We start from the raw sequence: 144,179 nt of genomic DNA on the forward strand, positions 1-144,179 counted from the left end.
CCAATTATAAAAGCAGATACACATTCGCAATGTGTGTGCCTTGCTGCTTACATGCGTGAGAAGGAAGGCGGAAAGAGAGAGAGAGAGAGCTGAGGCGGAGGGGCATGAGCCAGCAGCAGCACTAGATTACATTAGCAAGGCATGAGGCAGCGAGAAGGTCAGTGAATCAGATACCGGTTCAATATGGCAGCGCAACGCGGAGGGCAGGAGCTGAGCTGGTCTGCCATCCAAGCGGATTGCTGAGGAAGCCTCGTCTTTGCGAATGTGTTTAAGGAATTTGACCATGCTGCGAGTAGACAGAAGAGCTGACTCCTGAAAATGGCAGCCCGTCCATTTCATCTGCGAGGGAGGAGGAACTTTGTTGCTGAGTAGATGTGTATTACCAATACAGAGGAAGAGCTGTTTTCCTTGGGGTTTTTACATTAAACAAATGCACACTGTCTATCTTTCTACAGTACCTGTAGTAATGTTTGCAACATTTTGCTGATGTTGTAGGATGCTTACAGCTTTTATGAAAAAACAATGAGGAGCTTAAAATTTGATAGATTACGATATCAAAGCAAAAAGATTCCTACAGTAAATCCTGCACATCTGCTGCACAATCATTTTCTAAAAATCAATTACTACTACATCTACCCAAGAGCCGTACTGTGAATGAATCTAAATTTTGAGTGGCTATTAAGTCTCTCATAGATCATATTGACTTAGATATGGTCCCTCTAACTTTTAATGGCCGGCACTTACAGTAGATGAGTAGTTCAGCACTCTTAGCCCATTATACTGTTAGTGGACACACAGTGCAATCAGGAGGGTCAAAGATTTTAGTGTGCTCCATTAGTGAAGTGCACTACTCGGTTGGATTCTAATTGACCTGCTGTAAAAGGAGTGGACAAGCTAAACCTCTCCCAGAGAAAAGTTAGAACTATCACTAACTATCAAATCCGCCAGTGGGGGGAAACCATATGACAGCTATGGTCGTCTTTACTCACAGATGTCCAAATCACTCATAAACAAATACTTCTAATTTTATTTGTATGTCACTGTGATCTCAGCAAGCATCTTTTACATCAATCTTATATTTAAAGGATAAACAATAACATAAAGAAACTAATGTAAAACATGTTTATAATAGGTTAATTTAAAGACTATATTGATTATTTTCTTGAGACTAAAAGCAGAGCGAAAAAAAAATGCAGAATACATGCAAGATGTAAACATACTAGAAACCCAGCCACCACCAATGAAAGATGGCTTTTAGAAATATTTTACAAAACTAAATACAGAGACATTACTACAAAATGCATTTGTAGAAAAGGTTAAGAATCCTTCAGTTGTTTTCTCTTTACAGTAAGTCCAAGAACTCAGTCAAGAGTTTTTGATCCTACGTATCTGTCATTACACTTAATGTCGTATAAGAACTTTAAAGTCTAATCCTTAAAATTAACAGAGTTTAAAGTGCAATTTGAAATACCAGTGTCTTTGAAAGATATCTGATGAAACTCAAAGATATCACAGTGCTCTTTTTGTTATTTGGGTAAAACTTCCACCAGAGTTCACTTGATCAGCTTCAGCACGCCTCTGCAGATTATAGTGTCTGGACCTTTAAATCTCTTGTGATGGTGATGCTCATCAAACTATTCACAGAGCACCCATGTCCTGCAGAGTGGAGCGCTGTGACCACTCCAATTGGTTCTGTATTTAGTCACATCTTCTTTGTCCTTTAAGCAGAGCGGTGGACCTAAGCCACGCCAAGAAAATGCACCCTACCCCAATTTTCTGCCTGTTGAGAATAGAGTGAAGGATGACCACATAAGTTTTTCCTCACTGCGCACAAGGCCATGGTCTGCATTTGCAGACTACTTCAATTGAACATTGATGTTTAAGGGGATTTATTATTATTTTAAAATCATGTATGAATTCCATATATTTGGTCATCATTCCTTTTAGTTATAACATTTATTTCACCAATTTCATCTTTCAGATCTACATTTTTTAAACAAAGAACAAACAACGATTGTAGTTCCCAAAGCTAGCAGATAAGGTCGGGCTCTGATTACATTTTGACATATTATGAAATCATGTTGCATCACACACAAGGAAAAATTTCACATGTAATCTGCTCTCAAATCACAAACACGCCAATAGATTGGAATATAACTGTGCATCACACCCTGCACAGTATTTTGGATTATTTTTAGATACACATCACTCTTACAATTTTTCAACAGTCTGTATCACTCACTTACACACACACACAAATAGGTTAAACAAACCAAGTATGTACATTCACTTTCTTTTAAAGGTGCAATATGTAAGATGCTCCAAAGAAATAGGAGAAAGCCTCTTTACCTCCTCCATTGGGTTCATACAATCTAATTCTACAGATCTACATCATAAAAAGAAAAGCCAACAGCAGGGCAAGGATGTGCGAAATTCAATTTAACTGCCGTAACTCTGAGAGACGGTCAAACTTAATTTGTGTCGGCCTATGGGTCACGTTCCCTATGTTTTGTATCTGTGCCACTGTAAGGGGAATGTACTGCCCCTGTAGATTTTGATAGTGTTGTTTAATGGATTAAATCAAAAGTGGCAGAAACGAGAAAACATCCTGAATCTTCATCTCGTCCTCCCCGCGGCCAGGAGAAAACCTCACTGGGAGTAAAGTGTGCCAAGAGATGGACCCTGAGAGTCGAACCCCCAGCACAAACCTCAGAGCCGGGAGTCACAGCGAGCTGGTGGAGAGTTGTTTTCTCGTTTCTGCCACTCTGAATTTAATCTGAGTAAAAACATATATATCTTTGCAACACAGTATTTAGACAATTATGAAGTAACATCCCCACTTTAAAGTCTTTACTTTCTATTGATAATTGTTAATTTTTAAAAAAAATTTCTTTCCAGATTTTATACATTACTAACCTGAGCCACCAGATTCTTTGTTTCACAGAACCATCTGAGAAGCCATGTTACTGTTAAAAAACGGGCAGGCACTCTCAAAAAATATGTGGCAGGTGAACGGACGAATCATGTGACAATCAAACTCTTGCCGAAGCGAGTCAGGGGAAGAGCAGAAATATCTTAAGCCTTTTTTCAGGACGCTGGTTGGTTCGTTCTCTGACTTACTGGCCACAAACGCATTACTTGAAGATGCGAAAATGCGTGGTCCCTCAATTCTGGTGTAATCTCACGTAACATCGGGAGAATCCAGCTGCCATGCAAGTCAAATAAATTGCCTCTTTTAGATCAGTTATTGCGCATTTTCATTTATTTGTTGATTAAGAGCAATGCCAGGATTGTAAGACATATGAAAGAACTTACTCATTAAAAAAGGTGGTAAAGACCCATGCCGAATACACAATGAACTCCTGGCAGTGGTCATACAGTATATATCCAACAGCATCACCTCTAGTAATATTAAATATAATATATAATAATAATAATATAATAAATATATTCTGGAGGGAGTTTCTTTACCTCCCTAACAATGTTTTCACAATGTTTGCAGATGCTACCAGAATGATGGCCTTGCCTTAATGACCATTTTTGTTAGTACGTTTCAATGCACTTTATTTTTATTTAAATGAGTAAAGAGTTATGGTTTACCTTTCATTTTGGTTTATTTTTTCAGGTCAATACTTTATGAAAGGACACACCAGCTACTCTACTGTGGGGGATCAGATTTAAGACCTGTGAGAGTTACCTTGGTCGCGCTGTCATGTCTCCACTATTCAGTATCCCATCCTGGACCGCTCTGTGTTCTTTAAATAGAACCAGTGACAGCAGTGAACCGCCTGCACTCCTTGGGAAATAAAAACACCAAGGGGAGTGGAGAGTGGACAGGCAGCTCTCCTTTAAAATAAATATTCACACTGTAGAGGACTGCTAATTTCTCCACAAAGATACTAAATACTACAGGGAGTGATATTTTTGTCCACCTTTGTCCCAAATCTGTGGGGCAAAGTGATTCACTGTGCCCAACTTGGTGCTTTTCCATTATTAGTTTTCTCTTTTGTGGGTCCATTCTCCCTGGATGTGACCAGCTGAGGCTGTTGCATATTTCATACAATTAATGCAGCACAAAGTGCTTTTCAATAAGGGAAAATACACTTCATAATAATGTTAGAAATAAAATAATATTGATAATTTAGAATTTAAAAATAGAATTCACAAAAGGCATTTCATAAAATGGGATTTAAACCCCACTTAACAGGAAGAATAAAAATACAATTACAAATATTAAAATCGGTTCTAAAGAATCTTCAAAGGCCAAAAATGCATGTATTTTGAGTGACACTGTGAGAAGATATAACCAAAGCATATCTTATCTCAGGTATAACCAATACTCCTAACCAATATAACAACACATTAGACTTGATGCAGAGAACATTTTTGACAAATAGTATTCTAGAGTTTCCAGCTTTCTCTGTAATAATCTTGGAAAAGTAATACTTTCTTAGCAGACAAAGTGCTTTGTTACAAATACCTGGTCGCAATTTGTGTCCTTGTACACGAAACCAATAGATTGTATTTTGTGACGATATTTCACAAACTGCCATGGGACTGCGCTGATATATTACAGTGAGCTGTGAGCCCAGTTTATCTCCGTTTTTATTCAGCTCCTTGACAGATTATCTTTAACATTATTTAAGCATGAGGCGATTCTGTCTGCCTACCTCATTTTAACCTTTAGTGCAGCAACAGTATTTAAAGCAGATGACAAGGTATTGTTGAAATTCTCAAGGATAGCGCCTAAAAAACAGTCATAGCTGGATGACTAAAATGATCTCATGATATTAGAGAACTTTGCTTCCCTTTTAAATCTTTGTTGAGATTCGGTTGGCATCATGAATCACACAGAAATGGGTAATTCAGATACTGAAACATTGTCAATGTCTAACCCTGTTTATACTACTAAGTCTACAATGTTACCATGTTGATGAATGGCTTCATTGACATGTTGGGTAAGTTCAAAGCTGCCCAGTAGATTCACAAGCTCCATAGCTTTGGAGTCATTCCTTTTCTTTTATTGAGTTTTGAGGTCCTCATTAAGGAGTAAACAATGATATCTAGTTATACCAAGTGAGATCAGCTCTGAGAATTCCTCCAGAATTAATGTAGAGTAATGAATATCTTGGCAGCTGATCATAATGCATTGATGGGCACTGATGGAGCAAGATATTTAAATTATGTAAATTCACCCAGGTCAATGTCATTACACACAAACAAACGGTCTGTTTTTTCTGACTAAAATAGTTTGGAGGACCAGTGATGCCACATCAGTAGTGCCGGTCTCTTCTAACAACATAAAGTGCAAGATCTTTCCAATTATCAGATCATTAACCAAAAAGGATTTGAACTGATCTGACATTAAGAAGATTTATTTTCAGCTGTAGGGATTCTGTGACAGGAAAGGAGACTGGTTCTGGCTGAACATTGACAACATTAAGATGAGACAGGTACCAGATGGTCTGTAATTTACACAAAGTGTTTGACCATGCCACCGGCTGTTTAAGATCACCGGTATGCTTAAGGAAGCGGCATGGGGTCTGTCTCGTCTCTGATAGACACCTGAGTGATGTTGTCTGTGGTTATTTCTGATTAATAGTTCGGCATAGGATTGAAAATCCTCAGACTTTTCATCAGTTAATAAGTCAACAGCTATGGAAAAGCTATGCAAATAGACAAGCCTTTTTGTTTTTGCACTAACTGATACTTGGACTTAGTATTTAGTTGTCTTCCTCTCAAAAATGTGTTTCATTTGCAGCCACAAACAGTTTTGTTTCTTCACCACCTGGATGAAGAGAGTGAGTGGATGTTCTGATTACCGCATGGACAGGTCTATCATTTAGAAATCAGATGATGGTATAGAGGACCATAGACATACAGCATGTAATACACACATCTTTATTTCAGGCCGTGCTCTCTAAAATAACTCGATGCTCTGAGGTGAGAGGGATACATTATTCAAGAGATTTCTGTCTTCCCTATGAGGGAAAATGTTGAAGAATATGAAGTGAGGAATGAAAAAAATAAAAGATATAGGCTAGAAGGTCATGAATGCTCAGCAAAGCTTCCATGACTGGCCTTGGTTCAGCAAAGCAGAATGGCCTTACAAGTCCGACTAACTTTGATGCTGTTAACCAAATGAGTTTTGTAAAAATGGGCTCACTAAAATAATTTTGATTCTGAAATGATTGAGACAATTCTCAGTTATTAAAACACAAATATCTTTAAGAGTGCAGGTCCAGAGAGCATCTGTGGAAAAGAGCTGAAGAGTTGTGCTGAGATATTCAACGACATGTGAGATATAGAGACACAAGCTTCTGAGAAACTCAGACTGTTGTTTTCTGCGGTCCAGGAAGAGTAATTATGTGGAAAGAAATAATTTCAGGACATTGCCAATCCTCTCATAAGTGATGGTAACACTTGAGAAACCTTTCGCATATTATTTCAAACACATCAACATGTAATTTTCCCCAATGAGCTATCAGCCAGGATGTTGACAAAATAATGTACCACCCGCGCAATTCTGTCTTTTGAAGTGAATTGTAGGCACGGCCAACATTGCATGCATGGCAAGAAAAAATGGCTGGACAGAAAAGGTGTTAAAAAATCAGGAGCCCTCAGATGCAACATAGATTTCATAGTTATTTCATGTGTTAGTACTATGTATACATGAAAGGTGTTGTCTACATTTTATTTCTTTGAAGCTTGTAGGTGGTTTTCTTTCTTTTCCTGCAGCAGTTTTTGACAGCTGCTGCCATTTCTGGTCAACTCTGTCCATATCAGAAGCTGTTGTTGTTCTGTTCTGTGGCTCTGTGTTTTGACATACTGCATTTATTGAGGTTGCTGTCAGTTCACATTTGACCTTTGGGTGCTCTTGTCAAGTGAAGCTAAGAAAAAAAACAAAATAAGGTGAACATTGTTTGATCCTCAATGGTTATACATTTAATAGAAACTGAAGTTAAGTTCCCAACTAGAATAGAGAAAAAAATCTGCTAAGCATGTGCACAACTAATGATTGAAAGATAATATAGATAGACAGTTATAATATAAATGGATGTTAAGAGGGTAAATGATTGTGGAGTATGAGGGGATGCATTACTAACATATAAAGGAAAACCATGACTATTAGCAATAAAACCATCTCAACAACCATCAACAAACACAAGTTGTCAGGCGATCTTAAAAGATATGTGTTTAGTTTCACCGCCCTGGTGTTGCTAATAACCCCTCTCAGCACAGGCAAATTGTGAGTGTTCACAACTAAGTACGATGATGCAAAGTTGAACCAGTAAGTCAGTTTCCAGTTTGGCTTCGTTTTATCTTCCAATATGATTAACTGGGGATTTGTTTACAACTTGCATTATTTTCTACTGCTCAAGTTCATTCCCCCATTGTACCTATTTCTCCATCTCAGCAAGTATAGTCAATTTTATTTATGTAGCCCAAAATCACTAATTTGTCTCAAAGGGCTTTACAATCTGTACAGCATACAACACTACCTATCCAGACCTTTGCTTTAATAAAGGAAAAACTCCACTTAACAACCCTAAATCTGAACACAAAGAGGAAGTAACGTCAGAAAGAGCAACAGAGGAAGGATCAATGCTCAGCGATAACTTTGAGTACAATGTTTGCATAAAGGATAGGTTGTACAACGATAAAACCCAAATTGTAAGAAACTGTAGTTTTTCATTATGGGAAATCCACTGGTATGCTTTCTTACAGGGCGATACCACTCTCATACCTGTCCATTAAATATGAAACTATAGCGAGCAGCCAACTAGCATAACCAACATAAGTACTAGAAATAGTAAATGGCTAGCCTGGCTCTGTTCAAGGGTAATTTGTTGTTTTTACATTTTGGTGTTTTGTATGGATGAAACAAACATGTAACATGTAATTACTGAGTTTAGTGATGGGCTGGCAGGCACATTTTGTTACCTCTGGACAGAGCCAGTTCAGCTGTTTCCCCCTGTAACCAGTTTTTATGTAAAGCTAATATAACCAGCTGCTGCCTGTAGCTTCTAATGTAACACAAACATGTGTTATCAGCCTTCTCATCTAACTCCCAGCAAGAAAGCAAATAAGTGTGTTTTCCAAAATGTCAAATTCCGGAATGTGAAAATGCCCACTTACAAATTGATCATTAAATGGAATATCTAACATGAAAAACTACTTCTGTTAGCTGTACTGTAAAACTATTCAGCTGATGGCAGCAGCCAATCGCAGTGCCTCTGAACTACCAAACAAGCAACTACTTGGAACTGCGATGAAAGCCAGATTTTCTTCAACGAGGGAAAGGGCCTTAACATTTTTCAAGGGAAGCGTCTGTGTGATTGTGTTTGTGTGTGCGAGTGTGCGTGTGCCTGCTGATAGGAGCATGTGGCAGACGTTGTCATTGTTTGTGTGTGAATGTGTGTTTGGCGTGCCGGACCATTGTTGGAAAGCAGAGCGAGGATCCTAGAAGCTGTTGGAAGGAGATGATTGGCTCCAGATCACGGTGGCCCCTGTGTGACAGATGGTTGGGTGCTGGGCTTGCAGAGCCGAAATCACCCACTCACACATATGTGGGCTCCCACAACCTTGCACACACACACACACATACACATTCAGGAAGGCAGGCAAAATGTCTGCACATGCACCGACGTACAGAATGCATGTGAAAACACATAAAAATAGGGTTATGGGTCTTTGTCTATATACATATCTCTGGTAATAACAGAAAAGCCAATCAGGAGCATTGTATATTTACAAAGGCCTTCAAATACACAAGCATGAAATAATGACACTCAAACATGCGGGCAAATAAATAGACACAGCCTGACAGTAAGACAGATGCACAGACAAACGCTTAGGCAGACGGGCATGAATTTGGAAAATGGCACGAAAACAATATGTGATCTAACCGGTGCCAGTGTTTTGGTTTTACCGGGGGTTTGCAGCCTTGGGTTGAACACAGTAAAGCTTTGCTGTGTGTCTCTCTGAACAAACAGGAGGGGATCTGGTGCCTGCTGCTTCTGCTAGCCAACACTGCTCTCACTGTCACCGCCACCATCATCACAGCCATCAGCGTCGCGGCAATAAATAACACCACTGCGCTTGCCATAGAACTGTGCAACGCTATCTGTGCCAAAAAAACAAACATCCAAGCAGAGCTGGTGAAACAGTCAGTGAGCGACAGAGCAACCGCAGGCATATGTATTCATGAAGGGCAATTTATATGTACTTAAAAAAATATCTTATGAATGATACTGAGCATTTGGAATGGTTTATTTCAACCAATTACTCTTTTTAATATTTTGATCTTCTTCTTGGAAATAGGAGAAACAACCTCCCTTTACTTTTTGTTGACCAGCCTCCTCTGCATTAAATGCTGTATTTGTGCAAATGTTTCATTCCACTACTTTTGTCAGAGAGCTACAATGTATTTTGGTAGATAAATCCAATGTGACATTTTTCATGAATATATATATTATAGAGTTAGGCGATGACACAATCAGGGATGTTATACAGTACACTGCATTAATTGACCTAAGAAGAAAAGAGTCCTATCTATGACTGCTGAGTAAATCACTTGCAATGGAATTCATCATGCGTTATTCTCATTCAAGCACCAGAGGTGAAGAGGGAAAAAAATTTGACAATAAAGCCAATGATGTAATTGCTTGAGGCGGGAGATCGACAGGTTTTTCTTCACATCATAGGAACAGTTGCAGTTACACTCTTCTGTCTGCTTTACAGTCAGTAAGCCTGCTAGCAATTTTAACTTTAGCCTGTTTGCCAATCAACATCACCCTGCTGAAGACGATATGGCCCCTTTCTGCCTCAGAAAAGTGGCCCATGTGTCATCATCTAATCTTTGCAGCCACTGCCATGGCCACAATTATCACAGCCATCATCATCACCGCCACGGAAAAACAACGCTGTTGCACAGTCACAGACATCTGAGCTGTGAGAGCTGCTGTCGTTTTCACTGCTGAAACTATGAACGCCAACATCACAGTCCAGATCTAGCAGTAAAACATGAGAGCCCATTCACCACTGCAGCTATGATCTGTACTAGCAGTGGGCTGGTAGTGTCTAGTTCCTAGTGAAAACAGAGGAAACATGAGCAGAAAGAGCGAGGATGTCATTACTACTTCCAGTATCTGTCCTGGTAGTTTGCTTTATTTGGAAACCACACTGTGACTGGAGAATGCAGTCATGATGACAAGAATCTACCAACGACCAAATGCCCTTGAGACAAACATTACATCCCCACCAGCTTCAGGCAGCAGGAGGGCTGCTCTGTAACTGTGAGTCTGTTCCCTGACTTCCCTTTGGAACAGGGAGAAAAGACTGTTTCTCTACCAGGTGTTATCATGTAAATAAATCAACAAAAACAATGAATAATTGAAATAAAAAGTAAAGTGTGGAAAGACTGAAATAAAACTGTTACCTGCATGCAAATGTAACCAAGAGATGTGTGCAGTGTTAAAGATAACATTTGGCTGAGAAAGTTTACTCTGTATTTACTAATGGTGCTTTCCTATAGATCATGCATCCCAAACTGTTTTACATGTCCTTGGATCAAATGAACGCTGTTTTTCTCTTTAACATTGCAAGGGTCACTTTGTGTGAGGGAGAAGGGTTGGTGCATCAAACCAAACTAAGACAGACCTGGATGTTCCCATGAGGCAACGTACATTATTTACACACCATCTGCTGGTCCAGTCATCAGCGGAAGAAGCTCTGTCCTGTTTGTCTCTGCTGCATAATGTACAAACCAGCTTAGTTAATTTGACGTTGCCATTTTGCGCATGCTAATGAGGAAGGCAGGCAAGGCTGGTGTAAAATATTAGAATATTTGTTTGTTATATTGGTATTCAAGTCTTAGGTTGGGATTTAAATCGTCAGTGGGCATATTCTGCAACTTGATCTTTTAAATTCTAATGATTGTTATGCATATTTATAACTTGGTCTCATTTCATCTTACAAAACTGGCTTTGACTGAAACAAAATCATTCTGCACTCACTTACTGTCGTTGTTCTCAGGACATCATAGTTCAATACAGATGGCATTACATCTTCAAGCTTGTATCAGTCTTCCAACTTTACAAGAGGAGAAGAAGAAATACACTTGTGTATGGATATTTCAGACATAATGATGCAGCTGTTGGTTGGTAGCTTCTTTAGAAGGAAGCTCTTCCTTTAGCTGCCTTTTTCAGCTCTCTCACATATTTATGGAGTGCATTGTCACTCCAAGGTTTGAACAATTCAACAGCCTGTACAATGCTTGATTTATAAAGCTATATAATCCTTGGCTAGCAGTCACCAATTTATCTACAGTAGTAATACTGTTGCATAGCCTATAGGTCCAGGAAAATATGCATATTAATTAAATCACCTACATAATAATAACCTATGACTAACAATGTACACCACCTGTATTTTTCATGCACTTTTTCCCATGTTTTTGTGTCTGAATGAGAGTAATGGAGACAACATTTTTGTAATTCAATATTGAGTTACAACGCTGTGAGGAGTTGCCACCAGAAGTTCTTTTTCAACACATTCTCACAACAATACAAATTAAATAATGAAGCTTGGTCAGAGGTTCAAACTCACTCTACCTACCCCTAAAGCGTCAGTTTTGCACAAAATACACTTTTAACAAAAAAAAAGTCAGGTTAAGGCAACAAAACCACCAAATAAGGTTTAGGAAAAGAGCGTGGTTGACATTAACTTGATAATGTACGTCACTGCTGCTCATGAGTCACGTGACTAACGACACTAAGGACTGATGACAAAATGTCAACGTTTACTTTTAATTTCACACTGTAAAAAAACTGCGTTCACCTGGTCGAAAGCTTGAGTTGAGAGCACGGCCGGGAAGGAGTAGCTCTTTTCAGCTTTGTGCTGCAGAGGCCTGCATTGAGAAATATTTGCATGTTATTACCTTTGTCAACGCATTGATTGGGGGTTTGCTTCCCTTCAGTAAATTGTGCTTGTGGTTTCAACTCTGGTCAGTCATGCGTCTCAATATAGCTTTGCATTGGTGAGAGCTGCATGGCTGTGATGCACATACGTCACAACATGCCGACAGATTGTGTGTACAAGAAAACGCTGCCCCTGAGCAAGAACAGTGCGATCCCCTGGTGCTGGAAATGTTGTGTTGAAATTAAAAGACTTCACAGGGGAGCAGATTGCAAGCAGAACCCTGAGGGACTGAAACTTCCTGAATGGGTTCCAGTTCTTTATTAGGCCCTTGTGAGTGTCACTTGCTCTCCAAGAAAGCACCAGCATCGGCAGTGCCATCACTGTTTACACAACTTCACTACACTACAAGACCTCCAGAGTAAAAACAACTTAAATGGGCCACACAAATTTGTTAGTTTGAAGAAGGAATCCTGAGCTGTGGCTTATAGTATACCACTGTACCTTTTGTTTTTTCCTTATTTGTCAGTTGTGGATGATATTAAGAGAGCCAATCAAAAGCTTTAATGCGTAATTTCAGAGATGAGTTATAAATTAAGGAAGAGGGGGAAATGCTTCCAGTGTAGGTGACGAGAACTGAGATATATTATAAATATATATAAACAGTGGCAACAAACCTGAAATAAAGAAAAGTCCTGCCTGGAAAAACAACATGTCAGCTTGAAATCATCAGCTCATCAAAATATACTTTTTAATATACATTTTAATATAAAACAAACAAAAACAACATGGTGACAACAACAGTTTAAATGTAATAACATAATAGAAAACAGATTAATGATCAGTGAGATGCAAATAAACGCCCAATGTCTAATTTGGCTAAAGCCATCTTAGATAATAAAAACATTTTTTTCCCACCTTTGTGGTAAAAGTATTCATCAAACTGCTGCATCAGATTCTCCAGGGTTTTCCACAGTTTTATATAGAAGCTGGGCCTTTCCTAAAATAGACCACCTCCACTAACATTTTGAAAAAATGCACTTTTATGACATCAAACATTAATTCTGGGAGTGGAGGAACAGTGAACGCTACATTTTTAATGTTAGGTTATTGTTTAAGCATTTATTACTAAATTGACAATAAGGAAAGTGTGGTATATTTTCAGGTCTTGCACAATACAGCGAAGGCCCCAAGTGTCTTTGTCCTTATATGGGAAGAAGATGTGCAGGATACCAGGGGCTGTAGGGTAGATGTTTAGATTGACGGGGCCCCATACATGGTCTGGACTTCAGCCCAAATGTGAATAACATGTACCATATATAAGGAGGTTTGAGAGCCCGAAAGGGAGGATTCTCACATTCGACTCGAGACCTCCGGGCGTTCTAGACGTCCGTCATGACATGTGTTGCTTGTTTGTAATAAACTTTATTATACCAGCAAGAACAGTGTCCGCGGAGCATCCTTTCTCATCACTTCAACAGCACTGTCGCATGAAAGATACGACAAAAGCATCTTGGTAGCTTATTACCACTACTAAACAAGTTCCTTGGGTACATAGTAAATTTCTACCAAAAATAAAGGCTTCATTATGTGCAGTCATTACATTATTACTAACAAAGAGGTAGTAAAACATAAAGAACTTTAGAAGAGGAGGTTGCTGTAATCTTGATGTCTTAAAGTCTTGAGTGCAGTAAGGGGATAAAACCCAACAGGCCTTCATAGGAAGTCGGTTTCTTGAATAAACGGCACACATTAGCCATAACAACATAACACATTAAAACAAACTTTATAATTAAACAGACGATCCAATCAGTCTGATCAGTGTGTTATTGCCCAAACAGAAAAATGAAATGGACCGCACACTCATCTGAGAGTGTCTGGGTTCATAAATAACACAAAGTGAGGCTGAGAGTCTTTTGATTAGGCGGTGTGAAATCTTTAAAGTGGACAAAGGGGGTGAAGAGAGGTATCCCATTAATGTCAGAGTGTCTACCAAGGAGAGCTAGAGGGCAACAAAGGCTCCCCCACTGCACCGATTTGACTGCGAAAGATTTGTCAAAGACAAGTAGCTCCTTATGAAATAATATGCTTCCGACTGCGAGGCTCTTGCTTGTCATTTGGCAGAACCGCCGTCTACATCACAGCGCGGCAGGATGCTGACATTCACACCATGGAGCGGGTGTGATCAGCTCTCACCCAGGCAGATGAAAAGTGGTTTATATAGAAACTGAGAGGCAGCATCATATGGTTGCACCTGGTGACAGAATATGGTGAGAACTGAGCCATATTAAACCCAACAACTCTCAGTAACGGGGCGCACTTTCACTTCCTTTTGGAACATCTTGTTTGCATGAGATACTTTTAGTGTTTTTTTTCATGCTACGTTTTGTTTTACCCACGTCTGAGTCACCGCCGAGTAGAACAGACTTAATTTATAACAACACCATATTAAAGTTGAAATCAACAGTTATTTATTGAACTAGGAATTGCCTTTAAACCCCCGAAGAAGTCAGTTGAAGAGGGACTTTAGAGCTCACGCTGACTCATATCTTCCCCATCTACTTTCTCCTTGATGAGAGTGGAGGATCATTAAGTTGCTAACAACGGGAGAGGAAAGACAAGAGTGGCTGAACATATCGCAGTCTAACAGCCATCATTTCCTCCACAACCGCTGTTACGCTCTCGGCTGTGATTTGGATTATAAAGGCGTGAAGCTGGGTTCGACATGACCGGACATTATATTGAGAAAATTGTTATTGGTGAACAGATGTGGTCTGCAGCAGTGATGTTTCTCTGTCCTCTAAGGCCTTTGTTTGTAGTCCCTTTGCTTCAGGTGTTTTTCCGGCTGAATGGTGATGTTTGTATTGTGAAGCAGAAAGATCAGATGAGACGATAAGCACATATTAAACCACAAACTCCTACTCGGCGAGAGGCAGCATTGTGTCACGGAGGACTCGGAGACTGTGAGGATACAGGGGGCAGTGTTATCTCACTGATTCCTCTCTCCTGTCTCACAGCAGCACTTTTAGAGGGCTGACTGAGATCAGCATTGAGTTTTATGACTGCAGTGTTACTGCCTCGTAGTCGTGACTGTCCCTCAGAAGCTGAAAGGTCACAGTGAACGCTGACTTTATCTGTGATTTACTGTTGCAGTTAATGCTATTGCGTTGTACTAATTTGAAATCTTGCCAGAAAAGGGATGGAAAAACTTCCTTCACCATTTCTGAGCCCAAGATAACTTCAAATGGCTTGCTTTGTCCAAATAAGTTAACCTATTTTCAGTGATTAAAGAATAGCAAAATGCAGCAAATGCTCATTTCAGGAGCTGGAACTATATAATGTCAACATTTGGAAGGAGAATGATTTTTAAACATATCAGTATGCTGTGTAAAATGTATTTGAATGCTTCACTCATCACGACAAGAAACATCCAAGCTCTTAACACCTCATTTTATTGTCCCAACATTCAAAAGTACAAATAATTCAAACACAACAGTTTTATGAAAAAGAAAAAACAAACATTTACAGCAAGATTTTTATTTTTGTTTCCAGTTTCAGAAATGACCTAAACTAGCAAGGATAACATGAAGTCATTCATCGCAGTAATTGGATTAATAATAAGAATAAGAATACTAAGAATAATAGCAATAATAATCATAATAATCATCATTGATAATTGTTAAGTAATAACATAAGCAGGAGAGAGTAGAGAGAGCCGCGGTCATGGGGCCCTGTGAACATTTTTTCGTCTTTTTTGTCTTTAAAGATTTCGTTTATAGATTTTTCAGATAGTAAACAAACACGTCTCAGGAGGAAAAATGAAAACTGACAAGAAGAGCCTAGTTCCTCTGTTCACCTTCCCTCCTCCACTACTGGCTGCGTTGTTCCTACTGGCAGGCTGCCACTATAAGGCGCTACAGGGGATGGTGTGAGCCATAGGGGTTGGGCATAGAGCGAGGTGACGCAGCCCCATGTTTCAAACACCCTGACATGCACACACTTTCACGCACACACACACACGCGCACATTTGAAAGCAACTGCACCCGTTTCTGTCTCACACCCGCACTAGCACTCAGGGAGACGCACATATATACATTTGTATACATGTGCACTAAACAGACCCAAATGCACAATCACACACACAAACAAACACACACACACGCACACTTACACACGATTACAAACACCTAACAAATGTATATACTGTAAATTCGCACATTTGGATGTACTCCACGCTAACAAACATATGAGGAGAAAACGCACAACACGCACACAATTACATAAAGGAACATGCATACAAACATGCACACACACACACATGTGCACACAGGGTCTAGGCGGAACACAGGCACGCATCGTAAGAGTTCAAAAGTCATACAGTGTAGGAAATTAGTTCACACATCAGAACAACATTCTACTGGGGTCGTTGCATAATTCAAGCTCCCGACGGCGGGGAGCATGAAGGGGTCTGGTTGGTTGGATGGTTGGTGGGTGGGTTGGTTTGTTGCCGTTATGACGTTAGAAAACTATGTGATTGAATGGCGCAGATGATGACGGGATAATAATGACGATATAAGATGACCCGGCCTGTCAGATGACTGAGGTGTGAGAGAGAAGGATGTACTTGATGCGAGCATGCGTCTGAGTATTTGAAATGCTCTTCACACACCTCCTTCATGTTTTCAAGTCTTAACAACAAACTAAAAAATCCAATTCTGTATATTTATACTTCTGGAACCATTCCCTTACCTTTCACCTTTCAAAATATATAATATATATCATATTAGAGTATATAAAATATAGAATCGGTACAATCCCTTTTTCATACCTCCAGAGTACTTCTTAAGTATAGCAACAACTGCCGTAAATAACAGTTGGTGTGCAATGGTAACAATTTTTCATTTTTAAAGATTTGTTGGTATGTCATTTGAAAACATGATGAATATTTTTAAAAATAAGTTTTGACTCTTAAGTGATTTTGACCGATTTAGTCCAGTGCAATGAATGACCCTCAAACAACAATGGGCATTTGCTCTTTTTCAAAATGTATCTGCCCAAGCCTCCAAGAGCTGAATGTTATATAAAATGTTTTACTGAAAACTGAAAACTATGCTTTCAGACCCACATTTTTGCATAAGGTTTCATCACAAAGCGGTAGTAAGTGGAGGGAGGGTGTGGACGGAGTGGCTTTTTAGAACAACACAAACTTATCACAGGTTATATTGAACCAGAACGACTGTTTATAACATTCTATTAAGACTAAACTTTATTGAAAAAGATCTAAAGATTTCATTTTAACAAGACAAGAAAAAAGCAATAGCAAATTTAACTATTAACTAGGTTATGCATAGCGAGTAACTGTTTCTAGTAATAAGGGAAGAGCGTCCCCCAACCCTCCGGACATTTTTTTCAGTTTTCTTGACTTTTAGATTTTTTTATATTGTAATTTTGATATATTGGTACAAAGCACGAACGTACTAAAAGTTCTCTCAGTGCAGTGGACTACTGGAAGAGCCTCTCCACTAGTCGCTTTGTTCCCTTTTGCTCAGAAACGCCCCCTCCCTGTACCAGAATCACGCAAATACACAGACAATGAAACAAATAAATACATAAATACACAGATAAATTAATCAATTAATAAATATATAATAAATAAAGATAAATAGAAAAATAAATAGTTTAAAAAATACATAAGTAAATAAACAGATAAACAAACACAGTTATATTCTAAGCTTTTGTTCGGTTTCTTTTGCCGCGGTAGCTAACTGAAAGTTAATCCAAATCTTTTTTTTTTCTCCACAAGCAACATGACAACAATTGAACAGTTTCCTCACAAGTTTTTCTAAGTAACTGAACCACCACTTCATAATAAGTTGTCATATGAAAAAGACAAGCTCAAACAAAAGAACAGTGACAACTCATATAGTACAGTAGATATTGTAAAACAAATGTAGACTATATATGTATATATATATCATCTATTTGTACACAGCAAATAAAGACACAGTTGTCATAGATCCTTTTTAAGGAAACAAATATCTAGACTAACGGAACTAGCTAATCATCATTTAGTTTTGACAAACGTTTCACGCTCAGCAAGTAACCTAAAAGTCAGCAAGCCAAACAAAATAAATACAAAATCAAAAATTTGTTCAGTGATTCTTACAAGGCCCAAATTCGTTCATCTGGTTATTCAGCAAAGAAATAGTCTCACCAGATTTTTGGGCCAACAATAAACAAATATTAAACAAATAACAGCAGCTCAATTCAATGCCAACATCGAAGTATTTTTTTTTCTTTAAACAACACATAGAACAACAAACTTGGATATTTAAGATATGTGAATAATGTAGTATAGCACCTACTGTTGATCGCTAAAAGGAAGTTCTTCTCAAATGTAAGTTCACAAACGCAGAGCGAAGAAAAATGATATAGATAATGTATAGTATGCTCTCTAAATGGATAGATGTGTATATATCTATTTACTGATATCCCATATTGACTGATGACAAAAACAGGAAAACAAGTGGACAAAGGGTCTTCTTGCTTTGGGCTCTGGACTATAAGGATGGTTAGGCCTTGGAAAGACCCCTCTCCCTTCCCTTTTGGGTATCGCTGTTGAATAATTACGCACTAGTACATATGTGAAAAATTACCAAAATCACCTGCCTCAGTTTGCATCCCTTCCATCTACAAAATCACTGCCAACTTGGATTTCCCAAAAAACAAACGACCTTTGATCCTATAAAGTACCACGGCAGAACGACGAGACAAGGTGGTGCCCCCTCCCTCCCGCCCCGGCCCCCCCTAGTTAGCCAGTCAAAATATTTTTCTCTTTTTTCAAATCCAGATTCTTGTAAAAATTCTTCAATAATTATTATTTTAATTATCATTTATAAAAATAGATCTTCTTTCTCTTTATTTTTATCTTTTTTCTAAACGCATTTTTTTTCAAGCAAAGAGATCTTCTCTTTGGCAACAGTGATATTTTTTTTTTCTTAAATTACTGAACGTGTCATCAGGAAAGCTAACCCATCCCCTCCCTCGCCCCATCTCCCTGAACCCCTGTGAGGAAAGACATTATGTTTTGTTTGCGATACAAAACAAAAACAATGTTAGAAATTCTTTTTTTTCTACATCTGAGTTTCTGGGATTGTTGAATCCCATCTATAATCGATAAGGGGAACTTTTTGATACACACTAAAAATGAATGAATGGTTCACCAATTTAAAAAAGAGCCCCCTCCCTTTTTACCGACAGGGAGGTATATAATACTAACGACAGTGGATCCGGATTTACAAAAGAAAAACAAATCCTGAATCAAGACAGAGAAAAGGTTTCAATCTAAAAAGGACATTCTCTTCTCTGAAATAAGGGGATACAGGGATTTGCTACTGTTTACACAGAAGAGAGAAATCATTTGAACAACCACAACAAACAGAAAGAATATACAACAAAGAGAAGCCTGCATTATCACAGGAGCTTCCAAAAAACTCATGAACATTTTCATCATTTCATTTTTGTAATACATAGGCAACATTGGCTTATAGGTCCAAAGTTATAATATAAGCCATTTCTAGTTCAATTTGTTTGATGGTTTGTCGGTTGCTTTGTGTTCCGGTTGGAGTTTGAGTTTGCTGTGTTGGATGGCTGTAGTAGGGTGGTAGTGGTAGTGACTGAAGGGGCTAAGGGACGGTGGAGGTGGGGGGAAAAGGTTGGGGGCAATTTGGGAGCAGACAAAGTCGCGGGGCAACTGCTTCTACCTGTTAAAGTTCAGGACTTGTGTGTCTTGTTAGTCTTGAAGGAGACTTGCAAGACGCGGTCGCCCAACCTGTAGCCGTTGAGACTGGCGATGGCCATGGCCGCCTCGTCGTAATTCGTCATGGTGACGAAGCCGAAGCCTTTGCACTTGTTGGTGTTGAAGTCACGGATCACCTTGACATTGTTGACTGCACCGAAGGGCCCGAACAGCTGCCAGAGCACGCTCTCATCCGAATCTGGGGAAAGGTTGTACACGAAGATGCACCAACCAGTGCCCGTGTGCCCGGGGATGTTCATGCCAACCAGGCTGGTCATGCTGTCAATGGTGATGGGGGAGAACCTGAGAGGAGAGGGAGAGCAAAAGAAGGGGAGAGAGAAAAGAGTTTTAATTGAACAGGTCAAATGGTATCTAGTACATGAAATGGCCATAAACTGGTGAAAAACATATCTCCATCAACAAGATGAGAGCCAACTGTTTAAACAAAATCCTCCTTCCAAATATAAAAGCTTGCCCTGACGCTCAACTTTGTGATAAGCTGCTGTCTAGAGCCATAAAAATGACAAGATTAATCTTTTAAATCTTTACATTGTATGGTTCAAACTACAAAAACTGATCTCCAAGCCTAATACACAACGTTGGATAAATAAGGATGCATATGCATGGATGTTAATTGTAAGTGCATGTTCATGTCTAAATGCATGAGTCTGTACGCGTGTCTGCATAGCTCCTACTAACTGAGCTCCTCAGCTCTGAGAGGCATGTTAGGAATGACGACAGTGCCGAGCTGTATTTCTGCTTAAGGAGATGCAGACGAAGGTTCTCTCTTTGTGTTCTCGAGTGGCTCCTTTAAGAGCTAAATTGCAGGAAGTTGTTGAATCAAACCGTTTCTAGAAATCCATCAAAAATCATGCACCAGCCTGCTAAATCTGTTCTCATTCGCCTCATAATCTTCTCCTTTTTCTTGTGATGCAAGAGATTTGAATCCTCAGTTGACTTCACTTAATTGCCTTTCCGCTCAAAGGAAAGGGAAAGGAGGAAAAAAAAAAAATCACCACTTTTAAATAAAAGGTAAATGAGATTTAAAAAAAAAGAGGATCATTTCTTATGCCACCTCTCTCCAAGAAACGACTATAGGCATTATTGGGCGTGTGTTAATTGAGATTTCCGCTTTGCTGCAGCTGTCTCAGAGAAGGCTGCTTTCTTAACGAAAGGGAGGGAGGGGAGAGGGAGCAAACTAAATGGAAAATGGAAGCACTTTACAGCCTAGTGGCATTAAGGTACAAAGTGTATTCCTCCCACTCCTCCCGCAGTCTGCAGGGTGTTCTATTCCAGAGCTGGTGGCACTGATCGATAGCACTGCCTGCTGCTCGGGGGCCCCCACCCCTCTCACTCTCTCCAGCGACTATATATGGCCGGCAATCACTACGACCTTCCTTCATGACTTTGGTCATGCAGAGTTTGCTTCTGGCCATTGTGGTTGCCTTGGACGCTAATACAAACACCTAGGGGGGTTAACTTATTGCTAGTGAGGGCTCTTGCTCTGGGAAGACTTTTTTTTTTAGTGCATTAAGTGAGATATTCAGAATATATTAGTGTGTATGTGTATTAATGTATATTCCTGTATGATAAGATGGATTTCTAGTAGTATAGTAGCCTGTCATAAATCTATATGACTTAGATACAAGGTACTTGTAGCAAACTGTATTATAGAAGGTTCCCAATCCTTTGTTAATATTTTCTCCAGAATCAAGAATCTTTACTGGCTTCACCACATCGAGGACTTGTCTGACATGCTCGGCTGCGTTCAGGTCTTTCCTGCTGAGCTTGAAAAAAAACAAAAAAAAACTAGTGGTGATTTATATGCAAAAGCTGAAATCTGTGAGGAGGCTTGTGAGCGTGTGACGGTTTGGAGGCTAGCTAACACTGTGAGAAATATGGAGATGCGTGTGCCTGTGTGTGTGTGTGTGTGTGTGTGTAAATGTGCATGCAAGCGTACCCATCAGAGCGGGACCAAACACTAACCAATGTTACAGACGAGACCAGGGGTTGCATAGCAACAGTGTAGCTGACCAGATATCTATTCTGTCCTTTCTAAAGCCAACCATCTCCAGCTCTTAACACCTTTCTTCTCTTTCCTTTCAAATAATAACCTCAGATCACTGAAAAACACTTCTAAGTTGATGGCATGCTTTGCAATCAGGACGGCTGAGCAAGAGACTATTTTCCCCTTTTACAAAATTATGTAGACTCGGCGTGAGGCCACGGTGCTTATTGGGCTTATAACAGCTTTTCGGGGGAAGTTGCTAAGGGAACATTTCTCTCAAGCTTAAACTTCATCTCTGTTTGAGTTACTAAGCTGCCTTCAGATGGTATCCCCTGTGCTTGCAACATGCAAGATGCCACAGTCAGCACATGAAACATCTATCACCACAGTTCCACCACAGCTCAGGGTTATGTAAGACCTATGGTAGCGAGAAAGCAAAATGAAACATGGAGGCGAAAGGAAGGAATTCGAGCAGAGCAGTGCCGAGCAAAGCTGGAGCTGTCTGCAGTGAAACAGCATATCCTGTTTCCAGCAGGGATCCAGGTTCATCCAGCCTCATCCTGTGACCTAGCTGAACACTGACTCATCTCAGCTAGTTCTGCCCAAAAATGAAGGCAATATGTGATTTTGTCATGGCTTGTTCATGTACATCTATTGCATAAAGGTTTGTGTACATAATTGATAGTGGATGTAGAGAGGTTTTATTCTAATGATGTAGTGAGCAATTACATATATATTATCAAAGTGATGAATTAAGAATTTGCTATTTCAGAAAAACTGTTCCCAAGCAATAGCTGTAGAGTGACGAGGCAGGAGAACCTGAATCCGGTAGAAAAAAACACACCTAGAAATTAGGAGGATTACACCAGAGAACAAAATCCATTCAGTACACAGAAAGAACCCAAAACAATCGAAACAACACCAGCACTTGTCATAATCAAAACAAAGCAAATTCATCACCACTGAAAAGAATTGTTTTTTTACACCTTAAGTGATTGTTGGGGTCTTAAAACCAACTCAAGCTTACGAGAAAAAACCCCAAACAAATCAAAGAACCAAAAATGCAATTGACCTTGAACGAATTTTCAAACGCAAAGTGACTGCAAAAATACAAGGAAACGTAAACTAATAATAATAATAATAATAATAAAAATAATAATAATAATAATAAAAAAGAACAGAAAAAAAGGATATTGAAAAATCATTGAGTCAACATGGACATCTGGCATTGGGTGAAGTTTTTAATTACCTCTTTACGCCATAGGCCATATTAAGCAAATTGTCCAGCCTGTAAAGAGAAGGAGGGTTCTGGGGTTAATGGTGGGCAGATGGTCGACTCACTCAATGGAACTAATGTTAAGTCCCTGTAGGAACTGTATGGTCCTCCTCACTCAAGAACAAACAAACCCATCTATAGTTGGCCCATTACACTGAGGAGCCCCACCAGAAAATGCTATCATCTGGTAATGAAGCTACAGCACCATCGGTATGGTCGGCCACTGTGCTACTTCATAGGCTTTGGCAAAGCCCTGCACTATGTAGAGTGTTACAGGGCATCGGCATTACAGTAGGTGTGACTGGTAAACTGTTATACAATACTACAGCAATGGACACTTCAGTATTATAGTCACAAACCGATCACTAATGGCGGCAGGGCGTGAACATAGCATAGCACACGGCTATGCTAGGATGCTAGGCTAGCCATAGTGCTATGCAAGGGCAAATCATCAGCTTACTTTACATGCAGACATTGCATGTGGGGTATCCATACAATTTGTGCCACCACATTTAGGGTTTATTAGAAGATGGAGAAAATAATATTTTCTTTAGTTAGTGTTAACTCAATTGAGAGAACACCTGAGATGACAGGAAACGATCCAGAGTTCTGTCAGTGTAATGGTTTGGCATTTGAATGATGGTGAGCGAGAGAGGGGGTGATGATGACGACAAGTATGTTTTTCTATGAGGTGGACCAACGAAAACACAACTTAACATTAAACTAGCCATGAAATTGCGAATGTATGTCTTTGTGGTCGGGTCAGGTGGAATGGCTGAGTGTTAGTCAGAGGGTGTCCTCTGTCTGAGAGGGTTAGGTTTTTGGGAAATGTTGTGGTTTCATAATAACGTGCCCTGTGAGGGACAACCAGTCACCCATGGTGCAGTTTGTGTGAAACTCTGTGTGTGGTTTAAGAAGCCAGCGTTTGTTTGTCTGTTTGTGAGCCGGACTTCAGAAACCTGTGGGCTGTATGAAATATCGGCTCTCTTGGATGGATGCAGTCTGCTTGGTGACTCAATGACCTTCATTCCTCACTTGGGTCTGGCCTGTCTCATGTCTTATTAACCCCTCTGGCCTAATGGACAGGGGCCACGGCTTATTGAGCAACAGCTGGCCAGTGACGCCTCGTTCCTCTTGAAAACACTACAAACTCTCCGACTTTTCCTCGCCTACGCATGTTACTTCTCCTTATATCTTTCAGTCAACAAGCAACTGATTTCTTTTTCTCAACTGCTACATGGAAGTAAAAATTGTATTGGATATTTTATAGTTTTTATCACATCATAATCCTGGTAACTACTCTACAATTACACCATTCAAAAGCTACATTATTGTTTTATCACATGAGAAACAGAACTTCATTATTATTTGATTGCAATTAAGAAAGCAATTAGGTTTTAAAGGCCTTTATTTAATAACTTGTATTATAATAATCACAATAATATTTATATTGATCATTTAAAATTAAATTAACATTACATGTTAGAGATAACAGATCAGTAGTCTTCTAATCAGGGACAATTAAACACCGGGATGCCAGGCAATTGAAGTTAAGTGTCTTGAATTCGAAATCTTTCAGAACTCTGAGTAGTGAGGATCAGGACTGAAGAGCACTGAAACAACCTGTGCTCTAAAATGTTATTTTTATAGCGGTTATGCCTTTTTAAATGTTTAGGTTTCATTTACATTTTTTAAATGTCTAAATAAAGTCATATCTTAAGTTTTTGCGATGAAATACCCACTTTGAAGTCAGCTCAATTAAGTTACGTAACCTTTTTACATTTTATATAAACCATTCAAGTGTATGTTAGGCCTACTTGTTATCTGGGTTCAAAGTGTGTCTGCACTGTAGAGCTTTTCTCTCTTAACATTACCAAAACAGCCCAAAACAAAGAAAAAAACGTGGAGAAAGGGGATATATGGAATCATTAAAGCAGTAATTGGCCCATTACGTGAGAAGGGAAAAAAGCAGGCTGCTTTGTGGGTAAATGAGTCAATTGGAGAGGGAGCTCAGAGGAGAGGTGCTCCAGGCCCTGGAGCACGAAGACATCTGCCGGCCGCCGGGCTGTTGGGCCACAACAAAACAACCTGCTGCTAACTCTCTCTCTCCCCCCCCTCTCTCTCCTTCTCTCTCCCTCTCTCACTACCTGCTCCTCTCGCACACGTACAAATGCACACTGATGCACACTTGCCACGCAAACACTCTGCCAGCTTTTCACACTGCCTCTTCAAGCTCGATATAAACAATAGGGCTTTTGTGCTTTCTCTCAATGCATGTTAATAGAGGGATGGGTGTTTTTGTCTTCTCTTTTTTAGAAACAAAAATCTGTTCAATTAAAATTGGCTCCTGCCTGGATATAATAAGGCTAATTTGCTAATTAGTACCATTAGTTAACGACAGAGCATCGGAGACGAGCCGGGATCGAGGGCTCTGTGTGCTGTGTGTTGGGTCTGTTATGTTTGCTTGTCTTGGAGAGGGACAATGCTGTACAAGCACATTATAGGAAAACCATGTGATTTAGTCACACAGGATTGACGCTATTATAATTAAAAAAAAATTATTTGGGTCTTATCACAAACTTGTTAAGTATGTTAAACAAGTATCAGTTTTACAATCTCTTAAGGATTGTATTTCCAGCGCTAATTAACATTTCATCATGTTTCAGGCATACATCAGTAGATCATTTTTGTTAATAAGTAGTTTTACCTTTTAAAACACACTACTATTACATGTCTTACTTTAGCTTTAGTTTTGTCTCTTCAAAGGATGAACAGAACAAACAATAGTTAAGGGTTATAATTGTGTTTTATTAGGAAAAACAAAGTCCTTCTGCACTGTTCTAAAAATATTTAGTTTAAAAAGTTGCACATCGAGCACATTTCTAACTTCTACAGTGCTGAGGCTTTAGTGGAGGGCATGGGAGCAGAGAGCAGGGGTGCAGAGACACTGTGCGGAAGTGTCCTGTGGTTGTGAGTTGTGATGAGAAGCGACAGCTCTCCTGCGGAGCCTGTAAATTGGCTTGGCGTATCACAGACACACAGCCACGCTACATCGCTCAGGTGTCACACCAGGGAAGCCGCTCCAGAAGAAAAATACCTTCCAAGCTCTGACTTTGATAGAGAGTAAACAGCACGACCGGCTTAGTGTTATTGAAAGAGAGAGGAAATTGTATAAGCACACATTCTCTCTCCAATTCTGAGTCGTCGCCGTTGGATCGGATGATGGAGCGTAATATCATACAATCACCTGTTTCTGTCTCGTGTTTTGTTGAGGTGAAAGGTAACATGACCTCAAGGAGAAAGCCAAAACCATCTGTAAGTGTCTTATTGAAAACATAAAAAAATAAAAGATTGTTTGTGTCATTAGTGAGTGACTGGAAATGACCAGGGAGGATGCCATATATACAGTGCGTCAGCGATTTACTGTATATGATGTATAGTGATAGCTAAATGACATGGGCAAAAAACATTTTTAGAAGACAGCTTCAAGTTATTTCATATGCACTCATTTCATTAAGTTGAAACAAGGTTAAAACCAAAACCTTAAATTAATTTTGGAGTCACTTGTTTTAATTTGTCCTTTGTTCATTGGATGTAATACATTAGTCTCTTTTAAGTAACTTCCAGCTTCGAATGCAAATACTAAAGCAGTATTTAATACGATAGATTATGTCTTGTAAATCCTGAAAATGTATTTTTATATTTGCAATGTATTTGAAGTGAGTTAAACTACAAAAAATACAATATGGTTCATTGTATCACTGTGACCATATCATGCAGAATTTGTGCTTCAAAGTCAAAAAGGCAGAGATGCTTTTGTTTGATAAACAGTTGGAATATTGTTATCCAAATCCATGTTTATTTTTGCCCAGGCCACTTTGGGTTTATTCTGAGAAGTGTTGACATGATGGCAGCATGATGAAATGAGGGGAAATACGTAGTTGTGAACGACAGAACCCCACAGTCTCTTATGAACAGTTCCTCTCTGATCCGGGTGGACCCACACAGAGCGCTCACAGGGCCTGATTTATTGACACCTGCACCAGGTGCAGAGCTCACACCTGCTGTTCAAAAGGGGGAAGCATTTGCTGGAATAAATGTTCACAGGAGAGAAGTTGCATCGCTGACGTTGCTATGACTCATGCGCTCTTTGTGCGGGTGTATTTGTCGAGTCTGAGACTGATGACATTAAATATCCACGTATGAAATAGGAACCCAAACACGCAGGTGGTGCAGAAGGTTTCCAAATGTTAATCACGCCATCAATCAGACCCCATTAGATGACATACTTGTTTCAGAGTTCATGATATGATGTATAAACTATCACTGTTTGGAAAGTTTGCTTAAAAATATTACTTGCTTTCCTTTATGCTTAATTCGAAAACACTTGAACCTGGAGATTCCCAACCTTTTGGGCATATGGCCCTAGTGACCCCATTCTTATTCTACATCTTATTATGCCTATACGTTAATCTGCTTTTCATTTTGTTACATCATAATGTCTCTGGCATAGAGCTGGGAGGTAGGAGGAGCTGGTTCTTGGAAGTATATTTCCCACTCTGAATCCCCATTAAAAGGCTCCCAGTTAATTTAACATTCTATAGGTTTATGTTGTAGCCATCAGTTTTAACTATAACGTGGTAATGTTATGTTGTAGTAAGTATAATACACATAACTGAATTTACAAGTTCTGTGAACAAACTTAACAGAATTCATCTTGGGAGACATAGTTAACGTCTCGGCCTTATGGTTTATGTAGCCTATACATGCCAAAATCTTTGATTACACATTTTTTCTCAGGTCCACCATTGTGTATCACTTGACATTGTTTATGGAGAGAATGGTTGGGACTATTACTTCTGGAACCAGGGGCACCTGAAATGGGTCCTCTCACTTAGCAACTCTATGACACTTTTTAAGCAGCTTATATTGCTTTCAAGCAAGACTGTCATCAAAATTACTGAAGAGTCACTTTATTTAGGAATTTTGATGGGGTCACCAATTAAATATCAGAAAACCGTACACTGGGTCAGCTCCCAAGGTTGGGAAACTCTACATTACTCATCTTTGGAACCACATACCCAGTAAACATTTCAAACACTTCCTGAACCCTTTCCCACCTTATCCTGTCTCTTCCCTGCCCCACTTGCTCCTCCCATGACCCTCGCCATGCCCTGCCCCAGCACTCACCTGAACCTCTGAGCCTGGTGGTGGAGGGGGCCTGGGTATCGGCGATTGGGGGACTGGTAGAGTTGTGACAGGAGGGCTTGACTGGTCTTCTGGCTGGGGTTGTTGGCGAACTTGACCGTGATGGGCTCGGCGGCCCCCGTTGGCTTCTGTCCGTTCAGGCCCTTGATGGCCTCCTCAGCCTCTATTCTCTTATCAAAGCGGATGAAGCCCACACCTCGGGAGCCACCTGCGGGGCCAGCAGATCAAAAACAAACACGGGCCCCTTTTACTTTACAAGGTTTGGACACAACATCAAAGGTCATACAACATGTCTGGCTCATTTTTTTTTTTTTTTTTTTTTTTCAGTCCAACAATGTTGAACAGAATATTTCCAAGTAGTGTTGTTTTCAATTTATTTTAACATCCTCTAAAACTAAACCTTTGCTGCATTTACAATGATTTACAGTAGGTTTGGAGAAAGACTGAAGACCGTGATGAATAGTGTGAGGCTGTATTGTGGCTTTGGCCCCAGGTCTGTTTAAAGCCACACAATCCATTCTTCCTCCGTGCTAGCTCCAGTCACAGTCAGCCATACACACACCCTTCATGCATTGTTCTCAGTGACATTTGAGCCGTTTCCTTGGAGATATTTTTTGACTGCCACCTGAGAGAAACATTAAGAGACTATGCTTCATGGGAGGAACCTATTGGTCTCTGTGAATGCTCTGTGTGCGTTACTGACTGTATATACAGTAAATCTATGTATGTGTGCATGTGCGCACCGGTATCTATTAATGGATGCTGTGCCTTGTTTTAATGAGGCTGCCTAGATGGCCCAGAGGACGCTCGCTCAGTGACAGCAGCACTCTGCCGAAGAGACTATTTACATAATACTGTGTGCACACCGGCATGTCTGCGTGACAGAGGCAGAATAAAAGAGAGGCAGTGAGAAAGAGGGGAATTTTGTGTTTGAGCATCATTGTGTGCAGTCTCTTTCTCACACATAAAAACCCTCCTTATTGTTATTCCACATTTTTGTACATGCCATCCCTCTCCCCAGCTCTTTTTTTTTTTTTTTCATACTTCCTGCTGGATTGTCTCATGGCGCTTGCTCCCCTGAATTCTTATTCGGAGGAGCACCTTGACCATTTCACTCCCCCTTTTGTTCTTTTTTTTCTCTCCAGGACAGAGGCAGCACAAGGTTATTTACTTTCCAGCCAGGCGCTGAAATAAAAAGCCACTCTTTGAAAGCTAATCATTGAGGAAGCATATCTTATATATCTCAGGTGAAGCTCATTATTTTTTACTTTTTATTCCAGATGTCCCCAAAAGAATTAACTGATGTTATTTGTATTATTTGAAAAACAGTTTTAATGGGGAAGAAAATAAAAAAGAAGTGAAAAGAATAAAGTCAAGATTTTAAAAATGCAATTTGCAGCACAAAGTTTATTTGACTTAGAAGGACTAAGTAGCTCATTTGCACTTTCTCTGCAAACTTCGCCCTTTTCGAATACTAGTAGAACTGTAAAAGAACCACCTTCAGGGTAAACTGTAGTGATCAGTGTCCTCCTGCAGCAGTAAACACCTTTAAGGTGCAATAGGGACGGAAATAGGCGAAAATTGAAAATGATTACGTTTGAGTTTTGAGTTCAGGTGTGTAATATATAAGGTTCTGAATCCCCAACTAAGACACAAAGGAACAATCCTATATGACCACCCACACTCTGCTGTGCACAGACCGAAACAAAAGCATTTTCATTCCGCCTTTTGGATGATCTCATTAACTGCTATTCAGTGTACATTATTCTGTTTTATTATTTATTTTTTTACCTATCTGGCTCTTTCTCCCCTGACAGGCTTTCACAATTTCCACTTCCTAACTTCCTCTTGTGCCAACTCTGTACCTGTACATTTTAATTAGCTTGTCAAAGGCAGAAAAATAACAATTCTAATGGGATCTACACAGCACAAACAATAACCATTGCTGTACCTCCGGTATTTTTCATTTATTACTGTAGTTGTCATGCATGTGCTGTATGTGAGGTAAAATGGAGGTCACTGTTGTGTCTACGGGGGAGAGCTGTTTGTGAGCTATCGTCAGTAACTGTGATTGGTAAAAGAATTTCTCAGATTTGAAAATTTAATAAGTATTAAAACTCATCCGACACCATGCTTCACCTTGATATTTGGAATCTGCCCAATTTCACAACAGTCTATTGCTGCAAGGCAATTAGCAACTCCAAAAGGCTTGCTCAAGGGCACCTCAGCGGTAGTTAAGGAAGAAGAGAGCATCGCTCGTTCACTTCCTCCGCTGAGACGGGGGGGTGGGGGGTGCGGGGGGAGGACTGCATTCGTCCTTTTAATCCTCACACTTGTTTGGCATTGAGCTGCTCCTAAGCTGGTTCTGGCTGGAGGGCCTCTGGACAAATGCTTGGCATACTGATGAAGGCACGGCACAAACACACACACTCGTACATACGCACACACATACTTAAGTGATGTCTTGAAGAGGTGCTATTGAGACCGAAGTGTGAAAAGAGATGTCCATGATCATTTGCAATCCTCCGTGACCGTTTGCGGGTGTGTAGATGTGGGAGAGATTTAACATTTCTATGTGTGTACTTTTGTTGTTTGGGTGTGCACTAGCTACACTTGTCCTTGAGTTTGAATAATAGCATTGTAAGGAGGTGAGGTGGTAGTTGACCCCGTCACCCATAATTTTACAGTGTGTGTGCGCGCTTGTGCATTATCTCCTGTTTGTGTCTACACGCTATTGTATCCAGTGCAGACTACAGCAGTCTGGAGATATAACACTTAACAATTCACTTGTTGAAGAATTCAATGTGGAATAACAATAAACCACTATGAAGAATGCTAGTTTCAGGTAGTGAAACATAACTGATGTTCTTTGGCTCAGACATAAATTATTAAAGTCGGCCGTCTGCCACATTTGCAGGTTATGCTTCGTAACACTCCTCCTCGTACTCCGTTCAGTATCGCTAGAGAGGAGGAACAGATCAATGTGAAGGAAAAATATCTAAAGGTGGAGTGAAATATGATCTAACGCAGATGTAGGTGTACAAAGTTTGTGACGATGTAAAAGTAACCAGCAGCACCATTGATTTGTTTGTTGATTTGAATCTGACCATCAACTATTTTCTTTTCCTATGATTTTTACGATGCATACCTTACTTTGTTTTCGTTACCACCCTGTAAAAATGTGTCTCAATGTATTATTGTAGTATCGTTAACTCCACTATTTCATAATCATATTCATCACTAAGTCTCAAACTTGTGATGTCATAATGATAGTCTAAAGTCTGGAGGTGATCCATAGACATTGAAAGGAAGAGGGATTTTTATGGACCCACAGTATATTTGTGTATATAGCCAAATGAGATTAACTCTATTGTAATGTTCTCTCTTCTGAAACAGAAAAATGACCCATACACTCAGAACATTCCCTTGAGTGCTCTCAGGGTCATCTTTCTCAATTCTTTGTCTATTGAGTAGTTACACGCTTTATATTTGTGACATCATAAATCTGAGTTTAAGCACTCTAGTGTTGGGATTTAGTAGAGAGTTGTTTTTTACTATCTTTACTTTTTACTTTAATACTTTTGGACTGTCTTGGACCATAGGAATAACATATTTGAATTTGTAAAATGGGTGTAGCTCCCCTTTAAGCCCATCTGCTCCTACTGATGACGTAGAGTATATCTTTGAAGATGGCTCATACATTTATAATGTCATATTTTGAGTGGAGTGGTTTTTCTAGAGCTTTTTATGGACACTCTTTTCAAAATACATGTTTTGTGAGCTAAGGGATATTTATAGCAGCAGGACGGTGTATGTGGGATTGACTCAAATGAAACTACAATGCCCATGTTCACAGTAATGAATGAACAGGTCTCCCAGTGTGACGGGTGTGGCTCACTGTTGTGTTTTTGATAGTGCTAGAATAATGGAGGTCTATGGTGCAGAGGTGCAGGCTCTATCAGGGTTTGGCTACATGGGCAACAATAGGATCAATGAAATGTTGCTTTTGTTCTTTTCATGGCATTTGTTGAAAATAAGATAATCAACAAAACCACCAGCCTTATCCTCATCCTGGTATTAAAAGTAAAGAAAAACTCCTTACTGATGAACTAGTTTTAAAATGAGTGTAGTGTGGATTCACAGAGCAGATTATTCCGAGTATATTCCGCTGTTTGTTTATTACCACTCTGTCATGCCATATTAACATTGTAAACCTTGAAGAGAGTTTATTTTTCTTCCCGTTTAACATGATAACAAAAACAAACTTGCAATCTACGAAGCAAGCTGCCAGTCTAGGCAGTCGGACCTAATGACTGTCCTTTCAACCAGCCCCAGAAGCCTCGGCTACTTATCAACCGCCTGCCAGCCATACAGGCAACATTAGAGCACAATGTACTTACTAAGGTACAGCAATCTGTCTTTCTCCCTCTCTCTCTCCCTCTCTTCTTCTTCTCGCTCTCTTTTTCTGCTCTCCCTTTCCTCCACAGTAATCAACAGCGGCTTATGTAACTCTCTCTACCTGTGCTTATCTCTCCCTAACACACACCGACAGGCACATTGGCTGCCTTACTAATAACACGCTACCTCAATCTGGGGAGGGGGGAAACAGAGGGAGAGAGGTCGGGAGATGAGAAATGAGTGCTGGGGTGGGGGGTGGGGGACAACGAGTGCAAGGCAGGAATGAAAAGGAGAAATGGTAAAAGTGGGAATGGAGGAGTGAGGGAGGAAAGGACAAAAGGAGAGAAGGTGAGAGGAGAGAATGCTAGGAGGTGACGGTAAAAGGATGATGATGATGATGATGATGGTGAAAAGAAGGCTTGCTCCTGCCCAAACACAGCCGATCTTTCTCTAAAAACCTACTATCATTTCCCCAAACACTGACTGACTGACTGGAGAATGCTCCTCTGAGAGACCAGAGGAGAGGAAAGTTGTGAGAAACCTGGCTGATGCGTAATGAAAAACACTTTCTGCCTCTTTTTCTCAAACACACACAGTTTCATGCATCTAGTTTCATCGTATCACTGTAAGTAGGGCAGGACCGTGCACTCACACAGATAGACACATGCAATGATGCAGGTATACATAAGCAAAATGTTTCAGATGCTCTGCCTCTCGTCTTTTTATATTTTACTTGAGAAGCTAAATTGTGCCAACTGTATCAACTGACAGGACTCGCTTTTCCGAAAGACTTAATAATATGGCAGAGGCAGAAAGAAATCGTATTCCTGCTATCTTCTAACCACAGGGAGAAAAAAAAAGCAATGTCCTTGTTTTAAGTTCCATTAGTGTTACTGGGTACAGATGGCATTTGAAAAAGCAGCGCGAGGCGAAGAGACTTTGAAGAGTGGAGGTGCCCTGTGCTTTAGCCTCTGTCAGAGCAGAGCTTCAACCATCTGTCTAACGTGCGTGTGCGCATGTATCAATGTGCATATCTGAATGTGGCTCTGTGTGCATGTTTGTCGGCTTCCACAGAGGCAGTTGCACACAGAAGGTGCAGGAAAGACAATGGTACAAGTCAAGGCTGCAGCCGTCCCTCCTAGAAAGTGCAACTCTGCTCGTATTACCTTGACCGTTCTGTTCTCTGCTGCTGGACAGGCAGTGAACAGGGATTCAGTTTGCCGTCAGTCTGAAGGGGAACATCCATTATTCAAGTCAAGAGAGGAGAGAACATACCAACCGTACCGAGGAAGGGTGATTCATTTGAGATGAAAAAAAAAAAAAAGTGCAAACATGAACGGTTCGAGTACAAGAAGAAAGCAAAAACCAAACTGTAAAGCCATGCAGTCTTGTGAGTGGATGTCTGTGGCTCCACTTTCATGGTTGTGGAAAGACTAACACGAGCAGCACTACGATGTGGCGTTTCCCTGACCTTGAAATGCATGTTGTTTTGGTATTTCTGTACCCAGCACAGCAGGCAGAGCACAAAAGGTGGAGGAGAGGCAAAAGGAGACGGGAGTTTCATGCAGATGAGGCAGCACAGAGAGATGCTGGTGTTTTTCGAGAAAATTGGCTTAGGTGGTGCTGATTCCAATGTTCCGCACACGAAGGATTTTTTTGGGCTGATCATTTTGCAGATTTCAGGGCAGTAAACTAAATGGTACAGAGTAAGACTGAATAAACTAAATAATTTTGATTTAACATATTCTGACCAATAGTCACATTAAATTCAGTGTGGCAAGAGAGGATGGCAGCAGATTATTGAATAGCTTTTACTACTACCTACGGCCAACATTGCTTTTATACTGTATGCAATATTTTCCCTTCAGTTGATGAAATCACTATATCCAAGTAAAAGTATCAGGCCAAAAAGGGGTGCCCAATCTGCAGCGTCTAATGTGAGAAAACCCAGAAAAGGGTCCTCTTTTTTTATGACCGATAATGTAAACTGTTCATATTGAGTAAATCATATGCAACCAACATCAGGCTGCAGCAGAATAAAGCAGTCACAAATGTCTATGAACCTACCCGGTCAGTTATATGTACATGGGGAGACTTTTGACTCTCTCTGATCTGTTTGTGTCTCTCTCTTTCCTCCTATAAAATAACCAAATTACAAGGGATAACAGCTGTGTGTGCCTCCTGGCTTCCCCTCTAAGTTATCTGGCAAAAGTGCTGTTTCAGTTGAGCTAAACTAAAATAGCTTTGGTCGAGTCACAAAGCAAGTAATCTCCAAACAATTTTGTCAGCGGTGCCATAATTGTCTCACGTGAACGCCATAACATTTTTTATAGCTTTCAACAGAGTCAGTTACTGCACACAGCAGTTCCTGTGAAGTCCAAATAAAAATGTGCAACGTTATGCACATCAAACACGACACGACCGGACTTTCAATACCTCCATAAACATCAATTTAGCTGTAAAAGGCACATCATGTGCTTCTGGCAGCATCTTTGTAATGCTGCATGTTTGAGCATTAAACTTCTCAAACATTATCACGTTTCTTGTCTCGGTAAAGCGAGTCTTGACATTTTTTTTTAGAATACAACTTGGCAAGAAATAATACCAAAATGTCTGAAAAGCTTTCAAACATGGACGCCTCATGCCAGCAAAATTTCAAGGTAACTGAACCTTAATTTAACGCTATTTTGATCAGGAACAATTTGCCTATCATACAACTGCTCAATGCCAAATAATTATTCATTCAGTGTGCAAAACACACTTGTTATTAGTAACACTGGCAATCACAATCTTGAGTTGTATGATGCCATGAACACAACGTCTTGTTGCCATGGGAATCCTTCCCATTGCTACTTTCTATCCCACATGAAGGGAGCTCGGCATCAGTCTTTTCACAGCCAGTCCTTGCACACAATGAGCAGGAATTTTGTTTCTACGTTTGTAGAAGCCGAGTATGTGGGTCGATTGTACTTGTACTTGTACATTGATCAGGTAAGCATTGACCTCTGCCCGCGTACAGGTCCGGGATGAAGAACTAGGAAGAGCCAAATTTCGATCCTGTCCCTGATATCATATCTGTTTCAGATTGATGCTAGCTTAAACCAGCAGTCGGAGCACATGATCACGGCCTGGCTTCCGTCCCCGAAGGTTAGAGGGAAAGGAAGGAGGGAGAATCTGAGCTGTGCTATTTGCACTGATAAAGAGACAAAATATGCTTATCCATTCAGAAGGAATCAATAGACTGTAGAAGGGAGAGAGGAGGGCGATGGGATGGATGAAGACATGGCGAGATATCCTTGTCAAGTCAATGTTGTGTTCGCTCTCTTGAGTCTCTGGGACAATTTGGCGGTTTTAGTGCATTTTGTTTCTGCTGCTTCTGACTGTGTATGTTGCTAACAGTGATGATTCTAAAGTTCCTTCTCGTCTTTATGAACAGAAGAGTGACTGCAGGGTGCATCCTGTTGATGAGGAGGTCATTTAGAGAACAGACTTCATGTTCCCAATTTAGCAGAGCTGAAACCGGGGATCATCGGCCCATCTGCTGATGGTCACTGGAGAACATCCGCTTCTTCTATGTATTTTCGGCCTGTGAATCACTCGTCTCTACAGCCCACTCTTATTCTGTGGACAATGTTAGGGTGTGTCTCAAATCAGTCCCTACTTCAGTAGAAACAGTGAATTGCTGAGTAAATTGGATTCCAGGCCCTGATTAGGTCCCTAATTCAATAAAAAAAGAGGGCACTGGTGGGTCACTGATGACCTGTGACACGTCTTCAAGGCACCACATGATAATGATGTCATAGCAACAACATACAGTACGTAAAAAATACTGGACAGTGCACAAGTTTTTGGACCACAAACCCAACTGACAAAATATGTCTTTGTCTTCCTCTTTCTCCATCTTTCTCTGCCTCTCCTTTCTTGTTCTGTACTTACATTTTTTGGCAGTCACAGGAGGGTTTTAATTTGCAGCCCATTTCTCTCTTAATGGCAGCGAGTGTGTGGGTGTGAGTGTGTTTGTGTCTTGTGTGCGTATGCCCGTACAGTAACTGAGAGAAGAAAAAGATGAGTCAATGATTGTCGGCAGACTACTCTCAGGGCCCTTCTCAAGTCCTCCATGTTTTTAATCACCAACAACTCTAACATCTAATTGATCATTAACATTTCTCCTGCTGATCCTTAACCCTCTGGGGACACCTTGCAGAACATCTCTTATTATTATCTTTGCATCTCTATGTGTGCGCATGTGTGTGTATTTCAATTTAAAAGCCGGTACAGTAGGTAGGGTGATAGTGAGGACAGCAATTAATGTAGTTAAGGAGTGTTTGCAGGCTCAGTATGAAAACAACTCCTTCTCTAAGGATAAAAGAACTGACCAGTGATGATCCACTGTCTGCATGCTGCAAGAGAAAAGCTGGATGTCTGGTAATGAAAGCTGTAGTTCAAACTTTTCAGGTCAGGTGACATCACCAACTGTTGTACTCTATTGAAGGTGCAGAAAGCACTTTTTTTCTAGCACCATTAGATGAAAGAAGTTGGGTTGGAAGTTGGTGAGTAATTCAGATAATTTAGTCAAGTAGGAATTTTTGAAAGTGGCATCATGCAATTGGCAGTGTGCTGTACACGAGAAAGAAACAGGGTTTCCACTAAATACTTAAATGATTTAAAGATGTCTTAAAAATATAACATGATAGTGTGGAATATATCATTGTAAATATTTTGTTTTGCAGTTGTTTTTGACATCAGGGTTTGGACAACCACTTTGTTTATCCAAGCCCAGGTTAAATCTCAGGATGAGAGAAGGAACAATTAACTCAACTCAACATTAATTCCTTCAACTCAGCATTTCCCTTTGATCTGGGTGCTCATCTTATTCCCAATGGTAGAAGTAAAACCAATGCAGCAATCTATCTGGACATGCTCATGAGAATGCTCTCACTTTTAAACTGACCTCGTGCCAGTCAAGAATGAACACAATGAATTATTCAGTCTCTTGTGAACCCAACCTTCTGTATGGCGAATGTGTGACCAGTACCACCCGTGTTGAGATCTGTTTTATTCATGACATGTGGCCTGAGTTGGTGAGCTAAAAAAATCTGGGATGTGCATGTGGCTGTGGTTTCACACATATGTCTTCGGTGGCCTTGCTGTGTGTTGCGTGACTATATGGCTTTGCATGGAGTACCCTGGGTCTATGTAGCACGGTGGCATGACAGGGTTCTCATAAAAGACGGATCTGTAGGAGATGTGTATGCTTCATCTACATGTGTGTTGACGACGGTAGAAATAGCCTTTTTTTGCTTTTTTTCCTCACCTTTCCCTTCCGCTCATCCCCTCCCTAGCTCTCCCCTCGCTTCCTCCCTCTTCTCATTTCCTCTCCTTCCCACGTCTCTGCTCTTCTACGCCCTCTGTTACTCGCTTTTTCTTTTCATTTTCTCGCCCTCCCTCCCCTCTCCACCCCCGGTGTCTGCACTCCCCCTGTCTCCTTTTTCCTCCTCTCCTTTGTTTTCCCTTTTCCTCTGCTTTCCCCCCCTCTCCTCTCGCCCTCTCTCCTCCTCCTGTCTCGGTGTGTACAGACAGGCGTGCACTTCACCACCAGCAGTGATTTATTCTGCTTAGGCAAATGAGTGTGGCTTACAGCATGCGGCTCCCTTTCTGCTTCATCAGTACACATTGCACATAACACTGGAGCAGGTTGCAGCCTGTAGGCACACACCAGTCCTGAAATGGATCTAAGAGACACGCTGGAGGGGTTCTTCTGCAACACAATGCACTGATGTGATTCATTCCTGTGTTTTGGATGTAGTGGAATGTGTAATTGAGCATGTATATTGCACAGCTTGTGTTTCTCATGTAATCACTGTTTTTACGACAGCGCCCTGAGCTGGGGACGTGATCATAAAATATGCTATTGAGGTCACTCAATCGCTAGTCAATGCTTGGGTGGATAATGGGGCTGGGCGATATGTTTGAAATAAACATTTTTTACGATACTAGAACAAATAGTTTTTGGATGCTGGTATATATCAGTTTTCTGTGAAACGTTACCGATCAACATGTTGTATATCCTTTGTTCAAATTGTTCTGCCTTCCTTCACTGTATCACAATGTGTAAACACACACAGCAAATGCTGTTTGGATGTAATTTTCTGTCAAATTTCATGCATTTAATGCTCATTAGGTCATTAACTTATACTTCTTTTATGCAAAGGTGTAGGAAGGTCCAGTACTCTGTAGAATCAACACATTGAATGTGGATATGAATGACACATGGTGCTACAATTGAGTTTAGTTGTTTTTAAGTGGAGAGAAATATGTCACTTCCAGCTGCCATCTTTGTTGGCTGAAGAAAATATGTTGCTACTTGAGTAACAGGCAGAAATAAAATCTTCTCTACTGTGCAGCACACAGCATTATTATGGAGTTAGGTGAGCATAAGTATATTTAAGGATTCTGTAAACACTTTTTAAACTGTGGCAATGTTTTTTTTTTTTTATCCTTCTGAAAAGAAGTCACAAATGTGCCAATAGTGATGACTTAAGAGGTGCAAACAGGGCCTAATAGTATGAATGTATCTGTACATCAAATAGTCACACAACACAGGCAAATACAGACATTTAACAAACCATAATTGTTTATGTGTAAAATGTAATGGCTGGACAATATCAGGGACACTCAATGTATTGATATATACATAAGGTGTGTGTGTGTGTGTGTGTGTGTGTGTGTGTGTGTGTGTGTGTGTGTGTGTGTGTGTGTGTGTGTGTGTGTGTGTGTGTGTGTGTGTGTGTGTGTGTGTGTGCCCAGTGTCTTGCTAATCACGTGTGTCTGTGTGAAGAGATAGGATGCGCAGCCCCATGGATACCTGTGACCTGGTCGACGAGGATGCGGGAGGTGATGATGCGTCCGTACTGGGAGAAGAGCTGCTCCAGCTCCTTCTGAGTCATAGTCTTGGGCAGGCCGCTCACATACAGGTTGGCATCACGGATGGAGGCTGAGCTGGGTCGTGCATATGACACCTGTGGGCAAAGACGCAGAGTCAGCGGGCTGGTGTAAATAAATTAGGGCTCCTGTATAGAGTACTGATAAACTCATAAACATCCTACCCCTGCTCATCCAAAACACACGCATCCAAAAATCCTTGTACCTCTCAAGATTAAAGCTTGAGAGGTACAAGGATTTTGGATGTGTGTGTTTTGGATGAGCAGGGGTACGGGTCATTGGATCCACAGGGAGGAAAAAGTGACTGTGTTTTCTGAGCACACCTCGCCGTGGGGATTATCGTTGTCAGGAAAAGATTTAGCTGCTTAGAACACTAGAGAGATAACACTTGAGACGTTTGCTCGGGGAAGCAGAGGACACGTTGGTCCCTTGAGCAGAAACAACAGGTGTTTTACTTTGAAAGGACAGCTCTGGTAGCCTGGGGAACAGGATTAATAGTATTAGGACCAAAATTGATTCAACCATACTTAGTTAAAGAACGGGGGAAAAAAGAGTTGATATATTTTGTTTGCGGATGTCTTTTTTCAGTTGGTTATTTACACATTAGCATATGCCTAATAGTAAGTAACCAAAAGCCTTTAGGATTTTAACCAAGTGCTCTTCAGTCTTGCAAATCCTGCAGAGTGATTTAAAGTGTATTTACATTAAGCAGGTAAACAGTACGAGTAATACCTTTTAACATGAGCTCTACTGCAGAGCATCCGCACTGCATTTCTCAAAGATTAGAGCTGGGAGTAAAGCGTTTGTCGCTGTGTCCCTTCTGATTTTTCTTACCTACAGTATGCTGTGAAAGCACATGCAACCATACACAGACTCACAAAAATTACCGCAGGCACATCAAATCCATTACAGTCTAGCCTTTGCAAACACTCGCCTGGACAGCAATCTCACAGAGGGAGTAAAAAGACATCCTCATGTTACTACTCACCCACACACATTTTACTCACTGTCACATGCTACTGATGCTCCTCCGTATTTCCACACCTACAGAAACACTTGTCCCCATGCACATGTCCATAATCATGTACACACACGTACACATACTCTTCTACCTAGAGTATACTGTGGATGAATGTCATTTCTAATGGTGCAAATGGTGAGAACTGGATAACTGCTTATATTGTGCTTTGTGTGGCTCCCAGCAGCAGCAGCTCTCTCCCAGTGAACCTTCACTTGTCAAACGTTGTCCCCAACATCCTCATGTGCAGACCCGACTTTGCTCAAGCAAAAGTTGCCTAAATCCCATTACTACTGCTGCTGACTGGAGCAGCTTTCCCTTGCAGTGCTTTCATTACCTCTGACATGTGGAGACATAAGCCATCAAATAAGGTTAAAGTCAGGCAAATATGGTGGATATGCAGTCATATCCTTCAGCAACAGCATGGAAATCCGGCTGCACTCTTACGGTGGGAGAATGGGATTGGGAACAGCTGGCTTTCCCCATGTCTCACTTTCCTTTCACACATCTTTTCTCTTTGGCCTCTCTGCTCAGCTCCTCTGTCTTCCTCTTCCTCTCTGCATCTCTCTCCTTTTCGCTGCCTGGATCTTTTTTCCTCTGCTTCCTTCCTGCACGCTGCCTCACTAAAACCTTTCTCTCTCTTCCAGATTCTGCCGCTTTTTGCTCCTCTTTTTCTCCTCTGTGCAGCTCTCCTTCATTTTCTCCCCTTGTCAGCCAACTCCAGATGTCTAATCCATCAACACCTCCTCAAGCTGTGAGCGCTATTGTGTACAAGTGTGGTGTGGCGCGCGTGTGAAAGTGGAGTGTGTTTGTGTGTGTGTGTGTGTGTGTCTTGTGTTTGCAGAAAAGTTCGAGAAAAGTGTGTGTGAGATGATGTGCATGCATGTCACTATGAGCTCCTCTCACCTTTGGCATGTTGCTTCCCCTCACACCTCAGAGGGAAAGCAGCATCGCAGCCATCGTTGACAAAATCTGAGGTGTCATGGCGGAGGAAAAAAAAAAACCGCAGCAGCGAAACCAACTCAAAGACACTACGGAGACGCACATCGCCCGAGAGCATGTGAATCTCTGGGCCAAGCGTTCCCTCGCAAGTGTTGCGGCAGAGAGTGGGAAGGGTGTGACATGAAAGAGCGCCAAGCTTAATTTTAGAATAACCGTGCTGCCTTTTAATTTACCTTGTTACCTTAAGGGTATTTCAGTCTGTTGTGGAGAGAGAAAGGAAGGAAAGAGGGTAGTGGGAGGGAGGAAATGAAGTGTGAAAGAGAGATAGCGCCAGACAGAGATGCAGAGTTGTCTTCTGTCATTACGGAGACCTCCTTTATCTGAGGAACAACTTGAGGCAACCTCTTGTGTCGTGAGAGTGTGAGTGAAAATCTGTGATCTCTGCCTGCTACACTCAATCTACCTAAATTACCTTTAACATTTTCAACTGTATATTGAAAAGGCCTACTTTCACTTATGTCTCCATGTTGGCTAGCTTGTAATGTACCGCTTTAATTATCAAGAACACTGCTCCTGTAATGCCAATGTCTGCCCTCTAACATACACAAGCAAGCTCACCCGAACTTTTGGGTCTTTTTTTTACTGTGGCATAAATGAGCAAAGAGCTAGGACGCTGCTCTGGACCAAGGCCGGGCCAGGCAGCGGACATTGTCTGGGGAATAGAGGGATTCTCACAGGGATTGCCTATTCACAACTACAAGATAATCCCATCCTATTAGATCAGATTAGATTAGATCAGATGACAGAAAGCGAGAATCCAGGGATTACCACGGAGCAGCAGATTACTGCCCAGATTAAAAGCAACAACATATCGGCGGGCACAGAAGGGACGATGGAGGATATGAGAGAGGAGAAAACAAGATCAACGGGAAGACCAGATATGTGTTGATTTTATACAAAGGCAAGAAAAAACTGCTTGTAGTAAGATTCCTTTTTAGTCTTTATAACATGTTAACCATGTTTGGAGAATGAATTTGTCTTTCTTACCTTACAATTCCCAGCAAGCCTGCACATTAGTCATGCCATTAAAATTCAATAACAGAACCTTCAATTATTTTGGAAAATATGCAGTGATTGATGCGTTTCTTCCTTTTTCACTCTCTAAAAATAATTTCACCTTTACATTTTGACATTTAGAAAGTAATTAGCATATAAGCCATAGTCACAAGTTCTTTAATGTGTCTCTTTGATTTAGATGGTCTTTTTTACTTTGTGAGGCTCATGCATGATAATCCTATCTTTCCCCCAGCTCATTTACAAACAGAATCACTATCTAGAGGGGCTTTGAGAAAGAGGAAAGTAGCCTTATGATTTAAGTTTAGCATGACCTCCGCAACTTTATAAAACCATATGATTATATAAATGATCAAGCAATTCTTTTATATGTTTTGCAGTAATCCCTTTCAAATATTTAGCTGTTGAAACATACTGTGTATTTGTACTGGAGGCAACTATGATGTGTTTAGCAGTTGTACATGGTGTTGGTTACCTTGATCGTTTTGGTCTGAAGTCTGAGTCCATTTAACGTGTTGATGGCTTTCTCTGCGTCCTTTGGATCGATGTAGTTGACAAAGCCGTAGCCCAGACTCTGTCCTGAAATGACAGAAAGAGGGAGAGAAAACATTTAAAATGTTTTCTCCATTCAGTCATTTTGCTTCATTTTTTTCACTGACAGAAAGACAACATCTTAATTTATACTCATCATCCATACTAAAAGATCTGAGGGGAGACAAGAGAGACACCCCTCATCATTAGAAGAGATAAAGACTTTGTTGTTTTAAATTTGCAATGCAGTACCATATTTCACATTGACTAATAATTCTACTCTCTCTCTCCCATACTTGGCAACTTGTATTATGTTTTTGCATTTGTTGGTAATCTAATTAGACTGTTTAGACCCATTGGTTTGGGGACTGCTGTTTTGAAGACAAAGCATTTTAGCCGTCACCATCTTAGTTTTTGGCTGTCACCATCTTTGTTTTTTGCAACCAGAAGTGACACGAGAGGGTGGAGCTTAGTACAACCAAAAGCTGAATAAGACAATTTTAGTCGACCAAAACGTTACAATTAACTTTCATGAGTTGAAATACACTGTGAAGGGTTTGAAGATCTAGATGAAAACACAGAAAAATCCCAGCCCCTAAAAACACTGTTAGCGACCTGTCAATCAAAAGGTAGCCACGCCCTAAAGCATGGTCTGCTTATCGTGTATTTTACTCTAAATGGGAACATAATGTACTTATGTACATCACGCTTTATTGAAGAAGACTTATTTTATTTATCAGTTCATGGGAACTATCTAGCGATTGATCCCATAAACTGATAAATAGAGCAGTGTGATTCGCTGACCAGAGTTTGATGCCTTTGTTCCTCATAAAACTGAAAATGATACCGAGGTCTTGCTCCCATCCATAGTCGCCCTCAACGGTATCATACATCTCTTTCTCGGAAAATCCTTTGCAACATCTCTTCATCACTACTGACAAGATCACAGTGACTCCTGCCTGGAGCGCCAAGAGTCTTGGCGTGACTTTTTGTCAACCATGTGAAGCCTGCTCAGTTGCCACAGCACAGCAGACTTCCACTCTACAACATGTGATGAGGCATGACAAGACAGCCTCCTTCCAGATCTGTAAACTGTAGCCTTATAGACACCCTTTTTACTACTACTATTCCATGTCTTAAAAGATCAGCAAACTATCATTCAAGAGATAATCTAGGGCAAATAAAAAGAAAACATCTCCACCTAATATTTCATGTCAGGATAATAACCTTATGAATAGGGAATGTGTAGACTCTGATCCTTGCACTCCTCAGTATTGGTTGCTTGTTAAAATGGTGATCTCAGAGCTTGAGGGAATTTACTCATGTTATGCATTTATTTTAAAAAGCTCAAGAGAGAAGTGTCAACGACTGAATGACTAAAATATGTCATAAATTAGACTAAAATTCAACCCAGCCCCAGCAAATAAGTATCACAGTGCGTACAAACAACATATTTGTTCCTGTCTTTGCAGCTGTAGAAATAATACCACCCCCATTTCCCTCTAAGCTTAAATTGTCTTCGATAGCAGACTCCCTTTGAGTGTGAAGCAGGCCTGACATCTCCCAGTGTTTCCCCGACAGATCAAGCCTTTCAACAGGCGTAGGACTTTAAGCAGACGCCTCCAGCCATCACGGCCTTCAGTCGGCTACTTTTCAACAAACAGCCCCGATCCACTAACGCCACACACAAGCGCAAAGAGAATCCCAGTCAGTTTAAGAGGAGCGGCGTGCACACATTCACGCTAATGGGAACAGACAGCGGTTAGTCAGAGACAAAGTGAATCACAAAATATGGAGCATGGCTGTTTCACAAAATAAATACATTTGGGCTATGGATATCACAGCGCAGAAGAGCTCAGCTGCGAGCAGTTGAAGGGCCAGGAGGGACTTGTAGTCCTAACATCAAACAGCTGATGATTTTCTCTTCTTCTCTCCTCTCCTCCCTCTTCTCCATTGGATTAACTGTGGATTATCAGACGCTCTCTATTGTTAATTAAAAACCTGCCATCCTGGAGAGACTACTGCTATTTTTAACTAACCCTCCTCTCCTCCCTCTCCTCCTCCTCTCTGACTCTCAGCTGACATCAGGTGTTAAGTTTGGCAGTTTAAATATACTTCACAAAATCACTCTTTGTGGCTCGCCCTCTTTATTAAGTAGTGAATGCAAAAAAGAGACTTTGAATAACAAAGAGAAAGAGAACATGAGGCAAAATTAAATAAATGAATAGATTTAAGTGAAATAATGCGTATAGCTTTATCTTGTAAATAAACCGAGATGGGCCATGAACCCTATTCTTAATTACCCAGTAAGGTACATTATGCTGATGAATTATATATTTTAGCAAACATTTGCTAAAATGTAACTGTTCATAGGCGCATGGAATCAATTTACACTGACACGAAATTCCAGATGGGCACAACAGCTGAGAGCCTGCCGCTTGTAACGCTCCTCTTCCACCCTCGCCTCCCACTTTCCCATCACCTTCCTCACCCTGCTCCCTCATCTTCAACAAGAAATGTGAGGTTCGACAAGCGCAGCTACCGGAGGGGGTTAGCTGACAATGAAGTGTGCTGGCGAAGAGCACTCATGCAGGGCAATCGAGATGGGCTGGCTGGTGCTTAATGGTACCGAGACACTTGGCACTCGTGGAGTAGTCCAGGCGGCCAAATGGGGCCAAACTTGCAGCCATGGACGCTGACGCTGCGTGACGGGAGGGCAGCTTCAGTGTAAGTATTTGTGTGTTGATTTAGCGCCTGATGAATTTGGTATTAAGCATCTGCTATATGTAAATTACGTGTTAATGTAAGTATGTGTGTATGCACTTTCAGTGAGAGTGTATGTTGTATGCATTCAGAGCTTAGGCTGGTAGTGGTGCATCTGCCTGCCCCCACTCTCTCCTTCACTCCCTCTTTGGCAAGGCTGAGGGCCTCCAGGCTGGAGGAAAGAGGGGTGGGACTGAGGCTCGCTGGCTGGCAACAGTCCCCAGGTGAGCGATGAGATGAGGGGAGACGGAGGGGAGGCATCTGCCTGTAGCATCAGGAAAGCTCCAGGTGGGGATTCCACCAACCATTTCCAGCCTGCTACGGAGTGGCTAACAGCAGGGAGCTACCGCCAGACTGCCTGGAAACTGCACGGATGGGCGGGGAACGCCAACGCACCGCACAGATGTACACACATGTGCACACACACGCAAGTAAACATGTAATCACTCAATCACAGAGGGACACACAAACAAACACAAGCATTAAAGTAAGTCCTTGCAGCAGGACGGCGAGGGGCGGGGAGGCTGGCAGCTAACCAGTGAATGCATCATTGTTCGTGTGTTGTAGGTCCTGAACCGTTAAGTGAATGTCAACACTGAAAAGATGTAGAACACTGTCTATTTCCATCCTTTCATCATATATATGCACAAGCAATCCAATAGATGCTCAAATAACCTACAGAATGCATGCAGAGGCAGCGGGCAGTGTGGTTGGCTTCATTCTGTCACAACACCTGCCCTGTCCACCTCGATGCTCCCCAGCAGGATCAGCGTTTGGATCACACCATCACAGTGCCCCGCTCTGTTCCGGCTCACCACACCGAGGTTAAGCACAGTTTTGAGGCAGTTTAAAATGGCTCTGCATCATTTAACCTAGCATGATGTCTTATTGGAATGTAAGGATCAGGCCAGCTCAGGCTGCAAGATCCCACAACACCAGGCAAAATGTAATACTATAAGGTAAAGAAACGGGACTTTGCTAAAGCTGTTTCTAGCCACACATTTAAATGTTCTTCAAGATCAGGTCTTGTAAAAGTGAAAACAGTAAAAACTGTAAAAGTGATTTTCAAGGTCCCGTCATCTATCATTCATTGCTGCTAAACAATAATATTCATAAAAATGTAACATAAAGTAAAATAAATGTTGCTGAACAGAATTAAAAATGTGTTTATAAGTGTCACAGGAATTGATCTTATATAAAGGCAGTTTGCATAATAAAAGCCTCTTTTTACACCCATAGACGGTCTAGTGGTATTTTATAATTCCAGAAAATAACTTGAGAAAGTATGGCTTTTTAGGTAATATGGAGAAGCTATTAAAAATGCATGATAAATAGCCTCTAATGGGGTTGTAGCTTACAGAAAAATCAGCCTTGTGCTGATCAATTAGCTTAATGGATACATTAACTTATATACTTTAATTGTCAATTAAAACCAAGAACCCAAATGATGCATTGCTCTTGATAATGGCCTTTTAATGAGGTTAGATATTCATTTGGCTTTGATTCGTCAGCTGCTTACAGTGCCAGTTTCTAGCTAACAGTTGTAACGACTTAAGAAAATGCTCAGCTGCAATGAAAAGGGGATTCTTAATAAAAAGTATGTAAATTGAATAATGGCAGAGGTTTTGTAATGAAGAATTTCCCCAAATGAAGTTTATGTGAAGTATATAAATCTTAAGTTTGTTAATGATATTATACTGTGTGTGTTACATATGTGAATGCACTTGTAGATCTGAATCCATCGATACATATTGAATTGGTTTAGGTACCAATATACTACAGCACTGCAGTGCTTTATGTCCGGAGTTACTAACACACTAGCCACATGGAGTTGAGGAGTGAGGAAGTGAGGGCTAATTTGGACCCACCTCCACTCTTTTGGCAGGGCTTTTGTACAATCTGACATAAATTGTATGGGAGGTGGGCATGTTTTTTCAGTGGTAAAATCACTGCTATTTCTAGTGAGTAGCTCTTTGGTGAGTTGGCGAGGTGTTATGACTAAGCCATTATTTGTTTCCTGAGGAGCAGCAGGTTGCTCAACGTGTGAGATGAGAAAATGAGTGTACTTCGAGCGGTTGTCATCTCTGCTGGCCCCACTATGTCATTTCATATTTTCTTACCCCTTTCTGTGCACACACACACACACACACACACACACACACACACACACACACACACACACACACACACACACACACACACACACACACACACACACACACACACACCAGAGAATGCAAGGGAAAATGTATACACCTATGTAAAATGAAATATAGGTAGATAATAACAAATAAGCTAAATAGATCTATGCATGGCTACATTGAATGCACAGGCATATAATCAAGTTAAACCTATTCATGTGCCTCATTGTGAGGTGCACAATCTTACGCTGTAAGGTACAGACTCCAGTTGCATACTGCCTGTCATTATTTTGTGCCTTTTTTGATGTTTTATGTGACTAAGAGCCCTGTACTGCAGACATGAAAGCATCTTCATCTCCTGCTATCATCAGGCAAGGCTCACACAACCCACTATAGGCTCTTTGATGTAGAGTGGTAGCTACCAAATGAAACGCATAGCTGCATGAAACCTTTTATTTCACTGTTTACTGTCCTGCAATCTGTTGGACTTGATACTATTCTCCGAAAGTGTGTAGTTATTAGTCAAAAAGTTAATTTGAAATACTGACACTATGTTGTCAACATAGATATAACATTTTACTTCTGTAGTGGTGCCAACTTTTCTCAAATTTTATGCCAAATTATTCCCTTCTTTGTCTTGTGTTTTTGTGTTTATACATTTCCATAAATATAAGAACTTTTTGTAGTATATGTTTATGCATGCATTCATTTGAAAAGTGTGAAAGCCCCCAAGGCAAACTTTTTGTGCGCTGCAAATAGATATAAATTCAATGCAAAGATGTAAAGAGACATGAATTTGCACCAGTCCAAGATTAAAACTGTTTGTTGAAATTTTTCAGTTTGAGCAAGTAATTTGCGAATTGTCACAAAAGCCTATCAGTGTTGACATTCTCCTACTGTCATCACTGACGTTGTTGAATCAGAAATTGGAGGAAATCTATGTGGGCACCCAGAGTGCCTCATTCTGTACAGAGCCCAGATTAAAATCTATTTTTTAAAAGTATATGTATAAATTATAGACAAAGAATGTTATCAACGCTTACGTTGCTGCCACATTTTTGCATCAATTACTTTATTTTGAATCTTGATGCAGCAATCTTAGAAATGTAAGAGTAGTCATGGGAGAACAGAAGCATCAAAAGGGGTGAGGGGTTAGGGTTGTGGCTTTCATAGATCACCAGAGCTTTGAGCCGTTGATGTTAACACACCTTGAGAGGAGCAGCCTCTTCTCCCCACAAAGACGCAAATCCGTTTGGTCAGTCTTGAATTTTGCGACATTTTAAGTTGAGGCAGAGGGGACAAAAAAACCATTTCAATTTGTCAAAATAAATGTGTCAAACTCACTGCTTCCATCCTCTGATGTTTTGCCCCCTTGCTGCTGCTATTTTTGATGGGCCAAAGCTCCCCAATTGAAAAGGTGCCCTGTCACCAGCTTCATGTCAAATCACACTTTACTTACCTTGAAAGAGGGTCAACTCCATATGAAATAGGGAGAGGGAGTTGAGTGAGTTTGCCAAAAAAATAAACACAAAGAGAACAAAAGACCACGGCACATCAGATACTAGCAGTACAGTTTGAGCATATCATGTGGCATGTATTAAGCCCCGTTTAAATAACTAAATTCATAAACAGAGCCGCGTCCCCCGCATGCATGCATCTACTGTAGATCCCTCTCCCACTCACTCATTCAACACATCTTTCCCTCCTGGGTTGCCAAGGTAGCAGCCACTGTTGCAGTCAGGAGGCTCCCACTCTCAGTTCCCAAGGCCCTGCATCCACCAACACACATACTTAGGCACACACTTGCCCACGTAGAAGCTCAGGGACAATCACACACACACACACATGTAAACCACCCCCTCTTGGTGGCTCCCAGAGCCTTGGGGCCAGCGGACTGCGGCCTGCACTGAGTGGGCTGGTTTGCTGGCTGTGCAGCTGAGATATCGAAGGCAATCCGACGGACAGAGAAGCCCCTTTAAGACTTGGATAACCCTGTTACGTCAGGATTGCCGAGCCTACCGTGCTGCACCTGCTTGGACTCTCTCTGAGAGCACAGAGTGAGCAGACCCATAAGCCCTCAGCCGTCCAATCCCAGCCCTGAGGCACACAGGCTGGGGACAACGGGACTGTCTGGCTCTTTCCTGCCCAGGTACAGTGCACTCCGAGTGGAGGGTCGAGAAGGTGAGGAACCAGCTCTGAGGCACATTCAGCTGCTGGATCTGAGGCAGACACAGGGGACAGTCGCGATCTCTGTGCTCCATGTAAAGGGCACTCAAAGTGGAATGAGAGTGGACAGAGGCTGTCTGAAGTGAGGGTCACTAGAGGAGCAGTACAGCTGAGCAAGCTCTAAGGGCGTCCAATTCTGGGTCTTAAGCAGAGGGAGGCGCAGGAGGTGGAGGTGGGGGTGCTAAGAGGAGAGAGACAGGACATTCTGGAGACCTGGGACTCTGAAACTTTAATGTGTGTCTGCCTGCTTGTGTCTGCACTTCTGAGCCTGGCAGCTCTCTTAATACCTGGCTTTGGAGATGTCAAATCCTTTTTTCATCTCCTTCGCTGTCAGCTTTGTTCACGCTATCTCCAGCCTTCAGCCCATTTCAGGTCCAGATAAATGAGGCCTGCATGTGAGATGTAAACACTGTGCCACATCTCGCTCTGCATTATTTCACGAAGGATGTGAAAAGTATGTGATGGTTTGTCACTACATTGAATTTGTGTTGTTAAGGTGTTTTTAGAAGATGTAAAATTGGTCTCATCATAAGACAAACGGAGGAATAATAAGTTTGGTTCCCATCACTCTTGTAATGATTAGAAAACTGCTCGGCTTGCAATCTGAAGTACAAAGAGAATCCGCTTTGCTCGGCAGCGTGTTGTCAATGTATATTTCAGTAGCAACAAAGAGATGTGGGTAAACTGAGGTTTATATGGTGAATATTTGATCTGCTCCCCGTTAGACTGACAGACCTTGTGCTGGAGCTAAGCCCATCTGTCCTTACAGTTCAGGGTTAGATGCATATTTTATGCTCGCAATACTTGTGGGTGCACTTGATGTTCCATAACAGAAATGGAACGACAATGAGACTAATGGAAGTGTGCTGCCTGAGCCAAGGACTTGTGCACGCAAAGCAAGCCGAATCCACCAAACCTGAGATATATTTTTGCACCTATGTGAAAAAGGTGTACCTGTCCTTATGTAAGAATTGGGTTTCGCAGCAGGCATTCACAAGGTACTGAAGTTTCTGTCTGTCAGAGGTGCTCTGACTTGAACTACTCCTAAGATGACATCACAGTCCATCTATTTTTCATAGCCAACATCTGCTTGGCTTGCTACATTGTCACTATGATTTGCATCAGCTCCCCAGATTCCCTGTATAAAACCAACACATGGAAGGTGACTAGAGTAGTGTGCACCGAAGGCTTCTGTCAGCGTGCTTTGGGATGATGTCTTTACAGGGTTTGATATAGACATGAGAATTATTTCCTTTGCATCTCGAGGAGAAAAAAAAAAGAAGCTGTTCCCCTTATGAAAAGGTGAGTGGAGTTTGCTGCTGAAAGCTGGGCAACAGCAAATGCTACCTGAAGGGAAGCCGGAAAAGGGCAGACACATAGCAGCTGGTGAACATGGCCGACTGTTTACTCAACAAGCTAGAAAGATATCATATATATCTCTACAGAGTAAATGCCACGGAGCTTTTGGATACTGTGAATCCAAAAAATGACTGCCCCCCCTCCCGCAATCAATCCTTGTTCCAGCATGAAAAGCCATTTCCTTCTCCTCCGTTTCATTATGGAAAACAAATGTATTCATTTCTCCAGCAGAAATGCAGCTGATGCAGAAAAATGATCATGAAAAATGACTTACTGACAAGGATCAGTCAATTCCAAGTGTGTGTTAGTGCATGGGCATTTATAGACGTTTATGAGTGCTTATTTAGCATATTCCAAGGTCCACATTGATCTTTCCTAGCTCAAATTAGGGTCTGCATGTATGTTTTTGCTGGTTGCATCTTCTGTTGCTCAAGATGAGCTTTCAAACTGGCAATTTGCTGCTTAAATAGTCATTTAACTTCCATTTAAAGAAAGAATACTAGAAGTGGAACAATCTATAGTCCACAGTGTCTCAGAGCCATTGTGCCCGGGCCAAAGAGCATTTGCACAAGTTGCATTCTCTCTGCGTGGAATGCAAGTGGACAAATTTAAAAGCCACCACAGTATACACACTTAATTCAAACAACGATCTTCTTTAAGACTTCTTCTCCTTAAGAGTACACAGGCAGACAGGAGGAGGCCTGGGGCTTGTGTGCAAGTGTGTGTGGGCTGCAGCGAGGTGCGTGTTAGCTAGCCTTTAATAAAAGATTAACCTGCATGTCCCCGCCGTGTTGTGAGCTCACCAGGCAGAGGTTGTTGTGCAAGCAGGCAGGCAAGGCAGGTAGGCAAGCGGGCAGGCATGTGGGGAGCAAGAAAGACACCCAGAGGTGGCTGTTATACCAGCTGAAGTCAGCCAGGGTGACAGACCGAGCTGGAGTGTCTCCGCCTTCCCGTAACCACCCGAGCCTCACGCCACAATGGCGTCATTGGAGCTGACAGGAGCAAGTCCACAGGAAGCTGAGGACCTGTCTGTCTCACTACACCTACTGTACCTCTGAGAGGCCTATATGCTCACACCTGATCAGCAAACACTCACAGGTCAGTCAGGACGCACACTCAACACAAACCTACTATACATTGCAAAATGTATGTACACCAAAAAAGACTTGAATCCGTGAATTTGTTGGCGGAATACTTCAGTCTTGTAATGCTAAAATATTTAAAACCAAACTTTGTTCTATACTCCTCAAACTTTTCACACTGCATAATAAAATATGAAAGCCTTAATATCCCCATCAATATGAATAATGTGTAGCTACAGAAGACTCTAACCACCCTCAAGACATTCTGAGGTTTCCTGCTGAAATTTCAGCATGTAAAAAAATATCCTCTCCTTCCTCAGTCTTGACTCACTCGGATAAAAATGTCAAATTATTAAAGTAGAAGTTGATCACACATCGATGTGTAGATATTTATGACAGACGAGAAAGGGTACAGGTGTATACATTGGCCTAAAAAAAAAAAATTGTACTCTCTTTCCTCTTCCTCCCGTCCCTCTCTTTACCCCTCCCGCTAGCAAACCTGGCTTAGTCTGTTAATGATTTGGATGACTGTTAGAGTATAAAGCCTCTTGGCATCCCCTGCTAGAAGAGGGGGTCTGTGCTTTGTTAGCCTAAAAGTTTGCAAAAGGAAATTGCACCCATGGGAGAGCAAAACAGGCATACACCAGAGGGGGAGATTGAGGGAGGGTGGGATGTATTTATAACTTTTTTTTTGCGTTGATGCTAAGTCATCAGAGACACCTTGTAGTGCAGAGCAGAGAAGTACCCTAAATGGTTTAGAAGTAAGCGAACAAACAATTCTACCTTTCTCTTTCACGTTCCCCATTTAAGGGCCCAAGCAGGTTTACAGCAATTCTGTTCATTTTTTTTAAACTCCCTCCAAATATCAGCTTGGTTCCTCACTGCCGCTTGGCAAATAACACTTGAGGGGAAAATCGGGAGGAGAGAGAACATGGTGATGGTGATGATGATAGCATGTGGTATCCCAGTGTTATTTTTGTACACATCGTCCTCCATTATCCTGGTGTATCTGACTCTCAGGCTCCATTTTGTGGCCCATTAGAGAGGAAGAGGAAGATGGTCCTAGAGAGGAATTGTAGTGCCGCAAAAAATATGCTTCAAAGAATGGGAGACCATAAGGAGGCAGGGACGGCTGGGCTAGTGGCCCTTTCTGGTTTACAGTCAACATTGTCATCACTATTGGCCTTTTGGTTGTACTTAATCTATTACAGGAAATCTAATTCGGTGATTATGTTCGCGTGTATATCTGTGCATGTGTGTGTTTACTCTCTCCGACTTGCCTGCTATCTGAGAACGGCTCGGTGATCCACACTGCCTGCCAGCCTGGTGCTCTTTAATGAGATTATCAGGAGAAGAGTGTCAGTAAGTAGGATCTAAAATGAAAGCCATTATGGAGCATTATCACAGAGCCGCACCAACCCCCTCCCCTGATCCATCTGCTGTATGGCCACCCACACAGCCACTACGCCCAGATTACAGCCATGATTAGCACCGCGAAGTGCTGCTTAATTTAAACACCTCTGGAGAACATGTGGCACTTTGCCGCATTGCTGACTCACAGCGCTTGAACACACACAGAGGACAGAGATGGATTTTTACTCCTAGAAGACAATGCATGCAATGACTACTGTCAAATACTCAAATTGCTTGGAATGGTGTTGGGCTGTGGGCTTGTATACACTTATGTAAAGTGAACTATTCATTTCATATTTCATTCTTTACGTGTGTCTTCATTCAACACACAGCGTACTGTTGGCGTACTGTATCTACACCTACCTTGATCCTTTAGCAGTATTTGAACTATTTAATTTTTCTTACCAATTTACATTCTACCCCAAATATCACAAAAATAAAGATTGTGACGGGGGAACAAACACACAATATAATGAAAATAAAGATGACCAATATTTTTAAATATGTGGTTTGTTGAGTGTTATAATATAATATATTTAAAAGCAGGATGCTGAAGTGAATAGAAAGCCCTAGAAAGTCTTAAAGTGCCAGGATCAGGCCAGTCAAAATTGTCAATATAGAAAGCAAGCATCTTAATCCCTCCAGCTCTGGATGAGCTCAGTATAGAAGCTCACCTTGTGCTTAACCCTTTTCTTTTTTCCATCGGTGGAATTGCCTTAGGTGACTTTCAAATCTTCACACAGTATACTACATATCCTAATTTCATGCATAAAATTGTAATTGACAGCTGTTAGACTTAAGTTTTAAACGTATTTCATACACCTTAAATCATGTGAAGGCTAAGCAGATTATTTTCCAAGTTCATGAAAAGGGGAAAACACAATCAACAGTATCCCACTGCAACATGGACCGTCTCCATTCTGTACCTGTGATCTTGTCGCGAACCAGCTTGCAGGACTCAATCTCGCCGATGCTACCAAACAGGCTGCGGAACTCCTCCTGGGTCATGTTCTGGGGCAGGTAGTTGACAATGAGGTTGGTCTTGCTGTCGTCATTTGATTGGCCAGTCTGCATGGGCGAGGGACAGCCGCGGCTGTTGGTGGTCGGCCCGTTGGATGTGTTGCCTCCTCCGCTGGGGCCATTTGTCACTGGAGCCTCCATGTTACTGATGATCTGGAGCAGGGCAAAGAGGAGGAGGAGGAGGAGAGAGGAAGAGGAGAGAGGAAAAGAGAGGAACCATAGAGCAAAAGTGCAGGGAGGAAGAAGGAGAGAGATTGCATTCATTAGCAAAGGCCTCTGTACCTTATTTAGCAAATTTTGAACACTGAATATGTAGCAAGGCATACAAGACTCTGACAAAGTGGTTATTTTCTAAATCAACTTTCTAAAAAACATGAATTTTTAGCATTAAGTCAAATCAAAAGTCTGGAAATAGCCCTCTAAAAGCCCTTTTTACCCAGACATTTGAAGGGTTTTAAACAAGCACATACATTATATCCGTTTTAGAATTTGACATTCAATTATTTCTTGCCTGACAGGAATTCAATAGTGGAAAAGTAGAAAAAAATAATTTTACATTGTTTCTCTCAGTTTGGAATAGTTACTAAATGCATTATTACATTATACAGATGACATCTGTCAACCATCAATCATTTTTACTTGATTTGGGTTTTGGTGGGGGCGATGTTGACATTCAACGTATCTGTGGTTTGCAGTAACATTTTTCTAGCGACTGGGTTGTTATAGCAATATAGAATTTATATTATTTTGCATCAATGTGATGAAGTACCTTGATCTTTCAGGTATTTCATTAATAACTTTTGATTTAAGTATTTCAAGGCAGAGTCAATACTTACTCTGTTTAGGAATAGGAAAAAAGTTTAGGAAAATGGAGTTCAGGCTTATATTTTTGAAATATGAAAAGCTGTCAACAAATGATCAATTTGGTAAAAAACTATTTGCCTCAGATCACACAGATATTGTATCAAAACATTGCAAAACCCTCATATGGAACCACACACTAAACATATAGTGAACACACAGTACACAGCACAGGCTACATTAAACATTAAGAAATAGACCCTTTTACAGTTTGTAAACAATGATGAAATAGTTAAGTGTGGGAATGCAGTTTGGCAACGGAAGTACAGCAGAGTGCAATAACTTGTCAAGCTATGCAAGTGCATTAACAACCAAAGAACACAAATGCAACTTAAACAAATTGACTTACCTAATCCGTATACTGTTGGTGACTGGGTATAATAAAATAATATATATATATATATATATATATATATATATATATATATATATATATATATATTTAGTGGCACTAGATGCTTACAGCTATGTTACCTATGGTCATGTACCAAACCATTGTTTTGAGTTTATTGAGTTTTTTAAAATGTGCGCTACAAACTCAAACTTTATTGATCTGTCCAGTGGTAGTCAGTAGGTTTAATAGCTTGCTGCCATTTTTGCCGCCATCCGGGCAAATGTGTCCGTGGTTGCTCGTAGTAACAGTTGGTAAACAGTAGTAATAAAAGCCTTACATTTTTTTTGAATACATACTAATTTTATTATCTATGCCAACCATTACCGTTAGTTACTAAGAGTAACCACTGACGCGTTCTGCAAAATGCCACTTCTGTAGCGATGCAAGCATGTTTTTTAAGACATTGTCTGTAAAAGGGTCTATTCAACAAACACTTGAGACAGATAGACATTCATGAAGACGGGAAAAGGCGTCTCCAAATGGTTCTCTGATAGTGGCGGAGGTTTTTGGGAGAGGGCAACAACAGGGGCAGCCCTTCAGCTAGCTGTTTGACTGCTGATGCTGCTGCTGTGGCAGGGAGAAGCTTGTGTTTTCTTATCTGGTTGTGCAGAGCATCTCGGATCAAAGTGTTCAAACAACTTTGAGGTTGGTGTAAGTGTGAGAGAACAGCAAAAAAAAAAAAAATGAAGGAGAAAGAGTGAGAGTCAAAAGTCGGTGGAGGGAGGTAGGTTGCACTTTACTTTTCTACCAGAGCACTCTGATACATATTTAATAGAAATGCTTATTCTGAGCGAACATTATTCTCCAACAATAGCAATGGGTGAAGTGAAATTATTCATGCATTTGCATAAAAAACATTTGTTTGATCAAATGAATGGCTTTTGTTGCATATATGTGTTTGTGTGTATGTGAGGGGAGTGTCACTGTTTCGAGAGTGGAGACCTCTAAATCTAATCATTAAATGGTGGAAAGATAAAACAGGAAAAAAGAAGATGGAGGCGCTATTATAAATATATAGAGAGCTTAGTTCTATCTTGACTAATGCCGAACCAGACCAGGAGACTATAAGCAGACTGTCGACAGAATCTTTATTATCTTTTTAATGTCCTGCAGTGTCCTCCTGCACTGATATTAGATCCTGTATGATATGTTTTCACATTCCTAGAAAAAAAGGCCTGTTCATTTGAGCACAAAGTTCCCTTCTAAATGCTGCACAAGCACTGCAATGACCAAAACATGCTGTAACCCAAATTAAGATGCAAATATTCTTTAATCTGATTCAATCAAATTTTTAAAGTCATCGCTCAGATCTCTCCCTTTCCCCTGCTCAACCATTCAGCTCCCTGTCTATTTTTAACCATTCTTAAGTACACACACAGACAGGCTGCACTTGGAAGCAGGGCTGGTTTTAGCAAAGGAGAAACGGCGCACGAGTCTTATTGCGCTCTATTTCTGGATTATCAAAAGAGTGGACCTGTGTTCTAATAATATATCTCGAAGCAGAATTAAAAAATTTCCCAGTTTGTACGGAAATAGTTTTCAAAACCATTTTAGACATTTACAATGCGTTTAATCTTTAATCACTTTACTTTTATCTGTTTACCTGCGTGTAGTGGTAAGAAGGGATGAAGATAAATGAACAGCAGGCCTACGAATAACTCTTTAGTTACCAAACTAATACCACACATAGTAATACTAATATCAATATAAAATATAATAATATAACAGTGACGTCCCAACCATCAAAAGATTACTTAGAAAAGTCAAATGGTGTGCAGTTAATTTTAATAAGAAGATAAGAGCAGCTTAAAAAAAACTGTGGTCTTTATCCAAATTTTGAATATATACATATGATAATATATAAAGAAATACCTATACATACAATGCCATAGGGTGTCTACAGGGGCCGTCTATTCTCTGACTTTAGGCAGATCTTAAAAAGGGCTGTGTTTCTAGTTATCTACTGCTCTTTTTTTCCTCCATCTAAGTGTTTAGGAGCAGCAGCAACGGCAACAAAATGTCAGTCTTTAATCTGTTTCCATCCTCTCATTTACACTCACACACACACACTGTGTGGCATAGGCAGAGAGTGGAAAAGCCCATACTCAAACACACACACACACACACACACACACACACACACACACACACACACACACACACACACGCATACACTTACATGCACAGAGAGAACAATGGCCCAAACCCACAGCAGAAAACAAACAGACAGGGAGATGTCTGAAAGCTCTCAAGATGAGAGCTGCATGCAAATTGTTCTTTTGACAGTATCCTTTCCTACTCACTCACTGCTCTACCACAACAGAGATACAGAGACAGACTGAGAAAGACAGAGGGGGGAGAGGGAGAGGGAGAGAGCGGAGAGGAAGGAGAGAATAGTATCTAGCCATAACAGAGTTGATTGGAGAGGGCCTTATTAAATCTGTTTACATTCCCTGCTGCGTTCCATTCTGTCAGTGAGACTTTCAACTCCATGGGACGTTTTCTGAGGAATTTTTCCACCAAAATGGCTGCCTCTAATTAACAGGGACCTGCCGAGTCCCAGTGGCCAATTATATCCCTTTCCTTGTCCCTGCCCACCAGCACTTGTGCTGCTCAGCAGTCCACTTCATGTTGGTTGTGAGCACTCGGCTGCCACTGCTTTCCCGCTGAGGAGCCTAGCGCTGTGGACAGAACTCACTGCATGTCCTGCTGACTTGGTACAACACACAGCCCTCTCAAGATCTCAGCCTCGAGGTACAGCTCCTTTTACGCACAACTTGCAATTCTACGCATGTAGGAGGCAGAGCCAGCACCGGGCTTCTAGCCTTGAGTAATACATGTGGACTGTGTTAGTTGTTGGACACATGTATGATGGAAACTATAAGTTGGAAGATACCTGATGATTCTTAAAAGTGGCATCTTAAAGGGCAAGTGTGTAGCATTTCTGGAGATCAAGTAGCAGAAATGGAATAAAGTACTCATAACTAGATTTTCATTAGTGTATAATCACCTTAAACAATCGTGGTGTTTTTATGTTCCCTGAAGGCCTCTGTAGTTCCCCAACATGCTTGTGACACTGTGGTAACAAGAGCCGCAGAGTGCAAAACCGTGGAACCACCATCTGCCGCCTGACTTCAGTTTCTCCTGAAGAAGTGTTATTATGGGAAGGATGGCCTCATGGCAAGGGCGAACAGCGGCGTCACGGGTTTGCACTCCGCGGCCCACAATACCGTAGTCTTGAAAAAAGGGAGGAGTCAGCGGAGGGGTATTCAGTTGGTTGCACTCTGCAACCACACAGTAAGATGCCAGCAAATCCTACACACTGTCCCTTTAAGAATGACAGTGTTTTGGCTTGAAACAAACAATGCTGAAGCTACAGTTGCTATAAAGCAAAGTGCATGGGGGGACAGATTAATTTTTAATGAGCGCTAGAGTGCTCAATACAGGAGAAAGGGGGCATCAAAGGACAAATTATACTAGTGAGCAACATGAGTAAGTGTCTGCAAGGGAGTAGAGGCCTGTCAGAAATGCTTACGGTAGCAGCATGTTTTAATGAGAGCTAAACAGCATAATTGATTTGTAACAGATGTGATAAAAAATACTTACATATGAACATGTACATATAAATTGAAAAATAAGCATTTTTTTATTGCCGTTCTCATATAAACACAATGGATGAACACGTCAGCAGCTGAATATTGCTTCTCACTCATTTGTGCACAACTTCCTCTACCCTCACAATCCCCCCGGTCCTCTCACCATCAATCTCTGCTCCAGCTCCAACTGTCTCAGTCAGCAGCATCACCAACCAGTGCGTATTTAGGTAAACACAGTACAATATCAGATCATGTTACTTCATGGGTGTGTAAAATGGCTGGGCCATCCATTTGGCAGCAGTAGTCTCCTTACCATCTTTGGCTGTGTCAGCAATCCCTTCTCTGCCCAGCCCTGGAGCTGTGGGAGTTCTGCCTGACGCCACTGTGTCTCTGTCGACCCCTATGGAGTGGAGCACAGGGAGGGGGGGGAGGGACGCACAGCCCACCGTCAACATCATACACTCACTTTAAAGGGGTAGGGTGGTTGTGGGATTTGGGGTGGGGTGGGGCGGTTGGGGTGATGGGGAATATGGCGGCTCACTAGAAAGATACAGCTACGTCTTTTTAACAGTCCACCAGTCAAACTAAAACAAAGACAGGTGTCTCAGGATGGGTTTGGTTAGTGTGACTGATGGAGATGAGTGAGTGGTTTGTCTATTGCTAAGATAGAAATGGGGAAGAAGATATTATTCCTTTATTTTTTTCAGGCTGTTTTAATAATTTAAGAACTGATTGAATAAAATTTCATATGTGTGTTGAAGCTGGCAGATTGGTGTGGCGACTGCAATGACCTTGGCAGGGTTTATAATGAGGGTTTCCCTCATGCTCTCTGCGGGTAAACAAGCCTGTGGTTGAAGAGACAGAAACGCCACAAATGAGCAGGAAGTCTGTTCACTAGCTCTCCAGAGCGGGGGGCTTAAATGCCTGCAGCCATCTACGGATGCTACAAGCAGCCAATTTAGCAGGAGAGGAGGACGAGAAGAGGGATGACCTCTGCCTTCATTTACTCCTGCAGCGAGATGAAGAGAGGGAGTGAAGGATCATATGGGAGGGGGAAGAGAAGGCAAGGGCTGAGTAATGGGGAAGACACTTCCAATACTTCAAAGAAAGAGAGCGAGACAGAGGTGGGGGAGTGGAAAGAAAGGGGCTGTACATGTTCTGTTGTCAATGTGTCTTGTAAACTTGAGCAGAAATGCATAATGGAGGTCTAAATGAGAGTGAACTGTCAGCTTGAAAGTGAAAAATAAGATGCAGAGGGGCAGGGAGGTCAGGAGAGAAAAGAGGACAGGGAATATCATCTCTACTAGCTGACAGGAAATGGTGAATATTTAGATATTTTGGGGATGATCTTATAGAAATATGAAGTTGAGCCAGCTTTGTTTTAGTCTGGTGAGGACATAAGGGTAACTGTTGAATAAAGGTCGTGTAAAATATACAAAACACTTTTTACTTAGTGAATCGGACTGGGACAAATTGGTTTAAGGCATTAGGTTTTCAAATCTAATATATTATAACATTGTTAAGCTTTTATGTATGATAGTTCAACCTCATGCAGGTGTGCCAAAGCCAGTGAGGTGTATTTATAACTGTTTGAAAGAGCCAAAAGTGAAGAGCGCCAGGGATAGCTACACCCCTGAGGCTACACCCACGCTAGGTACAGTTTGCAGCCACCACAACCAGTATAGTGGACCAACACTCATCTCATTAAAAGGACAACATACTGTATAGCCTGCTGTTAAATGTGAAAAAAATACCCTGAAAAAAGAAATTGTTAGGCAGAGGTGAAACATTTTTTCACCCATTCTGTAAAGCCGTCAATCTATGTGGCGGTGGAAAGTGAATGGTGTGCCGCAGCAAGCAGACAGAGCAGAGTAATCGCAGCATGTCCAAATGTGGTGATACAAATGTAAGAAGCAGCAAGCAGATGTATGAGTCTCCATTTCAACAGTCAACATACAGAATAGTGCAAGAGAGCGTAATGTCGGAAAGAAGGGAATATTACATTTCTCAGAAGTGCGTTTAAGTCTCTGTGCTACTCAGTGCTCAATATTCAACGCTTGGCGATTCGATAAAACAAACAGAGTCTCGGGCGCAACACACGCACGCACACACACACACACACAATTTCATCTTTCTTCATTTTCTTGCTGTCCTCGCTTTTATCACATAAACACACACACATGTGCGTCTTCTGATAAAATCTCAAATAACACTGGAATAAGGGTGCAATGCAATTACGTTCGCCAACCATTGAGATGAAAAACCGCTCATGGATACATTTTCAATTATTCAGGGAATACATTTCAGTCCGTGCTCAGATGCTGGGAAAAACGTATTATATAATCAATACACTCTATAACGCCGTTAATATTTGATGCCACAAAAGTGCTTCCTGTCTCCTTGGGCTCTCGGCCAATGGTGTCTCGGTACCGCAGTCAAATAGGACGAGCTGTATCTGCCAACAGCAAGAAAGGGGAGTAAACATTTGTTTTCCTCTAACTGTCGAAAAAATACCAACAGCAGAAGAAGCTTTCTTTTAGATTTCCTGTATATGAATCCATTTTCTTTTATACTACACACAAAGATGATCTCTGTCTCTCCTCTACTGTCTTATGTCACTTATGGCACAAGCTAAAAATGGAAACTACCAAGGAGTTTGTGTTTTTCCTTTCCTGTCCTGTTCACCTCCGTCACTCCTCCTGCTGCGTTTACACTGCATTTGATATTTGCTGTCCTGACGTAGGCCTCCCTTCCCCTTCTCATACAGAGCTTGGACTATCAATTTAGCCTGCCTTGGCCGGGATAGATGGAGAGGCTGTAGAGACTGCGGAGTAGACAGTATGCTGCAGGATCTCTCCACTGATAGACACACTGGCTGGCAGCTACAAAATGGAGCCAGCATGCAACCATCTGACTTGGTAGACTTCGCCTCACCATCTTGCTTCAGATATTATTAGTGATTTCCTTATGCCTCATGCGGCTTAATCTTTATTATTATTTTTTCCCACATGATTTGGCTTGTTAAAATGAGAAAAAATAGGATGACAGAAAATGATCTGACAGAAAACAGCACTGTATTCAAATGTATTGTCCAATAAGACACGTGAATAGCCCCACCTCGTACTGCTAAACTCAGACTGAAGTTCCTTTGTTTTCCCCAAAAGTGATACTGAATTGGAATTCCTATCAAACGGACTGAGACACAAAGGGATTAATACGACTTTACTATCTCAGCTTCTTGGCCAGTCGAGCTCCATGTAATGCTCTCTGCGCTATCGATTTTTGTTTTTCTCTCTTCCCTCCCTTTCTTCCAGGCTGTCTCTCTCTCTCTCTCTCTCTCTCTCTCTCTATATCGCTCCACCTCCAACAGCATCTTCCGAGCTCTGAAATGTCCTGCAGGTCAGACGGATGCTGGGCCAGATCAATCAGGGAAAGTAATCTGGGACGCCTCATGCACGCAAGCAGAGACACATTACAGATACTCAACAACACACACACACACACACACACACACACACACACACACACACTCCCTCCTCTGTTGCACTCTGGCCTGCCTGCCTCCAGTCTCATCGATCTGCATCTACTTTACCAAATGGATTCTTCTCTTCTTCTATCCTCCTGCACCTCTTTCCTCTCTGTGTGACTCGGAATAATAAATGTTCCAGACCACGGCAGACGTGTATGTAAGCAATTTTTCATTTAACTTTGGCTTGACTCCCCCTCTCTCTTCTTTCTCTCTTGTGATGTTTCAGTCTTCCGGTGAGATCGATGCAGCTTTCCCACACACTCCCTCACTGTCCCTGGGTAATCGGCACAAACTTGCGTAAGTTCAGAGGTCGGGAGATGACAGGATACGGCCAACTGCCGAGGGGCTTGTCAGACAGGATCTATATAATAACCTCATGATTTATGTTTCACAATCATAAGGTGATACTTTGGGCAAAGATTCTTAATGCCAAACATTAAATATCTGATGTATTGCTCAGTTGGTTGCCCTTCATTCTGAAGGCTTAAGAGTCTGGCACAAAAGGTTTTGCAACATTTAGCATTTAAATGTTCATAACCGAAGTGATGTAACTATTCCGCTCTACCCACATTTACTTCCCGTAATTATCTTTAATTAAAACACGTTTCTCAAAAACTGATTAATGCTGCATTGTGGGCAGTCAAAAGACGGACAATGACCTGCAGTGCTCCATACAGACACAGTCACATTCTCCCTCACACACACACACACACACACACACACACACACACACACACACACACACACACACACACACACACACACACACACACACACACACACACACACACACACACACACCATGGTCTCCTTTGCTCAGCCAAACTGTAGGCGGAACTAGAGCCATTTGTCCACTGGCTGAATCCCAACTCTGCACCAACGCATGCAGAAAATTGGTGAGCATCTTGACTCTGGAGATGACACTTCAATTTGTGCAGCTCCAGTGACCGGTGCTCTGCAGCTCCTCCCTTGTGGGGGTGTGAGATCAGCTGGACACCTGCCTAGCTGTTTGGCTGAAGCCTGGAGCACGGGGACCAGGCTTTGGAATTGAAGGCCTGGCCTTGCCTGTCAACCCAAGTCCCGGTCCCTGAGTCCCAGGCCTAACCCGGCCTCTCAGGTCCTCATCACAGTTCCCCTAGTTTCACTCGGGTGCCAGTAGCAGGTCCCTTGTTTGATGCCCCATGACCCCTATTTCTCTACCCAATCCTCAGCTGCAAGTGAACACAGCAACATCATTCCAACGGAAACCTTCCCTTGAACAGCATCAAATCCCCATCAATGGCTTGGCAGCCTTTGTGCCAGATCGAGCTGCTGCAGCCAGCATCTCTGCTCCCGGCTCAGTCAAATCAGCAAGATGTCTCCGCTGCGCATCGCTGTCTGTCCCGCTGTAATCCCCGGGTGTGACGGATGAGAGTGATCACCGTCGAAGCCCTTAGCTGGGACATTTTGGTGGATTAAAGAGGCTATATCATGGTCTCATCCCCCTACATTGGATTTTATCCTAATTAAACTACATTAATGTGGTTAAAGGTTTAGTGGAGATGATATCTTTCTAACATGCAGGGCCTATTCAGTAAGTATTAATCTTATTTCTGTGGATGGAAGGCATGCGAAGACACATGGTGAATAAGAGAAAAGGGGTAAAAACGAAGTGGAAGAGACGGGAAGAACTCTGCCAAGAGACCCTTTTCGTGCCGAGGTCATGATTACATCACGGTGTTAGCTGGAGGCGAAGCAAAGGAAAGACTGGGGGCAAACACAAATCAGCACATAGTAGCAGGCTAAGGTTACACATTGAAAATGTCATCTTGCTATGTTACACATTTATAGAGGACTGTGATAGACTGTGATTTGAGGCTCTAGCCAGCTACAATATCGAGAGTTTTAGAGGTGGAGAGAAAATGTTCCTGATAGGTTCAACCATTAGAGAGAGATTAGACATTAGACAATGTTTTAATCTCGACAAAACTATTGGAGAGGTGGAGATATCGTTTAATAGTTTAGCCTTCTGCTAACTGTAGCCGCAGCCAGGAGCCTTTAGCTGTGATTAGCAGAGGCTAAACTACTAGCAACATTTTCTCTCCATCTATGAAAGGTGTGACTAGAAGGTAGCCCAAAAAATGCAGAACTCTTGTGAGATGATTGAGGTTAGACATTGACATAATATTGTAAGACTGACTTTTTGGGTTGTTTTTTGCAGTTTAGGAAGCTGTTGCTAATTCTGGAATGGCGAAGTTTTCTGCAGGAGGTCAGGTTATTGATGCAGTGTGTAAGGGTCGGCCAATATGGTCCTGTTGGTTAATGTTAACTTTCTAAAGTAACACTCGTGTGTACATGTTCAGAGAAACTCTTATTTCCTTCAGCCATTGTTAAACTAGAATTAATTCCAGGCTGTTCAATGCCTCTGCCAAACAGTGTAGTTTATATCCATGTCCGTTAAAAATGAAGGAATTTGCTCAAGGCGTTCCTGAGATATCACGTGAATAGTTCTGACATGAGGTCACAGTGACCTTGAACTCTGACCTCCAAAATCTAAACAGTTCATCCCTGAGTTCAGGTGGACGTTCGCGGCAAATTTTAAGAAATTCCCACAAATTCACAAGTTACACTTTTGCCCTCAAAAATATGTCATTATGTTTACTCACTGTATTTCTTTTTCATAACACAAAGATCATGTTTGCCATGATTGTGTGTATATCCAACCTAGTTACTTTAACTCTCAAAAAATACAAGTGACACTACAACCGAGTCTACAGCACTGCATTGACAAAAAGTTCCAGATTGCATTTCAGGGAATAGCTTGTGTTTCCATACAGTGATCATTTACATGTTGAGCTAAAGTTGCTTTTAGTTGGGGCTGGGACAGAGGAGTGAGGACGCAGGAACAGACAGTGAGGCACCGGGACCGAGCAGTCTGATCCATCTGAGTCAGCACCACGTGTCATGAGCGAGGACACCACCTCCACAAGTAGCTGGCAGGTGAATGCGTCCGCGCACCTGTGCAGGCAACCAGCCATTTTAGTGAAGCGCTCTCCTATCTTTAGCAAAATACACTAAAATACACCAGCACGTACGTAAACAAACGTATGCAAACAAGAACAAATGCACACAGATTCAGACTCAACTACCCAACCATACATCGTTACTGTGCCCACCTGCATGGATCAGGTCAGAAATAAGCAATTCAGCAGTGTCTTGCTGTTGTAACCAGCTATAAAGTACATACATCGCTTACTCCAGCCTACAGATGCTTATTTAGGGTATAAAAAAGAGCCTTGAAGAAAAAGATAACTGGCTAAAGAAACTTTCCCAAATGACGCCCCGAAGAATATTCTCCCCAAGCACCCGAATAAGAACCTTGTAAACTTCTTTGACTGAACTCAATTCTTCTCTATAACTCACAGTAGGAGTTCTAATTAAAACTGGTTTGAGGCTGGAAGTGGTAATATTGGCTTTGTTGAACAGGTATTTAAAAAGCTATAAGCAGCCTGGAGGTATACGATAAGACCAAAACCTACAGCGCAGCACTAACACAGAGAACAAGAGAGAGCGAGAGAGAGAGAGAGAGGAACACTGGCCCGGCTGCTAAGCAGAGCTCTTCCTAATCTAATCACTGTTTTCCCCCATCAGCTGCATCTCAGACACGGCCTGCTTCTGGGTGTGTGTGTGTGTGTGTGTGTGTGTGTGTGTGTGTGTGTGTGTGTGTGTGTGTGTGTGTGTGTGTGTGTGTGTGTGTGTGTGTGTGTGTGTGTGTGTGTGTGTGTGTGTGTGTGTGTGTGTGTGCCTTGCAGCAAAGGCATAGAGTTAAATCACAGAGACACAAACCGACCGTTGTTACTCGAGAATTCATCCCACAGCATTGGGTACTGTGTGAGGGTGTGGCTGTGTGTATGTCAGTGTGTGTGTCAGAGAGTGTGTGGGTGTGTGTGTGTGTGTGTGTGTGTGTGTGTGTGTGTGTGTGTGTATATATATATGTGTGTATGCCTCGCTAATCTGGTTATTGATTCAGCTCTGAACCGGAGCTCATATAATCAAATAGCTGCAAGGGAAAAGGACAGCCGTCCGTCATCTGTCTTAATGAGTACACAGTTTGATGGAGGCAATGAATAACTCGGAACTACATGTAGATGTTGAGGAGGGTAACTACATCGCTGATAGACACACAGGCTAAAATATTCATATCCATCCTCTGGCAAATCTCTTGGCAGCCTTCTTCCTGTGCTGAGTGACATTATGAAATATCAAATTATTTTGTTCGTAGTTTCACTTCTTGGTCTTTGGTGTAGTTATAAGCTTGGTGCCATTTGAATCATTCAACTACATCAATCAACCTGTTTGAAAGATTTATTTGTCCTTTTTTTAAATATGCTGTCACTGTAATAGCTAAACTATTTCAGTCACTTTCCGAATGCTGTAAAGTTGCTTTGGACTAGTCATTACACAATCAATTTGGGAATTTGACTTGAGAAATTATAATGAGCCCATCTTTTGTGAAAATCTAATCTCAGCATAACTTGATGTGAGAGTGGTGCAATTTACAGATGGCTTCTACTGCAGCAGCAGGAGGAGAGGAGAGAGACACAAAGGCCCTAAATGTATACCGGCACAGCTGACAGACGAGGCCTGCCGGCACACCAGCTCAACCATTAAGTGTGGCGTGCATTCAAACGAGCAGATTAATCCCCCCTACTGTCGTACAGTGCGGAGTAATTGAAAATGCCCACAGGAGACTCTCTCCTTGCACATATACGGTAGCATGTGGCTGCGAAACATATAGAAGGCGGTGGCTGATTGCCATAGAAAATTCTGCAACTGCGTTTCAGTCCGACGGCGTGTGCAACCAGGAGATAGCGCACGTCTATATCTCATTTTATGGCTGCCTTTCTCCTCTCTTTCTGACTTTTTCTCTCTCTACCTCCTGATATCAACTTGACAGGTGCTGTTCATGCCTGCTGCTGACTTTTATCAGTCTTGATAAGCATCGTATATCACATTCCCTCCATTTCCACCCTAGTTATACTGTGTAGGAAGGGCAGCATTCCTGTCAATTTGAAGGGAATATGCATTGACTGCGAGAATCCATATTCCTGTTGGGAAAAAATACTCTGAATTTATCAGAATTACTATCTCAAATTATGGCCCGATAAGTGCCAGTGGCTGTAGCTGGTTGGCTACCTCTGGTCTCATGTGCGCTACGTCAAAAAGGCAAACCAATCCTATGACTGACGAGAGAAAATAGTCCAGTTGTATCGACCTCGCCTGTGTTTTCCCTTCATTAATTCACAAGGAGATAGCTTTTCATTTTTAGATGAAGGCTGTCAGATGCAATATTATGATCTTTACGTACAGTGGCCCTGATCTTTATGAGTCATTGACCACAACTGACTTACAGATGGACCTTCTACCTCCCATCTCCTCCCACTGTGGGATTTCCAAGTGTCTTGTTATACTGAATAGAGCCGAGATCAGCCTTTTTGTCCCCCGTGTTCGTGCTGCTATACTGGCGTGATAAGGCAGGCTAGAGGCTGTCATGGAGGATGCTGTTTGTAGGCCCTAATGTGTCTATTACCATCCACAATGGTGCCATTTTGTAGCATGTTCAGTTGCATGTTGAATCTATAATTCATCTGGCTACAGAAATACATAAATGTTTAATATGTCAGAGGCGGTGAGCACTGTCGAAAGCGTGACCTTGAAACGTCCTTTAAACATCACACAGCAACAGCGCTGGGCCCAGTTAAGCTGCCAAAGCCAAACAACAGGCACCGTGCTCGTACACACACACACACACACACACACACTCACACACACACACACACACACACACAGCGCCTGTCTGCCTGCTGATGCTTTCCGCTGCTTTCTGTTCTCTTTTTTTTTTTTTTTCCTGGGATGCAAAATGCAGATGAGACGAGTCAGCCGCCTGTGCACCATCGCGGGAGAAACTGCCACTCAAATCCAAACATCTGTATGAATACCAAAACACACACGGTACAGTGGAGGATGAGAGAAAGAGAGGGAGGAAGGAAGGGAGGGAGAGAGAGAGAGAGAGAGAGGATCGAGAAAGAATGAGCGGTAAAGTAGCTAAGAAAGCCAGTGTTCCTCTCTCCTTCTGTGTCTTTGACTGAACAAAGAGCTATATACACATGAATACCCTTTTTCCTCCCACTGTATTTTCCATCGGGATATTTATTCTGAAAAGCAGCGATGCACAACACGGGCTCGGTCCTGTGTTTGCTAGTGGGCTGAGGCGCTAACACTCCCCAGCTGATTATGTGTCTGTCTGTAGCAGTTTGAGCTGCTGCCAAAGGAATTAGGTCTAGTATTTGTGAATGCTGCTCCCCTCACAGCAGAATGCCTTGCCATGCCTCTCAGATTTCTAGCTTTTTTTTCAAAAAGAGAGAGGGGGGAAAAAAAAGACACATTTTAAATAAATGAAGGAAATCGCTGTGGAAGCCTATTAAATTTTCAACGGGACCGTTTTGTGAGTCTTCATGTGTGTTTAGGCTTCACACAAAAAGGAATATTTAAAAAACCAAAGCGTGCTAATTGGGACAGAGATTGTTACAGCAGCTTCTTATTCAAACAGGCTTTTGGCTCATTAGCTGCTTCCATCTAGCTTTTGTTTAAAGGAAAGTGGAAAAGACATTTAAAGACAATAAGATATTTTTGCGATATTCATACAGACTCTGTACCGCAAAAATACTGAGACTGCATAACGCACTCGCACAAAATAAGCCAAAGCAATGTCAGCTACGTTTCTTAGTAGAGTCTTTTTAAACACAAATCAAATCTTTACTTTCTAATAGCAGCTATGTTTTTAATCACCAGTCGACCACATATAACTAATTAAAAATCGAGTTAATCATTGCAGTGTCATGCGGTATATACATTTTTTTTGAATGAGTATTACTTATTTAATTTTGCAGGTGTTTAATTATAGCATTCATTTACAAACTAGTTTTGTATGTATTGTATTACATTTTTTGTGTTTACTTAACAAGTTGAGTAATTTACTGTCTCAAGTATGAGTTTCCAAGAAAAAACAAAGCATAGCCTCTGTACAGTCTTGCAGCAGTTCCACTTGGAGAGATCCTAACAAACAAAAGTCCTCTAACTAAATGTTTTCAACGTTTATCTCTTGCTAACTTATCACAATAAACCCTGTCTGGAATACCCCACTCTAAAACTCATCACAACCTGGGGTCAAAGTTAAAGGGGACATTTATTTCTAATTTTCAGGTTCGTAGCTGTATTTTGTGATTCTACCAGCACATGTTTATATGCTTTAATGTTCAAAAACCACATTATCTTTCTCATACTGTCTTTCTTAGTATACCTGGATTCCCCCTCTGTCCAAAACGCTCCGTTTTTGTGCCTGTCTCTTATCCCCCCTTCAGAAAACGCCCAGTCTGCTCTGATTGGTTTGCAAGAAAGAGATTGTCTCAGTTTCGACCAATCCCTTTTTTACAGGGCCATTTACCTGAAGCTAGAGGGGACAGGTACAGTATGATACACACCTGACACACTCACATAGACACACAGCCACACACACATGCATATTAATTAACAGCTACATACATATACACAAGCACACAATGTGTCCATTTTACCATTCTGTAGTTCATTTATGTGGATGTTTTAAACTGCAGTGCAACATCTGAATGTTAAAAAAACAAATCAAACATTAATGGCAGCACAACCACAACTATACACACAAAACACGAAGCATTAGTATGCGAAAGTCCCTCACTTTAGCTACTGTTTACCTCTTTTCTCTCTACAGAGTCTATTTTATGAAAGTCACTTACACTACAGGCCGTGAAACAATGCACAGCCAGCCACAAACAGCAAGTTAACCCACAACATGCATTTTTCCCCTCCATCAAAATGGATGATTTATTTCTGCTGCTCAGTAAAACACACATCACAAACTATCAAATTAGCCATTAAACCATTTTGAAAACTCTCTCTACAGGCAAGTAAGCACACTGGGCCCGAGAGAACAGCATGAGGGAAGATTAAAAACAAAAAGCTTAGATTTTGTAATTCTGTGATGAAGACCTCAACAGAGCACTAGTCCGGGTGGTCTGCCTCCGTTTGTTAGCTGGTAGTTCATCAAGAGGTGTCAAAAGGTTTTGAGCAATTTATTTAACAGAAGCTAAATGTTGTAAGATTAACTTCAGTGAGAAACAAGAAGAAAAGAGCAACAATTTCAGAAACATCAAATATCTGTGCACTTAGGTTTAGCTCAAATTCCTCTGTCATGCTAACACTAAGAATTGCTATTTCCACTACAATCATTCACACAGTCTGTTCATCTACATACATGATGACACGCCCACCTACAGTAACATTCTAAAGCGGTAATGTTTGAGCGTAGAAAACACAGGATTGAAGATTACGGTCCAATTGTTCCCGTGTCTGAACAACTTCTCCCTCTCTCTCTCTCTCGCACTCTATTTGCTTGGTGTTCAATCAGGCTCTAGTTAATCATGTCACTGTGCATCTGGACACACGTCAGTCTACGCCCCTCTGATGAACACGCACACACACACACACACACACACACACACACACACACACACACACACACACACACACACACACACACACACACACACACACACACACACACACTCTCCTCACTAACATCCACACTCACACACAAACTCCCAGAACCGATAACACAGACATACAAAACACATCACGGGCTATCACGTTATTACACTGATGAAGTAGCATTTCTTCATGGTCCTGTTACTTTCAATTTCTATTTGTTAGCTCATCATCCATCATTTCTAACTGGAATCATCTTCATTGTCCCTAAAAACTATAATCAACCCCACAACTGCATATCCAAGCACCTATCCTTATCTTATGTTTCTCTGATCTCCAATTACATGTAAATCACTAAGCACACACTCGGCCGGTGCACTGTAGCTAATAAATTCCTCACACACCCCTCATTAGCATTGATGTGTAACCTTGGAGCTCATGGTGTTCTGCCTGAGGGTCTTAGAACCAGTGTGTGTGTGTGTGTGTGTGTGTGTGTGTGTGTGTGTGTGTGTGTGTGTGTGTGTGTGTGTGTGTGTGTGTGTGTGTGTGTGTGTGTGAAAATGATGGCCTATCCCCCACTGGTTCCCATCAGGAGGTTTTATGGTGCAATCTCATCCAGAATCTAATGCCTCCAATACTGATGGACCCTCGACTATGTTCACGCCTTATATCGCTGTTCCTTTTTCATTCTCCCTTTGTGTCTATTCCCTCCATTCCTCTCTCTCTACATAATAATACTAGCCCAATCTGTATACACGGTATGAACAGTAAACACTCTTTCTCTGCAATCACAGCCCATCTTCTCACATTGTCAGTCATGTGTGACTGCTAAGCCCCTCCATCTATGCACATACACAAGGCTGCTAGCCGCGAGTGTCCAGGGAGACGACGACGTAGCGGCTAGCGTCACTAGCCGAGTCATCAAACAGGGGAGTCGCTTTCGTTTCAATTAGCATTTTGATTGCATCTAATGGAAAGGAGCCAACGCGCAAACAATCAAACATTTACTTGCCGACAAATGAATAATGTCCACTGTTCTTCATGCAAACACACAAGTGAGTCAGTCCGCTATGGGGATGGGAAGATTTTTTTAAAAAGACGGATGCATCGAGTATGCTAAATTATTGTATTGGCTCTATAGCGGTGGTGCAGTATCGGCAATTAAATAAAACTCTGTCTTATATGACAGGAAAAAATCGACAAGAGGGGAAAGAAAAAATGGCCGCTAGTTTTGTGAGTCAACCTCTCTTGGATGTGATGGATGAATGGATAAATTAATGCAAAGTTAAAGTCTGGTGAAGCTGAGCAAAGCAGATTACTTCTCGGTTATTATGATTTCTCTCTCGTCGACACGCTCACACAGCCAAACCCAGGATTGAGAATACACAGTCATACTGGCACACGCTCGTAGAGGCGATGGGTTTAAAAACTTAGAGCACGCACAGCATTACAATCGTTTGCAATCCAGGCACACGCGTGTAACTCCAGCACGCCTACTCCATCTTTCTCCAGCTCTGGCACAACTTACGGACACCGCAAACTCACACCGTGCACACAAGCAGCATGACGGATAACATGTCTACTCATATCATTAACAAGGACTACTTTGCATACATGAATATAAACCCCCCTCACAAAAGTCCAGTTTTCCCCCCTACCATCTCACAGTACATTCGGCATCAATAATGTGCGTTCCATCTCGGCTGCAGTACTATACGCAGGTAAATATTTCAGAGTGGTGCAAAGGCAGGGGAAAAGGGGGGACACCTACAGCCCTTGCTTCAACATAAAATGGGTGCTGTTCCCCGAGTTAACCCTTCCCTCCCTCCCTCCCTCCCTCCGCTCCCCTCCCCATCCATGCTTACCTCCACTACTCCCTCCTCTCACACCTCTCCTAATAGCATGATATCGTGCTCCGTCCCTCCATCTGTCTGTCTCCCTCCGTTTCCCAATGCTGCCCACAAAACCTCGTCAGTGTGAACCCCCCCCCCCCCCCCAACCCCCCCCTCCCCCCCCCCCGCTGATCCCTCCTCCATGTATGAAGGAACTTAACATTCTGCACAACAGATAGTTTTTATAGTATCACTGCATCGCCTGTGCTGAACGAGTATGACACATAGTGACTGTGGGTGATAGTATTACTACGACCTGCTCTAGCCAATGCAGGCTGCCCAAACCCCCCCCCCCCCCCCCCCAAAAAACCCCCCAATGGTTAACAATGTACAGCGGAGCGTAGTGGCAGGCTGCCTGTAGCCTTCTATCCTTACCATCTTAAACCCATTCCACTCCATTTGGGAGACGCCGGCTGTTGTCTCTCTCTCTTTCTCTCTCTCTCTCTCTCTCTCTCTCTCTCTCTCTCTCTCTTTCCTCACACAACAGCTACAGCAACGCCTCAGCAAAGGAAAAAAAAAATCCCCTACACTCTCTCTCTCTCTCTCTCTCTGTTACTCTCTTCCTGTCTTGGTCTCCTCTGATATCTGTCTACTAGTCCTAGCGGCGAGCAGGGAGCAGCGTGCCAGAGGCGCAGGGAGCGAGCATTGCCTTCTTCCACTGATGCTCGGAGGAGAATGGTGCGCCTGGATGAGAGAGAGAGCGCGCCGGGCTGCAGCAAGGCTCCCCCCTCCCCTCCCCTCCCCCCCTCCCCTCCCTCCTTCCCACAGCCACCCGCCCAGTCGCCTGCTCCGCTGGAAGGTCAGAGCCCGCCCACTCCCCCTCCCCACCCCACCCCAACCCCACTCTCCCCCCCCCCCCCCCCCCCCACACCTCTCCTCCACAGCCTGTGATTGGCTTCTTGTCTTGCCCGTCAGCGCCCCTCGGTCTCACCACCACCCCCCTCCCCCCCCCTCCCCTCCCCGGTGTTAACACCTTCGCTCTCCGGCTGGCTCCGAGCCCTCGCCGGCACACGCCAGCCTCAGCCTGGGTTGTTTTTTTTTTTTTTTTTTTTTTTTGGCAGAGAAAAGGCTTTTTCTGGATCCCCAGCAAAGCAATCAATCGCTGCTGAGGTCTGTGCTTGAGTGAGCCGAGCCGAGCCGAGCCGAGCCGGGCAGAGCAGAGCAGCGGAGCTCTGGGAGAGCGACTGCAGCCTCAGGCGCTCCGGTAGGCCTAATAGGATGCCTGCGCAGCACTGTGTATATAAATGAGCTATTACTGGGTGCATGTTTAAAATCCCCCTGTACATTTACATGACTGTGTATACAGCCTCATCGCACTCTCGTTCTCCTCCTCCTTCCCTCTTCCCCACACACACACACACACACACACACACACACACACACACACACACACACACACACACACACACACACACACACACACACACATACTCACAGGGCTGATTACAATATTTGTCTTACACAATATTAATAATACAGATCTTTAAGGAATTGTTGATCTGATTATTCGGTTGTTGTTTTTTTCTTCTAAAAACTACAAATACAACAACAACAACAAAAAAAAAGCACAGAATTTGAGGAAAAACTAAAAATATTCTCCTATTGATAACTTCCAATTTTTTTTGGGGGGGGGGTGTTTAAATAAGATATGAGAATTGATCCACGCACACACACACACACACACACACACACACACACACACACACGCTTGTACAGTCGGCACACACCTGTCCGTACAGGTTTACACTATAAATGCAATCTGGTTTACTGTTGTTAAATGATCTGTATATCGACAGGCGGTGTATGGTGTAAAGCACACCTGCACGCTGCTGCCTGCCTGCCTGTCTGCGGCTCCTGTATGGTCACATCAATGCAGAACATAATGGAACAAACAGGTAGGATGGAGAAGACGTGGGCTGCTCTCCACTCTCTACTCACCATGACCATTCTGGTGTCAGGACGGTGGTGCTACGGACGGTAACGGTAGGTCTCTGCGGACAAAGTGCGAGAGAGCCGGTGAAGTCGGAGAGAGAGAGAGAGAGAGAGAGAGAGAGAGAGAGAGAGGAGTCGGATGGAGGAGCGTCAGCGTGGCCGGTGGAGGATGAATGAACCGACGTGCCGGTGTAGTGAGTCTAGCTGGAGCCACCACCCCCCCCCCAAAAAAAAAAAAAAAAAAAAACAAGCTAAACAGAGCGGACCCGTGGGCGTGGAGGAGCTGCAGCCCTGTCCCGTGCAGGAGAGAGAGAGAGGCGCCGGGGATGAGAGAGTCCACTCAAGGAGAAAGATGGAGAGAACAGCAGCCCCTCTACCTTTCCCTCAAAAAGTCCATCTATGGAATGTCCAGTCGCTCTCCCATTGGATGGGGAGGTGCCGAAGGGGGCGGTCCTCCCAAGCGTCACGCTGAAGCAGTTAAGCTGACTTGATGTTCGTGACTGCACCTAACTATCCCTCACCTGACTTATTCACCACTGTGCACGCTGTTTGCAGTAGCCTCCATCTCTGTCATCTTTATGTCATTATTAAGCTGGACACAGGAGACAGGCTGCATTGTGTCTGCATTGTTGCTGCAGGGTTTGTTTGTGATCCCTGTTGTTAGACATGGGTTCTGTGCTTCCCAGCCAGCATTACTGAAATCACTTCAAAAAAGAAAACGCCCCAAAAACAATTCTACTTAAAGCACTCAGAATTCTGCTATCCGTAGCATACGTCATATGCAGCAGCACCCAAAACAATGGGTGTATTGTTTTAAAGAGTAATAATACACAATTTATTAATAAGATACCATCCCAAATACATTGACAATTCTAATCATTACTACAGTTTTTATATAATATATGCATTTATAAAAAAGCTTCTATGCCGAGCAGCAAACCTGCTACAGGTTGATTTTGTCCTGCTGGCCCCTATCACAGACAGACAAGAAGAGGGAGCTCTTGCTTCCTTTAATTCCGTTACATGTTGGCCCACACCATACTTGATAAGCACAAATCAGCATATTCATGTGCACGCACACACGCATGTTCACACTGTGTCACAAATCCCAGTCAGGCTCCTTAAGCTGTATACAAACATGTGGCCACACTCAACTGAGACTTCATAAGAAATTGCTCTTTCACTGGTGATTTCTTCAAGTTGCCAGACAAAAGTTCAAAACATCGTCACTTGCCCAACACACGGTCATACTGTTTCCTTTTTGTTCAACATAGCAATAAGTGGCTGTCAGTGAGCCAGTGCTTATTCCAATGCTGGTTTGTTTCAATTAGCATTCAGCGGTGTGGTAAGAAGCCTGACAGGAGTTAATGTAAGTGGACAGCCATTAAGCCCAAAGAGATTTCTCTGCCCCAACCACCTCACGACCTGTCCCCACTCAGGATCACGATTTATTTAGATGGTCCATTGGCAACTGAGTGATTCTTACCTGTCACTTAAAGGTTTTGCACAATATCGTTACACCGATTAAGCATATGCTTACTACCACTTGTACTGTTGGATGTCATTGGAACTATCTACATTCTAAAAAAATGTCAACCTAAATACTTAAGAAATGATTTTCAGTGATTGACAGAAACCCATTTAAATTTGAACTATGTTAAGATAAGATATCATTTATTAGTCCCAAAGCACGGACATTTGCAATGTTATTGAATGCTAGTATATATATCTTGAAATTGCATTTGGACTTAAATTTAAAAGCAATTATAGCCTACTTTTAAAGTAATTGATCCTAAAAGCTTTCAGAAAATGAAGAGTAGCAAGACTGGCATAGTCCTGATAAATCCAGATTTTTACATTTACCAGTCTAAAGCTAAAATATAATTAAATTATTGCATGTCACAATCAAATCTAAGTTTCTATTGGCCCAAAGCGTACGTGGGTGGGAGTAAATAAAACAATTAGCTTGTTTTATGGCCCCCATCTGTAGCTTTTCACTTTTTAATGATGCAGCCCGATTTGTATTATTTATAGCTAATTATTTGAGTGCTGCAGACCCCTGGGGGTCCCTGGACCCCACTTTGAGAACCCCTGCACTAAAGACCCCGCTGTGCACACACAATCCACTGTAAAGCCACATTGTAGAGAGTGTATGAAAAACTAAGTACATTTACAGTAAGTGTATTCTTAGAAATATGAATTGTGAATATCAACCACACCCTCGAGTAGGTACACAAATTAGCTCCCAACTGAGCACACTGAAAGAATAATATTAGGAGAGGAAACACAGGAAGAAGACTGACTGTTAGGAATGATACAATTCTGGCACACAAAAAGGGTGAGGTGAACTAAAGCTCCCCCAGTCTCTCCTCTTCACCCTTGACCTCTCCACCTGTCTGGTTAGCTACGGCGAGCTAGCTAGCCTAGCTGAACCATGTGCCTGACATACTAATGACAATCCTCACTATGCCTTCAATTAAGCCTGAGCAGTACTGAGGTACACACACACACACACACACACACACACACACACACACACACACACACACACACACACACACACACACACACACACACACACACACACACACACGCAGAGGGGAAGATAGGCCGAACAAACTGGCTATTGTTTCAGATAGAATAGAATATGCTGGCTCTCGCAGTCTGGAGATTTGTACCGATCATACTGTATATGAGACAACAGAGGAAGAGTAATGTAGAATGAAACACAAAGAAAAAATGGATCAAAATAGAAGTGCACCTTTGTACGCTTTCCTTTGTTATGTGCCTCCGTGTCTTTTCCGCCAAAGAGCAGAAAGAAGTGCCATTTACAGCTGAATAGTGCAGGCAACAAACCCACAGTTTCCTGTCCGTCTTTTATCTGACCTTTCGGATTTAATGAAGGCTTGGGATTGGATCAAAAAAAAAAAAATCTTTCTTCAACTCACTGCCTCTAATGTTCTCGTCCAAACCATATTTTTTATTATTTAATTTTTTTTATTCCCTGCTGTAAAGAAGTGAAAGTCAGATCCTTGGCAATGACCGAATCACAAATCACATCTCTGTCTTTGTATGCAGGCAACTTTTAACTGTTGATGTTTAGAGGCAGTAAGACGTGGGGTGAAAATAGAGGGCGATCATTTTCCTTATTTCATAAAGCACAGTATTTTGAAGTTGTTTTCTCCCTCCGTAATATGATCCAAATAACCTTTTCTCGAAATGAGAATGCGTTTTTGAAAGTGAAAACAGTCTCTCACAGTTGACTTGCTCGGCTTGTCGTTTCACTAAATTGCTCTACGGCACCATGATTTTATAAAGCAATGAAAGTGACTGCCCCTACTCAGTAAATTAGCTATAAACACATTCTGCTCTTTGGATTGCGTTGTGTTGTGGAGTGTGTGCGTGTCTATGTGTAGTTCTATTACACAGACTAATACCAAAGATGGAGCCGTGTTGCTGCCATGTCCTAGTTAAGGCTACACACCGTGCATTATAATATTGTGTTTGGACAGATGGACGCAGTGGTTTAGATCGTCTATCGAGGGCATCCATGCTGAGATGCTTTACAGTCGGGATGTTAGAGATATTGCTGTGTAGCTTATTATCTTGTGGATTCGGCCGTTCCGTACTTAGAGTTTATGTCCGTCTGTGAATAAAATGCAGTACAGCACTGAATAAATGTAAAAATGTCAAAGAAGTAATTAAGGGTAATGACTAATGAAAAAAAAAAAAGACTATGCTTTCTTAATGACTTTGCACAAAAAAAGTGCAAAGCGTTGATTGGATGCATTATTTGGCCTTTTAGATGATGACTGATGCTAAGCAGGTTTTGAGGAAGCAAATTATATTTCTTTCCACTTGTAAAGTTTTGAAAGTTAAAAAGCTTTTGTGGCTTTAACCCAGGAGGGCCAGGCGTACTTGTCAGCAATGAGAAACCCCATCTCACTGATTGGCTCTGGCTCACATCCATAAACACACGCACACACACACACACACACACACAGTCCTGCACAACTGAATCCATACACACACAAACTCGCTCACCCACATGTATACGTGCCACAAACCACCGCGCTTCAAGGGGATGGACCCCACAAGTGTGTGCTTCAGCCGGTGCTTCCTGCCTGCTAATTCGGAAAGAGCAGAGAGCTGGCTAATTGTCATGAACTCCTCCTGCCATGCTTCTCCACCCTAAACCCCTCCTAGTCAGAGACCTTAATGGATTAATGCGGGCTGGCGTTTTCCCTCTAACTCTCCCTCACTTATTCTGGTTCTCTTGAAAGAACTCACGACGCTAGCGCTCTGAAAAAGTTTTTTTTTTTGTTGTTGAATCTTCAGGATTGATACTGGTAGCACTGCGCTGTACATACACACTATTCTCTGGCAGCAGACGACACGTAGTATTCTGATAAGAAGTGTGAAGGAGCAGCCAAACAATAGACAGTATAGCAGGTTTGAATATGCAGTGTGCAGACTGTGATAATTGTGGGTGCTTTCGGTTTGAGTCTTGTTAACTGTCAGAAGCAGCGTTTCAACACCTGCCTCGTGTTTCACTCCGCATAATAAGAGTTCTATTTAAAGTGGGAGAAGTGAAGATGCCAGCAGAGGTGTTAGCTCAAAGTGCTGGAAGAGAGAATACCTGGTTAATCAACAAGAGAAGGAAAACTTGTGTTTTGCAGCAAACCCGATCTTCGGTTCAGAGGAAATTAAGGCAACAGAGGACACACGACGGAAAACACACTCTGAACCTGAATTAACCCTGTTACACCGACAGAGAAAACACCGTAACTGACGATGAAAACATGTTTTAATAGAGCGACGGAGAGGAATGCAATGTTTGATTTCAATTTAAAATATCACAGCAGTCTATGCAGTAAAACAGCCTAATACATCTAATAGCCAAGAACACACTCCTCAGTATGCTGCAGCTTACTTAGGCTCTTTTTGATTCGCCCTTGAAGGATAGATTTAGTTGCTCTATTGAAGTTCTGGCACTAGCATCTTGCTGTGCTACTCAGACTGATGATCGCCTCTTTCCTGGCAGGTGTCCACCCTTTGCCGGTAACAATCAACAAATGAGAATCGCAGCCTTCAACTCGCCCGTTTCCCTGCCCAGCGACAAACCCGGCATCACTGAATCCCAGACACCAGACAGCTATTAACACGATGCGGCTGTATCCGGACAACAGTGGGCGCTTTGGATTCAGCTGACTTTTGTTGTTTGCTTTCAGTGTTAAGACCGAGGGGGCTTCGTTTCCATGAATCGATGGAGCGCACGGTGTGGATACTGATTTTTGGGGTAATTTCATGGTCAGAGGCGCACGGTGCACCTGCATCACTGTTACACGTTCAATCAAATCAACTCTTTTCTTTCTCCTCAAAAGCAGGGCGCTCTGTGTCATGTCGCTCTGACAATTTAGTAATAGAGGGGAGCAGTTGGGAGTATTTCTGCCACAAAAGGTCCTCCAAAGAGGAAAGTGATGTTCCTTTTAGCGTGAGGAGGAGCAGAATCACCACAACGTTGCCTTATGTGAACCACGGAGAGCAAATTATGTTAAATTATCCTGGGACAGTCAAGTTCACAGCCAGTCTCTGAAATGCTAAATGGGTGCAGATGAGAAGAAGAGGCTGCGTGCACTGAAAGAGAATCCCGATCCACCAAGTCAAATACTTGCCAACATAGAGCCCTCGAAGGCATTTAGAGAGCACACACCATCGCCTACACTGATAACATCATCCGACTTGCTGTTATTAACAAAGACATCAAACATTTCTCTAACATTTTTTACTTCAAATCATATCCTGACCTAACTGTGAGTAAGTCCTTTGGATTTTGTAGTGAAATCTGTCTGCATGTTTTTTTTAAAGCTATAGTAAAATATGCTAATTATCAAAAGCCCACAATCCTAAATTCTGATAATTTGCTCATTGAGACATCCTGCTAATAAACAAAATGCAATGGGTGAAAACATGTTGAGATCATGCTTTGAATTCAATGTTCCTGGTGTTGATTGAGTAAAAAGTTGACATTTTGCTTTTTTTGCTAATCTTTCTGGTTAAAAAACTAAATCCAACTCGACCCTGCCAGTCTAAGAATGTGCGAATTCACAGAGGCACTTATGGGGAAGTGGTTCCCTTATTTTAAATACATGTATTTTGGTAAAATGTAACTAATCTAGTTGACGCTTTCCTCCTACATCCTCTTCCCTCTGTGTCAGTGGGCATGATACACCGTCAGCTTAACCCCTGCCTGTGTCACTCTCTCTGGTAGAAAAACTCCTCAGATCAGGAATGAATTCTTCATGCTGATCCCGGAACAAGGCTGTGCTGCATTTGTCACAGCCACTTTCTTCCACTTTAACTCAAAGCTGTTTGGTATGGCTGGAGCTTTTGCCGACTGCAGAGATGTGACAGGGGGCTGTTTTGAAAGCTGAATGCTCTGTCTCTATCTGTGGAATAGGGAGCGAACGCTTGTTCAATCGCTGTGTAAAGTCTGCTCTTTTGTAGATTTAATTCAGAATAATGCTTAGATAAATGCCTTTTTTCCCCCCCACCACATTAAATCCACACATTAAAATAAAAAATATATCTTTTTTTTTTTTTTTTTTTTTTTTAAATGGTAGAGATCATGGTGGGTCTTTGAGGCTGCAGCCTAACACAAGTGAGGGAAGGTTTGTGGAGGTGCCCAGAGAGGCTTAGCTATGCATTGGCTGTTGAGTCTGGCATGTGTTCTGGCACTGCGAGTGTATTCTCAACAGGACTCTGGTGGATTAGTGTCCATTTGGACAACAGAGTGGTCCGCGGCTTGGGGTGACATTCAACTTCAGCTGGCCGGCAGCTAACACGCTGATCATGAAGTTTAGACTTAGTGTGTATTGTCCCTGATGTGTTGTCAATGTAAAGCCATGTAAATGTTATATCTTGAGTCTTACAAATGGATAGAATGACTGAGATAGCGAAACCTGTTTTGTTTTTGTTTTGCTCCTATGATGACTCTGTGTGTGTGTGTGTGTGTGTGTGTGTGTGTGTGTGTGTGTGTGTGTGTGTGTGTGTGTGTGTGTGTGTGTGTGTGTGTGTGTGTGTGTGAGAAATGAAGCCGTGGCCGTGCTGCAGTGTGGTGGGTCAGTGGATCGGGGGTATAGTGGTGGGCTTCAGGGCTGTGGGGACGGCAGCCCGCTTTGCGTTTGATCCCGGTCGGGGTACATCCATGCTCACAGGGCGACTGCTGTGGTCCATCTGGTGGAGGCTTTAATCACCACTCCCTCCCACTTACACACACACACACACACACACACACACACACACACACACACACACACACACACACACACACACACACACACACACACACACACACACACACACACACACACACACACACACACTACAGTAGCACAAAGCTCCCCACTTGAGATTCCTTAGACGGCTGCTCACTTTCAGACCTTTTTATATCTCTATTATTTATTTTAGTCATTCCTGCAGTCACGTATCTCGCTGCAGAATCGAGTCCCGCTTTTCTCCTTTTCTCCCGGAATCTCCGACTCAGACCTCAGGTGGAGAAATGAGAATCCCTGAAACACCACCTGCCATCTGTAATGCTGTTTAAAACCACATCAAAAATCTCACACTATCTGATCTCCAATAAATGGCTGCTCTACTGTACGGCTTTTGATAAGGCATAACCTTTTAGAGAGGAGACGTATGCAGAGACCCTCACAGGGATGGCCTTCGGTACTGTGGACCAAAACATGCCCATGCTGCAGAAATCCAGCTCACCAAAATGTCACTTCATGCTTAACCGCCCTTTCTCATGCTTGAAGAAAGGCAAGCGGGCAACGCAAAAGAAGAACAACTCCACCAGGCTTCGGTTTAAATGCCTACATGCTTAGAGACATGTCTGTTATTTTGTGTTGTTGACATTTTTAGCTGTTTGAAGAGAAAGAAACTCATTAGCAACAACTCTAGAAATAATTTTCTATTATACAAACAAAGACATTGTGTACAGAAGGTATAAATCATATTCTGAGTAAATGTTATTTCTCATGTTAATTGAAAAAATGAATAATATAAACACAGAGGTAAATGAGTATCTATTTACAGAATATATATGTTAGTCTGTAAATTCTCTCACTGAACAGTCACTAAAGCATGGCTCAAGGCAGACTATGGTGAACAGTTTAAACCTGACTGCTGCTGTTGGATTAAATGTATTATTAAAGGGAGTAAAAGCTCAGCAAATAATACTGATGCTGCGTTTTTTTAAGAGGAACCACTTATAGCTTCCCCTTGGACAAAATTAATGACAGTATTTTAATGAATTTCCAATATCTTATCTTGATTTAGCGTGCTCTTCATGAACAGCTAATCACTTGAATAATCAATTCTTAAAGCAACTATATTTTCTGTACATTCAGTATATACAGGCCCCCCCCCCCCGACTACTAGACTCCTCCCAATGGAGCCAGTGGCGAGCTACTGCAACTCCTCCTCGGCACTAAAGCGAGTAAGTAAGCCACACATCATTTATTCATGGTGACAGCAGATACTTTGCCTCATCCCCGGCAATTAGCAAATCGATATAAAACGCATTGGCTTTGAAACTATCAATTCTGAGAGGACAAAAAAAAAAAACTAGCGTTGTTCATCAACATGCCAGGATCCTAGAAGCAGACAATCACTCAAGTATCGGCAGCGTTTGTCAGCTCGGCATCAACAGGCGCTGAGCTGACAACAATAATGCATTTTCCTCACATCACTGCTCTTAGGATGAGTCCTCACCTACAAAATAGGTGTCTGTTCCACATAAGATCTCAAATAGGGGTCTCTCTAAAAGGGATCATCTATAAATGTCAGTTTTTGAAAAAAGACGATTTAATGTTCTCTTCGTCGGGAGATTTTGTTTGCATTCTGATTATGTGTCTATTGTGGAGGAGATGACTGAGCTGAAGCCATCTGAGTGAGATCACCACAGACGCAGACAGGTCAGTAAAGGTCTTGCACCGGCTAATACCTCTTTTGTCAATGTTTATAAGGCTGACATATCTGTATTACATTCTGAGATCACTGTCTGTTTAATAATTAACTCAGTAAATCTGCATGATCCAATATGCACCTCAGGCTGCGTTGTGTCGACCTAAAATGACATTAGATTTAGCCGAAGACCTCCCAATATCTATTCACTGTCAAACAGTAGCTGAGGCATTTTTCTGTTTTTCCATAATAATTGGTAATGTGTTTGCAAATAACAAAAATGCAAGGAACTCACCAGATTTGCAAACACATTACTGCTTTCTCTCCAGCCTTGTCTGTTTCATTATTCTCTCCCTATTTATCTTTTTTAAGCCGAATGAAATAACTGCAACTGGTTGTGAAAACATTGTCCACAAGAGGAAACAAATTTGTCTCTGAAATTAAATGCTTTCCCTCTGCCAGGCAAAAGTGCAGCCCTGGGATTGTTTTTTTTTTTTTTTTTTTTTTTTTTAAATTAAAGGGGAAAAATGAACAGCAAGAAGTGAGATTATTTTGTTTATTCAACCTATTGAACTGTACAAATGTAGCCACTGACGAGGTAAATCCACAATACTATGGATATATAATCCACAGCTATATAAACTCTGATAATTATCTGTGTGTGCATTGCATTGTGGTTGAGGTTCTCACGATTGCGCTTTCTATTTTTCTGGGTTTTTCTTTTACCTCAAGGCCCCTTTTTTTTAACAGATAAATATGATTGTGATTTATTACATATATATTTGGAGTCACTTAAATAAAAAAAAATGTTTTCCAACTGAACAGAAAATAATTGAAAACATCAGCCGGTTTTATTGCTATGTTTTCATGATCAGAAAACTTGAACATCTTAGATGACATGATGTTAATCCATATATTAAAGACAATCAGTGAGGGAATAAAAGCAGGTTAAAATCTTTTGCTTTGATTTTTGCCATTGTGCTCTATAAAAATCACCAAGACACAGACTCTACTCAGAAATCCTGGGCCCTGCCACGGCCATTATGTCTGTGGAATTACAGGTTATTACTTCCAGGTCAAAGTGCCTGAACACAGAAAACACAGAAAGGTGACCTTTGGTCGGGCGTGGGCGCTTCTGTTGCTGCAGCACGACTCTGTTGTTAGACTATTGTTTATGGATCATATCCACATCGCAAGCCCTTTTTTTTATGTTTTTATGTTCAGAGTCGACGCAAAAAAATAGCAAATGATCAAAAACATGATAAAGAGTGAAGAAATACAAACTAAAAGGCATCCTGTGGACGGGCTGAATTGTGTGGATTTTAAGGGTAGGGTTTGCAAAAAAAAGTCAGAGATGTTGACAGTGAGGAGAAAGAGAAAGAGTTCACTTAGCTTTATAGTGTGTGTGTGTGTGTGTGTGTGTGTGTGTGTGTGTGTGTGTGTGTGTGTGTGTGTGTGTGTGTGTGTGTGTGTGCATGAGCCTGCAGACACCTGCTCCATTCTGCAGTGATGGCTCCCAGCGGGACACAGGCTCAGCTGCTGATCTCTAGGCCCTCCCTGCAGTACTGGTGGCCAGCATACACCACCACACACACACACACACACACACACACACACACACACACACACACACACACACACACACACACACACACACACACACACACACACACACACACACACACACACACACAGCTCTTCCACAAATCACAAATCAGAACCCTGTAGGCCCGCCCGCAGTGTCTCTCAGCCTCTCTGTGTTCCACGTAACTGACGCACCACATGTGCTCATACCGAGTGCAAACATGACATGATGCACACACACACACACACACACACACACACACACACACACACACACACACACACACACACACACACACACACACACACACACACACACACACACACACACACACACACACACACAAAGCTCGACAGTCCTTGTTCATATGATGTTGCATGTCCATTCTATGACACGGTGCGGCCATAATCTGATATTTGCTACAGGGAAGATTTGACTGAATAGCATGTTTTCATTTCTATCACCCTAAGATACAAAGGTTAAATGACCACAGCAGTACATCAAACCTCCATATTCCGTGCTGCTGCTGTGAATGCAGTTAAAAAGGAAAAGGATAAAATTATATAAATTATATATTTGGCCATTTATTGTTTTTAATCCCTAATATTTCCAAGTTTTCAGCAGGTCACCTAATGATTAACGTTAAAACATAATCCAACAACCACATTTGTTTTTATCAGTCCTGCATTAATGAACAACCCTCGTACTTGTGGCACTGTTGTCATGTTATTGCCGTATTTTTCACATATCTCCATCTCTCTGTTCCTCACAATATGAGCATCTTTTTTTTTTTCCCCTCCCTCTGTGGCGTCGCTCAGTCTGCTGCACCTGTTTGTGCCTCACTGACGACAGGGTTGTGGAGCATAAATGAACTAATTTCCTGCATATAGAGAACACAGCAATCAAGGGAAGGGGAAGTGCGGCGAGCGGCAGATGGAAGGAGCTAATCATTGTTATGAAATAGAGATGACCTCTAACTATCTCCTGGCTGCTAATATACCGGAGCTGCACACGTTTGCCAGCTTCTGTGCCGTGCACCCCCCCACTCTCCTTCCTCCTCCTTTGCCTGTTTGTTGTTGTGGTGATGATGAACCTCTTCAGGCAGGTTTGAAATGCTACCCTCGTTTTCTTTTTTTTCTTTTTTTTAGACCTTGAAAAAGAAAAGATTGGAGTTGTCAAACAAAATCTGGTGTCACATGGAGAACGGCAGCTGCCTGCAGTTGGTAATCAGTGGAGCTTTCTACAAATTAACAGCATTCAGCTCTGAAGCACGGCGCACTGCAGGTTTTTAGATGTGGGCTTTTCAAAATTAGATCTCAGTGACTGAAATATGGACTAATTTGCAATTCAGCTTTTGCTTATATGTTCTTTTAGTTCTACCCGCTTTGTGTAACCACATCAGGACGGCCATGGTCATCCTGATGTGGTTAATGATACTGCGGATGCTCATTCTGATGAAAAGACTTATCTGTCTAAATTTCATTAATTGCATGTCAAGTCTCTCCTGGGTTCTGGTGGAGTTCATGATTTAATTCCTTGAATGCTCTTTTAAGCGAACTCTCCTACAGCCTGAAAGATGCACAACCGAGAACATGCTCGCACGCAAAACGCTCCTAACAGACTGAACACAGTGTTTGAGTGTTTTAACTTCGCTGCAGGCGTACAGAATGTTGGAGGACGAAACCATTTAGCTATTTATTCATTTATCAAGGCACTCGTTTAAAGCAGTGGTGCATTGAATGGAAATACACCGTAGTGTCTTAACTTTGAAAAAATAATATTGCAAAACACCATTTTTATATACGAAGCAATGTTGTACTGCCGGGATAGAATTGTACTTCCGTTTGACCGAGGTAAGAAATGCGGTGTTGCTTTTGAGGCTTCACACACCAAAAGCCACCAGAATCTTCCAGCACATTAATCTAATGTATGCAAATGATCTTGCTGTGCTTAATGAAGGCATCATTAATCACTATAACGATGGTCTTTTTTAACCAGGGTAATCATGCGCGCGTGCACACAGACACACACATTTTCAAACACATACACACGCATATGCGCTTGCACACACACTACCTCGCCCACACACACACACACACACACACACACGGAACATGCCTCATCACCTGCAACGCTTCGATGATAAATGCGCAAAATCCAGAAGAAAACCATTTTTCCAGAATTGTAACTACGTATGATGACGACCACATAGTCATTTCTGAACTATTTTGGCTCAGTTCATTTATGCTGTAAATCCAACGTTATTAACAACTGGTCATCATGTTTCACCGTGGTATCGACTGGTTAAGCATTCACCTCAAATTCCGTTTTTCCACCCAACACAATGGTGATAAGATGCATCAAAATATGTTAAAACGTCAATCATATTTATAATAATAAATTCAGCTAATTAGTTCCACTGGTTTCAACAAATAACTCATGGTCCAGCAGCTTTATGCAAACAGCAGATAACACTGTTGTGAGTCTGAACGGGCAGTCACTTTGTATGCTGCATAACCACAACAAAACGCTGGACAGACGTCTTTGAACTGGTGTAAGAACTCAAAGCGGAAAAAAAAAAAAAAAAAAAAGCCCAACTCCTAACGGAACGTATTTCACCGCTTATCCTCGCCGTGCATTTGCATACAGTTGACGGAAACCCCTGGGTACAGTCAGCAGCATGACAGTGGGTTATGAAGGCTTCCGGGAGGCTCTAGGGTGTGGATCTGAGCCAGTTTGAAGGGGAGCCGAACCAATGAAGAGCCCACAGCGGATTAGACACCCACAGCTTCATGTCGCTTTAATGCGGCGAGTCAGGGATTTTCTCACAACGCTTTTGCCTAAACGCTCAGGGTTTTTCTCGTGCCTCCTTTTTTCTCTCTCATTCCCTTACTCTTGCAGTAATCTTTTCTATGTAAATGGCAGAGTGATGTTGTCTCCCGTGCAACACACCCCGTCCATCTACAGCGTTCCTGCTTCCTTTTGCTAATGTGACTCGTCAGATGTTAACTGGAATTGAATCGGATTGATAGTTGTGATCCAATGTCGTCTCACGCCGCTGTACATCTCCTAAGGGTGTTGGGGGGAAAAAAATATCTTTCCTTTTCTCAGATGTCATATAAAGTTCAAAATGGTAGACTTGAAGGTTTACTGCTGGAGCCCATTTGTAAATTTACTGTGGAAGACAATTCACCGTGAAATACAAAAAAAATATGAAATGCAAATACTGCAAGAACGCCAAGAGAATTTACACAATACAACAAACGTAAACTATATTATCCACACAAACACAAACACAAACACACACTCACACCTCAAATTCCCCTGATAACAGTCTGACTGGCAGAGGCTAAAGACAGAGTAGGCGTCCGTAATTGAACAAACATAACAATGTAAATATTTACTAATAATATCCATTGGGGATACAGGCCAAATCCCACAATTGATTTGCTCTCTTTCTGCCCCTTTGCCTTTTTTTCTTCACACACACACACAAAAACACTCCGATTCACACACTACCGCTCTATTTTTCACTCCCTGTTTCTTCTCTTGCTAGTATGCTCGCCTGTGTTCATTAAAAAAGATGGACATATATTGGTCTGTCTATCCTCTTACCAGGGGTGACCTGTAGCCCATCTGGGCTGGCGATGACAGGAGATCCCTGGGAAATAGCGGCGAGTGCGTCTCGGGGACGGAGCCCACGCCACTGGCTGCTAGTCCCGAGAGCTGCCCGTACCTCGCCATCATCTTGAGATGCTGCTCACAGAACACACACACTCATACACGGACACAGGAGGAGAGGGGAAGAGAGAGAGAGAGAGAGAGAGAGAGAGAGAGAGAGAGAGAGAGAAAGAGAGAGAGAGAGAAGGAAGGGGTGTGAGAGAGAAGGGAAGGAGAACAGATAACAGCAGGTATAGGAAGGACGGTGAGAATGGTAAAGGACAGAGGAGGGAGGGAGGGAGGGGGGGGGGCGTGGGAGGGGGGACATGAAGAAAGAGGAGGTAGAGGGGGATTACAGAACACTTTGCTCTTGCACGAATGCATGTGTGATCACACGCACACACACACACACACACACACACACACACACACACACACACACACCTACAGACGTACTGTATACGTGCACATGAAGGCACACATACAATCTGAGCCCCAGGTGGGCAATCTCACAGGCAAGCCTACGTCGGATGGGTTTGATGGCTACCTTGTTTTTGTTACAATATGAGGGATGTAAAGTCGAGCCACTAGATTTCTGATTATTACAAGCCAGGATGAGTGTGAGAACAGAGCACCCCCCCCCCCTTTTTTTTTTTTTCTTCTCTGTCGAAGATGGGGAAAATATAATAAACAGTTAGCTGTTATCAATCATCCCCTCTGTCTCCTGACTACCAGCATAGAGACATGCACACACACACACACACACACACACACACACACACACACACACACACACACACACACACACACACAGAGAGAGAGACGCACGATAACACACATGACAGAATGGTTGGCAGCAGACACGCACAGGTGAAGTGTGGAGAAAGAAGCAAATCCAAATCTCTTTACCTCATTGCTCAACAAAGCGGCGTTGAGTGTTCGGCTTATTTCGAACATGTTCAGGTTTGTTGCAGGTTTGTTTTTTTTGTTTTAGTTATTTTTCTCGTTCAGTCCGTTTATTTGCAGATTCTCTTCAGTTCTTTGCTCCCCGTTTTTCTTCTGTACGGCAAAGGGAGTCAGTCCGGGGAACACAACCAAAAAAAAAAGAAAGAAAGAAAGGAAAGAAAAAAAATGAAATCAATTGGGGGAAAAAAGAGGGGGGATGAAAAGAAAAAAAAAATCCTCTTTTTTTTTGTTTTTTTGAATTGTCTGATTGTTGGAGTTGTGGTGTGTATATTTGTTGGCTCAGTGCTCTTCTCTCTCTTCCTCCCCTGGCTGCTGATGCGCCTCTCTGCAGGCTGTGGCTGTCGTGGTGGCGTTTGTGTCCAACGGTCTCCACACACACGTCTAAGCAGTCAATATGCTGTTTCTTTTTTTTTTTTTCCTCTTTTCTTTCTCTCTCTCTCTTTTTAAAAAAAAAAAAAAATCTCCCCAGAGTCAGCACATTAAAACAGGCAGTCAGGCGGTCGGTGGGTCGGGCTGGCGGGCTGGCTGGCTCCCTTATCTGTCCCCCGCACACTGGCTCACACAATACGCTCCGATCCTCACACTGCTCGCTAGCAGATTAGCCTGTCCCAAAACATAGCACTTAGTTTAAACTCCCCTCCCTTTTGCTCTCTCTCTCTCTCTCTCTCTCTCTCTCTCTCTCTCTCTCTCTTTCTGTATCACTCCCTCTTGCTCGATCCGTTGCTCCCCCTCCCTCCCTCTCTCACTCCATCTCTCCATCTCTCTCCTCCTCCTCTTGCTCACGCAGTGATGCAGCTACAGTTCACTGTGCCGCCACAAGGTGGGAAGACTGTTCTAGCAACAGCGACACCATCACTGCCACATCCCTTCCTCTCCGTGCCACTCCTATCTTTCTGATTTTTTTTCCTCCTCTCTTCTTTCTTTCTTTCTGTGTGTGTGTGTGTGTGTGTGTGTGTCTATAAAACACAGGTATGAACGGTGATGGAGCTTTTGCACATATAGTAAGGGCTCACTCCCTGACAGCATCAAACCTGCAGCCGCAGGGATAAGCGGATTTGTGAGGGGGTTTCGTGACTAATATTGTTCAGTCCTGTTATCTAATTATGACTAATTATGAGAAAAACAGGTTGTGGATTCAAGTGTTGGAAAAGAACTATCAAAGACTTTTGGGAAGGAAATAATTCAGCACTTAACTTGGAGTAGTTTTGTGTGACCGGTACATGCAAAGTAATGGAATGTAATAAAAACCTGCACACTATCAAAAGACCTCAAGGGAGTGGAAATGAATGGTACCTCGCAGTAATAGGCAGCAGAGGAAAAAAAGTGAGGGTTGGGCTGATGTGAGCATCAAGGTCAGGTGGTTGTCCTTTTTCCTCAGCAGGGTGTGGCACAGAGATGACGAAGCAGCTAGTCACAGGCATGGCAGGAGATCCCAACTACAGAACAAGTAAACAAGAGGGGAGGGAAAAAAGACGAGGGAGACTTGTTCCAAGGATATGATTTACCACATTCTTTGGTTTCAGACACCAGAGAGATTTGGGATTATGACTCACAGTGTACTGTATCTGCATTTAGTGTATATGTAAGTTAAAGATGCTCATTGAATTGAAGCCCATAAAGCAAAACAAAATGTTTTATGAAAATGATGCTGACGGGCTGATTTTAACCGCCGTTATCTTCACTAATGCTAATCTTAGCGGTGCCTTCCTGGCAGCTTCTTCAGCCTGGCAAAGGATTTTTTTACATTTTTCTATTCCCAGTGCTTTGAATGTGCTTTTTGCTGTCTTGGATCAGAGCAGGGAGAACGGCCATTTAATAGCAGCCTATTGACTATGAACCATCTGTTTCGGTGGACACTGTCCAGCAAAGCGGAGAGGAAGGGAGGGATAAAGGGACGGAGGAAGCGACAGATAAAGAGAGAAGAGAGGGTGGCGATTAATGGGTGAGAGAGGGCGTTACGGCAAGGTACAAACAAAGCAGAGGAAGTGTTAGCAAACTGTTAGTTCTAACGGGTGTTTACGTAAAAACAGGAAAAGGAGAGTATATGTAGAGAGACTCACACTTGTCGAGGATGTAACATAAAATATGGTTTACATGTTTTAAATTAGCACATTTTCTCTTCTTACATTTTCATGAGTAGTGCGAAAGCATCATCAACGACATCACTGTGTTTTTGGTTCTGTTTTGCTGTGTTGGCTTCGATTCCATTATTTTTTTCTTCTTTCCCTCAGTAAAGGGACTGCTAGCCACATCTCTGTTCTGTAAAGCCCGCAGTCTCTGGGGAAGGCTGGTCCGGCAGAGCCCTGGGGGGGGAGCTGTCAGTTGAATCATCCAGAGTGAGGGCTGATTCCTCAGTCAGCTGCCTCTCAAGCCTGCCTCTCTGACCAAGCCTCACTCCCCTGAGCCCCCTGATTGCTGTCACCATAGTGATTCTCTGTGTACTGCCGGCTGGTCTCTGCACCCCCGAACCCCCCCCCCCCCACCTCACACAACCACCCTGTCTCCAACTCACTGGTGCCCTGTGTTTTGATTTTTGCATGGCTTCCTCCTTCATTGAAGATGGACTTTATGCGTGGAAGTCCTTAGCTGGCCACAGTAAAAGGGTTTCCCTGTACTTGCTGGAATACAAATACAAAAACATAGATTTGCTCCTCCAGTACGCACACACTAACACACACACACACACACACACACACACACACACACACACACACACACACACACACACACACACACACACGCACTAACACACACGCACACACAGAGCTTCAGGCTAGAAACATAAACTTTGTTTTTCTTTCTTTCAGTTGTGTTACTGAGCTACAAGCACTGACTTATTTGATCATTTCACAGTTTAGATGAAAAAGTATCTTTCTGAAAGAATGAAAAGCACGGCTTAAAAATACCTTTGCTTTGCCAAAGCTACTGTTTCCCCGAGGGGGCTTCTGACTGGATTGCGATGGTACAATGTGTCCTCCAGTCACTCGGCACCCACGCTGAAAATAGCCACAGTTTCTTAATGTTACATTCAGTATAAAACCATGACAGGGATGTCTACATGTGAAGCACATTCGTATGTTCAGAAATCATTAGAGGTCAAAAATGTTTTGATAAGCAAAAAAACACTCTCCTGAGAGATAATTAAAATCTGAGAAACCGCGGTTCGGACTGTACTTCTCTTTCATGTTATCCTGTTTTCCAGTGATGGATGTGTTCATTAAATCATTGCTGCACTTTGCAGATTTCATGACGAAAAAAATAAAACATACTGTATGCATGCAGAGTGTTACTTGGGCAGAAAGTAGAGGGGTTGTGGTTGAAAGTGTTGCTATTTTTTTTCTCCTTCTTCAAACATGTCTTAAAGGGGGATATACCAATATAGAATATGGAGATTTAAAGGACAGGGGAAAAACCATCACGACATAAAGTCATTGCTGCAATAAACTCCTATACGTTTACATCTTATTACATACAATTGTTTGTAATAAGTCGATTTAAATGTATTATGTACAAGAGACATTTAAAATAGCCACATCTGACAGATCATGTCATGTTATGTGTTTTCAATTATAACTGTCATACTTTTGAAACTAATGTTCTTATGCAAATTCTGTCTTTCACAAGCCAACAACCAAACGAGAGTTTCAGCCATGAGATCTGGCAGAGACAAGCCAGGATCCTGCGGTAAATTCAACAAATGCAGTCTCTCTATTTGATAAGAGCTGAGAAACAAGGGAAACATGTAGCATATCTAATTCATTCTTCTCATGCTCCATAATTCAATTTCAATCTCCCTCTTGAAAATGAATGATTGTACCACCATAGAGCTCTTTAATTGGCATGGTGTTCAAGAAATGACATAGCATGGAGGACAGCTATTCAATTTTCAATTTTAGCGAAATATTACACAGCAGCTCTGTATTCTCTTCCTGTCATCTGAGAAATAATCAGTCTGACCTATCTACTCAGCGGCCTGTTGATGCTTGCCATCAAACACAGATCACACATAGAGAAAAATCACTGCCCACTCCCTGATCTTATTCATTTGGTCCTGTTATACACAGCTTATAACCTGAAAATTAGCAGCAGCCCGTATGCCTCTTGCTCCAGGAGCTGTGCGACTGCTCATTTGATGTACTTAATCAGGTGCAGCCTTTGTAATGGGAAAGGAATAGGGCCAGGCTTGATTGGCCTTGATGACATCTATGCTCCAATTGTCTAGAAAACCTCCAGCCTTAATCAATCTGCAGGATGATTCAGAATCTCTGGCTGCCGTCTGCAATGATTGGCTTTCTTCTCTGAAAATACCATTAGAAATGCAGGTGTGGTTGTGATAAAAGTGAGGTGTGTACAATATACTGATTACGGTTCAGATTCAGTGTAACGGGAGTTATTGCTAGTTTATTGTTGCCTGTCAAATGTGAACTTTGCGTGTTTTACGCTGGCATATGAAGATTTTCCCTAAACATAGTAGCAATATTATTACAACTGTTAATTCAGTACATTTTGGAAATGTTAGTGCTTGGTTTTTAGACAGAGACTAATTCAAAATGATATCTTTAATAATAATAATGGATTTTATTTATATAGCACACTTAAAATACAATGAAATCTCAAGGTGCTGTATCACAATAATCAAATATAATAATAAAACGCTAAAAACTAATAAAAAACAAAATAAATGAATTAATTTAATCATAATAAAATCTAAGAATATATATTAAAACTGAACAACTACCCAAGAAACGCAATCTAAACTACACAAAACCAAGACCTTAGGGGAAGGCAGAGAGGTCTTAATAATCAAGGCACACTGACAGCTAAAACATGGAATTATCAGTACAGAAAAACACTTGATGTCTATTTCTGCGAATGAAGTTTTGCTGTAGGTCTGTTTAATGATTAGTGCATCAGATCCAAATGCCAAAAAATCACCAATATCCCTTTCATGCATAGAGGTCACTACAGTGGACATCTATTCAAATGTTGTTTTCTTGTATATGCATGGGGTTTTGATGGCATAGTTGCCACTACAATAGCGCTCACTGTAGTGGCTGATGTGCAACTATGCCATCAAAACCCATGCATATACAAGAAAACAACATTTGAATAGCTGTCCACTGTAGTGACCTCTATGCATGAAAGGGATATGAAATCAATATCGTTTGTTACATTACATTACATTACATTACAGTCATTTAGCAGACGCTTTTATCCAAAGCGACTTACAGGAAGTGTATTCAACATAGGTATTCAAGAGAACTACTAGTCACCAGAAGTCATAAGTGCATCTCCTTTCTTAAACAAGCATCTAAGAGCATAAATGAGCTAAATGACTGTAATGTAATGTAAAGCTGTAATGTAATGTAAAGCATACACCAGAGCAAAAGTACAGTGCAGAGGCAGTTGTTGCTACTGTGTATATAACTCAACAACTGAACTTGGCTCAGCATCCCTACATGAACTCCATATGTGAACCCATGTGTTGTGTTTCTGCAGCGGTGCAGCCCCTCCCCCCTCCCTCCTGCCTCCTGCTCCGTTGCCGTGGCAACGCACATGGAGCGTCGGCTGCTGTGTGACAGGATGGAAAGGAAGATGGAGGAGAGCACTGTTAGAGACGTCGAGACTGGTGTGTAAACACGAGCCATACCGGGCTCCTTCTTCGTTGCTTTACGAGCAGAGGGACGCGGGAGATGCCCGGCTGTCTGACATACAAACAGCTGCATGTTTGGGGCTCGCTCCATGTCTTTGTATTGGCGCTAGCGTGAAGTGTGCTAATAGTCTAGCTAGCAGGTACAAGGATGTAAACAAGAGTCATGTCACCAGTGTATGTGCTAGCATTGCTGCTACAGGCAGTAGCCAACCGTATAACGAATAGGATGGCCACGTTAGCATGCCAGGAAACTGCTTACCATTCAGCAGGAGTGCAGGTGTGGTGGCTATGGGTATCTGCTAGCTATGCTATGCTACCTGGAGATGGGTCCTCCAGTGCACTGCTGTGTGGCTAGTGAGCTAGCTGTCAGTGTGACTGGAACCTTATTTGTTTTTCCCACCTTAATTAAATACTTTATCCGTGAATAAATGTCAAAAAAAAATGATAAGGACCACTGTGTTGATACAGAACAAAAAAAAAAAAACAGATTTGAAGCAGAATTGTGTGGATAACGTTACATATTTTAAGAAAAGTACTAATAGTGGATAAAATCAAAGTTCGTGGTCTTTGTTCACGTGATCTGTGACGTGATTTGCAACGTGCTTGCAAACAGAGAACACATTTTACGTTTCTAATGCGTTTAGGATAACCCAATAATGGGTTTTTTTTTTCATCTAGTACTCACTTTGAACCAAACAATCGTAGTTATGCTTTAACCCTTTCATGCATAGAGGTCACTACAGTGGACAGCTATTCAAATATTGTTTTCTTGTATATGCATGGGTTTTGATGGCATAGTTGCACATCAGCCACTACTGTGAGCGCTATTGTAGTGGCTGATGTGCAACTATGCCATCAAAACCCATGCATATACAAGAAAACAACATTTGAATAGCTGTCCACTGTAGTGACCTCTATGCATGAAAGGGTTAATATACAAAAAGGTAATTGGGTTTTTAATATGCATGTACCCACAGATACAAATGATTGGTGCACGTACCGTTACTCTTCTAATATTATGGCTTTTCAGTCAGTTTGTAGATGTTTGGTGATGGTCTCTGCACTGTGTCATGTTTACCACCAGTGCCACGGAATTGTATTGAATGTGGATAGCAGGTGGTAAAAGACGATTACAAGGTGAAATAAAATAAAACATTTTTTCCAAATTAATATTTATTTATACGTTAGTGCCTATTACATTTTGTTTTAAAAAATAACAAAACAATGCACAATACATAAAAGCTTGAAATGCATACAATGTAAAGATTTAGAATGACAGTATCTGTCATTTGCACACCACCAGTGTCCACAAGGGCAAAGTCTCCAAGTGTTAAAATAAAATAAAAAGAAAAGATTTTAACCCTGTTTGTGAAATGTACTGGCCTGTTCACAAGAAAGCCTTCAATAACTATACAAAAAGTACAACTGTAACAAATTAAAATGTATGGCTTTTACTTTTTACTATGCAAAAGCTCAAATAAAGCCACACATTAAAGCAACATTGTTTATATTGTCCATTTGTGCTGCAAAAACAAAAATAAAGATTTATTTTAACCTTTCTATGCTTTATCTATTTGTGTTACTCCGCTTTGCCTGCAGATCCTTTGTATTCTTTGAATTTAAATTGACAAACCTCAATTATTTTGTTATTTTTACTCATAATTTCGGTTAAGTAAGTAAGGTTCTGCATGGCAATATTTGTTTTTATTTAAGGTGAACAATCTAGGACTGTGTTATTCTGTAAAAGAGACTCATTTATTTATAGCTAAAGACTTATGTCCTTTAAAATGAAGTAGATAAAGCTTACTTGTCAAATATTTACTCAACACATTTGCACGAGTGCGACTCATCTTAATCCTACACATTGCACTTTTTTTTCAGGCAGTGAAACTGGAGGAGAGGATGCCTTGGTGGGAAATGTGAACAAGCTGACGGTGAGCCCACCAGGTTACTCAGGAGCTCCACGAAAAGGACATCTGGTTTTTGATGCCTGCTTTGAGAGTGGTAAGTAGTAAACTTGAGGAAGGTACCACAGTAAAATCATGTAGGAGTTGGAAGAGGCTGCAAATAAGCGTTAATGCAAGATTTTGTATGGACGCCTCCCTCATGCAAGACAGCAAACACACAAACATGCAAAAACACAAACGTGCAAAAATATTTTACAGACAGTATTCTGGATAAGGCTTTGCCTTGTCTCTCACAAAATTATATTTAACACATTTACAAATCCTTAAACCTAATAAATGTTCTTATGCGTGTTTGAAAACCTGGAAAAACCTGGAAAATAACAATACTGGCCAACATGTTGACACATTGAGCTGTTTTTGAATCATGAAATGAGCCCCAACTAATACTATTATCATTACTCATAATAATAGTTAATACTGCTACTATGCTACTAATAAATGCTGAATTTACAGTCTGTATTACATTTAATAGAATCAATTCAAATCACAGTGCTTTATATTAAAGGAAGAGTTTGAAGCAGGTTTACAGAAATGTATTCCAGGGTTCTGGTACAAAAGCAGAAGGCATTTTCAGCATATATAATGGTCTGAGATCATTTTGTGTATTGCAACTAACTGTGAGTCTGTGTATCTGAGAGCTCTATCAACGCCGTAACATATCTTGGCAACAGCATAATCAGGGAGTTCATATAAAGATTTATAGAGAAGTGCTAGGCTCTTAAAATCTTTATTATGAATAACTAGATCTCAGCACAGGGACTTAAACGCAGCTCTTGTTTCAGTTATTTTCTTGCAGTCGCCTTCTACTTCTATTCTTCCTGTATTATGGCCAGGGTGGCTAAAATGAGAAATATGTTAAGTACTATACTTGAAAGGGTGATTGACATGTTACCTTGTCCAGCTCTTTTGTTGGAGCTAGGCATACAGTAAGATTAAGTTAATGTGTCATTTGTTAAAAGCCTTTGTTTGCCACTTTGTCTGACAGCTGAATGGCTGAACAATGAAAATAAAGAAGTTATTAACCACTGACATGGTCAGTTGGTTGGACCCACATACAGGCACACAGTCAAGCACACAAGTAGGCCAAGTAAATCAGGGAATCAGCTGGTCTCTCTTGGACAGAATCTCTGTTTGGAGATTAGGTTCAGATGGCACTCAGATTTCATATTTCCTCAGGCAGACTGAGATGAACTTTAACTTCACCCTGTTCACTTTCTGATGTTTGGCCTTGGTGTCATTGTCAAAGTTGATTGTACCTATCATGACGTCCCGGATACACTTTTTCAGAGAGTAAGAGAATACGAGTGAGTTCAGTTGTCACATGTCAGCCCTACTACTAATTAATTCACAAGAGGAAAACCAATCCTGTATGGGCATATGAAGGGATAAATTCGGAAACGGGGAACCTAATCCACAGTTTTGTACTTAGTAGAGGCGTATGAAGATGAGTGCACATTTAGCAGCGCTGCATGAAGATCTAAATAAATGTAACATTAGGAGGATTGTGCTCAGATATCAGTGTGGTGATTGCCCTTTTTATAAATGTTCCTTTTTTCCCAGATGACATGGCCAGAGGAGCTTAGACATTGATTAATGGCCGCTGAGCTTCCACACTGAGATCAGCTAACATACCAGTATCTCTGGCTCCGGATGTATCTCCTGAATGATTTATGGAATTGATATTAATCTCTTTCCAGTAAATGCATTACTAAAGTTACAATGGGGGATGAATTGATGTTTGCCAGCTAATGTCTAGTTAATGCCCTGTTGCTGTTAGCATTAGGGAATTTGTCCACCTTACTTGAAAGCGAGCCTTGATATTAGTTTATCATAGTTCTTTCACAGTGTACTCATTGTGTATGCCTGGATGGATAATTTGTACCAGGCACTTAAATGGTAAAAATGTTCACAAGCTACTGAATCCACTCCATTCACTAATTTAATCAACGCCATCATTTTACCACAGTATGAATGACATTGTTATCCTATAAAGCCAGGGTAGGTAAAATTAGGGACAACAGCAAGAGTAAAATAGATTTTTTTAATAGTTATTCATCCTAAAAATTCAGCCCAGTGTTGCCAACTCTTTTCAAATGAAAGTATCTAGCAGCACTAGCTCCAAAAGTCGCTGATCAAGCAAGAAAGTCACCAATTTGCCCACATTGAGCCTATCCCTTTGGTCTCCCCTCCAAGCCCCTCCCCCAAAATGATCACAATCAACATAAACATCGAACATGGCTATTGTTAGTATTCACAGCTGTCAAACTAGCAGCTTGTGGAAGACTCTGTTGACGTGCAATGAGTGCACAGGCAGAGTGTTCAAAGGTGAAGCCTGTAAAATCATTACTGATTTTACAGGCTAATTACTGTTGGGATGTATAGAAAATCTCAACAAATATAACGTAAAGTATAAGTACATCCCCTACCCTAACGGTATAAATATGCAATATGTTTTATTGACATTTAATGAAATAGAAAGCTGAAATTCTATCTAGAAAATGCATTTGGATCTTAACAACGAGCATTGCTTTATGTGTGTTGGGCTAGCAAAATAAAAAAAAATACATATTTTATTTTATTTATAAGAATCTTTGGAAACCACTGGTAAAATAAGTAAATAAACACAAATTTACCAGTGGAATGACTAATGTTGGCATAATATTAACAGGAATTTATGCATAGAAAAATGGCACCTGTGTTTTCATTTATAAATGATTTCCCTTAAATACAGTTGCTGAGTTACATTGTATAACTCAAACAAAGTGAACCAGGAAATGTTTTATCCCTTGCTTTTCATTGTTACATAAATATTTTCTTGCATTTTTGTTTTTACTTTTAAATGAGCTGAAACTTAAATGTTATATACAGTAATAGTCCAATGTTAATAGAACAAATGTATTTTTAATCAGTGGAAGTGTTGTATTAGAAGATCTACTTATTCAAATACTTTCTGAACTTTTTAAACATCATACATTTTCTTGGTTCATCTAACCAGGAGTATGCCATTTAGTTTTTTTTACAGTAGATTTAGTGCCCATATTCACACTTGATAAGATTTTGTGCATAACTGAAGTAAGGCTTATAAAATGAGCTGCTGTTATTCATACATTCAGTCTGATATCTGTGATACCAACGACAGGAAGGAAATTGGACACGAGTGTGTAAGCTCCTGCCTCTTGTATTGCATGTTGGATGGGCATGTATATTTCTCAGAGCTATTGAAATGGTCTTTGGTGACAGTCTATGTCTATTTTACTCTCTCAAACCAGATTGAATGGCGCATTTCAAGAGGACGTTTTCATTTGAAATTTATGCAGAACTATAACTCACTGAGTTTCTTTTGCCCCCCCCCCCCCTTATTTTCTTCCTTTGGTCGACAGCTATCTGGATCCCATGTACGATTTGAAAAAGCACAGATTTTATTTTGTTGCGTTCCTATAGCACAGAATAAAATCTAATTGGTTTATTAAAATAGACACTGGTTATGTAAGCTGTTTGCCAAAGGTATAAAACCTCATTTACATTTAGATGAGGCTTAATTCACTTTGTTGTCGGTACTATGCTGATCAGAGTCAGTGATGGCCCGCAGATTTACATACAGTAGGTGTCTCAGCCAACAGGTCTAACACTGAGTTATTCTGAAGCATTAAAAGCCTTCTCCAACTTCTGCTTAACGAAAACATACAGTATGACGATGACCTCGACTATGAAGTGTTTGGTACAGTAGAACTTCAACATCATGACTATTTTTTTAAAGTCATTGCAAACCTTACTTATTGCTTTAGTTGTCTGTGTAGAGAGCAATATGCAAACGCTCATTAACATATGCAAATGTGGCTTTACTCGTTGAGATCATCTTTTTATGCTACTTAGGACAATGCAAAATCATGGTAGAGAATTGAAGACTTTGTTAATCTGTAAACATTAAGTCTTGGCCCATTGTTGTGTATTGTGTCAAGAGGCAGAGATTCATGAAAGTGATAAGAGCAGCCTAATTGTTTTTTAGAGTGAAATCCAAATGACATTCTTATCTTGTCTTGTCACATTTGTTTCGTCACACACTCCCAACTGTTGACATTTTCAGCTAAGTCCCAAATTCTTTTGCGGGTGGATCCTCACAATGTCGCTGCACTAAAGTACCATCTGTCTCTACAAAAGATGAGACTGGCAGTGCGGGCGTATTGTTTTACTGCACCTCTGGACTCTGCACCAGATGTAATTAAGCACTCATTGATTAGTCAGACGGCTGTCTGCTGACAATGACTTACATAGTCAAAGAAATTCCCCGGGGGTGACAAGTGTTTAATGGGGTCCATTGATAAGCACAACTCATAGACTCATCTGGCTTCACAATCAATTCACTCAATACAATCCAACTTATATGGCAGACTGGAGGACAGATATGCACATAATGGTTTTTCTGTCAGTGAGGGATCAAATAGTCAAGGCCTTTTGAGACGTACCGTATTTTCCGCACTATAAGGCGCACTTAAAAGCCTTTAATTTTCTCAAAAAACGACAGTGCGCTTTATAATCCGGAGCGCCTTATATATGGATTAATTCTGGTTGTGCTTACTGACCTCGAAGCGATTTTGTGTGGTACACGGCGCTCTGTCAAAATGTTTTAGTACGACTTTGGTAAACTACAAAGCCGCACCGCTTGCAGCATTACGGCCACCGTAGTCAGGAGCGTCGCGGAGTAATACATACTGTGCTTCACCATAATATTACAGTGTGTGTGTATAAGGACCCCAAAATGGCACCGGTCAAGAGACACGCTTACGACGCGGACTTCAAACTCAAGGCTGTCAGTCACGCAGTAGAACATGGGAATAGAGCAGCTGCGAGAGAATTCAACATTAATGAATCAATGGTACGGAAGTGGAGGAAGCAAGAAGATGTGTGAATACGCTCATTAACGTTTGAACAATGTTGAGAGTTATTGTGAACACGTTTAATAAAGTTTGACTGACTGACTGACTGTTTTGTTTCGCTTAATGCGCCTTATAGTCCGGTGCGCCTTATATATGAAAAAAGATCGAAAATAGACCATTCATTGACAGTGCGCCTTATAATCCAGTGCGCCCTATAGTGCGGAAAATACGGTATGTATTTTTGTTTCTCCGTGTTGCTATCCTTTACTTCTTTTTTTTTGTCTCGAATATCAGACATTAAATAAGTATAAAAAACCCTATTGTACAGTGTGACAATATTAGTAAATCACATTTTATGAATGTCCTATCTAACCTACTCATGTATACCAATAGCTTCTGAAGTTACAAGGCAATCTTCTCGCACATTTCTTCAGATGTCTTAAGTAATTGAAATAGTTGAGTATTGTATTTGTCTACTATATCTCCTATTTACTGTTTTCACTCGACATCGTATTCACTCAATATAATCTTCTTAATTCAAAATACAATGTTTACAGATTATTCTGTGTTGTTAGTTTGGTGGTTAATTATGCAGTACAATATCTGACACGCTAAACTATGAAGTTAGAGGAGTGAACGCTCACTACTGTCCTGATCATCATCAGAGATAAGTCAAAAGTAGGTCAATACCTGGGTTTGTGCTTTAACCAACACTTTCTCTAAATTAAGACTTCCACCTCTGACATTAAAGACCTCATAGAATCGCTCAAGCACTTCATGGACTAGCAGATTTTAAATCACCCCTCAGTAATGGTAATTGATGAAGAAATATTTCCTTTATCGTCGAGACAAAGCAATGAAAAAGCGAGAAAAATGGCTGACAGGAGATAAGTAATGAGGATAAATGTCGTAGAAAATATTTCCACTGTTCACTGATGATGAAAGTCTCGTTGTTTTTCCCTTTTTTTTTTCTCCCCCCTTTAATTTTCTCGTTCCTTTCTTCCAACACTGAACAGTGTATTAAATCGGTCCGGCCTTATCTTCTCCCAGAAATGGTCATGTTGCTGCTGCACAGTCCCTCTGAAGAATGACTGATTAGTCGTAGCCGAAGCAACATTTACAGAGCAAAGACAGAGAGATAGAAGCGTAGAGCAAGAGGGAGAGATGGCTGGGAAGAGGACAAGAAATAAGGGAGTACAGAAGAAAATAATAATATGAATACTGGGGGGGGGGGGGGCTGGTTGGGAGAGAACGCAGTCAAGCTTGTCAGAAGATATTTATATACTCCAGAGTGCCCCATGAATCAGGATAGTTGAGTTTCCATTGATTAAAGAAGAGGGAAACGTTTTTACAATCAAGCTAGATGCTCAGAATGAGTGGCTTTAAGGAGGCCGGAGCTCGCTGCAGTATACAGCTCTCTGCCTCCCTCTCTCTGATGGAGCAACCCAGAAGGAGAGCCAGGAAAAATGGAAATAATCTTTTTTTATCTTTTTTTTATCTTTTTTTTCTTCATTCAACATGATCATAATTCAGATATCTCTTTCCTTTCACGCAAGGATGTTTCTCAGAATTGTGCACTCATACGGTTTTCGATGTTGCACATGAACTGTATTTAGTTTTCTTGCGTATCTCACCAGCCAAAGATTGCTCTAAATCTTATGGGCTTTCCAAAACAAGATCCATTCGTCTGAGTGGGAGGGAGCACTCCTGACATCTGATGTATTGAGAGGCACTCCCAGTCTCTATGTCTCTCTTACATGTCCTTGGCAGCGGAGAAGCTTCACTGCTCAAATCACTAAATGGCCTCTCCAGTTTCCCTTTTAGCAGTTTTCTCTTCTCTCTCTTTCTTTTAAGAGTGGAGTATGGAGATAAATTTGAGTTGTCCAGGGACCGTTGGCAAGACCTTTGCTTTTGATTTATGCTATTTATTGGCCATTTGTATCCATAAGAGATTACTCTTTATTATTATTGTGTTTTTTATTATCGCCATGTCCTATCTCTGGCTTTCTTCGGGCATATTTTGTCGGTTTTATGTCCTTTTTTGTGCCATATCATGTCATGTGAGTTGGGATGTGTTATATTCGTTTGACCCTGAGGGGACACTTCCCAACAGGGGCAATGCTTAGCACAAAAACCTGCATGCAGTTTCTATAAAGCAACTGTATATTTTAATATGGATCAAGACCACTTTTTTAAGTTCTCGGTCTCAGACTCGGGATTTTATTTCAAGATCAGTCAAGACCACATCTGCTGGATTGTCACTAAATTGCCTGTGCATCGTTTGATTAATTTGTTAACATCATTACTGTGTTTGCTGATAGAAAACAAAGGAACTTTACCGCACATAAAATTCCCCTCTGCAATGCCTTTTGATTATTTTATCAATACACTTTTCCTGGTACACTAATACATACACACATATACATTATATATGGCAATAAAAGAGGCGAATAAAGGGAAGTCTTCATTTTTATTCTGTGGGTGTTTTTATGGGCATGTGGATCTTTCCGAGCAATTTCGTGAGTGCCTCAGTGGTTTGCATGTTCCACATTTAATTTCAAGCATGTCATGCGGTGTGGAACATGCCCCGGTCTAGACTTGATTTGCCCTCGCCCTGTCTTTGTCTTGATCTTGACTTGGTCTCAACCCCTCAAAGTCTTGATCTTGTCCTGGTCTCGATACACTCTGATCTTCGTCATGATTTGGTCCGTGTGTAGGTGGTCTTGACTACAACACTGATTGGTGACATTTTGCTAGCTCTGGCTAACATAATACTTTAAGCTAGCACCTTGCTGATCGATACTGCGCATGTGCAACCGTCAACAGAGATGAGAAAGAAGCGAGATAGCCTTCTCGTTAGCTACTTCTATCAAAGACTTGGGATTTACGGAACAGGTAGTAAGTGACACAAGTTGTTATTCCTGTGTAGCATAAGTGAGCTGACAAATCATAGGAATACGTGATATCCGATCCGTGCATAGACTTGGAATTCGCCCATACCTGATCTTGAATTTTAGACTGAATTGGAGGCTTTTGCAATACTAGTATTAGAAACAACTCTAGTTAAAAGGCAACTGTGGCTAACAAGTCATTTTAACTTAAAAGGTTATTTCAGTGTTATACTTCTGCTTATAGCTTACCTTTTGTTTGTTATCTTAATTTGATTGTCTGAGCAGAACAAACCAAAGGTGGTCAATGTGAAAATGACAATAACTGCACACAGCATCTATCTTCCTTTATCACATGGCTTCACGTGTGCTTGACTGAGTGCTCTGCCATGGGAGGTGAGAAGTGATATCAGTAGGATTGCACGGAATGCAGAGCAAATGAAACAGAGCGATAATCCCGTCTGACACTCGGGCCTGTTGCATACGGCCACGTTTAATCACTGAGTGAACACATTGGCTCAGTGGCCGTGGTCGGAGATGCCTCCTCTGCCAGGAAGTAGTACAAACAACCTCGGCGTTTTGTAAGTTAATTGTTGATGATTCCGATATGAGCTTTGCATGGGAGAAAACGGCCAGCACCTCATCTTCTCAAAATGTCACCAAATGCTAGCAGCAGCAGCAAGCATGTTTTGGACTTTTTCAGTAATGAAAGGATTTGATTATCAACTGTATACACGGTGTGGCTGTGCGATTTGGAAAGGTTAAGGGGAGGAATATTTAGACCCTGGATTTGTTTAAAAAAAAAAAAAAAAAAAAAAAAAGCCTTTTTGTTACAAACAAATTGGCGCTGTTGTTACTTCCCCTGTATTTAAGGATGTGGTTTGACACGAACAGGTTTAACTTTGTTGGCGTTTTTAAATCCCAGCTTCAGGCTATTTTGTCTTCTAAATGTATGTTGGAGCATCACTACTCCTTGGCTCAGGGCCTGCCTCTAGCATCTCCATACAAGTGTGCCGTAAGTGAAAATTACTGCAACCAGGTTTCGGCATTGCACTAGTGGCGCTCGCGGACAAGGCTCCGGTGATTCATCCAGTAATTCATTTCCAAGCAATTCCTGACACCATAAACACAGACGTCTCATTTTTCATCCCAGTCAACACTGCACGGTTTGGGAAAATGGCGAGGATTTGTAATGCTTTACCAGTTCGTGTTTCTCAAGATGCCTGTGTTTATTTTGCTGATTTATTTAGAAAACCTCTCGGTGAGATGAGCTTCATTGGTGTGCCAGGGTTTGTTTGATAACACAAATTCATGTACAGAATATGCTTCTACAGTGAAGGGTGAAATACTGATAGGAGCAGAATTTTGATATTATACATTTTGGTCTGAATCCAGGCAGCTATATTGTAGGTCTACTGCTCAAAGTAAACAGCATTGAAATTCACTCCTCGGGGGCAAATGCTGTTATCCCGATTCTTTTTCGGTGGACATTTCAAACAGTTCTTAATAGTGAACATGTTGGAATGTGCTGTAGTTTTTACAGACTAAAGTAATATCTATTTGTTTGAGAGGTTCTCAGATGTTTAGCCTTATTTTCAAAATATACTGTTTACTGTATTTACAGTGTTTACTAGTGGATAATCACACATAAAGGAAATCATCTCTACTTGAATCTTTAGTGCAACTATAACAGATTACATGAAAAATGTTTCTAAAGATGAAAGCTCTTGCAGTTAAAAAACAAACATTTGGAGAAAAAGTTCAACTACAATTTCCACAGAGTATTATATTAAAGATAAGTAAATAAGATAAGATAAAACTTTGTTTATCTCGATGCAACAGTTGTGATACAAAGAGGGAAAAGTGTAAAGAGTGCAACGATAACAAAATGTGCAAATAAGAAAACTTTCATGAAATAGCGTTCTTGGATTTTTTTGGCAATTTGGGAGCAATGAAATCACCTTAAAAAACACAATATTGTCATTTTTATGACTTCTTAAAGAATCTTTGGTAAATTGCAAACAGTTGCTTATTAACACATCCAGACATGCATCACAATTAGCTTAACCTGGAGTCTTGGCTGTGGTCATGAATCTCAGTCCAATATTCTCTCTTTTAGCTCCGTTTTGGTCTGAACCCAGCCATGGTCTCCATGGTGTCTGGAGACCATGTGATGATGATGAGAGCTGTTAGAGTAAATTAAAAGTAGCACATTGGCGAATTTCAGACGTGTTTGGTTGCTGATGAAAGGATTTAGCATGTGTCACGTTGAAGATGATGTCACGTGAATTCATGAAGCATCTATGTTGCTATGTTGCTACGTTGCTACGTTGCTACGTAGCTACTGAAACATTATAAGAGAAAGACCTGCCGTTTGAAAGTAAGTAGCACTAGGAGACAAATGGTGACATAATATTGCTAGATACAACACACCCTCAAACAAGTCTTTTAGAGAAATATATAACAATCACTAAAATGACATGAGAAATTATTTCCAAACACTCCTTTCTGTGGTCGAGCAGGATTTTTGTAACAATACTAAACTGTTTTTTTTTTTTACTTTTAATTTAACAACTCCACTCCACTTACTGAGATTGTCTCCCAGTGCTTCAGTTCTTAAGGGTACATCCCATCCTACTCCCATCATGATTTTAACCACAAAGTTATGCAGATATGTCAAGATACAAAGACGTTTGGAGTCCTTAGTTTCTCAATGAAGTCATCCCAGTTATGATCTCTGCATCATCACTCAGGCTTCATCAGGAACCTCCTTCTGTGATGGTAAAACTTCATCCCAAAAAGCTCCCTGCGCTCTTCATCAATGATGAATTATGTCAAAATTGAATTACCAAATTATGTCTCTTAATCTCCCATATCGGATGGTATAAAAAGGGATTATCTTGTCATAGGATGGATTACTTTTATGTTATATGTTATAAAAAAAAGATATATATATTTTTACTTTGTGAATTTTTACATCTCTATCCTAATTTCTCTTAATTGCACGATGGTTTGGGTGCTGTGCCTGGAAAAATGCTTGCTGAAAGACTCCTTGATCCTCTGCCAAGGCTTTTGAATGGCATTCAGTAATGCCTTTTCCTGCTTTTCTTTTTTTTTTTTTCCTTTCTGAAAACCTGGCATTGCATTGACAGTAGCAGCACTTAATATAATTCCCTAGATTGGAAAGCCGTTTCACAATGAGAGATTTCCTCTGCGTGGCTCCTAACTGTTAAAAAAACCCACCCTTGGATTTACAGACCTCCTCTCTCCTGATTTGCTCAACTCTGGGATTCACTCTTGCCACTTCACCTTTTAGCCTGTTAAATATGGACCGATCTGATTAGCACACACAATGGACTGGACTGGTCAATCAAATAAATACAGAAAGAGCGCCAGTGGTTAAGTAGATTACAAGAAGGATTCTTGACATTAGCGATGGAGATCAAGTGTTTTAAGTATGGGCAGTGGTCCGGCCTTAGAACAAATACAGCCGATTTTATTGCTGTACTGGATTAACTGGGCGGTACTTCATTTGAGAAACTGCAGTCCACTTTGGGGTGATTTGTTTGCTCTAGAATGACAGGACATAGGCGCTGGAAAGAAAAACAGTTGCTTTTTGTCTGGCTCTCCTTCATTTTTCGATGACCGGCGTTTTCTGTTCTTCCTTGATTTTGTTTTTCTTTTCTTGCTGACCTATTGGTTATTGGCCAGTGATTTCTTGCCTCCCTTGTTTCTCTTCTTTTCTTGCATCGGCTCGCTGTGTTCCTGAACTCATTACAGAGCAATCAGCCCCAGGCGTTGAAGTGTGCACCCAGAGGGAGCAATAACTGTAAATAAACACTACTGCAGGCTCTCCGATAACATGTTACCAAGATGATAACAGCCCTTCTTAGCAGGCCTGTTGACCTTCTCCTTGCCTTAGGCTTGCCAAGGACTCCTCAGCTCCCCGCACTTTTATCTCCTAACTCTCCTCCACCACTGGAGCCCGCTGGAAAGATTACTACTGAGGAAGAGAGGAAAGGGAAGGAGGGAGTTGCATCAAGAGAATATAGAGAAGAGGAGAAGAGAAAAAAAGCGATGAGGGAGAGAGTGCTTGGAGGAGAAGACACAAAACGAGATAGAACAACAAAGAGTCGACCTGGGCAGTTGTCCCGCTGCCATCGCCGCCACCTCCTCTGTCCCTTCCCAGTCTTTGTAGGGCTCAACATAATTAACTTGTTAAAAGATAGCATGAAATTGGAACAGACTCGTTTGCCACCAACACACAGGACTCACCAAAAGCAAAAGATAAAGAGAGAGAGAGAGAGGGGGAGAGTGACGGACAGATGAGTAGACAGAAAATAAGTGTAAGAGAGAGGATGAGAACTGAGGGAAGGCGGTTTCCAAATTCTGATAAAAACAGCATCCAACCAGCTAACAAACTGGTTTAGGCTTGAGAAACAGATGAAAGTAAAGATTTCAATTCCTCATGGTTCACTCTCCAATACTAATGCAGAGTGTCTGACAGTAGCATGTCCAGAGCTGTGGGGCTAACGCACTGTCTGGATGAGATTGATAATACAATTAAGCCAGTTCCAGTATGAATGCATCACTATGACCCATTACCACACCAACCTCTTCAGATGGAGCGTACCAGTCTAGCTCTAGGGCCTTTTGGACGGAACAAAATACAATTATAAAAAGGGCTAGCTAGAAAATGTGTTCTCTTTAGAATGTGCAGGCAGGCCTGTACATCATCAGATATGTGTGGGCCGCCTGCATATCTCACTGCTGTCCCCGGGCCCAGTTTTCTTCATATTGAAACGAGGAGCTCACTGGAGCGTAGTCGGACTCATAACAAAATGTTTTTTTTTTTTTTTCTTCTCCCTTATTGTCCCCTCTTATTGTTTGCTCTTATCCTGATTTTGTTGTGTATTAAGATTATTTTCACAATTTTCAACATTATGTTTACAAATACACAATCACTTATTGTGTGCGTGTGTGTGAGTGTCTGTCTTGGGCTATATAACATATCAGACCAGATTGTTTTAGATATTACATTTAAATTAAATTATGTCTTTACATTCAGACAATATTGTGGACAGGAAAATATAATATAATATGTTTTTTAAACAGATCATGTTCTAAAGTGCGATGAAGATATTTACATTTCAAAAGTTAGTAATAGAGTATTGTTATGGTTTGTCGCTGAGGTGTTTCCCTTAGAGCCCTGTGGTTTGTTTGAGGCGATGTCTCTAATTGCTGGTGCGACTATAATTGATTGCACTAATTGATCATGCTTCGGGTGATAAACTCAGTTTGTGGTACTTATTGTCTTTGTTGGCGCTGATCATCAACAAACCGGTTATTGATCTGTTTCATGTTGAACTTAGATTAACAATGACTTAGCTCCTTTTGGAACGGTATGATTCCCTTCATGGCCTAACAGAGCGTTGCAACTCTGCCAAAGTATCTCCACATCCCAGACCTCCGACCTTCCTCGATTTGGCTAAGAATACTGAAGCCTCATATCCGACTCAGTTGAACTTTGGAATGTCCTTCAGTTCTTTAATTGGACTACAGAACAAAGGTTTCTCTTCCCGCCAAGTATTGGGCAGGAGAACTGACTAAAAGGACCCATCACTTTTTTAACTAACATATGGCGTGTAAGTATTGTTTTTAAGGTATCTTATCATCACCTTGAGTTTGTTAAGCAACCAGCGGAGACTCCAGGAAGTGACTCCCAAAAAATAACCTGGCACATAAATCCGCATAAAGCCACAACTTGACATTTTAACACTTAAAACAAATAAGATATCATTTGTTAATCAGTAAGCAAATTTAGTCAGATTTAGTTCACTTTTAACATAGCCAGGCTAACTGTTTCCACTCGTTTCCAGTCTTTATGCTATGCTAAGCTACCAGGCTGCTGGCTGTGTATCGTACAGACATGGGAGTGGTATAAATCTTCTAATCTAACTCTCTGTAATGAGCACATTTTTCAAAAAGTTTAACTTATCCTTTAAGGTTGACGGTCCCCAGCCTTTAAACAGTTTTAAAAAGATTGACTGCAGTTTAGTATACCTGTTAGGTAGTTAGCTTGTGGAAACTTGGAGGTGACTTCTTTAATCTTGCCTGCAGATGAAGTGATAAGACATCAGGGGAGAAGGCAGGCTTTAAGAAGTCATGAGGCAGGAGATTGATGTTGCCTCTGTGACAACTTGCCTTCAGACGAGGGGGGGGGGGGAGGCTGGGAGAGAGAGGCAGAGAGAAAACCAGACGTTTAGCTGCAGGTCTAAACTGAGACCCCTTCACTATGGCTGCCGCTGCTGGCTGCCTGGAATCAATTCTATCTTTATCAGTCCCCCTCTTCTGTGTCCAGGTATCCTCCTCAGACCGCAGAGCAGCCGGGGGGAAAACTGATGTGTTTTCCAATAATGAAATGGAACACGGCAAAAAATAAGTTTAAAAAGGTGCCTGGCTGTGTTCCCTCAGTAGTATAGCACTCATTTAATCTCTTGTCTGGTGTTTAAACAAAGTTGTGGCTATGCCGATGTCAGTCAAAATAAATTAAATGTGCAATCTGCTGTGGGTGTGTATGTGTAGATTGTCCATTAGCAGTAGGTGTTGTTAATTATGGTAAAGTAAAACTTAATTGCTGTACTAAACATGTATTTGTATGCAAATATATTTCATGTATTTTTCCAACATACTGTGGAGAACCTGTGTGTGAAAATATGTAAGGATTCAGGACACAACAGCCGACAGGTCTGCTAAGTAGGAAGCACTGTAACCAGAGAGTCTATTTCATTTTGAAACAACTGCCTATTACCATTCTAATGGCTGGTTGTGTGAGTGAGTTCCACCTCGGGCCTGAGGCAGGCGGGCCTGCTGCTGCTGTACGATGATCCATCTGCATGGCAGAAACCATCCATCCAGTGTATAGCTACAGGCTGAAGGCCGGCCCATTGTGTGGGCTGAGCACTGTGACTGCTCCCTCTTGTACCTCCATAATGGGATTACATTAGCCAGGTTCTTCTGCTCCCTCTCCAGCTCTCTCTCATATATACACACACACACACACACACACACACACACACACACACACACACACACACACACACACACACACACACACACACACACACACACACACACACACACACACACACTGAGGCTGTGAGCCCATGTGTGAATGACTGACTGTCCACTTGGCCACCTCGTGTTTGCACCCTGTTTACTTGCCTATGGCCCTGTGTAACGATGCAGGTTTCATACCCATTTTACAAACATGTTTGTTTTCCGCATAAATATATAGCGTTGTGTGATTTCCACTTTTCTTGAAAAAAAAAAGAATACTCTTAAATTTGCTGTTTGTTCTTCATTTGTTTTCATGGTAGTGTGTTTGTGAGAGAGAAAGAGAGACAGAGGGAGAGGAGGAATCGAAGAGAGACAGACAAAGATAGAGAGAGACGGAGGGTTTTGTTCAGAGTTTTCCTCAAGGAGAGGCTGTCATGTGTAAAATCTTGTTCAGAACCAGCAATTGTGTTTTGTTGGGCTGCACCAGCAGGGCTAAGCTGTTCGTTGAAAACCAATTTGTTAATGTCTAACCGCTGCACTAGTTTTCCCTCAAGGACAAAGATTGATATTCAACATAACCTGCCAAGACACCACTGAAGAAGAATATGGAGAGTGATGATACTCAAGAGGAATTATGAAAGAGATCTCAAGGACTAGAAATCTTTTTTTTCTCCCTCTTTCTCATCTTCTCTCAGTCTGTAGTTCATTAGCTTCACTTACATTAATACAGTCTGTCTGTTCTGTAAAGAACCAAAAATATTCCCTGACAAATCTGGCGTACTGTGCATCGCTTCTCAACATCATACAGACTCAACATAACTTATATTTGCTTTATCTATTTCAGAGGACATTTCACAGAAATCAGTTGGCCGTTTACACTAGTTAAATACTAAATGATAGGGGATTGATTAAAAGGGTCAGGCTACCAGCCCACCAAAGCGTTTGAATCTGGAGGTAGCCACCATAAAATTAAAACGGGGATCAATGGCATGTCATATCTCGCTGCTCCGCGGGCTGAACATGTAATTCTAACGTTGAAGCTGCAGCCATCTCTCACGTCAGGCCCTCCAGCATCGGGTTCAATAACCCAGCCGCCCATGGCTGCTGTCTATTGCTACCCATGCTACAGTATTCAATAGCACACGGGTACTGAGTTTGGTCTCTATCTTTAGGCTCTTCTGCAGAAAACCAGCCAGTAACAGTGGTACCAGGAGTGTATACATATTAGTGTATTTCTGTTTTTTATAGAGATCCACAGCTTGTTATATAGGTATTTGAAGAACTGTAGGAATATTTCAAATGTCTCCTTTGAAAGCACTTGGAGGAAGGAAAACGTAGTATTCATTGTCCCAAAGAGACTATGTGGTTGTTTGTCTTAGCTTCTACCTTCATTCTTATGTGGACTATTGTGTCTGACGTGGTTGTCACACAGCCTTGAAAACCTATTCACCCAACATGCATCTTTTGCATGCATGGCTTGTTTTCTTTACTAAAATTACCACAGAGTTTCAAGGCAATCTTTTTTGAGGAGGAAGTGTTCATGCTGCTTGGTGACAATGTTATCACATGGCAGTCCAGGAAATGTCACCCCTTCAGTTTGAGCAGTAAACAGTTCGGAGACTGTGCTATCTCTCTGTTCCCATACCGCCGTGTCCACACTAGAATTTTTTTTTTTTTCTTTAGACAGACTTGCAGGCAGACTGTCTGAAATCTCTGGTATAAAAGAAGTATGGGGATCAGTGTTTTCAGATTTCAAGAAAAAAGTTGCATTTTACGAGGAAAAAGTTATTTTATTATGAAAACAAGTCATTGTATTACAAGAAAAGGGATATATGTCAGTGTCTCAATGTTTTAGATCGTATTGCGTAATAAGATCACATGTGCATATTTTAACATCTTTAGAAATATTGCATCTTTTTCTCCTTAAATGATTCCCTCTTTCTAAAAATCTTTCTTTCACAGTCGCCCTAATACTCAGTTGTATTTTCTGGTTTTTGATCAGGATAACCATATTGTACAGTAAAATAAAATAATTTACAGACCTTAAAGGGGACAACTTGTGTGCCATGAAAAACTTGCTTTAAATCATATAAGGAGGGTGTGATTAGATTTCAGCTAAACTTTGCTAACTTTGCTACAGATTCTACAGGGATTTTTTTTCCCTTTCAGTTTGGGATTATTATGAATTCAAGTATATAACTTCACCTTGCACCTACACACCTACACACACACACAAACAAACACACACACACACACACACACACACACACACACACACACACACACACACACACACACACACACACACACACACACACACACACACACACAAACAAACACACAGCGGTTTGTTGGCTGGTTGTTGTGCACATCAGTATTCAGGATTTCAGGATTCAGTGAGTGCAACCACAGGCAGCCTGAGGGCGTCACAAGGAGCGCCTAGTAGTCTTTTGTCACACTTGCCTCAAAGAGTTCTGCTGTGGATGAATTCCTGTGAGGTGAAAAAGACAAACAGTATATTGGCCTCCATTTACACCCAATTCATTCCTAATTGAGTGAATAAAACTTGATTGTGCTTTGCAGCCAGCTAGCAGCGTGTTTTTGCCGCTTTCCTTCTGTAATTACGGTGATGTTTTGTAAAATCTTTCTATCATCATCAGTGATGATAGCAAAACCCTCTGATTTGCGAAAACGCATTGAAAACAAAGCAAATTACCATCACAGTTTTTGTTTCTGCATCGTCTCTGACAGCATTTGTAACAACCTGTCAAATCTTCTCCTGGCTTAACGACATACAGTAGTTTCACTCGCTGCGATGCAACCGAACCAATCACGGAGAAACATTGATTAGCATCCTTTTCAGGTTGTTTCCAGTTGACTGTGTAGTGAAATCCTATAATGATGTGAGGATGATTTTCACAGTTGAGATTCACAAATCAATGTATTGATTTCTGATAATGGTTTAGGCCAGTTTACTCACTTTAAATCTTCAAAAGCATATACCCCCCATATAAATAATGAAAGTTCCCCCAGAGAGTGGTTGTGTTTTTATCATTGAATAGCGTTATTAAGACTCGGATAGGAGGGGTGACCTTTGGGGCCATTATCAACTTGGTGCAGTGTCGGCCCTGAATTGCTCTGATGTCGGTAGGAGAGATGATCGATTTGATCCACATCTTTGTGGAACAGGTGCTGCTCTGCTGTCTGTCTCCTCTCTTTGTCCGTGTTTGCTAGCTGCAGCTGTGGCTGGTTCAACCCTCCGCCTGCTCTTGGCTTTATCTGCGTTCAATGGCAGAAGATTGCGTTGCAAAACCAGCCAAAAGCCGAGTCCCTTCCTGCCTGACACTTCTCAGTTAGCCAGCCACCGTGCAAAACGAACCAGGGCCGGACAGTCGGTGCCTCAGTCATCGAATCAATCATCTCTCTCTTAGTGATGATGTCACACAAAAGTTATCATATCAAGATACGGCGGTTGACTGTTGTCATGGCTAAATGAAGGATCATTTAAAATGTATCAAAATGTATCATAGTTTGAGATCATAAATACTTCAGAACGTAGATATTTTTTCTGAAATCACGTTTCCCTAACCCTAACTAAATAAAAGAGTTTAACATACTTTAAAATGCACCATGTGCTTTGGATTATTTAAGTGATAAATGTATGTTATAGTTAAAGAGATGATTCATTTTTTTAGAACGTTTTTCACACGTCGCCTCTCTGTGTCTTCACACATACATAAACCACGCCCCACAACATGTTCTCACAACATGTCTGCATGCTTTCTGTGTGTGTGGGTGTGTGTGTGTGTGTGTGTATATATATATATATTAAATTAAATTAAATTCAGTTTATTTTGTATAGCCCAGAATCACAAATTACAAATTTGCCTCAGAGGGCTTTACAATCTGTACACATGCGACATCCTCTGTCCCGGAACCCTCACATTCACAGGAAAAACTCCCCTAAAAACCCCTTTAACAGGGAGAAAAAAGGAAGAAACCTATGGGAGAACGACAGAGGAGGGATCCTTCTCCCAGGATGGACAGAATGCAATAGATGTCATGTGTACAGAATGAACAGCATAACAGAGATACAACACATTGAATGTATATGACATAAATGATTCATATAATAAGAGTAGTAAGCAGAGTAACGAAGGAAAAAATTAAGACCACTTATAATAACAGCAGCAATTATTATAGTAGAATTATTATTAATTCTATATATATATATATATATGTATATGTATGTATATGTATGTATGTATGTATGTATATATATATATATATATATATATATATATATATATATATATATATATATATATATATATATATGTGTATATATATATATGTATGTATATTCCTCCATTTTGGCCTGAGAATAACTTGCCCGAATAGGTCACAAGGCAAGCCTTTCATCTGGATAACGTTTAGAGAAATGACCTCATCCTACAAATCTGGAGCTCATTTCTTGTAGCTGCAATATTCTTAAATGCTTCAACCCTAGAACAGAAAAAAAAATACTTAAAATCATAAAAATGCAACAAAAGAGAGAGAAAACTGAAAATGTAGTTGTGCAAACCTACAGCCAAATGACATAATATTATCACCATTATAAAAGCAATTCAATTAGATTCAAACAATCCATGTTCGAACACATGCAATCAAACATTCCCCTTCTGACAGGTGGGGATGCGGTGAGCACTGAATGACAGGTGACGGGGCCATTAGCTCCTCACATGATTCTGATTGGGCTGCACGGTGGTGTGGTGGTTAGCACTGTCGCCTCACAGCAAGAGGGGCCCGGGTTCAATTCCCGGACCAGACGGCCTTCTGTGTGGAGTTTGCATGTTCTCCCCGTGTCAGCGTGGGTTCTCTCCGGGTTCTCCGGCTTCCTCCCACGGTCCAAAGACATGCAGCTAAGGTTCATTGAAGACTCTAAATTGCCCGTAGGTGTGGATGTGAGCGTGAATGGTTGTTTGTCTCTATATGTCAGCCCTGCGACAGACTGGCGACCTGTCCAGGGTGAACCCTGCCTTCGCCCATTGACAGCTGAGATCGGCTCCAGCACCCCTACGACCCTTAACTGGATAAGCAGGTTACGGAAAATGAATGAATGAATGAATGATTCTGATTTGTCAAACGCATTACTTGAAGTCTGACAAGTTGGATTTTCGTGTGATCTTGTGATCCAACAATTCTCGCGGGATCTTGTGATATTGCGAGTAGGTCAGGCAGTTTAATTCACACTTTTATTGTAGAATTATTCACAATGTTGTGTCGAAAGCTGACAGGAGAGAGCTTATTTTGACATGTATTTTCATACATGCAGGAATATGCGCACATACACAGACAGAAAGGCAGACATGCTTAAGTCTTCTGCACAATAACGTTAATTTATCAACATATGGACTTCTTGCCTCTCTCTCTCTCTCCTTCTGACATCGCTGTCTTTTATTGTCTGACGATCTTATGCAGTAAATGCTTCCTAAATGTAGAATTCTAGAATAAAGTCTATGAATGAGTAGATGAAGTGCAACAATATTTTAGCATAGCTCAGCCACTCCCTTGACACTTACAGCGGCCTGCAGAGAGGGATTTTTTCCAGGCTCCAGTGTGCTGGAATGAGACGCCACTCACCATTAGTGCTAGCTGCGGAAGCTGTTAGCGGATGGGCTTCAAATGTAAATACAATAACCTCTTGCAATTTCTTTCTCGCTGCTTGTGTGTTACTGCTGCGTGCTGGGCTGAATATAAAACTCGAACCTGAAATACTGGTGTTGTTTATATTTCAGAGTGCCTCATAGTTTCCTGCGGTCCTTTATAAACTGATGATAGCACTTCTGTGGGTAGCACCAGAGGAGCAGTGTGTGTGTGTGTGTGTGTGTGTGTGTGTGTGTGTGTGTGTGTGTGTGTGTGTGTGTGTGTGTGTGTGTGTGTGTGTGTGTGTGTGTTGTGTGTGTGTCTGTGTTGCAAGCTGACTAGTGGATTAGGTCTGTCCAATGGCAGAAGGAGAGGGATCTACTTTGACAGTGTGGTAGTTAGCCCATCTGTCTATAATCAGCTGTGTCTGTGTGTGCATGCTGCTGCAGCGGTACTATTTGCTACCAGGTGGTCAACAGTGCCCTGATGTAGCTCTGTGAGGGCCGCTGAGCCTTGTGGTCTGCGTAGTTTGCCAGCGAACTTAACTCTTTAACAGCTGAGTGGAATTGACTGGTCTCACGTATCGGGTTAAGCACAGCATTCTGTGAAAATAAGCAGTCAATTTGTCATTTTTCTTTTTCCCGTGCATCTCCGACATGAAAGCTAACAACCTCTCTTCTCACTTTCCCCCCGTTTTTCTTTTTCTTCTTTGACTCATTATTTCATGGGTTTCCACTACATGTGTGCCCGCATATGAATCAGAAGATACAGACAAGGCCTATATTTAGAACGCTTGTCATGTAATCATCTACAAACCAGTCATCTTATAGACAGCTATGAGAATTGGAAGCAGGGAAATAGTTCCCATCGGATTAATTATCCTTCCACTGATCATCTGGGTCTTTTCGCTGTGGATAGTATATATTGTGTGTCAGATATGGATGGCTGGTAAAGCCCCGTCTGTTGGTCTTTCTGCTCCTCCTAGTAACTGCTCTCTGTGGGCATTGACTTGATTTGAAAGACTTCCCGATGTAGTTAAATGTGCATATATTGTACATGCAGTAATAACCCATGCAGGAGACCACCATGACAGCGAAGCACTGTTAGTAGAGACATATCGTTTTAACACATCTGTCTTTGAAGCCAGATCCTGAGTCTGTGCAATAATATAATTTTGTCTTGTGATTGCCCGTCTGTCTGTTTGTAATGTTTCGAGTCCACTATGCTCAATGTTAATGTAAGCTCTCTCACTGCCTCTGCAGGGAACCTAGGCCGGGTTGACTACATCAGTGAGTTTGAGTTTGACCTCTTCATCCGCCCTGACACCTGCAACCCCCGCTTCAGAGTCTGGTTCAACTTCACAGTGGAGAACGTCCGTGAGACACAGGTCAGCATGCTGTGGTTTTGTATACTATTACCATTAATCATAAAGCAGGATTTCTCTCCAAATTCCATTCTTTCTCCCATAACACGCACAGACATCTACTTTAAGGGTGCTAGGTTGGCTCAATCAGACAATATCTACCAAGTGCTTACACCAATGTCTTGAAATATGACGGCTGTGGCGTAGTGGAGAGCAAGGTAGTTCTCCATTCAGAGGATCGGTGGTTCAATACCCGACTTTGGCAGTCGATGTGTCCTTGGGCAAGACACTTAACCCCAAGTTGCTCCCGAAGACTTGCCATCGGTGTGGACTGGATGTTGCATGAATGTTAGTTAGAGTCTGATGGTGGCACCTTGCATGGTAACCTGTCATCAGTGTGTGAATGGGTGAATGATATGTAATATACTACTGATTGTAAGTCGCTTTGGATAAAAGCGTCTGCTAAATGACTGTAATGTAATGTAATGTAATGTGACAGGACTCTCAGGCCCTTTTCTTCTGCACAAGGCTTTCCTGATAAGGGCGTGTTATGAGTAAAATTGGTGTTGTGCAAGTTTGACAAATGCACTAATGGCTGCTTCAAAAAAAATCAAACTGATGAATAAATCTTTTCGACTTCACCTCTGGATAAGAAGCACACTTAGACTACTTCATTATAAAAACCAAGCGGTCTTTATGCTAATGTCATACTATTAAGTAACTGAGTTGAATAGTATTTTAGATTTTGTGTTACATATGTAAACACTGTCAAATCAAATGGATAAGAAAACAAGTTAATGTTAGGTTTAAGTGTGATACAGGTAAAGATGTCAGTAGAGTAGTAATCTTGGGGCCCATCGGCTATCGTTATAACGATGATTTAGCCGCTGGGGACAATGGCCAATATTTGGGGGTTATTGAGTAGCCAGCGGATATCTGTATAACGTGTAAGGAAATCTTCCGTGCTCTCCACACGGACTGTTTAGCTGCATTCAGCCAAAGCCCACTCAAACTTTATAGGTAAATGCTACTCTGACTACAAACTAAAACCAGAACTTATCAGATACCAAAGTCTTGTCCTGTTGCTTACAGATTCTGCATTCATATGCAGAAATCTGTTTACAGAGACAAATTGTCACGATACCTCCCAGAATGTCCTCTGACACATCTCAGTGCATTAGAAATGTGTCCCCATGAAACCACCAAAGATGTTTCTCCTCAGAATTGAGGCAGTCATCGATTTCCTACCTCAATTTTTGTCACAGCATTCAAGCTTGATTCTGCCACTAGCAAGCTCTGAGCTCTGTGATTGGCTGACATAGGCGGTCACATGCCACAGAGATACACTGTATGTGGGTACAGTGAGTGTGGCTTTAGGGGGAGGAAGGCTAGTTCTTCCATTTGACTTTAACTTGGCCGGATAAGAAGAAGGTAAACTAACAATATGGGCATTTACTGCGAGTTTTCTGCTGCAATGTAACTTCTGCACATAAAATCTTATCAGTCTTAGCTATGAAGCAAAACCCAAAATGAGTGATACAGTTTAGAGAGAGTGTGAAGTCAGCCAAACATAAGGATAGAGCGAGAAAGGGGGAGGGAGTAAGAGGTTGAGGGAGATAGTCGGGGGAAAAAAGCAACAGAGAGAAAAAAGGCAAGGATGAATCCACTGCATGCTGTTGCTGCTGTCTTCCTGTAGAGCGTCCAACCCTGCCTATCTGAGGCTATCAGGCCTATCAGCCCATCTCCCTGCAGTGCTGTAGTCAGCACTAATCACATTTTATGGCTCTGAGATGAATGGGAGGCCTCGGCTCGGAGCCGGATCGATCCCAGGGCCAGATAGACCAGCACCAGCAGTCTGCAGCCTGGGCCAACAGGATATTTGCTGTTGTGGCAAAATGACAGAGAAAGTGTGACAGAGCGACAGAGGGACAGCTAGCAGGGAGGGAAACACACGACAAAAAACGACAAAAGATTGATAAGTATCATGTGTATGATCACGCTATATACAGTGGAGTAGGCTTACAGGTAAACAAACATTTTCTGTGCACACTTCTACGCCCCCTCTCCATAGGCCCCCTTGCAAGCTTCTTTCATTGAAATCTGTTTCTTATCTGTCCAATTTCCTTCTTCAAAGAGGCCTTCTGTGAATTTAATCTACTCCAGTAGAAGGTGTTGTGGTTAAGTGCTGCCTGTGCATTTTGCCAAGGTGTGTGTGTGTGTGTGTGTGTGTGTGTGTATACAGACTCTGTGATTAGATTGTGTATGTATGCCTAGAATCGTCAGAATTCATATATATCTTTTGTTTACATCCTAATGGTTGTAATATTCTTATGATATAAAACCAAAAATAATACGGAGAAATTAAACAGACAAAGAATAATAGTAAATAAACCGACTAAGTGTAGCTATGTGGGGAGAGGCTGTGCTATAGAGATATCAGTGGGTTCCAGGGGAGAACTGGGCTGTTGGAGTGTTTCATCCAGCTAAGCCTTGCTAACTCTCAGCCTGAGCCAGGGGAATGGGGAACAGTAAAAGCCCGTGATATTGGAAGTGAGATGGCCATTTTGAAGGAATGTAAGCTGGTGAAACAGATTTGGTCTGCCTCAATCAGCTTAGCAGCTTTGTGGAAATTGGCTTCACCGTTGCACCGGTTATGATGGATGGCTGGATGGATGAATGTCTCTTTTTTGTACGTCCTTTCTTTTTTGTGTTTTTCGAACCACTCACTTACCCTAAAAAGGGCAGACCAATCCTGGTTATGTGGTTGCAATGACCGGGTCACTGTTTGAGGTTTTGCTTGGTTTGGCATATTTTCTCTGGGAGAAGCAGAAATACTTCTGCAGACTAATTGGTTAGAGTCTCTACGGGGCCACAAGGAGAAAGAAAAAGTAGGGACATTCATGTTCCCCTCAGGAAGAATTGTAATTAGTTTGGTGTTCCTCTAACACCAACATCTTAATTTAGTCATTTATGACAAAATGCGTGCAACACTTAAAACAGCATCAACTTAACTTTGTGTTTACTGCCAATTAGCAAATGTTAGCAGACTAACATGCTAAACTGAAATGGTAAACATAACATGTTAGGATGATGACATCAGCATTTAGGTAAAAACTCCACTGTGCCTGATACAGCCACAAAAAGCTGCTAGACAAAAAATTAGTCGTCACAACTTTGTTGTTGTTCACAAGCGATTTTAGCACTACCTAACAACTATATATACTTATACAATTTTCTGTTGTGTTTTCCCAGTTCTATGCTGGGAGGGGTCTTGAGCTTCTTTGGCAAAAATGTTTGGATTGACTGGATTGAACATATTCAGGCTTATATCTGAATACATCAAAGATATCTGAGATTGGCATTGTTGACTTGGGTTTCATCCGTAAATTTCACTTTGTTCAACAGCAAAGAAAGCGTGTTAAGACAGGGTGAAACAGGTGGAGAGGAATAATAATACTGTAACAGCAGAGATGAAAATGAGTTGTTTGTTGACATTGGTCTGATGTGTGGAGTCATATTTAATAACGAGCTTCAATCATATTGTGGGTTTTTCTTGTCATTGTCGTTATATCTCATCTACCTGTCGAGTCATTTTACAAAGGCAGGGTTGTTGTAAACAAACATGAATTCTCCAAGCTTTTTGAAATGTCCTAAAAAAAACATCACTTAAAGATACATGTACAAACCAGGAAGAGAATGAAAATGACCATAACAATTATAAAATCACTACACCAAAACAACTACAAAGAGATGCAAAACAGGTGCAGAGAAACACAAATACGCTTACAATGGCCATGAAAACAGGCAAAACAACCTCAGAGACACAATATGACTCCATATAGACACAAAGCAACTATGAAGAGACTCAAAATGACCACAAAGAGACACACAACCACAGAGAGATCAGTTACATTTACAAAGAGACACGTAATGACCACAAAGAGAGACAAAACAACAGTAAAAAGAAGCTTAAAAATTAACTATATGTCCATGAGTCTTGTTGGGATGGTGGGGCCTTTTGCATGCATGCCTGTGCCCAGAGGCCCATTGTCTCATAATATGTCCTTGGGAGGGAGATCCCTGAATATTATAATTAATATAAATTTTAATTTTGAACACATCATCACAGTTTGATCAACAATACAAATGTCCATCGTGATGTTTCACTGTGGACATGGGTAGACATCCCCCAACCCCGACAGCTAGTACTATTTCATTCCAACTTCTGCCTATGTTATGACCAGAAACCAGCGGATGAGTTGATATGACACCCCATTGGGTGAGTTGATATGCTGTTCCATTCTGCTGTAGGGGTGTGCTTGATGTCAGCCTCCGTGAAGGGCACGGCTGTGAGCTATTATCATAGGAGCCTTCAGGGAGCCATTCATAGAAGACAGGCAGTAAAACCTTGCGCCGAGTGCCTTCAACTCCTCCAGCTCTTTCCAACTGCTGCAGGGGTGATTTGTAAGCCTCACTTGTCCAGGGAAAGCACAGTGCAGGGCGGTTACTCTCCATAATCAGGAGAGAGGACGAACTGAAGCAGAAGAGGCCATGTGTTAACCAGAATCCCTAAAGAGCCGTCATCCCTTGTTTCAGACTTTTCTCACCTATTTGAATTCATCATCAGAGATGTTAGACAATTTGTCGAGGGGAGTAAGTTGGATGGCACATAAAGTTAAACATTAAAAAGGACATTAAAACAATCACAGAGCCATTATGGATCATGTCTTGGTGAGGCTAATCAACCAGTCCTACTTTTATGCAGCTTCTGTTTGAAACAGAATATGATTGGACTAGAACCAATTCTATAAAAATGATTTCTATATTCTATCCGATGCCACATGTCATGATGCCTAATTGGGTTTAAAAGGCCTTCAAACACCCCCTACAAAGTGTCATTTTATAAATGTGCAATTTACTTATCAGTTTGAAAGATACAACATTAATATGCTGACATCTTGTGCGAAAGCAAAAGAAAATGAATAAAGTGAAGGAGAGTGCGTGAGTGAGAGAGAGACAGACAGAGAGATAGTGAGAGAGCAGGGTAATGGATGTGATGCACATTGATTTTTTTTTTTTTTTTCCATCCAGAAGAGACAGAAGCAGGAAGAGAGGGTATAGCAGCAGCGGGAGGAGGAGGAGGAGAAAGAGGAGGAGGAGAGGAGGAGGAGGTGTGGTGTATTTACGAGAAATGACTTGTTCATGTAAGCAATACATTTCCCTTCCACCCTAAATAGAGCACATTGGCGGCACTTCTGGGAAGTCAGCTGCTGGTTGTGGTGTGTAACGTCAATGCCAGCCTGCATAATAGAGGTTCTTATCTGAGCACTGCTTCATCAGCCCTGGACAATGTTCCGGTGCAGGAGGCCTGTTTCGGCGATGTCTCGGTCGATGTCTATGTGGATCAACACATTGAACTTCGACCCCCGGCTCCTCCCGGTCTTCTCAGGTTTTGCTGAAGTGTGTAGGGACACTCTCCGCCTCTGCCTCGTCCCGCCTTTTTACTCGGTTCTCCTCGCGTCCCTCCACCGTCATGTCTGTGTTGGGATGTCCTTCAGCAGTGACAGAGGGAGAGGAGGACAGGCGGGTCTCTAGCGAGCCCCGTTGGATGAATGTGGGCTAATCATTGCTGGCGTAGCGTGCCCGTGAGCGTGCACCGCAGACAGCTGGTTGGTGGCAGTTTTTTCATGGCGGGACCACATTGGGTCCACCCATGGGAGGATATAAAGCTCTAGTATTAGACTCCTGCATTTCAATCAGGTCTACCCATACTCTCAACAACATACGCAAGGCAAGGCTCTTACATGCTTGTCAACAGGTCTGCTTGTCTTATTGCCCTGTCCATCTAAAAGACTCAGGCTGACCATGTCATGTTTAGTCCTTTGCTTTTTCTTCCCCTTCTGCTTTAGCAGCATATTGATGGCGTGTATCCCGTGCTTGTGGTCTTCTTCTTCTTTACATTTTTTAAGCTTCCCATCTCTACAGTCTCTAAAGGAGAGGCATTGGCTTCTGTGTGACTCTGCCAAAAGGAGAATTTCACTTCACAAACACACCACACAGGCCCAGAAAGTTTAGGATCCTAGTTTCAAACCCTGGAAGGAAGTTATGGAAAGACTTGTGTGGTTTTTTTAAAAGACATACCAGACATCAGACAGCTGTGTCAGGGAGCGTAGGGTATCGCAAGTGACCTCCTTCTGCTAAGACGAACTAAGGCATCGTTCTTATTGTCAAGGCTGATGCTCCCCAGATCACTTCATAATGACATGGACAAAAGGATATGACAACAGCACAGAATGAATTTTCAAATTGTCTCCCTGATAGCGAAATGAGTTTCCTCTGGGTTATCGCTGCTGACGCAAGGTTCCTTATCAAAATTCATTGCTTTATTTTTAGCTTGATTCACTTTAAAAAGGAGGCACAGAGCTTAAGGGCATGTTTAGAAATAAAGCAGATCCACTTTTTATTACGCAGAGACTCATGCGTAGCTCTTAGATCACCGTTTCCTGGGACTTGTAGGGTTAAGAATACAATATGTATGCCTAATACTACAGTTTTCCTTTTGATCTGAAACAATTGTCTCACAGTATTGTCTTGACAAAAAACAAAAGTGCAAGCAACCACAGATGAGTCAGCATTATGAAAGTTTGGGACTCCTGTTTTTGTTTTTGAGTGATATGTCATGAAACAGCTTGCAGTTGTGACACATTTGGCTGGCATGGGAACATCTGTAGAGGGTTTGCAGTGTGTGTGCCCAGTCATCAGGAGGTCCATCCATTCGGAGCCCTGCAGTATGGCGGAGTGATACGATGCCAAAGTGGGCTCTAGCTGCTAATTTCTCGAATCAAGGCGCAGAGTGCAAAGAGCAGTCAAGTGCGCAAGAGAGCGTTGGCAAACTTTTGGTGTTTTTCGTGGCTGCAGGTGCAAAATGCGCACATGGAAACGGGGCAGGATTAGACTAATGCAGACTTATCCATAGACACTTAAATAAAGGGCCCAGAATGCCTTGCAGTTTTTTCGTCTGACAGTGTTTCCTTGGAGGCCTTGGCAGTCCTTGAAAAGAAAGCAGGGTTGTGAGCCACAGCATGGAACAAAAAGAAAGGTGATGCGGCGATGAATGCAGACGGAAAAAGAACAAGGAGAGAGAGAAATGAGAGGAGTGAGGTGCTGTTAACTGTTCTTCTGAGATGGCTTTGGCTCTTTTAGGAAGAGGGTGTTATTAGCATGTAAACAAAATATCGTTTATTTAACCCTTAAAACTGCTACAGCATATAAAACATTCAAAGAAGGTAATCATGTACTGAATATTTTAATTGTTAATTAATGTAATATTACAGATTTATGTTGATTAATGGCAATACTCTGTCTCTTTAGTCTGACCTCAAATTTGAATACGTTTTTGTGTCAATATCTAACCCGCCAACCACAGCTTTGGCACAGCTTTCCTCATGTGAGGCCAAAACGTCATCAGAGGAACAAAGATAAGATGCTACCATTGGGAAAAGATGAAAAGAAACCAGCAAACACAGATAAGGTGGTGAGCAGGGGGAAAGGAGAAGAGTATAGCAGAGGTTACAGGCGGAGGCATGGTGTGGTGGCTCGGTGAGGGCCTTGTGGAGCTGCTGTGCATCTGCATGAAATGATGAGCCTGGTGTCAGGACATGGATCATCCTTTTACACCGAGTAATGAATACAGATTGCACACCGGATAGAGAGGCTCTGCAATCTGCTGCACCACAAATGAAACAACTGCCGTTCTAATCAAATAGTCTTTTCATGCCAGCGCAGCCCTCAACTTGGGCTAAATTCAATTCCAGATTCACAGATTTGTGTGTTGGGGGTTGGGGAGTCGCAGGAGGCAAGGGGGAGTTATAAATGTTGTAATTAGAGTATTGTTTAATGTGTATGTGTGCGGACGCGTGTGACGTGTGTGTGTGTGTGTGTGTGTGTGTGTGTGTGTGTGTGTGTGTGGTGTGTGTGTGTGTGTGTGTGTGTACGATGGCGTGGGGGTTGGGGGGTGGGGGAAGGGGGGCCTCCCTGGCATCATGTTGTCGTTAACCACTTGGTTATTTTAGATAGCAGTTGGAGGAATGGGTCCAATCACACTGTACACAAACACACACCCGTGCACAAATGCACACATTTAGCTAATTATGCCAACTAGGGGCTTGGGAGAACACGTTCTCTGTATTCTGTATTTAGGGAACAGCGAGGAGCTTTGAAGGAGAGCCGCAGTGCCTCTTTGATGCTGCTTTTGTTTTGTGTTTGTGTGGTTTAATAATTTAATCAAGCCAAACGTCCTCCTTCTCTCTGTAACTGTCTGTTGGTGGAGGCTAATTACTCTGCAGATTGTTCTCCTGGTGCTGGAGACGAGAGTTTAGATCCAGAGGGGGGGAGGGGTTGCTGATGGCTGTAATTTAACAGTGTGCTGATGGGCTAAGTTGTCTGTCGACTGCTGTTTTATTGTTTTAGGAGGCTGCTGACGAGTTACTATTCTAATATGCACCATCTGATGAGAAAGCCTGCAATGTCGTAGTGCATTGTCTCTTTCTATCTATCTATCTATCTATCTATCTATCTATCTATCTATCTATCTATCTATCTATCTATCTATCTATCTATCTATCTATCTATCTATCTATCTATCTATCTATCTATCTATCTATCTATCGTCTGTCTATCCGTCTGTCTGTCTGTTTGTCTGTTATTGTTATCGAACTATCTGTCTGTACCAAGGTTTACAGTGATTAGAAAAGAGGGGTGCTAGGAAACATTATGGTTATCTAACTATAAAGTGAAGAGTGTCTGTCTGTCTATACAGCTACTGTGTTTACCGTTCAATTGTTTACAAGAGCACAAAGTTCTTCATAGAACCAACCTCTTAATCTTCACTCAAAAAGAACCAGTTGAACTTGATGTTTAATTTTTAATTTATCTTTTATACAACTTTTAAATTTCATGACCTCAGTGTTTTTCAATTTTTCCCTGTGGTATCAGAGATATTGTATTCAATACGAATATTGATATATTTTGAAGGTATTGTTTCAAAGTTCTAAATTCCAGGATCATGACAACACTTACTGATACTGATACTGATACTGTATGCTCATAAATAAAGGAGTGATGATAATGCAGCTTGTGCTTTGAATTGCTTAGATATAGCTATGCAGACCGGATGGCATGCAGCAGAAGATAGAATGCTTATTGCAATCATAGGATACTTGAAACTTGACTTGGACCTCTGACCAAAGACCTCAGACTTGAGCTGTCTTTGCCATAGTCTGTGATCGATAAAGTTATTTAATACATAGAGAATACAACCTAACTTTCCCCTTTGTTGGCAGGCTTGCATAATTCGTCTGAATCATACACCATTTAGGCCAGAGGCTTTAAAAAACCTTTCCAACGTACTGTATGGTGTCTGTGACACCACATCGATAAAGAGATCAGAGCTTCAGCTTTCATTTTGAGTTCCCAGTGCACTGCTACAAGATTATTTTCGGTTGCTTATACATTTTAAATAAGACTGATCTACTCTTGGGATCGTGGGGTAGTTAGAGTTTAATTATAAAACCATGTTTAACTTTGTAAGTGATCTCTGTCTCATTGCAGGCTGAACTTCTATCTGAGCTTCTTTCTATACGTCACAAATCTTACAACATTACTCATTCAAATTCCCTGTTCCTGTCTTTAGTCAGCAATAACAACAACTGACCTTTCTACCATAGTCTTGAAGATTTAATCACACATCCAGAGTTAAGCCAAACCGTGTAACTGATTTAATTTCAATGCTGTAAACTCTAATTAGTGTTCATGTAATAAAATCAACAGACAGACTAGTTTAGTATGTATACTGTATAATGTTACACATAGAGAGGATAAATACATCCTAGTCTGAAATGAACTGTGCATTGTTTGAAAGTCATAATGAAGAAGTAAAGTATGCTAGTACTAATAATAGCTGGGATTAACCACATACACTATTGGAGATGCATTGCATCATAGATGCATTGTAACCACAGTTATGTGAGCACAGGGTCCAACAGCTCTGCAGGCTAACCCAACCTGCAGAGCAGCACACAGAAATGTGCATGCATGTATACTGGCAAAACAGAACTAGCCAGATGGACCTGTTCCATCTTACACCATAGGGTCACATCCCACCTTTAGGTTGATTTTATTAGATTAGAGCAGAAGAGCAGGATTGGTCGACCCAAAGCAGAAGCAGCTAAATCCCAGACGGCAACCTCTGGTTCTGAAAAGTGAGGCCAATACGGGAGTGCCTTAGGGCCTGTGTCCATATAACACTTTTTCTCTGGCAGAAAAGCGCCCACAGGGCACCAGGAAGCATTTCATCCAGAGGAGTGGAACACACTGCAAACAGGTATTTCTACGTACCTCCTCTATGAATTCAAAATATACCTAGTGCTCTGATAGTGCTACGTTCTTATGTGAGTGCTCTTGTTAAATGTAGGCATATTCTTTGATGATTTGACATAGCAAAGTTGTTATTTAGGATTGTTTTATTTTGTTTCATTACCACATTTACCCCGACTGTGAGATTGGCAGTCAAATAACGCTGTTTCTATTCTGGGTCACCCTCAGCGGTCGGTTGTACCTAGCACCACCCTCTTGTGTCACTTCTGGTTGCAAAGAACCAAGATGGCCACGGCCAAAATCCCAAACTCAAGGATTCCAAACTGTACTCCACAACCCAAGTGGTGAATATTGTAGGATTTGTATCCTGGGGGCTTTAGCAGCTCAATGCTTAATGCTAGTGTGCTAATTCTACCACGCATACTATAATAATACAAACAGCGTGCTGGCGGCCAACAGGCGTGTAGACAGCAGCAGCTGGGTCTAGCGTTCCCTCTGCCTCACTCCCCACCACTCTGGAGGAGGAGAATGCTACCTAGCTACCTAGCTAACTAGCCATCCATCCGTCTACTGAGCTGGAGCCGCTCTGTTCCTAGAGAGCTGCTACAACAAATTGCGGCCCCACTGACTTGTGTTGTCACTATTTCAACTAACAACAACCGCCATTTTCTTTTATACTAGTGAAATGACCACAGAAAACAGTTAAATATCCATTCTACTCCTCTTCTATTTCTATTGGTGAAGTGCTGGCTGCTGAGGGTTGTTTCTGTGTTGATTTGATGTTGCGTTTTTTGGAGGGAGACACTTTCAAGCTGAGCTCACACCCCATGTGGTTAGGTCAAGCCAGTTTGGCTAATTTACTCTATGCGCTGTTACTGACACTGGGTGGGGGGTAGCTGCTGGTGGCATGCCGGTCCAGAGAGCATGCTGTGAAGAGAAACATTTATAGCTACTCTAGTGGCAAGTGCGTACACACTGTCACTAATACACGCATATAGTATGATATGTGTTGGACTTGGGCAGTACAGTTTGTGTGTCTGTGTGTGTGTCTGTGTGTGTATATGTGATGGGTTGCATCTCACGCAGAGCTCTATCTCCTGGCAGCACCTGGGGTTGGTGGTGTCAGCACTATGCATGACCATAAATCAGGACTGATGTCAGACATGTGTGTGTGTGTGTTCTGCCCATTTTTAGTGCCTGCAGGTATATATTCAGAATCTGAATGTCAATAAAACAAAACAGCGATTATTTAGGCCGGTTGGCACAAGTGTGTGTGTGTGTGTGTGTGTGTGTGTGTGTGTGTGTGTGTGTGTGTGTGTGTGTGTGTGTGTGTGTGTGTGTGTGTGTGTCTCTCTCTCTCTCTCTCTCTCTCTCTCTCTCTCTCTCTGTATGTGTGCATGTATGTGTGTCGGAGCCCCTGGGGGATCCTGCTTCCCGCTCTGTGATGCCTTTGGTCACATCTGCTATGAATGTTTCATGTCACACTGGTGTTAACCTGTTATGGGTGGGCACACCAGCACACACACACACGATAGCAAAGTATCCTGCAAAGTGAATCATTTTCACCATTAGAGATGCGTTCTGAATTCCATTTACTTGCATTTAGAATAATTTTTTTTGTCAGTACAAATGCATTTTATTCATTCAACCGCAATTAGCCAGCATATGTTCCTCCAAAATACAATGTGTTGCAGCTTCTGCATTTAAATAACTGCACAGATATTATAAACCAAAATTGTATACGGTCAACCAGATTAAAAACAGAGTTTGTCGAATAACAATTGCATGATTATTGCATGTGTGATATGTTATATTTTTGATGTCAATGTCAACTTGTGTATTGGTAAAACCATACAGGAGGCATTCATAAACTAGATTTAGGAAGTCTGTGTGATTGTGAAGGTCGGTTGCTTTATGTGGGTAACGCCTACATAAAGCATACGACAAAAGAGGGAATACCTGAGGAAGATCTAAAAGCTGGTCAGATGGGGATCAGTTATTTTTGACACCAAAACTGCACTCACGCCTGATTTCTATTGACACTTTTCAGTAAAAGGAATTTCATGGCAAGCCAAAATATGACCAAATAGAAGCAGGTGGGACAAAACTGGATTTTGCTCAACAAAAAGTGCTTGGTATGAAACAGGATATGAAAACATTGGTATGAAAACAGAGCCTTATTTGTTAAATGTGTTAAATGCTCCGCTTGGTTCCACTCTTTCAGAAGACTATGCCTGTCAGAGATGCCTGAACAATTTAAGCAAAGTAAACTTTATAGGGATTCTCTCTAAAACATGATTCAGATTGGGTATCACGATGTGATAGAGACACCTTGCTGCTTTGTTCAGCCTGCATGTGTGATATCTCCTCCATGGCAGCAGCTCTGCTAGAGTTTTTGAGAGTAAACAGATGTTGTTTGTCTTTGTGATGTCGAGATTTAGCATCTCAAGGGATGCAGCGGACCTGTGCTTTCCTGTAAGCTCACGAAGGAATCAGAGATGGAAATAGCTCAAACAGATGAAGACTGTTTCATAACAAAAGTGAGGCTAGTTTTTTTTTTTCGTTTTTTTTTACATCGCAGTGCTAGTAGACAATATGGTCTTCTGGTTGTGTCTCTTGTTGAAATAAAATACATATGGCTCCAAGGATGGTCTTTTCACTTGAGTAGGATGTATACATATCATTTTCACACACAGTTTATGCCCTGTTTACATCATTTTTCAGATTTCTAAATTAAGCTTTTTTAAATTTACGCTTTTAATGTTTTCTTTTACTTACCGACACATTGTGTAATTCAATTAATTAAATAATAAATTGAATGTAACATAATTTTTCATTTATAGATTTAACATTAAATTGCATGAGTTACTTTAAAAGCCCCTGCTCTCTCTCTGTATGTGTTGTCATCCGAGCTTCTTTTACAGGCCGACTACATATGCTTTTAGTGCATGTCAGTTGAGAGCGTTCCCCATTGGCTAGCTACGCTTCTCAGAACTGTACTCATACGCAGGTTACAGCTGATAACGTACTCCTGACCGACAGCGTGGTCGTGGAACGTGCACATAAAAGAAGTTTGCCTTCAGAGCTTTCTGCCCAAAATGACCTCCCAGGGAAACACTGTTTGCTCTGTCAGCACTTTAGCCGTAGTTTGCGCTGTTAGCACCGTTAGCTGCGAGCTGACGCCTCAGCCGTCGCCATGTTGAGAGCTGATGAGAGGCAATAGAAATGCTCCCAATCTCCTATAAAGAATCTCAAATCTAAGATAAACAAAGAATGTATTTTACATTACAATGTCAGCCATAATGCTGTGATTGTTCAACTGGTACAGATCCTAATGGACTACAATAAACAGCAAATATGTTGTTTGAGGGTAAACCAACCCATAGCACCAAAGCTCAATGTGAATATAGTGTTATGTGATAAATGTGATTATTCTTTGTGATAGAACAGGGACGCCTGTATAGATGATCGCAAGAAGGACGTACATAAATAGCACGGTGTGTCTCCTTCCACTTTTATTGTCCCATCATCGTTAGCCAACATTGAACAATGACAGCCTATGTGTGCTGTCAAACTCTGAATCCCCAAGGAAAAGCTTGCCTCTGTGGCTACTGGATCTGGCAAACATACATCAGTACACTCAAAAGAAAAGACTGAAATGTCAAGGACCAAAGGAACGAGGGAAGAAAAATGAAATGGGGGAAGACATAGATAAAAAAAAAAAAAAAAAAACAGACAGAGAGGAGTGGAAGTTTTGTGTATAATGAGCAGTTGGAAAGTGAGGATAGCTGAATTAATCAGACTGCTAGAGCTCATACAAAGTAGGCAGAATGCTTTTCATGTGACAAATGTGTAATTAAGAATGATTTTATAACCCCCCCCTCCCATACACACACACACCCCTTGATGGACTAGAGGTGGGTGGGAGGAACAAAGCATTTTTTGTGCTTGTGTGTGTGTGTGTGTGTGTGTGTGTGTGTGTGTGTGTGTGTGTGTGTGTGTGTGTGTGTGTGTGTGTGTGTGTGTTACTGTGTGTTTTGAGAGAGCGTGTACAAGTGTGAGAGTGAGATGAGATGGAGGCTTTAATTACAGTCCTATTAGAATAACACTGGCCCCCATCGCTCACTGATACTGAGTGATAGGATGGGATGTTTTCATTTTGGAGTCTTGCCTTTTTTTTTTGTGTCTTTTAGATTTGACAGCATATTTTTTCAGCCAAAACATGTGGATTTTAGAGATTGTTTTTCTCAGCCCACACGCATGACATATTTATTTTGACTGCTCATGTTTTTATCAGCGACAGCAGTGATGGTTGATCACTAGTTTTGGAAAGCCTTCCTACAAATTTAGTTTCACTCATTGTTGTATGGCAGGGTTTGGTTGACATTTGTTTTTATTTCAAGAATTGTGAAGGGGTGTGGACCAAAATAACTAAACAAGCAACAGGAGCACCCTTAAGGCTAACTTTGTAGTTACATTTACACTGAAAAATACACAGAGCAGATAGATTGGTTTAAACTGATTTCATCTGGATTGTACGTCACAATACATCCAAACATTTTAGTGTTCCCTGCTCCAAAAAGACACTGATAATGCTGAGTCTCAAAGTAAAAATGATATTAAATGTTCAACTACATTGTTGACTCAAAACAAAGCCCAGTAACCCATATATTCTTTAAATCCATACTCACCAAACGAAATGAGCTGTAATCACCCTTTAGCCTTTAGCTAGAGCTGCACACTGAAAATGGTTCTAAATTTAAATTACTCACTCACTGGTTTAGTTTTATGTTATTCCCCCCAAATAACCGAATTAGGTGTGTTTAGCCACTTGTACCCATAATATCAATAGTTCCATGGTTTTATAACTCGGTTCTGTTGTATAATGTGCGTATTGCAGCATTTCTGTTGGGGCTCTTTGGCCACAATGTAAAGTGCTCTGTAAAGAAAATGAGAAATCAAATCTTCCAGAAATGTAATTAATCCAGCACTTGCAGTTTATTTCATCATCTCTCATTTCAATCTTTTGATATATTGCCACTAACAATGCTAATTTAAATTCTTTAGAAACGGTGGTTCTCTGACAAAGCAGAAAGGTCATTGTGAGAATGCCAGTCTTTAAATCTTTTGAGTTGTGTGAGCACGATCAACTGTGTGTGGTGTAAACTGGCAGGATGAGATGCATCTGCTTTTTTTTACTTTTAAAATGTCTATGTTGTTATGACTTACAATTAATTAAGGTCCAATTATTATTTTCTTTTGCAGTCTGATTACTTCCACCACAAAAAGGAAGTTACGGTAAAGTCTAATCTCACAAAGCATGATGTACATTTTTAAAAGTGGATAGCAAAAGTAATGAATATAACAAACGATGATCACTGTAATCCACCGTTGATGAAGACAATAGATTTTGTTTCCACTGGGATGGAGGAGCGGCATTTTTGGCTCTGTCCGACCTTTGAGTCCATAATGTAAAAACCTGTTGGAGTCCATTTTTGTCTCAAGGTTCTCTCCATGCAGCTCAGACTTTTTGCAGTGTCAAACACTGGTTCGTCACTCCCTATTTTGGCTGCTGGTGTTTAATGATCCAGATTTAATATTTACCTTTTTTCTTGGTTTGGAAAGATGGACTCAGTACACTTTTACGATGCTTTGCTATTTGTTTAAAGACATTAACAACTGAGGGTAGCTTCTTACCGCCGTGCTAACAAATTACATTATTATTAATATTGCACGATATAAAAATGCATGCGTTCAAATTATTGTCTGAAAGTCAGTTATTTTTCCATATCTGTTGTTCACAAATACTCATACTGTGTGTGTGTGTGTGTGTGTGAGAGTGAGTTGCTGGCTCTGTAGATCCCCGGCTGTCCGTCATCAACCCAACTGCATTAACCTCGGCCCCTGTGCCTGCAGGGCCCACCACTTCCATTTTCTCTTCAACAAATACAGGTCCTGGCCCGGGGCAGCCTGGCAGCCAGCATAGTTAATGACTTATTTACTGTTTAGTGGCTGTATAACGCACCACAGCAACAATTAATGAGAAAAAGCCACATTCACAAGCAGTGGGGGAGCCAGGTGGTGGAGGTTATTCTCTCCTTCTAACTTTATCTGAGCTCTGCCTTCTGCTCTACCCTGATAAACTCCTGCACACCTTACCTGGAGACAGACAGGCTGACAGCTGCAAGGACAGCTATACTTTTTACAGACTCTGGGAGAAAAAGAAAAAAAAAGATACATCGCTTGGATTGACCTTATTTTCAACAAAATATTTCTACTTTATCTTTCTCTATTCTGTTTTGTCTTGAAATAAACCGGTCAGTCACGGTGTGTTCTTGTTCTAATAAAGATATTGATCTTGTGTACACCTCCCTGTTGCTTTTTCAACCGGGCCAATGAAAATGGACACTCAACCGACAATTCATCTTTTTTTTAATCATCCAATCCTCATGTTTTTTTTTTTTTTTACCTGCTTTTTTTTTTTTTTTTTTTTATCACCTTCCCTTCTTTCCCACAATCCCCTGCCTTTTCTGTTGTCCTCTGTTGTTCTCCCCAGCACTCTTTAGCCTTGTGGATACCATCGCTCATGCAGTGAGCTGTTGCAGGCACTTTGTTGCTGACCATGGTGCTGAAAGCCTCCTGCCTTCCAATTGCCAGAGTGTTCATTTCATGGTTCATATATCCTGTTCTCCATTTGTCAGAGTGCCGTTAGCCCCCGCGCTTATTTCTTTAACCCCTTCCATTACAAATAATAACAAATCAAATGCACATTTGTTTCACATCACAGTCACAGCTCTCCAGCCGCTGTCAGGCTTTAAATTGAGGGGGTGGCATGTGTTACGTGTTGGTTGAGTCGGCTTGCAGAACATGTCGCATGGAGTTTTCAGATTGTGTCATTTTGTGCTGCTGTGTCGCGTTCTGAAGCCGCGTTATGTTGCAACTTTTAACGTTGTGCCTTATTGTTTGTGGTGCGTGTGAGCCATTAAAAATAAGACCGTTTGATACAAGGCAATGTGCCGTATTTAAGGCCCCCAACTTGTGAACGTGGTTGTTCAGTCATTTCCCATGCTAAATCACCACAGTCATCATAACACACATAGGCTCATGTGCTGCCTCCATCTGGCCACATTAGGTTTCCAATTTCCATGAGAGCCCCCTCATATATGGCTGTTGTTATGGAGTTTTGACAATGTGCCTTTAAGCACTGGATGTTTCTTGAAGCTACAGTTGGTAACTTTGAAAAAATCAAAAACCCTTTTGTCATATTTGCTCAAACTCTCACGTTATCCTGGCAGTAGTAGATGAGACAGATCATCCTTTTTAGTGCTCCTAATAGCATTTACAAGATTTCACCACGTCTGAAGAAAAACAACCAATAAGAGCAGAGGAATCTCTGATGCAGATCTAAAGCAGCTCGTGAACTCCTGTCATACTAAACAGCACTGTAAGTCTGGTTCCGCCAGTGGTTTGGTTTTGGCTTTTGACTGTTTTCAAAATGGCAGAAGGTTCGCAAACGTTCTCATCTTACTGCTAAACATTAAACTACAATATGTTTCTGGAAACATTTGAGGCAAGAAAAAAGGCAATGCAATAACTTAATCTTCATTCATATTTGATCAGAGCTGACTAGTTCTACAGTTTGATTGGAGTTCACGAGCTTCAGGAGTTGAGCTGCGTCAGAGATTCCTCTTCTCTGATTGGTTGTTTTTCCCTGGGCACAATGGAATCCTGCAAATGGCATTAGGAGCACTGAAAGAATGAACCTGGTTTTTTTCACAGATTATCTTCTCATCTAATATTGTCAGGATTTAGTTACAGTTTGAGAAAATATGACAAATAGGAAGTTATATTTCTACCAACGATAGCTGTAATCATGGCGCCATGCTTTTAAATGTGAAAGTAGCATGACGCTCTTTGACTTGTGATGTTGTTGAGATCACGAGTCATGAGCATTCTCAAGTGAATTTCATCCCCATGTTCAGTCACACACACACACACACACACACACACACACACACACACACACACACACACACACACACACACACACACACACACACACACACACACACACACACACACACACTTACAGGTTTTCAATTCAATGTTGAGGAGCAGAGTATTACATCTCAACAAACATAAAAAAATGTTTTTCCGACCTCAAAGTCAGAAGGCTACAGAAGCAGGGTGTTGTATTTATTATTAATGTAAAATAAGAAATATGAATATTCTTTTAGCTATGCTGCAGTTACATCTTACACCACCGCTAGTTACCTTTCACTTTCATTCACCATTTCATTCCATTTGATGTCCTTCATTTGTAGGGCCGCCTGTTTTGGTTCCAAATTGTCCTTCATGCCAAGCTGGATTTGTGAGCGCTGCTATGCCAGACGCTAAGTAAATGTGTTTTTCAATCTATCTGCTCCCCGACCATCCCACTCTCTTCCTTCCCGTCTGCCTCTGGACTCCCTCCAGTCCCCTGTGTTTTTAGGACAATCTCTGCGCCTCTCATCTCTTGCCTGCCTTCGTATACCTGGCTGCCCATTGCCCCCGCCATCATTCCCCCCAGGCCTCGATAAATAACCCTGCACCTCTCTGGCCCTCAGCTCTACTGGCTGTTGCTGGAGCGCATTTGTTAAAATATCACTTGCTGTAGAGAGGAAATTGATACTGCTGCAATGTGCTCTAGGCAATAGAGTTTTTTGTGTTGAGTTAAAATGCCACAACACAGACAGTTGTAGGAAAGTTCTGAATTTTAACAAAAAAGAAAAGGAAAAGGAAAAACAACTCAGTTGTTCTTTCGATCAACATTCTTTAAAAAGAACAGCTGCCGGTACTTTGGCATTGAAAAGCTGCAACAAAATGTTGGGTCAGACAGTTAATTACCCAACACACACAAAAACAAACAGCAATATAATATTTGTTAAAATTCTGTTAAATACAGTGACACACAGTTCCCCCTGCTCTCCGACAGGAAATGTTTTTATATAGAAATCGAGATTAAAAGGTGGCCTTTTAAATACACACACAAAAGATTCTCACATCTCTGTAGCGAGCTCGTTGGGCTTTGAAAAAAAGAAACTTCATTAAAATATGAAAAACTGTTTAGTCTCTTTGGTTCTCCTCCATTGCTCCAAAAACAGGCCAGTGATCAGATGAGACATCCCCAGATGACCAGGTAAGAGGAAGAAGCAAAAGTTCCTCTCTGAAATCTGCCATTATCCAGATGGCACCATTAGCGATTAAGCCAGAACATTTCTCCCCTCTTATAATTGACTCCATAGGCTATTAGGCAGGTTGGCACTAGGCTAGGTCCACTGGTGCACACCCCAGATGTTCTCTTTGTGTGTGTGGGTGTGTGTGGGTGTGTGGGTGTAGTGATGGAGAGGAGGGGAAAGAGTTTGGCGGTTGTTGTGGGTGCTTGTGGTGGGTCCAGGGCTGCCTACAGATGGACATGGGGCTGGGTGGGTGCTGAGAATAAGTCACATTCAATTATATCAATGTCTCTATCAGTCTCTCTTGGTTCTCTGTTCTCTCTATCTCCCTGTCTGTCTCTCTTTCTCTCTAGCCTTAGGGGAAGAAAGATTAAAGTGTTCTGTTTTCTGTGCAAGATCGTTGTCTCTGCTTTTTGGGTTTATCTGAAGATTAAATTATCTCTCATCCGTTGTCTACATTAGTGTGTGCTAGCAAAGTGATGTTTGGCAGACATTATTAAGTGCAGCTGCTTTTATTACATTACAAATAATGCTGAGAGAGTTACCACTAATTCTGATAGTTTGCAAAACTGCCCTACCATTTGTTTAGCGAACATGCCATGCAAGCCGATAGCCTGGGGGCCATTTTCATATTTAAAACTTTAAAGTTTCTTGAAATATTTATCAGTTACTTTTGCAAATATTTATCACTTTTTAAAGTCCACCGCACAGCACTCCTTTAAAAAGAAAATAGGTCACTTTTAAAGCTGGTTTGCCTGTTACTCCTGTTATTTCATTCTTCCAAAAACAATGGTGAAGAACACCGGTAGCAAATACCAGGCGTTTAGTTTTCCTTCAAACAAAAATTATGACTGGTGTGTCAACTGTATGCCAAATAAATCAGAGCACACAAGGCCAAATGTCCTCCTACGTTACCATATGACAGGTTTCTGAAAAGCAATGTAGCCTTTAAAAGGCAGTTTTTTTTTTACTTAGTCTGGTGCATTGCTCACTCTATATATGGTAAAATGCAGCGGGGCTACATTACATCGCTTCCAGCAAACTTCACTGAAAACTACACTGACAAAAATGCATCATCAGTCAGTTTTAAGCAAATATTATCTGGTTGTTGTCATCTAAAAGCACAAAATCTGTCAACACATTATCTTCACTTCAAATGACTTTAGCTGTATAGTTTATGACACTCGAGTTTCCTGTAAACTAACCACAGACACTTTCCTCGGTCATGGACTCATGGCGATGCTTTGCTGCAGAATGAATGTAGGGGAAACACTTGAGTAGCTAATTGGCGCTATTTTGTTGTTCTGGCGTGTGTTCTAGAAGTTGAATTATAGGGAAAACACTGCTGTATGTTGTAGTTGTATGTTATCATTTTACATATGTGAAATGTCCTTTTTAAAAGGGCAGATTTTAGAGCCCCACTTTGCAGGCAGTCAATATGTTCATATGCCATATCTAAATTTACAGTAGATTAACACAACAGTTTCATTTACAGCTTCCTCGTGTAACACCTTATCACAACCACAACCCCAAAGTCTGCTTTCTACCGGGCCTGACTGAGAGCGAAGCAGAAGGAGAGGATTTCCAGATCTATCGCCGTAGCAGGCATGAAAAGGCTTTTTAAAAAGTGTTTGTATTACATTACTGAATGGACTTTCAGCGATCCTTTTATGCCTAAAAAAAGGAGCTAAAAAGCCATTAATTATTCATCTCCCCATGGCTGGTGGTAAAGAGGAGAGGCACTCTAGGGTTTCCATCAGCTATTAGTAAACAAATCAATGCTGCAGGCTGAGCTCCTTGTCAGTACAGAGCCATCTGCCCTTTACCATGACTTTCAGGTGGAAGCCAGAAATGGACCTACATGATACTGCCTCATGAGGATAAAAAAAAGGCATTTAGAAAGAGAATAAAAGTTTTTTGGGGGGAGGGCTGGGGATTAATAAATCGAGTTTGGAAAACGAATGCAGGAGTCTTAATGCAAAAACTGTCCCTCTGCGAGAGCGACACTTAATTTATTCATGACATCAATCTAATTTGTGAGAACAGTTGTAGTTACATTACTACCCCGGCTTGGTTGGTTCGACACATTATGCCTCTGTGAGCAGGCCCTCCCGAATTTGTCACGTCCCACCCAACAAAAGGTATTTGATGTAATCAAACAGCGCAGTTTGAAGCCCCTAATCCAATTTCTTTGGCAAGATACATTGTAATTTGGTATCGCCGTAATTATGAACTGAATTGTGAACTGTCTGTAAGGGAATTGAATTAGCCGGCAGAAGAAGAGTAATATGATTGGGAACTGGGAGAAATCAATACAGCACTGCTTGTCATCTCAACGTTGACCTGAATCCTGACTGAATGTGGATCTTTGGGGGATTCGGCTTAATTCAATCTGGTGGAGCTAACACGCTCCCTGTCCCCTCCACATGGTTGACAACAGCTCTGTCTTGATTTAGACTGCCGGGCAGGAGCCCTGCTGGGGCGACGTAGCACTGAGGAAAGTATCTGCAGCTTGATTTTATCCATCTGATTGTATGAAACACACATAAGCGCACATACAACGCCTCAAACCTGCACTGCCCTACAGTTACTGATATCATGACAGAAATAAACACACTATCAAATGCAGTTCAGTTCCATGTGACAAAGTTTTGAATAATAAAAGCCTGCTCAGACAGCTCTGTGATGAGCGCCACACACTACATCGCTGCATTTGACAAACGGCCCTTCCATACGCCCTTAGCTGTGTTGACAAATGGTTCTACAGTGGATTGTACAGACATTCTCACCCTCATGGGTGCAGCCCACCGGGGATTGCTCCACCCTGATGGAGATATGGTAGCCTGAAGAGAGATGGTTCATTCTGCAACTGCAGCAATCACCGCGACAGTTCACTCAGATGGATGAGGCTGGAAAAGCTAGCGCTAAGGGTGGAGTTGTGTATGGAAATGACTGAAAAAGTATTTGTTTCGCACTCTGAAAAGTTATGAATCTTAATCCGTTTATCTCTTAACTTTTATTTTATATATTTCTTTTACTTCACAGGTATTTTATTTTTAATCCCTTTTAATCCCCTTTTTCCTGTTTTTAAATTATTGCATTGCCATTTATATTGTCTCTCTTTGCATAGTTTCCTTTTTGAAAAGCTCCATTAGCTGATATTAACCTGTTAGGGATCCAGGTCTAGTGAGCCATTCAGCTGTCTTTGTTTAAGGGGAAATAGCTTGCGTATACTATTGTTCTATTGAGCGCTTGACATTCCAATACATTCCACAGCACTCTCCATGGACTCTGATAAGAACTTGATAGCAAGCTAGAGTGGTTCTCCCATTATAGGAGCAGATGGTTCCTTACCACTATTTTACCTTTCACAGATAAGATTATAAAAGCCCAGCTTAGACTGCACACAGGAAACCTAAGTTGAGAGGAAAGAGCACCTCTAATGCCAAGGAGAGCCCAATGTCAAGAAAATCAATACGTCTGCCCCCTCCCTAAATCAAAGCCCTTTTTTTCCCCCTCTTCCCTGCACAGTTCCCTCAGATAAAAGCTCTGTGTGTCGTTGTTTTTAATCAAAGCAGGTGACACATGAGTGCAAAATGTGTAATTATTTTGTTTCATTTAAGTCACTCATGAAGCTCAGCTGCTTTATCTCGACTCGGTGCCACAAACACATCTGGCCCGTGTAATGCTGGAACATTCTTTCAATTCAGAAGTGTCTTTTATTTGAGTGAGTCAGATTCGATTGCGCACATTGTGTTGTCTGTTAAGGGAAGCTCGTAAAGGTTATACAGCCCAGTGAACGGCTATCTCATTCACCAGCAACAGAGGTGGGGGGGGGGGGAAGCGTGTCCCGGGAGTAAGGTGTAGAATGGACTCGGGGAAACAAATAGCTCTTCCTGTCTTGTTATTCAGGCCGCACTGATAAGGTGGGCTGGGGTTTGCTGAAGGGTGATTACTGGGGTTGTCTTTTAACAGACTTCCTGGCGATGACCAGCCGTCGTAGTTATGCATAATCATTGTGCTGCATTGACGTTGTGACCAGCTCCCTACCCTTTAGCTACATCACCTGCTGCACCC

The 144,179-nt window shown here is 41.5% G+C and overlaps 2 protein-coding genes across 2 annotated transcripts in view; one reads left to right on the top strand and one right to left on the bottom strand.

Moving 5' to 3' along the window:
- Window positions 1-19,693: 19,693 nt before the first annotated feature.
- Window positions 19,694-91,054, bottom strand: elavl4 (ELAV like neuron-specific RNA binding protein 4). The gene is given in 9 exon segments (XM_054602535.1): window positions 19,694-20,021; window positions 22,976-23,014; window positions 28,193-28,454; window positions 39,474-39,627; window positions 43,060-43,163; window positions 55,026-55,272; window positions 60,284-60,370; window positions 90,053-90,193; window positions 91,007-91,054. Coding segments are annotated over 9 exon segments (1,410 nt in total).
- Window positions 91,055-96,658: 5,604 nt separating this feature from the next.
- agbl4 (AGBL carboxypeptidase 4) overlaps window positions 96,659-144,179 on the top strand; it is a 255,172-nt gene continuing 207,651 nt past the window's right edge. The window contains exons 1-3 of the mRNA XM_054603430.1: window positions 96,659-96,692; window positions 98,598-98,720; window positions 120,413-120,537. Coding sequence (XP_054459405.1) covers window positions 96,659-96,692; window positions 98,598-98,720; window positions 120,413-120,537 — 282 coding nt within the window. The remainder of the gene's footprint in view (window positions 96,693-98,597; window positions 98,721-120,412; window positions 120,538-144,179) is intronic.

This window comes from Anoplopoma fimbria, chromosome 8, assembly GCF_027596085.1.
Source record: "Anoplopoma fimbria isolate UVic2021 breed Golden Eagle Sablefish chromosome 8, Afim_UVic_2022, whole genome shotgun sequence".
Lineage (NCBI taxonomy): Eukaryota > Metazoa > Chordata > Actinopteri > Perciformes > Anoplopomatidae > Anoplopoma > Anoplopoma fimbria.